Genomic DNA, 144,179 nt, shown 5'->3' on the forward strand with positions numbered 1-144,179 from the left:
TACGTGCTCTTTAAACAGTACTGGAATGACTCGGACATAACCCGCTACCCAGATGACGACCTGAGTATCATCGCCAGTAATGGTCAGCCCGTGGCGCAGGTGGGATTCAAGGAGGTGACCGTTAAGATCGGTAAAGTCGAACTGGCGGCACAAGGACTGATAATAGTGGACATAGACCGTCATGAGAGTCACCCTAGAATAACCTTGGGAACTAATGTGATTGAAAACTGTCTTGCAGAGGTGATTCTCATTTTACAGCAGGTTGTCAAGAACGCCAGTTCGAGCCAGCAGCGTGTGCTCCAAAAAGAGATCCGGGCACTGATGAAGCGGCAACAGGTGGAACTATCTGGTGGTGAGATAGGTAGCGTGAGAATGTGTGACCCGTTCCCTATTGCCATGCCCCCAAAAAGTGAGATGATGATTTGGTGCCGGGCAGCTATTGGTCTAAGAGGTAGAGACTACCAAGCAATGGTAGAACCCGTCTACTCAGACAATAGGCCCACCATTTTGACAGCACGGGGGGTGGTCGATGTACGCCATGGGAGGGTGCCCGTTCGCATCATAAATATCGGGGAGAGAGAAGTACACCTGCCCCGGTATGCCACGCTAGCCAAATTGTTCACCATCAACCAGAACTCTGTACAGGCCGTGGAACCCTTGCCTCCATCTCAACCAGAGGAAGGTAACGGCTCTAAGAAACCAATGGAGGACTGGTGTCAGCAACTGCATTTGGGTACTGACTCCACTCCCTCACACCAGAAACAGGGAGTCTATCGGGTGGTTCAAGAGTACGAAAGAGTGTTTAGTAAACACCCGCTAGACTTCGGGCGAGTAAAAGGGGTAGAACACCACATCCCCACGGGAGACCATCCTCCCATAAAGGAAAGATACCGACCCGTACCCCCGGCACACTACCAACACGCCAAGGGGATGCTTAGAGACATGAAGGAGGCTGGGGTAATCAGGGACAGCTGTAGCCCCTGGGCAGCTCCACTAGTCTTAGTGAAAAAGAAAGACAACACCATGAGAATGTGTGTAGACTACAGGAAGGTCAACCGTATCACACACAAAGATGCGTACCCCTTACCAAGGATAGAAGAGTCCTTAGCTGCATTAAAATCTGCTAACTTCTTCTCTACTTTGGATCTCACTAGTGGGTACTGGCAGGTTCCTGTAGCAGAGGCGGACCGGGAGAAGACCGCATTCACCACCCCGATGGGTCTCAGCGAATTTAACTGTATGCCGTTCGGGCTCTGCAACGCACCAGGAACCTTCCAACGGTTGATGGAATGCTGTCTGGGACACCGGAACTTCGAAACGGTCCTGTTATACCTGGACGATGTCATCGTCTATTCCAAGACCTACGAGGATCACCTGAAACACCTGGCAGAAGTGTTCGAAGCTCTGGCGAATTACGGCCTAAAGGTGAAACCCTCCAAGTGTCACCTCCTGAAACCAAAGGTGCAATACCTAGGACACGTGGTGAGTGCTGACGGAGTGGCTCCTGACCCTGATAAGATCACCGTGATTAAGGACTGGCCAAGACCCTCCAGCATAAAGGAAGTGCGGCAGTTCCTCGGGTTGGTAGGCTACTACCGAAGATTCATTCCCGGTTTCACCAAAATGGCAGCCCCTATGCAGGACCTCCTGATAGGTCAATCTCGGAAAGCCAAAAACCAGAAGCCGCCCTTCAGGTGGGGAAAGCTGGAAGAGGAGTCCTTCTGCCAGCTGAAGATGGCCCTCACGGGGGATGAAATCCTGGCATATCCAGACTACAGCCAGCCCTTTATCCTCCACACAGACGCAAGCAACATCGGGCTAGGAGCCGTACTGTCCCAGATCCAGCAAGGGAAAGAACGGGTAATCGCTTACGCCAGCCGAAAGCTACGGCCCACGGAGAGGAACCCTGAGAATTATAGCTCATTCAAGCTGGAGTTCCTGGCAGTAGTGTGGGCAGTGACCGAACGTTTCAAGCATTACCTTGCCTCCTCCAAATTCACCGTGTACACGGATAACAACCCGTTGACACACCTGGACACTGCAAGGCTCGGTGCCCTGGAACAGAGATGGATGGCCCGCCTGTCCAACTTTGAATTCACCATCAAATACCGGGCAGGATGCTCAAATGCCAACGCGGATGCCCTGTCTAGAATGCCGAACTTACCCGACGTAGGGGAAGATCCAGAAAATCTGGAAGAAGTTGAGCTCCCTGCGTTCCACCGTCATGGGATTACCCTGTATTCCCACCGTGTGAAGGACAGGCGCTCTGTGACGTTCAATCCCTTGCCCCACTACAACTGGGCAGAAACGCAAGACAGTGATCCCGCAGTCCGTCTGGTGAAGGAAATGCTGACCCAAGCCGATGCCAGTCTTGACCCAGACGCTCCGGAGGAGACCAAGCAACTGTGGAAGGAGAAAAGTAAGCTGTTCCTCTACAGGGAGAAGCTGTGCCGGAGAATGGTTAACTCTCGAACACATGAGTTGACCTGGCAGGTAGTGGTCCCAAGACGAGACGCGGCTATGATTCTGGAGGCATAGCACAACGGAGCAGGACATTTCGGATGGAAGAAGCTGGAGTTCTTGTTGCGTGAACGGTTCTACTGGGTAGGCATGAGAGGAGCCATCGAGAGGTGGTGCAGAGACTGTGGCCCGTGCCACCTGAGAAGAAAGGACCGTGCTAGCCAGAAGACCCCCTTGCAGCCCATCATCACCAGACAGCCACTGGAACTGGTAGCCCTGGACCATGTGAAATTGGCTCCAAGCAAATCTGGGTATGTCTACGCCCTCACAATCGTGGATCATTACTCCCGGTTCCTGGTGGTGGTCCCGGTCAAGGACTTAACGGCTCAAACAGCAGCTAGAGCCTTCCAGCAGCACTTCTGCCGTCCACACGGGTACCCGGGCCAAGTGTTGACAGACCAAGGACCAGCCTTCGAAGCGGAGGTCTTCCAGGAGTTCTGCAACCTGTATGGCTGCAAGAAGATAAGAACAACGCCCTATCACCCTCAAACCAATGGACTCTGCGAGAAGATAAACCAGGTGGTGATAGATCTGCTAAAAACACTGCCCCTGGAAGAACGCAGTCTGTGGCCTGAGAAACTGCCCGATCTGGTGGACCTGTATAACCACATCCCTGTAGGTGCCACCAACTGTACCCCGACTTACCTAATGAGAGCAAGACCTGGTAAGCTGCCTATTGACCTGGATATGGGAGTCCTGACGCCTGAGGACACCTCGCCAGAGGCAGACTGGGATACAGAACGGCAGCAGCAGTATCGGAAAGTACAGGAGAGCGTCGAGCGAAGTCTGTCTCAAGCTAGAGAAAGGCAAGAGAAGGCTTATAACCAGTATGCTCCCACTGTTCCCCTGGTACCTGGAGAGCAGGTCTTGAAGAGGAAGAGGCGGCTCCACAAGTTGGACGACCAGTGGGAGAAGGACCCGTACACCGTACTGCCATCAAGCCATGAGAACCCAAAAATCTGCGTAATCAGTAAGGATGGAGGAGAAACCACAGCCATTGTCTCCAGAGACCACCTGAAGAAGTGTCCCGAGCAGCTGCAAAGCCCTGAAGAAGATCAAGAAAACCCTCAACCCGCAGAGGAAAGGGAAGAAATGATCAGTACCGTACTCGGAGACTTCCCCCGGTCTTGGACACAAGTAAACGGCGCTGTCGTAGTACCCGTCCTCACCTTTCTCCAGCCAGCCCCGCAAGTGCCTACAGAGGAACCGGTAGAGCTGGAAGAGCAGCCGGCCCAAGAGGCAGAAGAGTCCACACCAGCAGTACAGGAGGATCAACCCTCTGCTAGTAGTGAGCCTGCCGTGCCCCTAGTGAGCCAAAGAGTGCGCAGACAGCTGCCCAGCTTGCCCATAACACCTCCTACACCCTGTAGTGCAGAACCAGTTAGTAAGCTCCGTAGGTCCACTTGAGTCACTAGAGGTCAGATGCCCGCTCGCTGGAGAATCTAAACTAATGCACTGTGAATTTATCTGTTAACTGTTTATGGTTTATGTTTGTTGCCTGTTATTAATTATGTTTCTCAGTTACCCTGCAGATTTATTTGGACTAACAGGTTATGGACACTGGATAACAGGAACAGTTTTGTAGATAGTTGCACCTTGGTGCCTATTGTGAAGACGGCCGCGGGAGAGAAAACCTGTCTGGCATGGCCTCCTTGCGGCCCAAAGCAGTTAGTCTACCCTTGCAGCCACGCCCAAGGGCAACGCAAGGGGTTTGCTTTGGACAGGTCCCCTATTCTGTGCCAAGACTTCGCCTTGTTGGGTGACATGGACACCCCTTTGTTTCATAAACTTCACCTTGGGTGATATGGACACCCGGTCACGGAAACCCCGTGACCTCTACAGACTAAAGCTTCTTGTAAATATGTTGTCTTGTTATTGTTATACCTTGTATTTATGTTTCTTCAAAAATGTGTTTAGTCCCGGAGTACTAAAATTTACTAGGGGGGAATGCGACACCCCAGGGGTCTGGTTGCCGCAGTAATAGAGATATTATGTCTGAGAGCAAGTGGGAGGTTTCTCTGGTCAGGATCCCTAAACATGCTACACGGTCCGCCCAGACCTGGGAGGGGAGGAATCTGCCCTTTTAAACTGGGTCTGGGGCGGGATTAGAGCAGTCAGAGTGAAGCTGCAGACAGAGTCAGAGCCTGGAGAGGGAAAGGAAGAACTAGGAGCTCTGTAGGAGCAGTAGCAGAAGTCCAGGGGCTGGAGCTGAGCAGAGCTCGCCCTGGATGAAGACACTAAGACCGGACACAGGAGTCCGAGGCTGTGGGGACTGATATACACCCAGCAGCAGAAACCAGCCGGCAGGGGATTCCAGGTCCTCTGGCCATAGAAGCCCGGAGGCTCAGTCACAAGGAAGGAACCAGCGCCGCCATCCAGGAGCGGAGGCTAACAGAAGGCCCCAAGTCACCAGCCATACGGGTGAGCACCACACGGTATACTCAGGGACGTGGGCTGCTTGTAACCGCTGACAGCAAGGTAGCCAGGAAGAGTGCAGATAAACGGGGAGGCCTACAACTCCACCTGGCCAGGGGAACTCCTGCTTGCTCGCAGACTGACCAGGCCCCTTATACTAGCCAGTACTCCCGGGAGGGTCTGCCTTGTACCATCAGTAAAGACCCTGAACTGCACTACACGTCTCTGTGATTCCTTGCCGCTCCTGCACCATTAGCACTGGGACCCTCACACCATCACTCCCATCATCTTTCACATTAGCTGCCCTGAGGCAATACTCCTCCCGTGGGGAGTTATCCCATACTCGGCTGCGCAACCAACATCAGCCTCAGCGGTCGGCAGCGCAGCGGCGGTCCCCACTGACCGCAATCCACGGGTGGCGTAGTCGGACACTTATTACAATACAAATAGACTGCCACTGGTTTGACCACCCTGGGCACGGACCGGGTCACCGCCACGGAGAACTACAACCCCCAGCGATCCGGCTCCGGGTATTCCCCCTGCACAGCAGCAGCACAACACAGGCCCAGGGGGCGCGTCATCAACATATGTAACGTTGAGTACCAACGCATGGTGACATCGCACACCAGTCGGTGAGCTGGAAGCTGCAAACGCTGCTGAAGCACTTCCAGGGCAGCGGCAGCTGTAGCTAACTTATGCAAATGGACACACGTGGCATACTTTAACAAGCACCTCAGGCAGATTAGGGTAGGTTTTGAGAAACCACTGAACCATTAAGTTGAGCATGTGGGCCAGGCATGGTAAGTGTGCAAGGATGCCAAGCTTCAGAGCCGCCACCAGGTTCCGACCATTGTCACACACGACCATGCCTGACTGTACATTCAGGGGCGAGAGCCTCAGGTCTGTTCGACCTTTCAACAATTCTGCAGCGGTGTGCGGTTTGTCACCTAAGCAGATTAGCTTCAGCAGAGCCTGTTGCCACTTGGCCGAGGCAGTGCTGCAGTGCTTCTAGCTTGCGACTGATGTGGTCATTTCAGAGATGGAGGATGGGGAGGAGGTGCAGGAGCTGTAGAAGGAGGGGGAAACCCTGATTGACCCAGCGCCCGCAATCCTCGGCGTCAGGAGGACGTGTTCCATCCCAGGGTCCGACTCGGTCCCGGCTTCCACAATATTCACCCAGTGTGCCATCAGGGAAATGTAGCATCCCTGGCCAGAAGCACTTGTCCACATGTCCATAGTTAAGTGGACCTTCCCAGTAACAGCGCTGGTCAGGGCACGGCTGATGTTATGGGACACGTGCTTGGTGTGAATGGCACACTGGGAGAAATAGTGTTGGCTGGGGACCGAGTACTGAGGGACAGCCACTGCCATGAGGTTACAGAAATCTTCGGTCTCCACAAGCCTAAGCGGCAACATTTCCAGGGCAAGCAGTCTGTGAATGTGGCCATTTAGCATTGTGGCCTGTGGGTCGGTGGCTGCGTATTTGTTCCTCCATTCAAGAACTGGGGTAGGGACAACTGAACGCTGCACTGGGACAAGGACGTGGATGTGGTTACTGACGGTGGTTGCAAGTGTGCAACGACAGGTGCAAGGTGGGAGGCATCTTCGCCTGCGTAATGGACAGTGGATTGGCGTGCACGTACAACAGTGGAACAGGCAGTGGTGTGTTTAAAGTATGTATGATATTTCCCTGCTGGGAAAACTGTGCAGTATTTTTATCGCAGTAAAAATTGTCCACCTCAGATCCACTTGTTACACTGCAGTAGCAATATAGCGATACTACTACTGGTTACCGGCCAAGTCTGGATTTATTTTTGAACGCACAACTGCTGCAGTTTACATAGCATAGAATTTTTTGATGCTGTGAAAACTTTCAGTATTTGTATCACAGAAAATTTAGCCCACCTCAGATGGACTCTTTTCACTCTTTGCACTATATAGTGATGCTCTTGGAACCAAACAAGTCTGCCTGTATGGTTTTGACGCACAAATGGAGCAGTATTTTTGGCGTCGATGATTTTGAGGCTGAGAAAACTTTACAGTATTTGTATGGCAGAAAATTTAGTACACCTCAGATGGATTCTTTTCACTACTTGAACTATCATATAGCTATGCTATTCCAATCAACCAAATCTGGCTGTATGCTTTTAACGCACAACTTTAGCAGTGTAAATGGAGTATAATATGTCTTTTCTTGACTTGAGCTTCCGCCCGAGCTGTAAAAAAATACTCGCCGAGTAAGGACCATCTCGAGCAGTGAGATGCTCGGGGAGAGTACCGACGTGCACGCTCGCTCATCACTAACCATCAGTCATCAGTGTTTTTCAAGGATAAAGAAACTAATAAATAACAGAGCTTCTCCAATACTTTGCAATGTTAACCACGGACTGTGCGCTGATTATACACTGGTGTCATCCGCGTGCTGGACGTGTTTTTTCATGGACTTGTATTCACCCTTGTCATCCGTGCTGTCGGAAAAAAACACGGACATGTGAACAGCACCCTAGATTATAATGGGTATGTGCTGTATCCATGAAAAAAACGATACGCACCATGACACTGCACCCCTGATGCCCGTGGTTAACACTCCACACCATAATGTTGTTTTCTTAAAGGACCAGTGCGCAACAGAACTTTGCTGAAACTTCTCAGAATGTTGTTATTTGATTGGCTCACAGATACAGTGACGGTCTCTGGCTGGTGCGAGGGCAGGTGTTGCTCAGGTGTTTCTTTACAAATCGCCCCCCTTATATCCGCCTCATCAAGGGAATCAGATTCATTGGTCACATTGTGCTTCTGTCCTCCTGGGGAAAGGGAATAGGGTGACGGACAAAGATCAGGGAGGAGGTGACATTGTATTTACTCCATCTCTGTGTCCCCCCCCCGGTGAGAGGCTTGTGGGGGTTCAGTAGTTGCCGGTGTATAATGTGTCCAGTGCGTTGTGATATCAATACAGATTGTCTCTAATCTTGGACAGAATGAAATAATTCTTCGCTTCCATTTTCTCCCCCGGTCTCCGGAGGTTTGTGACACTCGGTGCCTCGCTCTGAGACGGGAGGTGCATTTCTACCAGACGCCTCCGTTATCACTCACCTTACGATCCCGTCCTCAAACTATTCTCACAAAAAAACAAAAACTGCAGAAACGACAGATAAAACCTTTTATTGGATCCATAAATACAACATCTCAGTGAGACAAGAAGATCAATAATCTCCAGGAGCTGGGACCCTGATGGCCGATAACAGAGGAGAACAGAACTCAGCACACGTCCATCATCCACAGAGAAGATAATGTGTCATCCAGCAGGCAAGGTAGCCGGAGAACAGCACCATAACTTCTATTACTCCCTGTTATCAGCCATTACTGGGGGAGGTGACTGTAGGACAGGACACTACAATCTATTACTCCCTGTTATCAGCCATTACTGGAGGAGGTGACTGTAGGACAGGAGACTACAATCTATTACTCCCTATTATCAGCCATTAATAGGGGGAGGCGGATTGTTCACATGTTCAACAATATGATTGACTAAATATAATCTCTGTCAGGGATCACCCACAGGGACGACTCCAGGGAGATCATGCAATATCTCACCGTGTCATCACGCTGTCAGTATTTCGTCCAGAATCGCGAGCACACGATCCAGACTACTCACTACGTGGATATCGGCAAGCGGCCAGTGAGCGTATGGCGTCACACCTCCAGGTTCCAAAGCATGGAATACGTGTTTACGCCCTCCGTATGGTCACTGTCAGCTTCACAATAGCCCAATTATTAATATTATTCACTGCCACCACCGGCCGAGTTTGAAATATAATACATGCCTGGGCAGACGCCTGCATTTTGGTAGCGTATATGGCTTCGGGGGAGGGAACGATTACAGGACAAAAGAAACAGAACTATTAAATCTTAGATTTAATCCAAAAGGGAGGCAGTGTTTAGGAAAAATATATACAAGGATGTTACGAAGGAGACATTAAAATACTTACGCAGTTACATAAAATAAACAGGATAAAAGAAGAGAAACTAACACAATAAAGATCGCTGCGATGATAGGTGGAGGAGGGGCTCCCCAGTTTGATTTGAGTGTTATTGAACACGACCCATTGCTTATAAACCTTATACCCCCCATACAATGAGTGCTCCTCTAATGGCCATGGGTTCTCTTATACCTAAGGGGAGATTTACCCACACGCCCCTCGTGGTGACATCATATGGGCCGGTCTCCAGCCTGTACATTTTTATTAAAAACGCTAACTTCTACGATAACTCATCCCTCGCTGAACACAGAAGCCTGAAAACGACGTCATTTTTCCCATTATGATTTTACCTTCATTTAGAGACCACACATCACATAGTTGCAGCCTGCTATTCTGGGGTGTTTGCGCTACAGATCTTCAGAGGGGCCTATGACTATGAAAAACTGAGGATCTTGTTTCTTAGCTGTCCAGCCACCCAAAATATGGGTCCCGTTATTGTCAGAATTACAGTACTTCAGTTATTCCATATTTCATATCGGAGTCGATGTGGCTGGAGATCTCTTTTTTAAGCTTGGGAAAGCAAACCTTCTAATTTACAGACAAATTATTGCGATCCTGCTACTAATTACCCCCTGCGTCTTTCAGGGACAAGATGCTGACATTCTAAGTAGCTTGGTGGCACCTCTTGGCTGCCATTTGTTTGTGTAAGCTCTTACTTATGGCTGTATTAATTGGGGCTTTGAGCTGAGAGTTTTATGGAGACAGCTTAGTACTGACAAAAGGGAGAAATGGTTAATATCCATGTCAGGGAAATATGGAAGAACATATTCCTGACATCAATATCTCCCTGACAATCTTCATTTTCATTTCATGATTTGCAAAAGTTGAACGAGATTTTGTCACTCAGATCTAGGGCAGTGCAGGTCATGTGTATCCTGCATTTTCACCAGTTTCCCTCTGCAGAATCTATCTCTAATATCAGTTGTCTCTGAGCTTGTGGAGGAGACGAGCTTCTCTGATGTCTCCCATACACAGCATACACAGACATGAGGGATTCCTGCTCTCCTATCTCTGTGTAATGCATGTACAGAAGCAGAAGCAGCAGCATGGATTATATTATTCATCAGTACTGGGCAATGTAGCTGTGAATCCAGCTCTGGGGTGAGATAAAACATTTACTAATAAGCAGCAATATAGAGGAAATTAAACAGCAGTACTGAGAAGTATCGCTATCAATCCAGCTATGGAGTGAGCTAAAACAATTACTAGAGAGCAGCAGCACAAAGAATATTACACAGCAGTACTGAGCAGTGTGGATGTTAATCCAGCATTGTAGGAATGACACACTTAAAGGGGTATTCTCATGTTGTGTCTTGATCAATTCAGAGCAATGCACACTTAGTTTCACCACTTCCTGGGTTATAGAAGGGTGGGCTCTCATCCTTGAGTGACAGCTCTAGTGAATAGTAGAACTGTAGTATTTGGAGAACTATAAAGCCCAGCATAAGTTCTGCTATAACACATTCAGCCATCAATGGTTGTTCCAAAGTCTACACTGCTATCAATGTATTTACACACAGAGATAATGAGGCATTTGAACAAGCATGGGGATCTGGACAGCAAAAAAGCAGAGAGAAATCTGCAGGGCTGGTGATTTATAGCCACATCTCCTCAGAAGGTGAGAGGGACAGTAGGGAGGTGAGCAGCTCACTATCATAGAGAAATCAATAGGCTGGAGAGAGCTGACTGGGATGTTAAGGGTTAACCCACCTCCTGGAATTTAACTATTGCGCACTCCAGGGTGTGGAAGCCAAGCTCCATGAAAACTAGCTGTACACTATAAAGGAAAATGACAGCAGAGAGAAAAAGCAAGTCAATTGCAAACTTGCTTATTTTCATGTTTTCTAATTAAATAAATACATTTAAGAACTGGAGAACACCCCTCTAATGGAAAGCAGCATCCGGATGGAGGACATTAAACAGCAATAATAACAATGAAAAACATTTCAGAGAGGAAAGTCCTAGCCTAACATATTAAAAAAGAGATCTAGGCAATGGTTGCCAGTCCTTCCTCTCTATGGTGAAGTCTCTGTTCTGGCTGGGAATGGTCAATAGAACAATTGCTGTTATAGGAACCTTTGTTTAGGGCAACTCCACTCACCGTGATACTCGGGTGCTCGACCCTAGCAACGAGGTTAATGTTACTGTTACGCACACGCCCGGACTGACTGGCGTGAGCGTGGTTAGTGATCCCACTGGACCATGAACTGAGGAGTGCCTGGAGGGGCGTGACTAAGTATCAACCTGTTCCGACCAAGGTCGCACGGCGGCTCAGTCGACTCCATGAACCGGGGAGGAACCGAGCAGAGGGACCAGGTGCTACTCCAGGTCAGATCCCAATCACAGCTGTTGACCCACACCGGGGAATGCAGGAACAGGCAGGTTAGACTGGCATATAGACAGGTGGGTACTGGCAGTCACGGCTGGTATGCAGACAGGTGGGTATTGGCAGGCATGGCTGGTATGCAGACAGGTGGGCACTGGCAGACACGGCTGGCATGCAGACAGGTGGGCACTGGCAGGCACGGCTGGCATGCAGACAGGCGGGTACTGGCAGGTAGGAACGCAGGCAGGATAGGGACCAGTACAGACTGGGATACAGGAACGGAGCCGCAGGTGCGGTAGACAAGCAGAGCAGAGCAAAAGCCGCAGGTGCGGTAGACAAGCAGAGCAGAGCAAAACCCGCAGGTGCGGTAGACAAGCAGCGCAGAGCAAAACCCGCAGGTGCGGTAGACAAGCAGAGCAGAGCAAAACCCACAGGTGCGGTAGACAAGCAGAGCAGAGCAAAACCCACAGGTGCGGTAGACAAGCAGAGCAGAGCAAAACCCGCAGGTGCGGTAGACAAGCAGCGCAGAGCAAAACCCGCAGGTGCGGTAGACAAGCAGAGCAGAGCAAAACCCGCAGGTGCGGTAGACAAGCAGAGCAGAGCAAAACCGCAGGTGCGGTGAACAAGCAGAGCGGAGCAGAGAGAAACCACCGCTGCGGTGGACAAGCAGAGCGGAGCAAAACCGCTGGTGCGGTGGACAAGCAGAGCAGAGTGAAACCGCAGGTGCCGTGAACAAGCAGAGCAGAGCGAAACCGCAGGTGCGGTGAACAAGCAGAGCAGAGCGAAACTGCAGGTGCAGTGAACAAGCAGAGCAGAGCAAAACCGCAGGTGTGGTGAACAAGCAGAGCATAGTTAAACCGCAGGTGCAGTAGACAAGCAGAGCAGAGCAAAACCTGCAGGTGCGGTAAGCAAGCAGAGCAGAGCAAAACCCGCTGGTACTGTAGACAAGCAGAGTAGAGCAAAACCCCCAGGTGCGGTAAACAAGCAGAGCAGAGCAAAACCCGCAGGTGCGGTGAACAAGCAGAGCAGAGCGAAACCACAGGTTGCGGTGAACAAGCAGAGCAGAGCAAAACCCGCAGGTGGGGTGAACAAGCAGAGCAGAGCGAAACCACAGGTGCGGTGAACAAGCAGAGCAGAGCGAAACCGCCGGTGCGGTGAACAAGCAGAGCGGAGCAGAGCGAAACCGCCGGTGCGATGGACAAGCAGAGCGGAGCTAAACCGCAGGTGCGGTGAACAAGCAGAGCAGAGCGAAACTGCAGGTGCGGTGAAAAAGCAGAACCAGATACACACAAGGTACTTACAATGAAGTAGCGAGTTTACACAAAACTCACAAACAGAAGTTCAGAGACAACGAGTTGGAGTTAGGTGCAGGTTCAGACACTGCAGAAAAAGAGAAGGTTTGGACATAGAGACAAACAGGTAACGGGCTAGGACACAGTTCAGACAGGATCTGAACCAGGAACAAGATACAGGAACGAGCCTGGGAACTCATCCCCCAGGGTGGCGGAGACAGACCAGAAGTCACAGAAACAGGTAACAGGCCTGGGTATACAGCCCCCAGGGGCGGAAACAGACAAGATACAGGACAGGACCTGGCAACTCAGTTGCAGGGAACACACTGAAGAAAAGTGTTGCTCAGGCACCCCCTACTGGGTGGAGGGGGTTTAAGTATCCAGTGACTCACAGCAATAGGCTGGGGAGGCATTAGGAGTGCGCACACAGTAACTATAAGAATCAGGCAGTAACCGCGCCGCCGCCCTAAGCAATCAGACAAGAGACACAGCAGGTACTGGAGCAAAGTGTGCAGCCTGGATTGATAGGTAAGATGGTGGTCTTGCATGGTGGGAGGTGGTAAGCCATGCCAGCACGCCGCCAGGGATGTTACAGTTAGTCTATGGGAGACCAGAGCATTTTTGCAGCGGCACCCCCAGCAGTCTGTAGAAAACCTAAAAAGTGCCCAAAACGATAGTGACAGTGCTCAAATGACATGGGGACAGCATGGGCATCGCCCCAGGAAGCATTTCTGACCCCCAGGTCACTGCTGTCAACAACGTGGTCAGAGGTATTTAGCCACTTTTACGGACTCACAATAAAACGTTCAAAAATGAAACTGAAACTGCTTTCCTGTGAAATATGTTAAGGAACTTCCTTTCCAGGGTAAAGACTTGAGTATAAGGTAAAATAAATAACCAAAAACAAAAATACTCCTCCACACCTTGGGCTATGTTCACAAGTAGCATTTTTTATGTGTTTTTGCACTTTTGTATTGCTTTCAAGCGTGACAAATGCATTCACCGGGAAATGTCATTTTAACATTTTACAACCTTATCTGGCCATGTGCTGTGTGACACATGCATACAGTGCTGAAAAGACATGGGAACAGCATGGGGAAGACCCCTGGAAGCATCTCTGACACCCAGGTCACTGCCTAAAAGTGTGCCCATCAGAAGTGATCCTTGCCGCATCAGAAGATGCAGACTTGCAACTATCCCCGTGCAAGTCCTTGTCTATCTGGGATGGATATTAGTCCTGAGAAGGACTGTTTGTTTGATTTTGCAGGCTTTAGAGACCCTACACTACCTATTTTGCAGTATAAATTTCTCCCTAGCTCAGCCGCACTCTCCCTACACTGTCTGATCCGGAGCATCTGTGTCCAAGATGGCGGCGCCCGGTTTTAAATACTCGAGGTGACGCTGTGCGGCCAGCCAATCACTGTAATGCCCACAAACAACATGGCTGCAGCATTACAGTGACTGGCTGGCAATCCCTGCATGTTCATTGGCTCTGTAAAGAGCGCCAGACATGCAGGGCGGAGACCCGAGCTCTCGCCTGAGTAACCCGGAAATGCTCGGTGCTCGCCAAACATCCCGAGTAGCGTGATGCTCGGGCGAGTACCGAGCAGTGTCGAGCATGCTCGCTCATCACTACTGAAGATGTCTAGATTTCCATCATGTTCTCTCTGTTCTTACCGGTGACAACTGTGATTAGATACATTGTTACCAGTCCGGTGTTTACAATGTATCCAGTATTAGTAAATATTCCGCTCAGATACCTTCCACGTGTGATCTGCGGCCATCGATATCGCACTCTCCCCATGAAACGCTCCAGGATGGCGGCTGCGCTTCTCCTCCTATAAATCCTGCGGCATCTCGGCCTCGTTAGTCTTGTTTCAAGGGCACTGGGATTAATGTGGGGACATTGAGAACATGTTAATTAATCTTAAACACTTGCACGAGCAGGAAAATGTCAGCAGATACCTTGAGTTACAAGTTGTAAGACTAGAAAAGCTTCAGGATTGTGAAAAGCGGCTAAATGTTCAGCGCAAGCCGCAAACTCAACATTTGTGGGTCCTTAAAGGTACAGTAACACCACCCAAAATACAGTATCCCCCCCCCCCATCCTCGCTGCATCAGTTTATGCTTGTGTTATCTATATCACTTTGAATCAATTGTATTTATGATGTGCAGTACCCGGCCATGGCCACTATTCTGTCGATAAAGCTGTGCAGCTTTGTAACTGAGCAGTTCCAGCCGCCACTTATCGGTGGAGGGTTCCAGGATAGGAGATCAATGCTAAAGTCCCGGACAACCCCTTTAATCCTCTGGATTCCAAGAAAGTACCATGCATATGACGCGCCCCATGGGCCTGTGCTGCTTCTGCTGCGCAGGGGGATACCCGGAGCCGGATCTGCTGGGGATAGTAGTCCTCGTGGCGGTGACCCGGTCCGTGCCCAGGGTGTCAAACTAAGCGGCGGAGTTTAGTATAAGATGTTATAGTGTTCAACTACGCCACCCGTTGAATGCGGTTATGAAACCGCCGCTGCAGGGCAGACCGCTGAGGCCGGTGGTACGGTTGTGCAGCGTGGATAGTATAACCCCCAACGGGAGGGGTATGGCCTCAGGGCAGCGGACGTGGATGATGGGGATAGTAGAATTGCTCGCAGGCACCAGGAACCACTCAGAGACGGTGCGGTGTAGTTCAGGGTCTTTACTGGTGGCAAAGGTAGACCCTCCCGGGAGTACTGGCTAGCGATCGGGGCCTGGTCAGTCCGTGAGCAGATAGGATCTCCCCTGGCCAGGCGGAGTTGTAGGCCTCCCCACTAATTGTACTCTTCCTGGCTACCTTGCTAGAAGCGGGTAAAAGTAGCCCACGTCCCTGAGTGTACCGTGTGGTGCTCACCCGTATGGCCGGTGACTCGGGGCCTTCTGGTAGCCTCCGCTCCACGACAGCGGTGCTGGTACCTTGCGTGTGACCGTGCCTTCGGGTTTCTTGGCCAGAGGACCTGAAATCCCCTGCCGGTCGGTTTCTGCTGCTGGGTATGGCTCAGTCCCCACAGCCTCGGACTCCGTGTCCGGTGAGATCTCTTCAGTCAGGACGAGCTCTACAGCTTCCAGTCTCTGACCCCTTTTATCACTGCTCCCACAGAGCTCCTGATCTTGCTCTCCCTGTATCAGCTCCACTCCAAACCAGACTGTGTCTCTGTCTGGGACTCCTCTTCTTCTCCCTAACCCCGCCTCAGCCCCAGTTTATATAGGGGAAGTTCTTCCCCTCCCAGGACTGTGCAGGAGATGTTGCATGCTTAGGATTCCTGACCAGGAGACCTCCCACCTGCTCACAGACGTAATATTGCTATTACTGTGGTAACCAGACCCCTGGGGTTCCACATTCCCCCCTAGTAAAATTTAGTACTCCGGGACTAAACATATTTTTGAAAACATAACAGGGTATAAACAGGAGCAATACAATAAGGAAAAACACATTATGGTGGTCACGGCGTGTCCGCAACCGGGTGCAATTTTTGAAGCAAAAAGGGTGTCCATTTCACCAAAGAACAGGGAGCCGTATCCAGGTAGGGGTCTGTTCTGCCCCGAGTCTTTAACAGTCTTTAGTCCGTTCCTGGGTTACGCTCCAAACATATATACAACAGAGTTCCGGTTAATCCACAAAAGACACCTATAAAATAACTAGAAAAAAACATAATTATTTACAAGCAACAGTAAACAGGTAAATACCAATAAAACAGTCTGAACACTTTAGATCCTCCAACGTATGGGCAACTGGCCTCTAGTGGCCCTAGTAGACCTACGGAGCTTACTGTCCGGTCCTGAGTTACAGGGTGTAGGAGCTGTCAAAGGTAAGTTGGGCAGCTGTCTACGGACTCTTTGGCTCACTAGGGGCACGGCAGGCTCACTATAAGCAGAGGGTCGATTCTCCTGGTCTGCTTGTGTGGGGTCTTCTGCCTCCTGGACCGGCTGCTCTTCCAGCTCTACCTGTTTTTCCGTAGGCACTTGGGATGCTGGCTGGAGGAAGGTGAGGACGGGTACCACAACAGCGCCATTTACTTGTGTCCAAGACCGAGGGAAGTCTCCGAGTACAGTACTGACCATCTCTTCCCTTTCCTCTGCGGGTCGAGGGTTTTCTTGATCTTCTTCAGGGTTTCGTAGTTGCTCGGGACACTTCTTCAGGTGATCTCGGGAGACAATGGCTGTGGTTTCTCCTCCATCCTTACTGATTGTGCAGATTTTTGGGTTTTCATGGTTTGATGGCAGTACAGTGTACGGGTCCTTCTCCCACTGGTCGTCCAACTTGTGGAGCCGTCTTTTCCTCTTCAAGACCTGCTCTCCAGGTACCAGGGGAACAGCGGGAGCATGCTGGTTGTAAGTCTTCTCCTGTCTTTCTCTTGCTTGACAGAGACTTCGCTCAACGCTCTCCTGTACTTTCCGGTACTGCTGCTGCCTCTCTGTGTCCCAGTCTGCTTCTGGTGAAGTGTCCTCGGGTGTCAGGACTCCCATATCCAGATCAACAGGCAGCTTACCAGGTCTTGCTCTCATTAGGTAAGCCGGGGTACAGTTGGTAGAACCTACAGGGATGTGGTTGTATAGGTCCACCAGATCAGGCAGTTTCTCAGGCCACAGACTGCGTTCTTCCAGGGGCAATGTTTTCAGAAGGTCTATCACCACCTGGTTCATCTTCTCGCAGAGTCCATTGGTTTGCGGATGATAGGGTGCTGTTCTTATCTTCCGGCAGCCATACAGAGTGCAGAACTCCTGGAAGACTTCCGCTTCAAAGGCAGGTCCTTGGTCCGTCAGCACCTGCTCTGGGTATCCGTGTGGACGGCAGAAGTGCTGCTGGAAGGCTCTAGCTGCTGTTTGAGCCGTTAAGTCCTTGACGGGGACTACAACCAAGAACCGGGAGTAGTGATCCACGATGGTTAACGCATAGACGTAGCCACTTCTGCTGGGGGTCAGTTTTACATGGTCCAAGGCTACCAGTTCCAACGGCTGCCTGGTGACGATGGACTGCAGGGGAGTCTTCTGGCTGGCACGGTCCTTCCTTCTTAGGTTGCATGGGCCACAGTCTCTGCACCACCTCTCGATGGTTCCTCTCATGCCTACCCAGTGGAACCGCCCGCGCAGCAGGAACTCCAGCTTCTTCCATCCAAAGTGCCCAGCTCCGTCGTGGTATGCCTCCAGTACCATTGCCGCGTCTCTTCTTGGCACCACTACTTGCCAGACCAGTTCATGCGTCCGGGAGTTAACCATTCTGCGGCACAACTTCCCCTTGTAAAGGAACAGTCGACTCTTCTCAGCCCACAGTTGCTTGGTCTCCTCCGGAGCGTCTGGGTCAAGGCGGGCATCTGGCTGAGTCAGCATCTCCTTCACCAGTCGGACGGCGGGGTCACTGTCTTGCGTTTCTGCCCAGTTGTAATGAGGTAAGGGGTTGAAAGTAGCGGATTGCTTACCCCTTACACGGTGGGAATACTGGGTGGTCCCATGACGGTGAAACGGGGGGAGTTCAACTTCTTCCAGTTCCCCTGGATCTTCCCCTACGTCCGGTAGGTTTGGCATTCTGGACAAGGCATCCGCGTTGGTATTGGAGCGTCCTGCCCGGTATTTGATCGTGAACTCATAGTTGGACAGGCGGGCCATCCATCTCTGCTCCAGGGCACCGAGTCTTGCAGTGTCCAGGTGTGTCAACGGGTTGTTATCCGTGTACACGGTGAACCGGGAAGAGGCGAGGTAGTGCTTAAAGCGTTCGGTGACTGCCCACACCACTGCCAGGAACTCTAGCTTGAATGAGCTGGAATTCTCAGGGTTTCTTTCGGTGGGTCGCAGTTTTCGGCTGGCGTAAGCAATTACCCGTTCTCTCCCCTGCTGGATCTGGGACAGTACGGCTCCCAGCCCGATGTTACTTGCGTCGGTGTAGAGGATAAAGGGCTGGCTGTAATCAGGGTACGCCAGGATTTCATCCCCCGTGAGGGCCATCTTCAGCTGGCGGAAGGACTCTTCTTCCAGCTTCTCCCATCTGAAGGGCGGCTTCTGGTTCTTGGCCTTCCTGGACTGGCCTATCAGGAGGTCCTGCATAGGAGCTGCCTTTTTGGTGAAACCGGGAATGAATCTTCGGTAGTAGCCTACCAACCCGAGGAATTGCCGCACTTCCTTTACGCTGAAGGGTCTTGGCCATTCCTTAATCGCGGTGATCTTATCAGGGTCGGGGGCCACTCCGTCAGCACTCACCACGTGTCCCAGGTACTGCACTTTTGGTTTTAGCAGGTGACACTTCGACGGTTTCACCTTCAGACCGTAGTTTGCCAGGGCTTCAAACACCTCCGCCAGGTGTTTCAGGTGGTCCTCGTAGGTTTTGGAATAAACTATAACATCGTCCAGGTACAGCAGGACCGTCTCAAAGTTCCGGTGTCCCAGACAGCATTCCATCAATCGTTGGAAGGTTCCTGGTGCGTTGCAGAGTCCGAACGGCATGCAGGTAAACTCGCTAAGTCCCATCGGGGTGGTGAATGCGGTCTTCTCCCGGTCCGCCTCTGCTACAGGAACCTGCCAGTACCCGCTAGTGAGATCCAAAGTGGAGAAGAAGTTAGCAGATTTTAAAGCAGCCAAAGACTCCTCTATCCTTGGTAAGGGGTACGCATCTTTGTGTGTGATACGGTTGATTTTCCGGTAATCTACACACATTCTCATAGTGTTGTCTTTCTTTTTAACCAAGACTAGTGGAGCTGCCCAGGGGCTACAGCTATCCCTGATTACCCCAGCCTCCTTCATGTCTCTAAGCATCCCCTTGGCGTGTTGGTAGTGTGCAGGGGGTACGGGTCGGTATCTCTCCTTTATGGGAGGATGGTTTCCCGTGGGGATGTGGTGTTCTACCCCCTTTACTCGCCCGAAGTCTAGCGGGTGTTTACTAAACACTCTCTCGTACTCTCGAACCACCCGATAGACTCCCTGTTTCTGGTGTGAGGGAGTGGAGTCAGTACCCAAATGCAGTTGCTGACACCAGTCCTCCATTTGTTGCTTAGAGCCGTTACCTTCCTCTGGATGAGATGGAGGCAAGGGTTCCACGGACTGTACAGAATTTTGGTTGATGGTATACAATTTGGCTAGCGTAGCATACCGGGGCAGGTACACTTCCCTCTTCCCGATATTTATTATGCGAACGGGCACCCTCCCATGGCGTACATCAACCACCCCCCGTGCTGTCAAAATGGTGGGCCTACTGTCTGAGTAGACGGGTTCTACCATTGCTTGGTAGTCTCTACCTCTGAGACCAATAGCTGCCCGGCACCAAATCATCATCTCACTTTTTGGGGGCATGGCAATAGGGAACGGGTCACACATTCTCACGCTACCTATCTCACCACCGGAGAGTTCCACTTGTTGCCGTCGCATCAGTGCCCGGATCTCTTTTTGGAGCACTCGCTGCTGGCCGGAGCTGGCGTTCTTGGCAACCTGCTGTAAAATGAGAATCACCTCCGCAAGACAATTTTCAATCACATTAGTTCCTAGAGTTATCTTTGGGTGACTCTCGCGCTTGTCAATGTCTACAATGATCCCTGTGCTGCCAGTTCGACTTTATCGATTTTAATGGTCATCTCTTTAAATCCGATCTGTGGCACGGGCTGACCATTGCTGGCGATGATACTCAAGTCGTCGTCTGGGTAGCGGGTTATATCCGAGTCATTCCAGTACTGCTTGAAGAGCACGTACGGGATGGTGGTGACCTGTGACCCGGTGTCAAGTAGGGCACTCATAGGAATGCCATCCAGTACCACAGGCAAGACTGGACGTCCTCCCACGTATTTGTCACGCCAGTTCGATGGGCCTGGTGATCTTATTCCTAGGGGTTGGCCCTCTACCCCAGGTTGTGCCAGTTTAAAGGACAGTACCTTGCCATATGTCCGGGTTGAGTGCAGCGGCGGCAGATGGGTTGTCCGTCCTCGTTGTATCGGTCGCTGGGTCTTCCTCTGGCCGGTGGGGTCCTCCTTGGTCGGCGCCACGGGATATCCTCCGGTCCGGATGCCAGCTGGATCTTCCCTGGAGTAGAAACCTGTAAGGACTGCACAGTTCGGGTTAGCGCGGCAACGCTTTTAGTTAGCTCTTGGACCTGATGGTGCAGGTCTGTAGCCGGGTCATTGTTTAAAGCCTGCGCATCAGCTCCCACAGGCCCTGCCGACAAGGGCGCCGTCTCCTGGTGGTAAGTGGTAGCAGGGCGTTTGTGGGTCACAGCGCCACCTGGTGCCGGTTCTCGGAGCACCCGGATGGCTCTGTCCTTGAACTGTGCAAAGTCCAGATGAGGGTCCTGTAAGGCCATGGCCCGCAACTGGGTTCGGTGGGCATTACAATGTAGACCCTCTATAAATTGTTCAGTCAACAGTTTGTCTTCGTTTCCCACGCCGTCAGGGTCGGCCTGCTTAATGGCTCTCAGGGCCTCTTGTAGGTTTAGTGCATAGTCCCTTATATTCTCATGTGCTCGCTGCTTGCACCCGTAGAATCTAAGCTTGATCTCGGCTGAGGTACGGGTATCAAAGGTGTCCTTCAGCCGGGCTAGTATCTCTGCGACAGTCCTCCTCCTCCCAAGTGGCCAGGACTTTACCTCCCTTTGGGCTGCCCCTGTTAATTGAGCCACCAGGATGCTCACTTTTTGCTCTTCTGTGAGGGGGTACACCTGGAAGAGGCTATCCAGCCTTTCTCTGAAGTCATTTAGGGTATGTGACTCCCCTGAGTACTGGGGTAGCCAGGCTGCCCCCGGGATGTAGGGCATGGTGAAAGGCATGACCGCAGCAGCGGTGGTGCTGGCGGTGGCTGTGGCAGTGAAGCTCTCCTCCGTATCCGACATCCTCCTCCCCCCTAGTGGACCGTGGCCTACCTTGCGATGATCCTCTTCCGTAGGCCGCGGCTCCGCAGTGGATCGTCAGGGTTGAGGACCTTCCGTCGCGCTCCTGTGACGTCGGCGTCTGCTGGGTTCCTTCCAGGACCTTACGCAACGTCCGGACGTGAGGCGGGGCTTCAGTTCTCGCGCGCTTTCGGAGTCCACGCCCCTCTTCTTCCCGCGCGGCGTCCTCGAGATGGCGTCCAACGGCGGGAAAACTCCACGGATGGCGGGAAGAAGGCAAAAGATGGCGTCGGATGGCGGGAAAACTCCACGGATGGCGGGAAGAAGGCAAAAGATGGCGTCGGATGGCGGGAATCTTCACCACAGGTAAGTTTAACAGTCTTCTTTCAGGCACGCAGTACCCGGTGGTTGCGGGCACGAAATCCTGCCGACTACGCCAAAAGTTGACGCGCCCCCTGGGCCTGTGCTGCTTCTGCTGCGCAGGGGGATACCCGGAGCCGGATCTGCTGGGGATAGTAGTCCTCGTGGCGGTGACCCGGTCCGTGCCCAGGGTGTCAAACTAAGCGGCGGAGTTTAGTATAAGATGTTATAGTGTTCGACTACGCCACCCGTTGAATGCGGTTATGAAACCGCCGCTGCAGGGCAGACCGCTGAGGCCGGTGGTACGGTTGTGCAGCGTGGATAGTATAACCCCCAACGGGAGGGGTATGGCCTCAGGGCAGCGGACGTGGATGATGGGGATAGTAGAATTGCTCGCAGGCACCAGGAACCACTCAGAGACGGTGCGGTGTAGTTCAGGGTCTTTACTGGTGGCAAAGGTAGACCCTCCCGGGAGTACTGGCTAGCGATCGGGGCCTGGTCAGTCCGTGAGCAGATAGGATCTCCCCTGGCCAGGCGGAGTTGTAGGCCTCCCCACTAATTGTACTCTTCCTGGCTACCTTGCTAGAAGCGGGTAAAAGTAGCCCACGTCCCTGAGTGTACCGTGTGGTGCTCACCCGTATGGCCGGTGACTCGGGGCCTTCTGGTAGCCTCCGCTCCACGACAGCGGTGCTGGTCCCTTGCGTGTGACTGTGCCTTCGGGTTTCTTGGCCAGAGGACCTGAAATCCCCTGCCGGTCGGTTTCTGCTGCTGGGTATGGCTCAGTCCCCACAGCCTCGGACTCCGTGTCCGGTGAGATCTCTTCAGTCAGGACGAGCTCTACAGCTTCCAGTCTCTGACCCCTTTTATCACTGCTCCCACAGAGCTCCTGATCTTGCTCTCCCTGTATCAGCTCCACTCCAGACCAGACTGTGTCTCTGTCTGGGACTCCTCTTCTTCTCCCTAACCCCGCCTCAGCCCCAGTTTATATAGGGGAAGTTCTTCCCCTCCCAGGACTGGGCAGGAGATGTTGCATGCTTAGGATTCCTGACCAGGAGACCTCCCACCTGCTCACAGACGTAATATTGCTATTACTGTGGTAACCAGACCCCTGGGGTTCCACACATACAGTGCTGAAAAGACATGAGAACAGCATGGGGAAGACCCCTGGAAGCATCTCTGACACCCAGGTCACTGCCTAAAAGTGTGCCCATCAGAAGTCATCCTTGCCGCATCAGAAGATGCAGACTTGCAACTATCCCCGTGCAAGTCCTTGTCTATCTGGGATGGATATTAGTCCTGAGAAAGACTGTTTGTTTGATTTTGCAGGCTTTAGAGACCCTACACTACCTATTTTGCAGTATAAATTTCTCCCTAGCTCAGCCGCACTCTCCCTACACTGTCTGATCCGGAGCATCTGTGTCCAAGATGGCGGCGCCCGGTTTTAAATACTCGAGGTGACTCTGTGCGGCCAGCCAATCACTGTAATGCCCACAAACAACATGGCTGCAGCATTACAGTGACTGGCTGGCAATCCCTGCATGTTCATTGGCTCTGTAAAGAGCGCCAAACATGCAGGGCGGAGACCCGAGCTCTCGCCCGAGTAACCCGGGCGCCGACACAATGCGCCTCTTTCAGCTGAAGTGTATTGCAACTCAGAGACCTACCGGCTCCCTGCACTGCAATACAAGCTGCCAGCCAATCAGAGGCCAGCAGCTGATGTGCGCCCGTCACTGGTGGCGCATGGCAGTGTCGTCATGCACCGCCCATGGCTGGCGGTCCAAAGTCAGATGCAGGCTATAGAAAAGGATGTCGCACATCGTAGGAGCGGAGGGAGGTAAGAAGAATCATTTATTTTTTTTGAGTGCTGGAAAAGTGCAGTAGAATGAACATTATACCAGGATGGGGGTCATTATACCAGGAAGGGGTCCAGGATGGAGGACATTGTTATAAGCTGGGGGACCAGGAAGGTGTCCATGATGGGAGACATTATTACAGTAAGGGGCCCAGGACAGGGAACATTATACCGGGAAGAGGCCCTGGATGGGGCACATACAGTGGGTATGGAAAGTATTCAGACCCCTTTACATTTTTCACTCTTTGTTTCATTGCAGCCATTTGGTAAATTCTAAAAAGTTCATTTTTTTCTCATTAAAGTCCACTCTGCACCCCATCTGGACTGGAAAAAATAGAAATGTAGAAATTTTTGCAAATTTATTAAAGAAAAACTGAAATATCACCTGGCCATAAGTATTCAGACCCTTTGCTCAGTATTGAGTAGAAGCCCCCTTTTGAGCTAGTACAGCCATGCGTCTTCTTGGGAATGATGCAACAAGTTTTTCACACCTGGATTTGGGGATCCTCGGCCATTCTTCCATGCAGATCCTCTCCAGTTCCGTCAGGTTGGATGGTGAACATTGGTGGACAGCCATTTTCAGATCTCTCTGGAGATGCTAATTGGGTTTAGGTCAGGGCTCTGGCTGGGCCAGTCAAGAATGGTCACAGAGTTGTTCTGAAGCCACTCCTTTGTTATTTTAGCTGTGTGCTTAGGGTCATTGTCTTGTTGGAAGGTGAACCTTTGGCCAAGTCTAAGGTCCAGAGCACTCTGGAAGAGGTTTTCATCCAGGATATCTCTGTACTTGGCCGCATTCATGTTTCCTTCAACTGCAGCCAGTCGTCCTGGCCCTGCAGCTGAAAAACACCCCCATGGCATGATGCTGCCACCACCATGTTTCACTGTTGGGATTGTATTGGGCTGGTGATGAGCAGTGCCTGGTTTTCTCCACACATACCGCTTAGAATTATCACCAAAAAGTTCTATCTTTGTCTCATCAGACCAGAGAATCTTATTTCTCATAGTCTGGGAGTCCTTCATGTGTTTTTGAGTAATCTCTATGCAGGCTTTCATATGTCTTGCACTTAGGAGAGTCTTCCGTCGGGCCACTCTGCCATAAAGGCTCGACTGGTGGATTGCTGCAGTGATAGTTGACTTTGTGGAACTTTCTCCCATCTCCCTACTGCATCTATGGAGCTCAGCCACAGTGATCTTGGGGTTCTTCTTTACCTCTCTCACCAAGGCTCTTCTCCCACGATTGCTCAGTTTGGCTGGACGGGCAGGTCTAGGACGATTTCTGGTGGTCCCAAACTTCTTCCATTTAAGGATTATGGAGGCCACTGTGCTCTTAGGATCCTTGAGTAATGCAGAAATTCTTCTGTAACCTTGGCCAGATCTGTCCCTTGCCACAATTCTGTCTCTGAGCTCCTTGAGCAGTTCCTTTGAGCTCATGATTCTCATTTGGTCTGACATGCACTGTGAGCTGTGAGGTCTTATATAGACAGGTGTGCGCCTTTCCGAATCAAGTCCTATCAGTTTAATTAAACACAGCTGGACTTCAATGAAGGAATAGAACCATCTCAAGGAGGATCACAAGGAAATGGACAGCATGTGACTTAAATATGAGTGTCTGAGCAAAGGGTCTGAATACTTATGACCATGTGATATTTCAGTTTTTCTTTTTTAATAAATTTGCAAAAATTTCTACATTTCTGGGGGTTTTTTCAGTCAAGATGGGGTGCAGAGTGGACTTTAATGAGAAAAAAATGAACTTTTTAGAATTTACCAAATGGCTGCAATGAAACAAAGAGTAAAAAATTTAAAGGGGTCTGAATACTTTCCGTGCCCACTGTATATACCAGGAGTGGGGATATTATACCAGGATGGGGCACATATATACCAGGAGTGGGGACATTATACCAGGATGGGGCCCAGGACAGGGGACATTATTACTGGAATGGCCTCAGGAAGGTGGACATTATACCAGGATGGGGCCCATGATGGGGGGCATTATACTAGGATGGGGGACATTATATCAGGATGGGGCCCAGGATGGATGACATTGTTAATGGTTGGGGGACAATATACCAGGAAGGTGCCCGTTATGGGAGACATTATTACAGTAAGGGGCGAAGGACAGGGAACATTATACCGGGAAGAGGCCCAGGATGGGGCACATACATACCAGGAGTGGGGACATTATACCAGGATGGGGCACATATGTGCCAGGAATGGGGACATTATACCAGGATGGGGGACATTATTACAGTAAGTGGCCCAGAACAGGGGACATTATGACTGAAAGGGCATCAGGAAGGTGGGCATTTTACCAGGATGGGGCCCATGATGGGGGACATTATACCAGGATGGGGGACATTATTACAGTAAGTGGCCCAGGACAGGGGACATTATGACTGGAAGGGCCTCAGGAAGGTGGGCATTTTACCAGGATGGGGCCCATGATGGGGGACATTATACCAGGATAGGGCCCAGGATGGGGGATATTATATCAGGATGGGGCCTATGATGGGGGACATTATACCAGGATGGGGGACATTATTACAGTAAGTGGCCCAGGACAGGGGACATTATGACTGGAAGGGCCTCAGGAAGGTGGGCATTTTACCAGGACGGGGCCCATGATGGGGGACATTATACCAGGATGGGGGACATTATATCAGGATGGGGCCCTGGATGGGGGACATTATACCAGGATGGGGCCTATGATGGGGGACATTATACCAGGATGGGGCCCAGGATGGAGGATATTATACCAGGATGGGGCCCAGGATGGGAGACATTATACCAGGAAGGGGCTCATGATGGAAGACATTTTTATAATTTGGGGACAAAATACCAGTAAGGGGTCCATGATGGGGGACATTATACCAGGTTGGGGGACATTAACACAGTAAGGGGCCCAGGACAGGGGACATTATACCGAGAAGGGGCCCAAGGTGAAGGACATTATTACTGTAAGGGGCTCAGGAAGGAGGACATTATACCAGGAATGGGCCCATGATGGGGGACATTATTAGAAGAAGGTGCCAGAACAGGGGCATCATTACATGGAGGGTGAACACGTATGGCTTTATAGGAGTTAGAACGCTACAAGGACCCAACATGCAGGTGGGGGCCCAGGTCCAAATTCTGCACCAGGGCCCATCGGACTCTACGTATGCTTATGCACGGCATCCATCCAGTCTGCACCATTGTTAGTATCTACCTCATGAACATATAAGCCGAACAGTAGCTAAATGCGCCGAGTAAACGTCGCCTAATGTGGACACGTCAGGCGACAGAAAGACGTGACAGAGAAACTACCGAGTAAATCTGCAGCAAATCCATCATAAATCACCGGCAAAAACTGCATTTATTACATCCGTGGAAAAAATCCAGAAGAATTCTCTAATGTCACGGGTATTAGTATTAGAAACCTGCGATACCGATGAGCCCCAGGATCTGCTAGGAATTACAAAGGAGGATTACTATCGATGTAACACAGTGGATATTATCAATGTCACCGGTATTAGCTCACTGCAGAATACTCAGGCGTTATACCAGGGAGAACATACAATTACATAGGAGAATCCCTTAAAATATCAGCGGATTGTGGACGACGCACCGACGCTTCTCCTCTCCATAGATTCCTATTAGCACCATATTGTGCAATCCTAAAAAATAACCCCCATAAAACGGGTAAAATAAACACTGGAGGCGGGAAAACGGGAAATCTGGGATTGCACAAATAAAATCAATGCAAGGAATCCTCTGTGCCCCCCCCTAATACTGCACCCCCTAGTGGCAGTGTATAGGTGTGTTCAGCCCACCATTATACCTGATCACTTCAGCTACCCATTACCTACAATCAGAGAGTATAAGAAATAGACTTTGTATGGAGAGAGGCTTGCACTGGGACCCGGGGAGACTTTGATGTTGGGACCCCCAGTGATATATCAGCTGACTTTTGTATCAGAGATAAATATTCTTAGTGGGAATACCCCTTTAAATTACATTATAAACCCTTGAGGGCAGTCTGACCGAATCTCAGCACTTTCCCAGCATGCCTCCTTCCAGACCCCGCTACTTCCAAGCACCTGTGCCCACTCTACGGTTATCGGTAGGTGCCACCTTTGGCACAGCGGGTGGCCTGCCTTGTGCCAGCCTCCTTGGCATATCCCTGGTCCAAAGGACATTGCCAGACTTGTCCCTGTCCCCACATATCTGCTGCGTGGTGCTGGAATCACAGCCGCACAAGACCCTCAGACAGAACACATAGGTTGGTATGGGTGGTCTTCAATCACAGCCGCACAAGACCACATAGGTTGGTATGGGTGGTCTTATTTCAGGATGAATGGTAACTATTGGCTCTACCCAACCACACCTGGCACAAAGACCTTTTTCTACTGAAACCCCCCCCCCCCCTTTGTGTCCCCTTTAAATAAAAGCCTTCATGGAAATTAGAAAAATACAATTATATTTTTTAACTTTGTGTCTTTTTTGAAATGTTAAAGTTCACATGAAACAAGAGACCACTGAAAGCAGAGAAGGTTGCCCAAGGGTTAATTACAGTCCATTGGCCGCCATCATAGCCGCAGGGTGGGGGGGGGGGGCGACGACAATGCAGATTAGACTGAAGGCGGCCGTCTGTACGAGGAGCCATCAGGGCTGGTACGTTATGAAGTGCAACATTGTATCATTTATAATCCGTGCCACAATGGACACAATACTCCATAGGGTCAGCAGGGTTCCCGTAAAGGCCTTGGATAATTGTCACCGTCACGTCTTGGAGGTGAAGAGTCTCCACAAGGTGCCTCGTCCCCGCCGGCGTCAACTCATCATTCATCATCTTCGGGATGTTCTCGTTAGAGGTTAACAGCTCCATCACTCCGCGGCCTCGCCATCCATTTTTTTTTTTTTTGTATAAGGAAATATATAAAAGTGATGGAGAACGTTCCCGGGGTTGCCAAAATTCTGCTGAGTCTGATTAATTCTGTGTGAAGGATCTGACTTGTCACTCGCCCATTGAGCTTATATTTATGAGTTGTGGCCGCGGAGCGCGGGGATCCGGCCGCTCACTTGACAGCTCATTTACCGTAGACGCTCGAGTCTGCAAGGAAAGGGCTGAAAACGAGAAATTACCAAAACTGTTAATTACTGACAACAGAAGACCCCTGACAACCTCAGTCATATAATTACTAAGTGTTACATTGTATCAATGTATCGAATATGAGGCTGTTAACTGCTTCACGGCCCTAGCAGGAGACGTCCAGTATCCTTACTACAGTAGGGTAGACGGCCCCTCAAATCCAACGCTCGACATTCAGATGCTTCCATCGCCTAAGTTGGAGCCTCCCTCTAATTGTAAGGGGCCGACCATTGCACCGGATATGTGCCAGCCTTATGTCAGATGGTGTCCTGTGTGGCGCCCTCTAGTTGTGTCACCCATATGACATACAACGAACAGCACCCAGTTATTACCCAGTATGGAGAGGAGAAAACTGATATGTAGTGTGGTCACTGCATTCTGAGTCTTCTATCCTTTGGATTACGAGCTCGGAGAGACTGAGACACAGGACAAGGATGTACGTGTCAACAAGCTCTAAACTTTATTACAAAGCATTGGGTTTATATCCACCCTGAAGGCAGGAAACGGATTTACCATATATGGTTTGATTATACAATTTTAGCACACAAAGACTAGTTTCTATTCTCGTGATGTCTATGCTTGTGTTGAAACATTTATTCGGACACATTTAATTAGACACATTTAATCAGATACATTCTGATGACTAGCAAGGACGCATTATTGATTCAAGAAGGAACATTCACAGCTGGTGTTATTTTGACCTAAAGTAACTTTCAGACTTATATAGCATAGATGGGGTCTTTGAATTTGAGGGGCCTCATCTTCTGCTATAACAGTAGCAAATTCGCCAAACATTTGAATTTGCCATAAAAATAATAAATGAATTGGCCACCATGTTGTTGGATTCTGTATAAGGCCGGGAAGGGTTAATAAAACAATGAAATATTATCCTCACCTTCCTTAGCGTGTTGCACGCCTGTCCTGTCCGCTCACCTGGTTTAACAGGTGACGCGTTTTGAATCGCCATGTGTTCTTAATCACAGCCTGGTGCCAAACGAGGCCGAACCAGCGCCAGAAGCTCCAGACCAAAAACTGAAGAGAAGACCAAAGAGGAGACCCCTCTGAAATGAGGAGAATAGCAGCGGGGGGTGAGGGGTAGACCTAAGGCAGGGGCGTGTAATCTTTTACCTTCTTACCTGCTTAAATATCCGAAAACCAGGTGTTATTGTCATTTTAATCATTAATAAGGAGCAAGTGGTGCCCTCGCCGGTGGTCCTTGCCCTCAGGCTGGGGCTGCGCTGCAGTTTTGGCCATGACCCAGGTCGCACGGCCAAAAATCATTCTAAGCCGCTGCCACATAATGCAAGTGAATTGTGGCGCATTGCAGCTTGCAGGGTCCCCGACCGTAACAGGCAGCCTGCGAAAAAATCCAACCGCTTGCAATTTGTCTCTCACCTGTACCATTGGTGTTGCCACGCGACCCCATTCACCTGCATTACGCTGTAAGGTCGCAGCTGTGACCTTTTCACTTGTGTCACCATGTAGCCCCCCATCCTTAAAAGGGTTGTCCAAGAGATACTCTCTTGCAAAAACAGCGCCACCCCTGTCTACAGGCTGTATGTAGTATTGCAGCTCGGCTTTATTCACTTTGAATGGAACTGAGCTGCAATACCACATGCCACCTGAAGATCGTGGTGGCGCTGTTTCAGAAATATAAAAGCCACGTTTTCTAATCTTGTAACATCCGTGTAAGTTTGAGTAATTTGCAAAAATTTGTACAACTTTTATAAAGTTGCATAAGTTTTACGAACAGATGATCAATAAGGACAATGCCTAAAGACCATCTGATAACGTGGTTTGGGGGCGTGCGGTGTCAGATATATTAAGGGGAATGGCTGCAGGGCGCTGTGAGAGGGGAGGGGGCGCCGCAGCACAGTGCACTTATCTGGGATTGTAGAGAAACAATTTATCTATTTTTCTGTATTTTATAGACCCCCGTGACTCAAAGGCAGAAAGTTTCGTCCAGTCCTTAGAAAGCACAAATTTCAGGCTGTTCACTTTCGGGATGTAATGTGCATTGCGTCGGCATCGCCTCTGCTCCCTTTCCTCCGCGGGTGCACACATTCTACTACAGTGTGCACGAGGGGTTAATTCTTGCAGAGCATTGACGCTTCTTAATTAAAGCTCCTCGCATTCGTGAGTCTGGAGCAGAATCGGAATGTTACCCGCAGCCGATACATTATCAGACTCCGAGTAACAATGCGTCGCTAATGTGTAACGCCGCCGCTGTGACAATGCACGCAACGCGGTAACAATGCGCCGCCGCGTGTCGCCTGCTCTAGAAGTTGAGTTAAAGATCCCCTGCGGCCGCTCCCCATTGTTGTCACAAGTATTTAAGCCGTTTAGTCATTGTGCTGCAGAATTTTTGACATTTACGGAGGTTTAACGCCGGATGAAGGCGTCTTGGAGTCTATAATACATTGATTGAAATACAGAAATGAAACTTCTGGCCCACGCAGCTCTACAGCGCCCCCTACGCCCCGGGTCATGACACTGCGTAGCGCCTAATCCGCCTATGTTCACTGTGATATCTGGAGAAATCCACCATTAAAGTCACTAGTTACAGAGAATGGATACGGGCAGTATCACCATGAATACAGCTCCGGGGGAAGAGGTGACATCGTAACGTTACAGCCTCATAGGATGACAAAAGTGTGAAGATGAAGGCAGAAGACCGGAGTCGGGGGGGAGGAAGCGAGCAGGTGCAGGTGAAGAAGTCAACAGGCTATTTTTCTTTTCCAGAGTATACAGTGGTTATAAAAAAGTCTACACACCCCTCCTAAAATCCTAGGTTTTTGTCATATAAAAAAAATCCTACCAAGAAGAATCATTTTAAAACTTTTCCCCACTTTAATGTCATCTATGATCTGTACAAATCCATTGAGAAAAAAAAGGTAAATAGTTTTGAGGCAGAAAATAGAAATAACAAAACTAAAATAATGTGGTTGCATAAGTGTGAGCACCCTCTTATAATAGCGGGTGTGGTTGTCCTCAGAATCAGCCGGTCACATTTTGCGTCATGTTACATAGTAGTCAGCGCTCGGCTACCATAATTTGCAGCAATTCTGACTAATCCCAGAGAAAGTGTCACTTCTCTAGGAAGATTTTCCTGAAACACAGCTGACAACACAGCAAAGGATCACATTGTGGAAAGTAATCAGGAGGAGGTACAAAAAACATTTCTCAGGCTTCAGATCTACCATAAAGCACTCTGAAGAAGTAGCTTATATGTGGCACCACAGTGACATTACTTAGAAATGGATGTCCCTTAAAAATCGATGAAAAGACAAATAGAAAATTGGTGCTGGAAGCTGCCAAGAGGCCGACAGAAACGTTAAAGGAGCTGCAGGAATTTATGGCCAGTCCTGGTTGTGTCATGCATGTGACAACAATCACCCATATTCTTCATATGAGATCAAGTTGGAACTTTTTGGCCATAATTACAAAAGGTATGCTTGTTGCAAAGTGAACACTGAACATCACCAGAAGATCATCATCCCCACAGTGATGCATGGTGGAGGCTGCATTGTGCTTTGGGGCTGTTTTTCAACAGCTGAAATTGGGGCGTTATCAATGTGGAGGGAGTTACGAACAGTTCAAAATTAGTAAATTTTACATCAAACCTTCCGACCTCTGCAAAAAAGCTGAAGATGGTGAAGTAGAATTTCACCTTTCAGCAGACAAGGACCCTAAGGGCTCTTTCACACGTTAGTATCTCTGGTACATGTGGTGACAGTTTTCACATGTACTGGAGACACTGACACACATAGACTCATTCAAATGAATGGGTCTGCACACATGTCAGTGTGTTTCCATAGACCGTGTGTCCATGTGCTCCTCATGCTGACAAGTTCATTTTTTTGCGGATGCATGGTCCACAAAACGTCCCACATGGATGACATCGTGTGTTATCCGTGTGATACATACCGATGCCTGGGAATCAGCACTACAGTTAGTGCTGTTCCCAAGTGCCGGGTGCTGAACACTGCCCTCATCATGGTTCCCTGCTGGCGCTGTGAGCAGCACCAGCAGGGACAGTGATGAGGGTAGTAGTAGTCTGATCGCACTGTGTCCTGGTGTAAAAATAAGAATAAAATCCTTATACTCACCTAAGTGTCCCCCGCTGTAATCTTCAGACTGCTGACGGCGGGGAGCCCGGGAGAATGAGCCGTTCTGGATCTGCGCTCAGTGAGTGACAGGACATCACTCTTGAGCTCAGCTTTGGGGCCACTCGCTGGAGCAGCTCATTCTCCCCGACTCCTCGGCGTCAGGGGATTACAGCGGGGGACACTTAGAACAGGTGAGTATAAGGATACCCTACTACCCTCATCATTGTCCCTGTTGGTGTTGATCGCAGCGCTGGCAGGAACCATGATGAGGGCAGCATTCAGCACACGGCGCTTGGGGACAGAGCTAACTGTACTGCTGATTCCCAGGCTCCAGTACGCGTGATCCTGATGTGGCACACCTTTGCCACACATGTGACACACACAGACACACGGGACACGGATATCTCTGGTACCGATTCTTCCGGTACCGGAAATATATGGACGTGTGAAACTGGACTAAACGATCTCCAAATCAGCAAAAGAATGGCTTCCCCAGAAGAAGATAGAAGTTCTGGAATGGTCGGTCCCAAGATCAGACCTGACCCCAAGGGACAATCTGTGGTGACCTGAAGAGGGCGCTGTGCACAGGAGATGCCCCCGCAATCTGACAGATGTGGAGCTGCTGCAAGGAGGAGCCGGCAAAGATCACCAATTCTAGATTTGCCGCGCTGATACACCCCGAGCCAAAAAGACTGAGCGCTGCTAGAAATTCATAGGGACTGCAACAAAATATTTATGTAAGGGTGTGCAGATTTATACAAACATTATTTTAGTTCTTTATTTTATTTTTCCACCTGAAAACATTTGGTTATTTGCCAATGTACAGATTATGGGCGAAATTAAAGAGGGAAAAAGTTCTGAAAATGATTCTTCTTTTTTAGGATTATTTTAAAACCTTAGATTTTAACAAGGGCGTGTAGACTTTTATCTCCACTCTAGGGATAGTGCAGAGAATTGAAACTTTTAGGCTACGGCCCCACTATCAGTATTCGGTCAGTGTATTTTATCAGGAGTTGGAGCCAAAATCAGGAGTGGGTGATAAATGCAGAATTGGTGACTTGTTTCTATTCTACCTTTTCTCTGATTGTTCCTCACCTGGTTTTGGCTCCCACTCCTGAGAAAAAATACTGACCAAATACTGACCGAATACTGATAGTGGGGCTGTGGCCTAATGTGTTTTTTTTTTTTTTCATTTGTCCAATTAAGGTGAGGAAGGGGGATATGTGGGACTGGGGTGGGGACAGGGGGATAACCTCTATCTGCATGAAAAAAGTGCTTAGAGTATTTGTCTTTTGTCATTAGACCAATCTGCCTTCAGATGTTTGTGGTTCCTCTTTTCCGTCTCCATTGCATTCTCTCTAAGAATAAGTTCCCTGAACCTGAACTGCATATTCCAGATTTACCTGAGTGATAGTTATATGTCCCAGTCCTGGGAGTCCATGCCACGACAATATCCCGCTGGCTTTACATGCAGCTGACTGACATTGTGCTGCCTTTTAGTCTATGATGTAACTCTTCTTTACCGGTGACTCTTCCAGTTTATTTTTTGCTTTTCTTGATAAACTCCTTTACGCAGGATTTACTATTTATTTGGTTTGTTGTAAGTTTCTGGCTGATACAGTGGATGTTTCTGTAATAACTTTCCAGTGGATTTTTCATGAGAGTGCTGTGCCGGACATGGTTCTTGCCTTATCTTACAGAGGGAGATCCTGAGATGTCATTATTTCAATCCCCGTCCTGCGTCTGCACCTACAATTCTTTTTAAAAGGTGGACGGGTGAAATCCACACAATTGTTTGCTCTTATCCGCCGGCTGTCAGTTATTTACCCTCCGCTCTGTAGGTGTTTGGTCGATTTTGTAGGTTGGTGACTGTGCCGTAACCGGCAGCCGTGGGTTTTCTGCAGCCATTTATTGTGTCTTTATACGTTCTGTAGTTTTACATATATTGCATTAATATATTTTGTACATTTTTATGCACGTGGATAATTGTATACATTGTTATATATTTTTTTGTGTTTCTGTTTATTTGTAATACTTATATTTTATTGGAAATTTTGTGCATTTTGAAATGTCAACTCAACTTTCCATAAATGAATAGTAAAAGGGAATACAGTAAACGTTTGCAATATATATTATGACTTATGAGAAAAATATCCTTCTCTCTCAGCCTCTTTCTCAGCCGTTCCCAACCTCATGACCTCATCATTCACTCTGAAATACTGCTAAAATCCATCCAAGACATTCTGCCAACTCACTGAGGGATCAGATTACCACTGCCTGTTGAGATTTATAGGAGAGGAGGTAAACAGGTAGACACAGGGGCAGAGCAAAACATTGTGCTGCTGCTTTTTTTAGTCAATTTTAAGCTCGCTCCAGAACTGGATTCCCAGCTACAATGCTCAGTATTGCTGTAGAATACCCTCAATATTGTTGCTGTTTTATAATATGTGTTTTTCTTCACCCTAGTGTAGATTTCATAGCAACACTGCTCAGTAATGCTGTATAATGTCCTATATGCTGCTGCTTTTTCTAGTAAGTGTTTTATCTCACCTCACTGAGTACAAAGGTACACTGCTAGGAGGTTCAGAGGTTACACTGATTCAGAGCTACACTGCTCAGTACTGTTGTATAATGTCCTCCATGCTGCTGTTAATTATTATATTTCACAATAGAGCTGGGTTCACAACTACACTGCTCAGTACTGTAGTATAATATCCTGCATGTAGCTGCTACCTTCTAGTAAGCATTATATCTCACCCCAGAACTGGGTTCACAGCTACACTGCTGAGTCCTCTTGTATAATATCCTCCATGCTGCTGCTTTCTATTAAGTGTTTTATCTCAACACACTGCTGAATTCACAGCTACACTGCTGAGTACTGTTGTATAATATCCTCCGTGCAGTTGTTACCTTCTAGTAAGTATTATATCTCACCATGGAGCTTGGTTCACAGCTACACAGCTCAGTACTGTTGTATAATATCCTCCATGCCGCTGCTTTTTTAGTAAGTGTTTTATCTCACCTCCCTGCTGAATTTACCACTACACTGCTCGGTACTGTTGTATAATATCCTCCATGCATTTGTTACCTTCTAGTAAGCATTATATCTCCCCACAGAGCTTGGTTCACAGCTACACTGCTCAGTACTGATGTATAATGTCCTCCATGCTGCTGCTTCTGAACATGCACTACATAGAGGCAGGATTATTAGGAATCTCTCACGTCTGTGTATTGGAGCCGTCAAAGCCGTTGGTCTCTCAGACACCTGAAGTTCAGAGATAGAACCTGCAGAGGGGTGATAAATGCAGAATATATTATACATTATTATGATTTTTTTTCTATCTTACACTGTATTTACTTTTGCATATTTTGGTTGCTTTTATGTATTTCTTTTCGTTATTTTTATTTATTCTGCTTGGAATGTTGCAGACACAAAGTTACAAACAAATATTAACATTAACTGGCAGCTGACAAAAGCATCTGGGGAGACTCCTTCCCCTTATGCAGATACTTTGTATCATCTCAAATCTTTTATATTAAAATGAGCTCAGAGTCCTTCCTCAAGAAAAGCTTTTCTTCACTTTGTTAAAGAACCCGGCCACCCCTGAGATCTGATGCGTGGAGGAGGGTGATCCTTAAAGGAAAAGCATTCATGAAAATTTTAAAGGAAACTCTAAGAATTGTTACATTTCCATTTTAATTATTCAAAAGAACTTATTTTTTTGTATTCTAGCATTCGCCTCCTAACGGGGGGCCACGTTGAGTGGGTAAGTGCCGGTGTACACTCATTCAGCTGTACTAATAAATTGCGCTGGGATAAGGTGGCAACTAAAAATTATTTTATTAACAGAAAAATTAGAGAAAGTGAAGTATAAAAACTTCATGAACATTGTTGATAAAGTACAGCATAAAGGTCATAAAGTACAGTATAAAGCGACAATGAAAAAGAAGGGCAACAAGTTTAATAACTATGCATTCTGCATTTATACTGCCTTTTTACTGGAATTTGGAGGGTCACTTTAAATTCCTCCAGTAATAGGGCAAAATATGCCATGAAACTCTATAAGCTCAAACATCAGGGTAAACCCAGGTTAAAATCAGTCTAGAAAATTCTGTTGCAAAACTTAAACAATGCTACATCCCCTCTGAACCCTGTAATGCACCAAAAGTGCTTTCTGAACTTTTAATGCTCAGTACTTAGCAGTGCAGCTGTGAATCCATCTTTTTAAGTGACATAAAACACCTACTACAAAGCAGTAGAGGACGAAATGCATCAGTACGGAGCAGAATACATGTGAATCCAACACTAGATTGAGTTAAACACCTACTAGAAAACACATACAGACATAACAAAATACATCTCATGTTTCTATGTAGCACATGTTCAAATGCAGCACCTGCATTAAAGATATTATGCAGCAGCACTGAGCAGTGTAGCTATGAATCCAGCTCTGGAGAGAGATAAAACACCTAAAAAGCAGCAGTGTAGAGGACATTATTCAGAAATACTCAGCAGTATAGAAGTGAGTCCATCTCTGGCGTGAGCCAAAACATTTTCTAGACGCCTCCTCCTCCTCCTCGATGAGGCACAGTCATAAATATCAACCAACTGAGCGGAGGGTAAATAGCTGAGAGAACAGACACTACAGGGATTGTATGGAATCTACCGCCCTCCTCTTATAGAGAATATCAGGTCCAGTACTAGGATGGGGTGTGGGTGGTGAAATAATACTTTATACATGTGGTACATGTGGTCGGTTCCAGGAGGTTTTCACTGTGCTGGCACCGAAAGGGATCTGTAAATGCAACAAGGCACCAACATGCATGTCATAAAAATATTAAGAAAATATTAAGGATTTCTTTCTCCCCCTGAAACCACTCACTCCCCACCTCCCCTATACTATTTGTCACCAGGCCAAGAGCTGGAAACTACGGAGCTGTCTGCATGCCAATTAGCACACACAGGAGAAGTGGCTAGTAGGCAAATGCTAGCACAAAGGGGATACTAACCCAATTAGCATATGAGTGTATTTTCCATTGGCACAGGCCTGCGATAAATTTACACCTGAGTGAGGAGTACGCAGCTCGTTTTGGCTTCAAACATTACTCACAATAGCCAGCTGCAAACTCCAGGCTTTTAGGCACCTACACGAAATATTGAATATTGGAAGTTCCATAATTCTCGCTAATAATGGGACATGTATTTTTAATGGCAGGGTCAGCTAAGGAACAATACGCTTAGTTTTCCGTAGCTGTGAACCCCTCAGGTGAGTGGTAATGCAAAGGTACAAAATAACGGACCGCAGCTATTTCATATATGGTCTCTAAAGAATGACAAATTCGTAATGGAAAATATGGTATCACTTTCGGGGTTTTGCGATCAACCAGCAAGAAGTTATCGCAGAAGCCAGATATTTTTAATAAAAATATGAAGGCTGCAGCCCAGCCCATGTGATGTCATCACAGGGGAGTGCGTGGGCAGCTCCCCCCTTCGGCATAAAAGACCCGACTGAAGATGGGTCAAGACTCATGTTGGAAGTACATATTTGTGTGTAACACGGGTCATGTTCACTGAATGGTCATAGGAGCACTTCCCTTCTGCTATACTGAGTCGTCTCTGTGATCTTTATAGTAAATTTCTTTTGTTAACCCCTTTTATTTCATGTAGCTGTATATTCTGTACTGTAAATGTCTCCATTTGTAAACTCTTTGTATATTTTTCATAAACACTGCCTCCCTTTTGAATTAAATAAAAAATGTAATAGTTCTGTTTCTTTTGCTCCGTAATCGTTCCCCTTCCCCCCCGAAGCCATATACGCTACCAGAAAGCAGGCGTCCGATCAGGCCTGTATTATATTTCGAAACTGGTCAGTGGTGGGAGCGAATAATATTACTTGGGCTATCGTGAAGCTGCCAGTGACCTACGGGGGCGTATACATATATTCCATGCGTGGGAATCCGGAGGTGTGTACGCCATACGCTCACTGCTCGCTTGCCGATAGCTACGTAGTGAGTAATCGGGATCGTGTGCACGCGAATCCCTGACAAATCCTGACAAAGTGAAGGCAGCGGTGTCATATTGTGTGATCTCCCCAGCGTCGTCCTGTGACATCCCTGACAATGCAAGGGATTTTTTGGAGCCGCGTGTCCAAACAGCAATGTGTGAGGCCATATAGAGAAACTGCACAATGAAAAGGAGCAACATAATATTAGGAAAAAATATTGTTCACTTTCATAGTCCAAAGCTAAAAATAATATGTGGGGTCTAAATGCTTTGAGGAGTGAATCTTCCAAATTGAGGTCCTTTTGGGGACATTTCTTGAGTTATTGGCACCTCGAAGCCTCCGCGGGTCTGCACTGCTGGGAAAGTGTCACAATAAATAGGAAACTGTCAAACTCCGTGGCGTTTCAGAGGAGAACCTATCCGGCTGTAGTTGTGCAGCCAGGCGGCGGGTCATGCTGGATGCGGCTCGGGCAGCGGTTATCCCCTGACAGGTTCCTTTTACTTCTTCTGAAGCTACAAAAAGGGTTAACAAAACTTCCTAAATACTATTTTGAATACTTAAGTGAAGTTTTTTTTTTTTCAGTGGGGTGTTTCTTATATAGAGGCGCTTCAGAACTGAATTGGTCCTTAAAAAAAAATATTTTGGAAAAATAAAAAATAAAAAATGCTGCTAAATGAAGAAGCTTTCTAACATCCTAAAGGTTATAAGGACACTTAAAAATATTAGATTAAGTAGACACATGGCCAATGTCAACCATGATGCATGTGGGATGTGTTTGTTTTAAGGGATTGTGTGATGTTATTTCTTCAGGTGCACAGCGCTCCTCCACCTGCAGGGGGCAGAGTGCCCCTGATGATTGACAGTTCGGACCAGCAGAATGTTGGCGCCGCTGGTTCACAGGAGTCTGGTAGAGGCAGCCATGTCTGCAGAGCATCGGAGGAGCGCAGGGGAATTGAGCCTGGCTACAAGCAGCAATCCGGTCACCTTCACAGCAGCACTAACAAGCTCTAAAGCAAAGAGCATGCAAGCGCGCAGTGCTCGCCTAGGAAACAGGCCACCTCTGATAAACTGAAGAAGTGGCCAGTAATCTAGGCAATGAGCTATAAGGAGTGAATTGCAAAGCTGAGTGTTCTTACAAGTTGTTTGCTGTTTTACCCAGTTAGGAAGTTGAGACAATATCACTAAATGTATCAACCCAAATTTACTATGTAACGTACAATGGACTGTGGAAGATAAAAGTCTGATCCTACAGTCCAGAAGTGTTGAACAAGAAACAAGGTGTGGGGGTAAAAGCCAGAGACAAGCTCTATGGGATCGGTAATGGCGGCTCTACCGCTTGGCACCGGCTTTGCGGTAACTCCTTGTTACATTTCCTTCCTCAACCAGATATTAATATTTTCCTGAACAAGTGGAAGATCCCTTTAAGAATTTAGGAATTTTCTGAAGAATCTAAAAAATCCATAGTTTATTAGACTGGAGGAGCGGAGGTTAAACCTCCATCAGTCATTTATTACAGGATGGCGGCGTATAACGTAATGTATATGTACACAGAACAGAAGGACGGGGGGCGGAGGGTAATAAGACGGAGGCCGCACGCGCGTCTCGGGTGATTTGTGCAGCTGTGGTAGTGAATACAGAACACGGTGTTTGCAATGGAAATCTTACAAGGTTATTAAGACCAATTATTTCCAGTTAGAGATTGCAGCCATATTACCCCAGAAGGCTCTTTGACACCATCGTTTAATGAATTGTCCCTTTAGTGTCAGCTCAAAGTCACTTTGGACGAGCCAATTTATCTCTGTGTTTCAGGCTCTCATTAGGGCACAAGGAGATGTAAATGCTAATTAAATCTGCTTTATTAACAAGGTAAAGAATCTTTATAAAGCGGGGGGGGGAAGGAGACGCTCATCACCGGCAGATTTCCCCAGATGAGGGATCCTTCATATGGACGGACGTAAGGAGCCGTACAATCGTTCGTTAAAAAAATCCGTTCTTATCCGATTATTTTTAACTTTTTAATTTACTTTTTTATTTAACTTCATCATCAGATCGTCTGCAATATTGTAGTCGCTTTATTGTGCGGCCGCAGATCCCAGTGTAGGACGCGCTGCAGATTATAGACTCAGCTGCAGAATATCCTGTAAGGAGGAGAAGAGTCCGGAGAGAGAGAGGCGGCTGCGCATCAGCAGATGTGCCACGATAACGGAGGGAAAGATGGTCAAAGCCAAGAAGTTAAAAGTTAGAGAAGAAAAAAAAATACCCGATGAGAAGCCAAACACATCATCCATGAATCAGCCGCTGTCATCAGTCCTGGCCGCGTGGTCTAAAGGGGTGAGATAATAATAATGATTTTATTTCTATAGCGCCAACATGTTCTGCAGCGCTTTACAATTATCATTTGTTTTGTGCATTTCTAGGAGAAATTCTGACTTCTGTAGTGTTTTTTTTTTTTTTGTTCATTTTCTTTTTGCCTTTCATCACATTTATTAGGTTTTTGATTTATGTAATTAGTGACTGTTTTAATAGCGTTTATTAGATAGCGATAAATACGGTATATACCAGCAGTAAAGACGCTGCACACATATAAATACTGTACATACCAGCATACACATATGGTATATATACAGTTATATGAAAAAGTTTGGGCACCCCTATTAATCTTAAGCTTAATGTTTTATAAAAATTGGTGTTTTTGCAACAGCTATTTCAGTTTGATATATGTAAAAACTGTTGGACACAGTAATGTTTCTGCCTTGAAATGAGGTTTATTGTACTAACAGAAAATGTGCAATCTGCATTCAAACAAAATTTGACAGGTGCATAAGTATGGGCACCTCACCAGAAAAGTGACATTAATATTTCGTAGATCCTCCTTTTGCCTCTAGTCGCTTCCTGTAGCTTTTAATGATTTCCTGGATCCTGGATGAAGGTATTTTTGACCATTCCTCTTTACAAAACAATTCCAGTTCTGTTAAGTTTGATGGTCGCCCCCGAGCATGGACAGCCCTCTTCAAATGATCCCACAGATGTTCAATGATATTCAGGTCTGGGGACTGGGATGGCCATTCCAGAACATTGTAATTGTTCCTCTGCATGAATGCCTGAGTAGATTTGGAGCGGTGTTTTGGATCATTGTCTTGCTGAAAGATCCATCCCCTGCGTAACTTCAACTTTGTCACTGATTCTTGAACATTATTGTCAAGAATCTTCTGATACTGAGTGGAATCCATGCGTCCCTCAACTTTAACAAGATTCCCGGGGCCGGCATTGGTCACACAGCCCTAAAGCATGATGGAACCTCCACAAAATTTTACTGTGGGTAGCAAGTGTTTTTCTTGGAATGCTGTGTTCTTTTGCCGCCATGCATAACACCTTTTTGTATGACCAAACAACTCAATCTTGGTTTCATCAGTCCACAGGACCTTCTTCCAAAAAGAAATTGGCTTTTCCAAATGTGCTTTGGCATACCTCAGCCGACTCTGTTTGTGGCGTGCTTGCAGAAACGGCTTCTTTCGCATCACTCTCCCATACAGCTTCTCCTTGTGCAAAGTGCGTTGTATAGTTGACCGATGCACAGTGACACCATCTGCAGCAAGTTGATGCTGCAGCTCTCTGGAGGTGGTCTGAGGATTGTCCTTGACTGATCTCACCATTCTTCTTCTCTGCCTTTCTGATGTTTTTCTTGGCCTGCCACTTCTGGCCTTAACAAGAACTGTCCCTGTGTTCTTCCATTTCCTTACTATGTTCCTCACAGTGGAAACTGACAGGTTACATCGCTGAGACAGCTTTTTGTATCCTTCCCCTGAACAACTATGTTGAATAATCTTTGTTTTCAGATCATTTGACAGTTGTTTTGAGGAGCCCTTGATGCCACTCTTCAGAGGAGATTCAAACAGGAGAACAACTTGCAAGTGGCCACTTTAAGTAGCTTTTCTCATGATTGCATACACCTGGCTATGAAGTTCAAAGCTCAATGAGGTTACAAAACCAAAAAAAGTGCTTTAGTACGTCAGTAAAAAGTAGGTAGGAGTATTTAAAACAAGAAAATGATAAGGGTGCCCATACTTATGCACCTGTCAAATTTTGTTTGAATGCAGATTGCACATTTTCTGTTAGTACAATAAACCTCATTTCAAGGCAGAAACATTACTGTGTCCAACAGTTATTACATATATCAAACTGAAATAGCTGCTGCAAAAACACCAATTTTTATAAAACATTAAGCTTAAGATTAATAGGGGTGCCAAAACTTTTTCATATAACTGTATATATATATATATATATATATATATATATATATATATATATATATATATACAGTGCAGACCAAAAGTTTGGACACACCTTCTCATTTAAAGATTTTTCTGTATTTTCATGACTTTGAAAATTGTACATTCACACTGAAGGCATCAAAACTATGAATTACCACATGTGGAATTATATACTTAACAAAAAAGTGTGAAACAACTGAAAATATGTCTTATATTCTAGGGTCTTCACAGTAGCCACCTTTTGCTTTGATGACTGCTTTGCACACTCTTGGCATTCTCTTGATGAGCTTCAAGAGGTAGTCACCGGAAATGGTCTTCCAACAATCTTGAAGGAGTTCCCAGAGATGCTTAGCACTTGTTGGCCCTTTTGCCTTCACTCTGCGGTCCAGCTCACCCCAAACCATCTCGATTGGGTTCAGGTCTGGTGACTGTGGAGGCCAGGTCATCTGGCGTAGCACCCCATCACTCTCCTTCTTGGTCAAATAGCCCTTACACAGCCTGGAGGTGTGTTTGGGGTCATTGTCCTGTTGAAAAATAAATGATGGTCCAACTAAACGCAAACCGGATGGAATAGCATGCCGCTGCAAGATGCTGTGGTAGCCATGCTGGTTCAGTATGCCTTCAATTTTGAATAAATGCCCAACAGTGTCACCAGCAAAGCCCCCCCACACCATCACACCTCCTCCTCCATGCTTCACGGTGGGAACCAGGCATGTAGAGTCCATCCGTTCACCTTTTCTGTGTCGCACAAAGACACGGTGGTTGGAACCAAAGATCTCAAATTTGGACTCATCAGACCAAAGCACAGATTTCAACTGGTCTAATGTCCATTTCTTGTGTTCTTTAGCCTAAACAAGTCTCTTCTGCTTGTTGCCTGTCCTTAGCAGTGGTTTCCTAGCAGCTATTTTACCATGAAGGCCAGCTGCACAAAGTCTCCTCTTAACAGTTGTTGAAGACATGTGTCTGCTGCTAGAACTCTGTGTGGCATTGACCTGGTCTCTAATCTGAGCTGCTGTTAACCTGCGATTTCTGAGGCTGGTGACTCGGATAAACTTATCCTCAGAAGCAGAGGTGATTCTTGGTCTTCCTTTCCTGGGGCGCTCCTCATGTGAGCCAGTGTCTTTGTAGCTCTTGATGGTTTTTGCAACTGCACTTGGAGACACTTTCAAAGTTTTCCCAATTTTTCGGACTGACTGACCTTCATTTCTTAAAGTAATGATGGCCACTCGTTTTTCTTTACTTAGCTGCTTTTTTCTTGCCATAATACAAATTCTAACAGTCTATTCAGTAGGACTATCAGCTGTGCATCCACCAGACTTCTGCACAACACAACTGATGGTCCCAACACCATTTATAAGGCAAGAAATCCCACTTATTAAACCTCACAGGGCACACCTGTGAAGTGAAAACCATTTCCGGTGACTACCTCTTGAAGCTCATCAAGAGAATGCCAAGAGTGTGCAAAGCAGTCATCAAAGCAAAAGGTGGCTACTGTGAAGAACCTAGAATATAAGACATATTTTCAGTTGATTTCAGTTCATTTCATTAGTATTTGGTCCCTTTGCCCTTAAACTGAATGACTTGGGTCACACGTTTGGGATTTCCTTCCACAAGCTTCTCACAATAGTTGGTGGAATTTGGGCCGATTCCTCCTGACAAAATTGGTGTAACTGATCCAGGTTTGTAGGTCGTCTTGCTCGCAGCCTTTTCAGCTTTGCCCATAAATTTTCAATAGGATTGAGATCAGGGCTTTGTGATGGCCGCTCCAAAACATTGACTTTGTTATCGTTAAGCCACTTTGTTACCATTTTGGTAGTATGCTTCGGGTCATTGTCCATTTGGAAGACCCATTTCTGTCCAAGCTGTAACTTCCTGGCTGAAGTCTTGAGATGTTGCTTCAGTATTGCCACATAATCTTCTTTTCTCATGATACCATCTATTTTGTGATGTGCACCAGTCCCTCCAGCAGCAAAACAACCCCACAACATGATGCTGCCACCCCCGTGTTTCACAGTTGGGATGGTGTTTTTAAGCTTCCAAGTTTCTCCCTTTTTCATCCAAACTTAATGATGGTCATTATGCCCAAAAAGTTCAATTTTAGTTTCATCAGACCACAGGACATGTCTCCAAAAATTAAGGTCTTTGTTCCTGTGTGCATTTGCAAACATTAATCTGGCTTTTTTATGTTTCTTTTGGAGCAATGGCTTCTTCCTGGCAGAGTGGCCTTTCAGCCCATGTTCATACAGTACTCGTTTCACTGTGGATATTGACACATCCTTACAAGCTTCCACCATCATCCTCACAAGGCCTTTTGCTTTTGTCTTTCGGTTGATATGCACATGTCGGACCAAAGCGCGTTCATCTCTGGGACACAGAACCCATTTCCTTCCTGAGCGGTATGATGGCTGGACATTCCCATCTTGTTTGTACTTGCGTATAATTGTTTGTACAGATGAATGAGGCACCTTCAGGTATCTTGAAATTGTACCCAAGGATGAGCCAGACGTGTGCAAGTCCACAATTCTCTTCCTGATATCTTGGCTGATTTCTTTAGACTTTCCCATGATGCTACATGCAGAAGCAGTGTGTTTCAGGTGTGCATTAAAATACATCCACAGGTGTGTCTCTAATTAGCTCAGATGTTGCCAAAAACCAGAAGCCTGCAAACACATGACATCATCATATGGGCCGCCCAGAATTGTTTAAAGGCATAGTAATCTTAGTGTATGTAAACTTTTGACTTTGCAGTAAGTAATAAAAAAGCCTTAATACATTCTCTCTCTCTCTCATTATTCTGGCATTTGGAAAATTTTAAAAATGATGGTATAATCCTAATTGACCTAAAACGGGAAAGGTTTATTCTGATTTCATCTCAGATATTGAGAAAAACCTGCAGATGAGTCTTTATATATAGTGGATAGAAACTTCTGGTTTCAACTGTATATTTCAGCAGTGACTAAACTGCATAAATTAATTTATACCAGTAGTGAATAAACTATATACCTTAATATATACCAGCAGCAGGCTTGTCCGAGCTGTTCAGACTACAATGCAACATTCTAGATGTAATCAGAGGATTTTACATTTATTTTACATTGTTCTGTAAATTAAGATACAAAATGTCCCAAAATAAATCTAATTGTAGACTTTACTATAATGTCTTTTCTTTTTTTTTTAAATACTAATTGTTTCTTTTTATTTCATTTGGCTTAAATATGTCAAATATATGTGAAATTTAGTATTTTTTTTAATCGCCTTTAACCATCTTTAAAAAAAAATTGCATTTTACAAATCTGGTTTAAAGTGGATTTGTTACTAGAACAGCCTTTCCTATCTAATTAAAAGAGCCGCTAATATGTGATAGTAACTTGTCGAAAATGCCTTGATCCATTCTCCCTGCAACTTTTTTTAGAACTTTGTAAAAAGTCGCAATTCATTAATCTGACTTAAACCTGTACACTTCGCTAATCGCTCGAACTTTTAATGTGTTTTGTGCAAAATGAAAATGTAACTTTTTGATGCAAGAAAACTGCCACAAAAGCTTTGAAAAATATCCCCCCCCCCCCGAGTTCAAATATATATATTATTGCAAACACGTTATGAAACCTCCTCCCCAATATATCATGTGTCATGAAATCCATTTTTACATTTTACATTTCACCCATAAAATAACTGGCACGCAAAGTGTGGGAAAGACTAAGTGCAACATAAAGGAAAGAGGGGAAGGGAGCCCAGACTCTAGTGAATACAGGGGTGCAGACCCCTTAGGCTGATCTGATATCACTCTGTGTTCCCTACCGTCCCTATATTGGTTCTTCACAGAAACCTATCCCTGTATTTCCCTAGTGCTTTGCCCTGGATAAGGAAGGGGTGGGGTGAGCACTAGTTGATCCCCACTAACAACTGAAGACAACAAGGTAGACAGACACGGGGGAAAGATAACTTAGATTGCGCCGACTTCAGAGAGATAACACACAAGTCCTCTTAGTACCAGAGAGGAAGTAAGCTGACTGCAGTAGCTCCAAGCTTTCACAAGGAAACAGTTGAATATCACCGGCACCGCACTGTAGCAAAGTGAAAGTATTTAAACACCCAGGCAAGGGTGTGAATTAGAGCAGGAGGGAGGCAGCCGCTGGGTCCTAAAGTGAAAGAGCTAAGAAGGTGTCTGTAATGCCAAACAAAGAGATCTTCTGCAACCAACTGCAGGGCGACTGTCTGTCATATCTACAATAGTAAAGTCTCGGCACACCAATGGTTAGAAATTAATTGAATTTTTATTATAAGAGCAGTCCACATATACGTTTCGGTCCGATAATTGGACCTTCATCAGTGTACTGCAGAAAAAATCAAAAAGAGAAATCGTCGCTTATACAAATGAAAGCCAAAATACAAGTGTGATAACATAGGTCAAAATTGTGCTACAATTAGTTAAATGCATTTAGCAGATTCTGTCAACAATATCAAAGCTGTGCAATATATACAATATATAGCCAATGAACACTTACTGAGTGTGGAATGGGGGAATAGAAAATAGAATAGAAGAACGCTGTGTTCTAAGAGTGGAACCTGTGGACACAAGGGACATTGGTGGTTTCAGTGAGATAGCCTAGAATAGTGGAAGACGCTAAGCTGGTCAGTCATACCTGGAAGATCCTGCTATACCTGGGCGCAGATGGAGTGGAAGTGATGGCATGCGGTATCCACCGCTAATGACCGGCATAGTGCTGTGAGGGAAAGCGCCGTGTGTAACTAGAAGGTGGGCGGGATCGGAAGGAGGCTATGGCCAATCAGCAAACAGGAGTTTGATAGACATGATGGCCATATCCGGTAACTATGCCGGACGTGACGTTAGCGGCTGCGGGGAACGCTCGTGATTGGTGGAAGTACGCGCATGCGCTGATGCGTGCGTGTCAACCGATCGCAGAGTGCGTTCCACAGAGTAGAAAGAGGAGATAACAGCTGATCTGTGCATTCCACCTCAGGGGAGTCATAGATGACGTGATGGATGTGGAGGGAAGAGGCAGGAGGAGGGCGGACAATGGGATACAGGGAAATCTGAAATAGAAGGAGATAATAATTAGTACTGATGTAGATAGACATATTAAGATCACCAGGATCACCAGGTCCCAGACACATCACTGGTGGTAAATATCTCCTCCAAAACCCTGAGCATTGCCCAAACCTCAGTATTACAAAAAGGTCTATCATTTAGCCCCACATATAAATACAGTACTTTCAAACTCGACATGGAATTACAACGCTTTTTTCGAACTTTGCGGCTCAAAACACATTTCGCTAATAAAACACCTATCATTCCACCATCAGAACCACCAGTATGTATTACGTCTCAAAGCCTGGGCCTTAGATCCGTAAGCACCTACAGACCCCCCCGGGGTACACCTGCATTGGAGACTTTCATCTCCTTTGTTGAGAACACGTTTCAGGAATTACGTGGTAACATCGACAAAGGCAGAATACACTATCATAAAAATCTAACCAATCTAGATCAACAAGCCCTCCGCAGCTTACATGATGATAGGGATCTAATCATAAAACCGGCTGATAAAGGCGGTGCAATCGTGGTCATGAACAAATGTGACTATATTGCGGAAGCATTAAGGCAGTTACAGGATGAGACCACCTACCGAAAACTTCCTAAAGACCCCACATCCTCCATTCAAAACCAAATAGCCTCAGTCTTACAGCGGTTCTTGATGGCTGGAGTGATTGATACGAAAACACGGGATTATTTGACAAGCAAACACCCGATTATCCCAGTGTTTTACATTTTACCTAAAATTCATAAACATCTTACGAAACCACCAGGCCGTCCCATAGTAGCATCCACTGATTCTGTTTTATCACCGCTATCTATTTTTCTTGAAAAAATATTAACCCCTTTAACTCAAAGAAGTCCATCATATCTACTTGACACTGGGTCCTTCCTTAAAATCCTGACAGAATTGAAACAAGTCCCCTCTGGAGCTATACTAGTTTCCTTTGATGTATCAAGTCTATATACATCCATTCCCCATGCCCAAGGTATCGACATGGTCGAACTTATGCTCAGGGATTCACAAACAGACTCATCTATCATTGACCTCTCCACAGCACTTCTGACTTTAGTACTAACACAGAACTATTTCCTATTTCAGGATACCTTCTATCTACAGACCACAGGGACCGCCATGGGCTCTAATGTAGCCCCCCCTTATGCAAATTGCTATATGGCCGCTTTTGAAGCTCAGAACGTCTACTCTAACCCACTTTTCCAGAGACATTCCATTCTCTGGAAACGCTATATAGACGACATCTTTTGCATATGGGGGGGCTCCCAGGAATCCCTCACTGAGTTCTTCAATCAGATGAACTCAGCATGGCCTAATCTCAATTTCACCATGGACTCACATCCAAACCAAATCAGTTTCCTGGACACACTAGTTATCAAAGATGAATCAGGCCTTCTCTACACAGACCTTTACCGGAAACCCACTGACCGTAATACCCTACTACATTACTCCAGCAATCACCCTACCTCCATCAAACGCGCCATTCCTAAGTCTCAGTTCCAGAGGGTTAGACGTATTGTTTCCAATACATCTCTCCGTCAACAACGACTACTAGAAATGTCCCTCAAATTTCAAGAAAGGGGATATCCACAGCCATTGTTAGAGGAACAATTGAGCGAACAGAATCGCCCACGGACCAATAGCTCTAACCGTATTCCCTTCGTACACACATTCCACCCTTCAGCTTATATATTACATAGAACTATACGTAAACATTGGAGCATATTAAGCACAGGATACCCAACCATCACTGAATTTCAACATCCTTTTTTACCATGCTTCAAAAGGGCACCGAATTTAAAAGACTCTCTGGTACGAACGGACATAGGATCCACCACACTAGGCCCACGACAGAGATTTCTCCAAACTCCTAGGAAGGGTACATTCCCCTGCCTCCAATGCCATCAGTGCAATAACATTCTCAAAGGTAATAACATCCATCATCCCCAAACAGGTAAACAATACCCAGTTAAAGGTTTTTTCACGTGTGATACCAGCTTTGTGGTATACCTCATAAAATGCCCCTGTGGTTTAATATACGTTGGGGAGACAACTCAAACTATTAAGGATAGGATATCAAAGCATAAATCTACGATTAGGTGCAAAAATCTGCTGCTACCTATTCCCCATCATTTTGTCACAACAGGACATAGTGTCACACAACTCAGATTTCAGGTAATTGAGCATATCCAGCAGCCTCGACGCGGTGGCAACCGCATCCAGAAACTGAAACAAAGAGAGGCTTACTGGATACATGAATTACAATCCTTAGCCCCTAGAGGGCTCAACAGAGACTATGACCCTCTTGCTTTCATGTGACACCTGACCAAGACTGTGATCATCTTATAGTGCTTTGTTTCATAATATTTTATTCTTTACTGTGTTTCATCACATCAGATATTATCAGAGATTTCCTCCTCTCTCAAAACATTATGTTCTTAATATGTCTATCTACATCAGTACTAATTATTATCTCCTTCTATTTCAGATTTCCCTGTATCCCATTGTCCGCCCTCCTCCTGCCTCTTCCCTCCACATCCATCACGTCATCTATGACTCCCCTGAGGTGGAATGCACAGATCAGCTGTTATCTCCTCTTTCTACTCTGTGGAACGCACTCTGCGATCGGTTGACACGCACGCATCAGCGCATGCGCGTACTTCCACCAATCACGAGCGTTCCCCGCAGCCGCTAACGTCACGTCCGGCATAGTTACCGGATATGGCCATCATGTCTATCAAACTCCTGTTTGCTGATTGGCCATAGCCTCCTTCCGATCCCGCCCACCTTCTAGTTACACACGGCGCTTTCCCTCACAGCACTATGCCGGTCATTAGCGGTGGATACCGCATGCCATCACTTCCACTCCATCTGCGCCCAGGTATAGCAGGATCTTCCAGGTATGACTGACCAGCTTAGCGTCTTCCACTATTCTAGGCTATCTCACTGAAACCACCAATGTCCCTTGTGTCCACAGGTTCCACTCTTAGAACACAGCGTTCTTCTATTCTATTTTCTATTCCCCCATTCCACACTCAGTAAGTGTTCATTGGCTATATATTGTATATATTGCACAGCTTTGATATTGTTGACAGAATCTGCTAAATGCATTTAACTAATTGTAGCACAATTTTGACCTATGTTATCACACTTGTATTTTGGCTTTCATTTGTATAAGCGACGATTTCTCTTTTTGATTTTTTCTGCAGTACACTGATGAAGGTCCAATTATCGGACCGAAACGTATATGTGGACTGCTCTTATAATAAAAATTCAATTAATTTCTAACCATTGGTGTGCCGAGACTTTACTATTGTTACTACGGTGTTGGATCCTACTCGTGCACCCCGGTCCAGTTGTGCTGCGTTTTTCTCTACATTGTCTGTCATATCTGACACACCCGTGACAATAACTTAATATTTTTTATTTATTTTTGCATTATTAGAATCACAGGAGGTCCTTTTTTTGTTATCGGCATTTTTTCATTATATTTTTATTTGAATTACGATCAATAATTTTTCAGTATTTTCTGTTTTCTGTGCTCACATCATCTTACATCAGTTTTACTGTATAAAAGAAGAAACCATTGGCTCCGCGTTCCGGACCAGATGAGGATGGTTCTGTATGAACACAGTCCTGGTGACAATATCTGACGGGTCCTCGGCAGGTTCCGCTGATCGTTTCTTTACACTCGTGAATATCTATGAAAATAAACTGATTGTGACAATTTCACCAATAATTCTCCAGACGTAGAGAGGTCCAGTCACCACGGCACGAGGGCCACGTTTTGCTCCTATTTTATGCCCTTTTCTCCCCTGAATGTTCTGTTTTTGTTTTCTTGGGTTTTTTTTCCGATCCCAGGGCTTTATTATACTCAATTTTATGCTCATTACCAAGGAGGCGTGGCTCACGGTTTATTTGGGGGCGTGTCTTTTATTACCCTGTGGTCACCGCCCCATTGGTAAAAAAAAACATAAAAAGTAGCCCTGGAAAAAGAGGCCGACATCTCTGGACCCATATGGGGGATATAAACAAAAAAAAAAAACACTCAGGAGAGCGGGGGGGATAAAATAAGAGGCCCAGTGCCCCCTACAACACTGCACACAAGGGTCCGCACTAAGGACAATAATTGCTGGGTCGACAAATCAGGGAGAGATTCTTATAGACAATGAGGACATTGATCTCTGATAATCAACACATTGTCCTAGAATAACACTGAACGTGGACAAATAGGGCCCGTATACTGATGTTACACGGGGCCCCCTAGAGCCTCACCCAGTCAAGGGCATGCATACCATAGCGGCAGGTCATGGGGTCCTCCGGGCAGCGGGGACCGGTCCTAGACAATTCCTGCAGTAAGGCGGTGACAACGTGAAGGACCCCCCTCCCCTGAGGAACAGCATGCAGGGGCTTATCTCAGGCGTCTTTAATGGTTAAAACAAGAAACTTTGCAATTTACATCTTACAAAAAAAAAAAAATATTTCTCAAGAACGGAGGGATTCTTATCTGCTATAGTGTACTGCTCATTGTCAAGGTTACCGGCCACCTCTGGAGTCTCAGTGTCTGGTTTCTAGGCAAGGAGCGCGTGCTGGGAAGGTCTTGGCTTTAGAGCCAGCAGCCATTACTCTGCAGCTGGTCGGATCCCTGGATCTGCTCCTCCATCGCTGCAGGGGCCAAAGCTGGGTCATATAGCAGCATAAGAGACCGCACAATTCAGGCCTAAGGTGCAACCAAGCTGCCGGTCCGAGCTGTCAATCATCAGGAGCGCACCGTCCCCCGGAGAGCGGGGAGGCAGAGGAGCGCTGCACTCCTGGAGAAAGGAACATTACAGCATCCCTATAACAGCAAATGTTGTTGACGTGCCCCCTGGGCCGCGCGTGTGTGGGGATACCCGGAACCGGACCCGTTGCGGATGCTGGGGGTTGTAGTCCTCGTGTGGCGGGGACCCGGTCCCGTGGCTCAGGGTGGTCAACTCAAATGGCAGTCTATTTGTGTGGTTTTGTGATATTAAAATGTCCGACTACACCACCCATGGATTGCGGTCAGAGTGAACCGCCGCTGCAGGGCAGACCGCTGAGGCTGATGTTGGGTGCAGCAGAGCGTAGCATAACTCCCCACGGGAGGAGTATAGCCTCAGGGCAGTGTATGCGGAGGATGGGGGTGATGGTGCAGGAGTAGCAGTGACGACACGGAGTCAGTGATGCAGTCCAGGGTCTTTACTCACAGTTCTTATTATCCAGACCACGTCTGCAGGTAACGGCTGCCCACGTCGTACTGTGCTCACCAGGTGAGGGGCTCGGCCGACTCCCAGGTATCTCCGGAGTGTTTCACAGGACCCCCTTTGTGTGTCCTTTCTCTGGCCTGTCATACCCCGCCAGTGACCTCGCTTCTGTCCGGCTGCCTCGGGCCTTCTCTTGGTAAACTTGGCGCCAGTTTTCCTGACCCTATGTGGTGCCTTCCTAGCGGGTGTAGCGAGGGGCTGCACCACATGAAATGTCACAGCCTCCGGTTTCTAGCTGAGGGGCCTGACCCCTCTACGCAGGTAGATTCGGGCGTGTGGTGGCGACTCGCCGGTCCACACCCCTGGGGGCCCTTCTTTCCTTGTTCCTGGAGCCTTCTCCGCTCCTCTTCCTTCCTTCTCCTTCCTTCTGCTTCCTCCAGGCTCCGGCCTCTCTCTTAGGCCTGCCTGCGGAGCAGAGCCCATGCAGAGCCTCTGCTCCCACCTCCTGCTCCGTCTTCTTCTGTCTGAACTGAACTAACTCCCTGATGTAAGATGGTGCCCACCTTTTATACCTCCCTCTAGGTGCACCCAGGAACTGCCCTCTCCCTCCTATGCACTACAGGGTTCCCCCTTCCTCTGTGTTCCCTCCCCCCACTCCAGCCAGGGACAGGGACTGTCGTGCTCTACTTGGAGCATAACGGTCGCCCTGCCCCCCCAGAAATGTGCTGTAATGCATGCAGGTGTCGGGGTCCGTATCCACACTCCATCCTTACCTGAGAGTGAGATATCGCACATCTGGTTGAGATGCAATACCTCTGTAGCAACCGAACCCCCAGGGAGCTACATTGTGATCAGACATGGAGGAGGAACGGACTGCGTGATCTCTGTCAGGGATGGCAGGACCGACCCCGCTCCATACGGCAGGACGGATCCCACACCATATGGCAGGACGGACCCTGCACCATAGGTCAGGACGGACCCCACACCATCCGACAGGAAGGACCCCGCTCCATATGGCAGGACGGACCACGCTCCATATGGCAGGGCGGACCCCGCACCATACGGCAGGATGAACCCCGCACCATACGGAAGGAAAGACCCCGCTCCATACGGCAGGATGGACCCCGCTCCATACGGCAGGATGGACCCCGTACCATAAGGCAGGATGGACCCCGCTCCATCTGGCAGGATGGATCCCGCACCATACGGCAGGACGGACCCCGGTGCGGGCACCATACGGCAGGACGGACCCGCACCATACGGCAGGACGGACCCTGCACCAAACGGAAGGAAAGACCCCGCTCCATATGGCAGGACGGACCCCGTACCATAAAGCAGGACGGACCCTGCTCCATATGGCAGGACGGACCCCGCAACATACGGCAGGACGGACCCCGCACCATACGGCAGGATGGACCCCGTACCATAAGGCAGGATGGACCCCGCTCCATCTGGCAGGATGGATCCCGCACCATACGGCAGGACAGACCCCGGTGCGGGCACCATACGGCAGGACGGACCCGCACCATACGGCAGGACGGACCCTGCACCAAACGGAAGGAAAGACCCCGCTCCATATGGCAGGACGGACCCCGTACCATAAAGCAGGACGGACCCTGCTCCATATGGCAGGACGGACCCCGCAACATACGGCAGGACGGACCCCGCACCATACGGCAGGATGGACCCCGTACCATAAGGCAGGATGGACCCCGCTCCATCTGGCAGGATGGATCCCGCACCATACGGCAGAATGGATCCCGCACCATACGGCAGGATGGACCCCGCACCATACGGCAGGACAGACCCCGGTGCGGGCACCATACGGCAGGACGGACCCGCACCATACGGCAGGACGGACCCTGCACCAAACGGAAGGAAAGACCCCGCTCCATATGGCAGGACGGACCCCGTACCATAAAGCAGGACGGACCCTGCTCCATATGGCAGGACGGACCCCGCAACATACGGCAGGACGGACCCCGCACCATACGGCAGGATGGACCCCGTACCATAAGGCAGGATGGACCCCGCTCCATCTGGCAGGATGGATCCCGCACCATACGGCAGGATGGACCCCGTACCATAAAGCAGGACGGACCCTGCTCCATATGGCAGGATGGACCCCGCACCATATGGCAGGACGGACCCCGCTCCATACGGCAGGACGGACACTGCTCCATGCGACAGGATGGACCCCGCTCCATACGGCAGGACGGACCCCGCTCCATACGGCAGGACGGACACTGCTCCATGCGACAGGACGGACCCCGCTCCATACGGCAGGACGGACCCCGCTCCATACGGCAGGACGGTGCGGGGTCAGGATGATGTTGATGTTATGAGAATAATATTGGTGCCGATAGATTTTGCCTCGATGTCGGCATTTATCCCAGTTCCTCTTTTCCAAGAAATACGGGGAAACCTTCACCTTCTCCTTATGATCTTTTTTAGAACAGCAGTTTTTGGGGAAACCATATTAACTCCACAGTTGGGCGACATTAAAGCACTTATAACCTCCCATCAGAAATCCCCTAACGATGCGATCAGATAGGGGCGCTGTCGTATTATCTGCAGTGGGTTTGGGGGATAGAAGAATCTGGGCGCCGATCGTGGGAAGAATTATCATCCGTCACCCAAAGGAATAAATCTGACAAATTCTGCAAAGAAAACTCCATCAACAATTGTGAATAAATGATAAGAATTGACTTCTGGTGTCAGTATGAGGAGCGGAACGAGAACACCTCAACGACAATGTCTCCCAAGGCCGCGGAGCTGAGATCTATTATGAGAAATACTTGTGACCTTCCGATCCACGAGGACGAGGCGAAGAAGACCTAAAGAATGACGCACCAAGAAAGGGGCTCAAGAGCGGCTTCAGGTCCTGAGTCTTCACCGGATCTGTCTCAAGAAGTAAAAGGAAAATAATATATTGTGATCGTTATTGATAGAAATCTATTCAGCCAGAACACAATTATGGGAACGCAGGACGCGAGACCATGATACAAGGTGACAACATATAAAGCTCCGTGCACAAAGATACAGAATATCACCTGCAAAGAGGAAATATATGAACATATTTAATGTGTATTCAAGTCACACAGAGCTGCAAGTCACACAGAGCTGCACTCACTATTCTGCGGGTGCAGTCACTGTGTACATACATTACATTACTGATCCTGAGTTACATCCTGTATTATACTCCAGAGCTGCACTCACTATTCTGCTTGTGCAGTCACTGTGTACATACATTACATTACTGATCCTGAGTTACATCCTGTATTATACTCCAGAGCTGCACTCACTATTCTGCTGGTGCAGTCACTGTGTACATACATTACATTACTGATCCTGAGTTACATCCTGTATTATACTCCAGAGCTGCACTCACTATTCTGCTGGTGGAGTCACTGTGTACATACATTACATTACTGATCCTGAGTAACATCCTGTATTATACTCCAGAGCTGCACTCACTATTCTGCTGGTGCAGTCACTGTGTACATACATTACATTACTGATCCTGAGTTACCTTCTGAAATATACCCCAGAGCTGCGCTCACTATTCTGCTGGTGCAGTCACTGTGTACATACATTACATTACTGATCCTGAGTTATTTCCTGTATTATACTCCAGAGCTGCACTCACTATTCTACTGGTGCAGTCACTGTGTACATACATTACATTACTGATCCTGAGTTACATCCTGTATAATACTCCAGAGCTGCACTCACTATTCTGCTGGTGCAGTCACTGTGTACATACATTACATTACTGATCCTGAGTTACATCCTGTATAATACTCCAGAGCTGCACTCACTATTCTAGTGGTGCAGTCACTGTGTACATACATTACTGATCCTGAGTTACATCCTGTATTATACTCCGGAGCCGCACTCACTATTCTGCTGGTGCAGTCACTGTGTACATACATTACATTACTGATCCTGAGTTACATCCTGTATTATACTCCAGAGCTGCACTCACTATTCTGCTGGTGCAGTCACTGTGTACATACATTACATTACTGATCCTGAGTTACATCCTGTATTATACTCCAGAGCTGCACTCACTATTCTGCTGGTGCAGTCACTGTGTACAGACATTACATTACTGATCCTGAGTTACATCCTGTATTATACCCCAGAGCTGCACTCACTATTCTAGTGGTGCAGTCACTGTGTACATACATTACTGATCCTGAGTTACATCCTGTATTATACTCCGGAGCCGCACTCACTATTCTGCTGGTGCAGTCACTGTGTACATACATTACATTACTGATCCTGAGTTACATCCTGTATTATACTCCAGAGCTGCACTCACTATTCTGCTGGTGCAGTCACTGTGTACATACATTACATTACTGATCCTGAGTTACATCCTGTATTATACTCCAGAGCTGCACTCACTATTCTGCTGGTGCAGTCACTGTGTACATACATTACATTACTGATCCTGAGTTACATCCTGTATTTTACTCCAGAGCTGCACTCACTATTCTGCTGGTGCAGTCACTGTGTACATACATTACATTACTGATCCTGAGTTACATCCTGTATTATACTCCAGAGCTGCACTCACTATTCTGCTGGTGCAGTCACTGTGTACATACATTACATTACTGATCCTGAGTTACATCCTGTATTATACTCCAGAGCTGCACTCACTATTCTGCTGGTGCAGTCACTGTGTACATACATTACATTACTGATCCTGAGTTACACCCTGTATTATACTCCAGAGCTGCACTCACTATTCTGCTGGTGCAGTCACTGTGTACATACATTACATTACTGATCCTGAGTTACATCCTGTATTATACTCCAGAGCTGCACTCACTGTTCTGCTGGTGCAGTCACTGTGTACATACATTACATTACTGATCCTGAGTTACACCCTGTATTATACTCCAGAGCTGCACTCACTATTCTGCTGGTGCAGTCACTGTGTAAATACATTACATTACTGATCCTGAGTTACATCCTGTATTATGCCCCAGAGCTGCACTCACTATTCTGCTGGTGCAGTCACTGTGTACATACATTACATTACTGATCCTGAGTTACATCCTGTATTATACTCCAGAGCTGCACTCACTATTCTGCTGGTGCAGTAACTGTGTACATACATTACATTACTGATCCTGAGTTACATCCGGTATTATACTCCAGAGCTGCACTCACTATTCTGCTGGTGCAGTCACTGTGTACATACATTACATTACTGATCCTGAGTTACATCCTGTATTATACCCCAGAGCTGCACTCACTATTCTGCTGGTGCAGTCACTGTGTACATACATTACATTACTGATCCTGAGTTACATCCTGTATTATACTCCAGAGCTGCACTCACTATTCTGCTGGTGCAGTAACTGTGTACATACATTACATTACTGATCCTGAGTTACATCCGGTATTATACTCCAGAGCTGCACTCACTATTCTGCTGGTGCAGTCACTGTGTACATACATTACATTACTGATCCTGAGTTACATCCTGTATTATACTCCAGAGCTGCACTCACTATTCTGCTGGTGGAGTCACTGTGTACATACATTACATTACTGATCCTGAGTTACATCCTGTATTATACTCCAGAGCTGCACTCACTATTCTGCTGGTGCAGTCACTGTGTACATACATTACATTACTGATCCCGAGTTACATCTTGTATTATACTCCAGAGCTGCACTCACTATTCTGCTGGTGCAGTCACTGTGTACATACATTACATTACTGATCCTGAGTTACATCCTGTATTATACCCCAGAGCTGCACTCACTATTCTGCTGGTGCAGTCACTGTGTACATACATTACATTACTGATCCTGAGTTACATCCTGTATTATACTCCAGAGCTGCACTCACTATTCTGCTGGTGCAGTCACTGTGTACATACATTACATTACTGATCCCGAGTTACATCTTGTATTATACTCCAGAGCTGCACTCACTATTCTGCTGGTGCAGTCAGTGTGTACATACATTACATTACTGATCCTGAGTTACACCCTGTATTATACTCCAGAGCTGCACTCACTATTCTGCGAGTGCAGTCACTGTGTACATACAATACATTACTGATCCTGAGTTACATCCTGTATTATACTCCAGAGCTGCACTGACTATTCTACGGGTGCAGTCACTGTGTACATACATTACAATACTGATCCTGAATTACATCCTGTATTATACTCCAGAGCTGCGCTCACTATTCTACGGGTGCAGTCACTGTGTACATACATTACATTACTGATCCTGAGTTACATCCTGTATTATCCTTCAGAGCTGCACTCACTATTCTGCTGGTGCAGTTACTGTGTACATACATTACATTACTGATCCTGAGTTACCTCCTGTATTATACTCCAGAGCTGCACTCGCTATTCTGCTGGTGCAGTCACTGTGTACATACATTACATTACTGATCCTGAATTACATCCTGTATTATACTCCAGAGCTGCACTCACTATTCTGCTGGTGCAGTCACTGTGTACATACATTACATTACTGATCCTGAGTTACATCCTGTATTATACTCCAGAGCTGCACTCACTATTCTGCTGGTGCAGTCACTGTGTACATACATTACATTACTGATCCCGAGTTACATCCTGTATTATACTCCAGAGCTGCACTCACTATTCTGCTGGTGCAGTCACTGTGTACATACATTACATTACTGATCCCGAGTTACATCCTGTATTATACCCCAGAGCTGCACTCACTATTCTGCTGGTGCAGTCACTGTGTACATACATTACATTACTGATCCCGAGTTACATCCTGTATTATACTCCAGAGCTGCACTCACTATTCTGCTGGTGCAGTCACTGTGTACATACATTACATTACTGATCCTGAGTTACATCTTGTATTATACTCCAGAGCTGCACTCACTATCCTGCTGGTGCAGTCACTGTGTACATACATTACATTACTGATCCCGAGTTACATCCTGTATTATACTCCAGAGCTGCACTCACTATTCTGCTGGTGCAGTTACTGTGTACATACATTACATTACTGATCCTGAGTTACATCCTGTATTATACTCCAGAGCTGCACTCACTATTCTGCTGGTGCAGTCACTGTGTACATACATTACATTACTGATCCCGAGTTACATCCTGTATTATACTCCAGAGCTGCACTCACTGTTCTGCTGGTGCAGTCACTGTGTACATACATTACATTACTGATCCTGAGTTACACCCTGTATTATACTCCAGAGCTGCACTCACTATTCTGCTGGTGCAGTCACTGTGTACATACATTACATTACTGATCCTGAGTTAAATCCTGTATTATACTCCAGAGCTGCACTCACTATTCTGCTGGTGCAGTCACTGTGTACATACATTACATTACTGATCCTGAGTTACATCCTGTATTATACTCCAGAGCTGCACTCACTATTCTGCTGGTGCAGTCACTGTGTACATACATTACATTACTGATCCTGAGTTACATCCTGTATTATACCCCAGAGCTGCACTCACTATTCTGCTGGTGCAGTCACTGTGTAAATACATTACATTACTGATCCTGAGTTACATCCTGTATTATGCCCCAGAGCTGCACTCACTATTCTGCTGGTGCAGTCACTGTGTACATACATTACATTACTGATCCTGAGTTACATCCTGTATTATACCCCAGAGCTGCACTCACTATTCTGCTGGTGCAGTAACTGTGTACATACATTACATTACTGATCCTGAGTTACATCCGGTATTATACTCCAGAGCTGCACTCACTATTCTGCTGGTGCAGTCACTGTGTACATACATTACATTACTGATCCTGAGTTACATCCTGTATTATACTCCAGAGCTGCACTCACTATTCTGCTGGTGGAGTCACTGTGTACATACATTACATTACTGATCCTGAGTTACATCCTGTATTATACTCCAGAGCTGCACTCACTATTCTGCTGGTGCAGTCACTGTGTACATACATTACATTACTGATCCTGAGTTACATCCTGTATTATACCCAAGAGCTGCACTCACTATTCTGCTGGTGCAGTCACTGTGTACAAACATTACATTACTGATCCTGAGTTACATTCTGTATTATACCCCAGAGCTGCACTCACTATTCTGCTGGTGCAGTCACTGTGTACATACATTACATTACTGATCCTGAGTTACATCCTGTATTATACTCCAGAGCTGCACTCACTATTCTGCTGGTGCAGTAACTGTGTACATACATTACATTACTGATCCTGAGTTACATCCGGTATTATACTCCAGAGCTGCACTCACTATTCTGCTGGTGCAGTCACTGTGTACATACATTACATTACTGATCCTGAGTTACATCCTGTATTATACTCCAGAGCTGCACTCACTATTCTGCTGGTGGAGTCACTGTGTACATACATTACATTACTGATCCTGAGTTACATCCTGTATTATACTCCAGAGCTGCACTCACTATTCTGCTGGTGCAGTCACTGTGTACATACATTACATTACTGATCCCGAGTTACATCTTGTATTATACTCCAGAGCTGCACTCACTATTCTGCTGGTGCAGTCACTGTGTACATACATTACATTACTGATCCTGAGTTACATCCTGTATTATACCCCAGAGCTGCACTCACTATTCTGCTGGTGCAGTCACTGTGTACATACATTACATTACTGATCCTGAGTTACATCCTGTATTATACTCCAGAGCTGCACTCACTATTCTGCTGGTGCAGTCACTGTGTACATACATTACATTACTGATCCCGAGTTACATCTTGTATTATACTCCAGAGCTGCACTCACTATTCTGCTGGTGCAGTCAGTGTGTACATACAATACATTACTGATCCTGAGTTACATCCTGTATTATACTCCAGAGCTGCACTCACTATTCTACGGGTGCAGTCACTGTGTACATACATTACATTACTGATCCTGAATTACATCCTGTATTATACTCCAGAGCTGCGCTCACTATTCTACGGGTGCAGTCACTGTGTACATACATTACATTACTGATCCTGAGTTACATCCTGTATTATCCTTCAGAGCTGCACTCACTATTCTGCTGGTGCAGTTACTGTGTACATACATTACATTACTGATCCTGAGTTACCTCCTGTATTATACTCCAGAGCTGCACTCGCTATTCTGCTGGTGCAGTCACTGTGTACATACATTACATTACTGATCCTGAATTACATCCTGTATTATACTCCAGAGCTGCACTCACTATTCTGCTGGTGCAGTCACTGTGTACATACATTACATTACTGATCCTGAGTTACATCCTGTATTATACTCCAGAGCTGCACTCACTATTCTGCTGGTGCAGTCACTGTGTACATACATTACATTACTGATCCCGAGTTACATCCTGTATTATACTCCAGAGCTGCACTCACTATTCTGCTGGTGCAGTCACTGTGTACATACATTACATTACTGATCCCGAGTTACATCCTGTATTATACCCCAGAGCTGCACTCACTATTCTGCTGGTGCAGTCACTGTGTACATACATTACATTACTGATCCCGAGTTACATCCTGTATTATACTCCAGAGCTGCACTCACTATTCTGCTGGTGCAGTCACTGTGTACATACATTACATTACTGATCCTGAGTTACATCTTGTATTATACTCCAGAGCTGCACTCACTATCCTGCTGGTGCAGTCACTGTGTACATACATTACATTACTGATCCCGAGTTACATCCTGTATTATACTCCAGAGCTGCACTCACTATTCTGCTGGTGCAGTCACTGTGTACATACATTACATTACTGATCCTGAGTTACATCCTGTATTATACTCCAGAGCTGCACTCACTATTCTGCTGGTGCAGTCACTGTGTACATACATTACATTACTGATCCCGAGTTACATCCTGTATTATACTCCAGAGCTGCACTCACTGTTCTGCTGGTGCAGTCACTGTGTACATACATTACATTACTGATCCTGAGTTACACCCTGTATTATACTCCAGAGCTGCACTCACTATTCTGCTGGTGCAGTCACTGTGTACATACATTACATTACTGATCCTGAGTTACATCCTGTATTATACTCCAGAGCTGCACTCACTATTCTGCTGGTGCAGTAACTGTGTACATACATTACATTACTGATCCTGAGTTACATCGGGTATTATACTCCAGAGCTGCACTCACTATTCTGCTGGTGCAGTCACTGTGTACATACATTATATTACTGATCCTGAGTTACATCCTGTATTATACTCCAGAGCTGCACTCACTATTCTGCTGGTGGAGTCACTGTGTACATACATTACATTACTGATCCTGAGTTACATCCTGTATTATACCCCAGAGCTGCACTCACTATTCTGCTGGTGCAGTCACTGTGTACATACATTACATTACTGATCCTGAGTTACATCCTGTATTATACTCCAGAGCTGCACTCACTATTCTGCTGGTGCAGTCACTGTGTACATACATTACATTACTGATCCTGAGTTACATCCTGTATTATACTCCAGAGCTGCACTCACTATTCTGCTGGTGCAGTCACTGTGTACATACATTACATTACTGATCCTGAGTTACACCCTGTATTATACTCCAGAGCTGCACTCACTGTTCTGCTGGTGCAGTCACTGTGTACATACATTACATTACTGATCCTGAGTTACACCCTGTATTATACTCCAGAGCTGCACTCACTATTCTGCTGGTGCAGTCACTGTGTAAATACATTACATTACTGATCCTGAGTTACATCCTGTATTATACTCCAGAGCTGCACTCACTATTCTGCTGGTGCAGTCACTGTGTACATACATTACATTACTGATCCTGAGTTACATCCTGTATTATACTCCAGAGCTGCACTCACTGTTCTGCTGGTGCAGTCACTGTGTACATACATTACATTACTGATCCTGAGTTACACCCTGTATTATACTCCAGAGCTGCACTCACTATTCTGCTGGTGCAGTCACTGTGTAAATACATTACATTACTGATCCTGAGTTACATCCTGTATTATACTCCAGAGCTGCACTCAGTATTCTGCTGGTGCAGTCACTGTGTACATACATTACATCACTGATCCTGAGTTACATCCTGTATTATACCCAAGAGCTGCACTCACTATTCTGCTGGTGCAGTCACTGTGTACAAACATTACATTACTGATCCTGAGTTACATTCTGTATTATACCCCAGAGCTGCACTCACTATTCTGCTGGTGCAGTCACTGTGTACATACATTACATTACTGATCCTGAGTTACATCCTGTATTATACTCCAGAGCTGCACTCACTATTCTGCTGGTGCAGTAACTGTGTACATACATTACATTACTGATCCTGAGTTACATCGGGTATTATACTCCAGAGCTGCACTCACTATTCTGCTGGTGCAGTCACTGTGTACATACATTATATTACTGATCCTGAGTTACATCCTGTATTATACTCCAGAGCTGCACTCACTATTCTGCTGGTGGAGTCACTGTGTACATACATTACATTACTGATCCTGAGTTACATCCTGTATTATACTCCAGAGCTGCACTCACTATTCTGCTGGTGCAGTCACTGTGTACATACATTACATTACTGATCCCGAGTTACATCCTGTATTATACTCCAGAGCTGCACTCACTATTCTGCTGGTGCAGTCACTGTGTACATACATTACATTACTGATCCCGAGTTACATCCTGTATTATACCCCAGAGCTGCACTCACTATTCTGCTGGTGCAGTCACTGTGTACATACATTACATTACTGATCCCGAGTTACATCCTGTATTATACTCCAGAGCTGCACTCACTATTCTGCTGGTGCAGTCACTGTGTACATACATTACATTACTGATCCTGAGTTACATCTTGTATTATACTCCAGAGCTGCACTCACTATCCTGCTGGTGCAGTCACTGTGTACATACATTACATTACTGATCCCGAGTTACATCCTGTATTATACTCCAGAGCTGCACTCACTATTCTGCTGGTGCAGTCACTGTGTACATACATTACATTACTGATCCTGAGTTACATCCTGTATTATACTCCAGAGCTGCACTCACTATTCTGCTGGTGCAGTCACTGTGTACATACATTACATTACTGATCCCGAGTTACATCCTGTATTATACTCCAGAGCTGCACTCACTGTTCTGCTGGTGCAGTCACTGTGTACATACATTACATTACTGATCCTGAGTTACACCCTGTATTATACTCCAGAGCTGCACTCACTATTCTGCTGGTGCAGTCACTGTGTACATACATTACATTACTGATCCTGAGTTACATCCTGTATTATACCCCAGAGCTGCACTCACTATTCTGCTGGTGCAGTCACTGTGTACATACATTACATTACTGATCCTGAGTTACATCCTGTATTATACTCCAGAGCTGCACTCACTATTCTGCTGGTGCAGTCACTGTGTACATACATTACATTACTGATCCCGAGTTACATCCTGTATTATACTCCAGAGCTGCACTCACTATTCTGCTGGTGCAGTCACTGTGTACATACATTACATTACTGATCCCGAGTTACATCCTGTATTATACCCCAGAGCTGCACTCACTATTCTGCTGGTGCAGTCACTGTGTACATACATTACATTACTGATCCCGAGTTACATCCTGTATTATACTCCAGAGCTGCACTCACTATTCTGCTGGTGCAGTCACTGTGTACATACATTACATTACTGATCCTGAGTTACATCTTGTATTATACTCCAGAGCTGCACTCACTATCCTGCTGGTGCAGTCACTGTGTACATACATTACATTACTGATCCCGAGTTACATCCTGTATTATACTCCAGAGCTGCACTCACTATTCTGCTGGTGCAGTCACTGTGTACATACATTACATTACTGATCCTGAGTTACATCCTGTATTATACTCCAGAGCTGCACTCACTATTCTGCTGGTGCAGTCACTGTGTACATACATTACATTACTGATCCCGAGTTACATCCTGTATTATACTCCAGAGCTGCACTCACTGTTCTGCTGGTGCAGTCACTGTGTACATACATTACATTACTGATCCTGAGTTACACCCTGTATTATACTCCAGAGCTGCACTCACTATTCTGCTGGTGCAGTCACTGTGTACATACATTACATTACTGATCCTGAGTTACATCCTGTATTATACCCCAGAGCTGCACTCACTATTCTGCTGGTGCAGTCACTGTGTACATACATTACATTACTGATCCTGAGTTACATCCTGTATTATACTCCAGAGCTGCACTCACTATTCTGCTGGTGCAGTCACTGTGTACATACATTACATTACTGATCCTGAGTTACATCCTGTATTATACTCCAGAGCTGCACTCACTATTCTGCTGGTGCAGTCACTGTGTACATACATTACATTACTGATCCTGAGTTACACCCTGTATTATACTCCAGAGCTGCACTCACTATTCTGCTGGTGCAGTCACTGTGTACATACATTACATTACTGATCCTGAGTTACATCCTGTATTATACTCCAGAGCTGCACTCACTGTTCTGCTGGTGCAGTCACTGTGTACATACATTACATTACTGATCCTGAGTTACACCCTGTATTATACTCCAGAGCTGCACTCACTATTCTGCTGGTGCAGTCACTGTGTAAATACATTACATTACTGATCCTGAGTTACATCCTGTATTATACTCCAGAGCTGCACTCAGTATTCTGCTGGTGCAGTCACTGTGTACATACATTACATCACTGATCCTGAGTTACATCCTGTATTATACCCAAGAGCTGCACTCACTATTCTGCTGGTGCAGTCACTGTGTACAAACATTACATTACTGATCCTGAGTTACATTCTGTATTATACCCCAGAGCTGCACTCACTATTCTGCTGGTGCAGTCACTGTGTACATACATTACATTACTGATCCTGAGTTACATCCTGTATTATACTCCAGAGCTGCACTCACTATTCTGCTGGTGCAGTAACTGTGTACATACATTACATTACTGATCCTGAGTTACATCGGGTATTATACTCCAGAGCTGCACTCACTATTCTGCTGGTGCAGTCACTGTGTACATACATTATATTACTGATCCTGAGTTACATCCTGTATTATACTCCAGAGCTGCACTCACTATTCTGCTGGTGGAGTCACTGTGTACATACATTACATTACTGATCCCGAGTTACATCTTGTATTATACTCCAGAGCTGCACTCACTATTCTGCTGGTGCAGTCACTGTGTACATACATTACATTACTGATCCTGAGTTACATCCTGTATTATACCCCAGAGCTGCACTCACTATTCTGCTGGTGCAGTCACTGTGTACATACATTACATTACTGATCCTGAGTTACACCCTGTATTATACTCCAGAGCTGCACTCACTATTCTGCGAGTGCAGTCACTGTGTACATACAATACATTACTGATCCTGAGTTACATCCTGTATTATACTCCAGAGCTGCACTCACTATTCTACGGGTGCAGTCACTGTGTACATACATTACATTACTCATCCTGAATTACATCCTGTATTATACTCCAGAGCTGCGCTCACTATTCTACGGGTGCAGTCACTGTGTACATACATTACATTACTGATCCTGAGTTACATCCTGTATTATCCTTCAGAGCTGCACTCACTATTCTGCTGGTGCAGTTACTGTGTACATACATTGCATTACTGATCCTGAGTTACCTCCTGTATTATACTCCAGAGCTGCACTCGCTATTCTGCTGGTGCAGTCACTGTGTACATACATTACATTACTGATCCTGAATTACATCCTGTATTATACTCCAGAGCTGCACTCACTATTCTGCTGGTGCAGTCACTGTGTACATACATTACATTACTGATCCTGAGTTACATCCTGTATTATACTCCAGAGCTGCACTCACTATTCTGCTGGTGCAGTCACTGTGTACATACATTACATTACTGATCCCGAGTTACATCCTGTATTATACTCCAGAGCTGCACTCACTATTCTGCTGGTGCAGTCACTGTGTACATACATTACATTACTGATCCTGAGTTACATCCTGTATTATACTCCAGAGCTGCACTCACTATTCTGCTGGTGCAGTCACTGTGTACATACATTACATTACTGATCCTGAGTTACATCTTGTATTATACTCCAGAGCTGCACTCACTATCCTGCTGGTGCAGTCACTGTGTACATACATTACATTACTGATCCCGAGTTACATCCTGTATTATACTCCAGAGCTGCACTCACTATTCTGCTGGTGCAGTCACTGTGTACATACATTACATTACTGATCCCGAGTTACATCCTGTATTATACTCCAGAGCTGCACTCACTGTTCTGCTGGTGCAGTCACTGTGTACATACATTACATTACTGATCCTGAGTTACACCCTGTATTATACTCCAGAGCTGCACTCACTATTCTGCTGGTGCAGTCACTGTGTACATACATTACATTACTGATCCTGAGTTAAATCCTGTATTATACTCCAGAGCTGCACTCACTGTTCTGCTGGTGCAGTCACTGTGTACATACATTACATTACTGATCCTGAGTTACACCCTGTATTATACTCCAGAGCTGCACTCACTATTCTGCTGGTGCAGTCACTGTGTACATACATTACATTACTGATCCTGAGTTACATCCTGTATTATACTCCAGAGCTGCACTCACTATTCTGCTGGTGCAGTCACTGTGTACATACATTACATTACTGATCCTGAGTTACATCCTGTATTATACTTCAGAGCTGCACTCACTATTCTGCTGGTGCAGTCACTGTGTACATACATTACATTACTGATCCCGAGTTACATCCTGTATTATACTCCAGAGCTGCACTCACTGTTCTGCTGGTGCAGTCACTGTGTACATACATTACATTACTGATCCTGAGTTACACCCTGTATTATACTCCAGAGCTGCACTCACTATTCTGCTGGTGCAGTCACTGTGTACATACATTACATTACTGATCCTGAGTTACATCCTGTATTATACTCCAGAGCTGCACTCACTGTTCTGCTGGTGCAGTCACTGTGTAAATACATTACATTACTGATCCTGAGTTACATCCTGTATTATACTCCAGAGCTGCACTCAGTATTCTGCTGGTGCAGTCACTGTGTACATACATTACATTACTGATCCTGAGTTACATCCTGTATTATACTCCAGAGCTGCACTCACTGTTCTGCTGGTGCAGTCACTGTGTACATACATTACATTACTGATCCTGAGTTACAATCCTGTATTATACTCCAGAGCTGCACTCAGTATTCTGCTGGTGCAGTCACTGTGTACATACATTACATTACTGATCCTGAGTTACACCCTGTATTATACTCCAGAGCTGCACTCACTATTCTGCTGGTGCAGTCACTGTGTAAATACATTACATTACTGATCCTGAGTTACATCCTGTATTATACTCCAGAGCTGCACTCAGTATTCTGCTGGTGCAGTCACTGTGTACATACATTACATCACTGATCCTGAGTTACATCCTGTATTATACCCAAGAGCTGCACTCACTATTCTGCTGGTGCAGTCACTGTGTACATACATTACATTACTGATCCTGAGTTACATCCTGTATTATACTCCAGAGCTGCACTCACTATTCTGCTGGTGCAGTCACTGTGTACATACATTACATTACTGATCCTGAGTTACATCCTGTATTATACTCCAGAGTTGCACTCACTATTCTGCTGGTGCAGTAACTGTGTACATACATTACATTACTGATCCTGAGTTACATCCGGTATTATACTCCAGAGCTGCACTCACTATTCTGCTGGTGCAGTAACTGTGTACATACATTACATTACTGATCCTGAGTTACATCCTGTATTATACTCCAGAGCTGCACTCACTATTCTGCTGGTGCAGTCACTGTGTACATACATTACATTACTGATCCTGAGTTACATCCTGTATTATACCCAAGAGCTGCACTCACTATTCTGCTGGTGCAGTCACTGTGTACATACATTACATTGCTGATCCTGAGTTACATCCTGTATTATCCTCCAGAGCTGCACTCACTATTCTGCTGGTACAGTCACTGTGTACATACATTACATTACTGATCCTGAGTTACATCCTGTATTATACTCCAGAGCTGCACTCACTATTCTACGGGTGCAGTCACTGTGTACATACATTACATTACTGATCCTGAATTACATCCTGTATTATACTCCAGAGCTGCGCTCACTATTCTACGGGTGCAGTCACTGTGTACATACATTACATTACTGATCCTGAGTTACATCCTGTATTATCCTCCAGAGCTGCACTCACTATTCTGCTGGTGCAGTCACTGTGTACATACATTACATTACTGATCCTGAGTTACCTCCTGTATTATACTTCAGAGCTGCACTCGCTATTCTGCTGGTGCAGTCACTGTGTACATACATTACATTACTGATCCTGAGTTACATCCTGTATTATTCTCCAGAGCTGCACTCACTATTCTGCTGGTGGAGTCACTGTGTACATACATTACATTACTGATCCTGAGTTACATACTGTATTATACTCCAGAGCTGCGCTCACTATTCTGTTGGTGGAGTCACTGTGTACATACATTACATTACTGATCCTGAGTTACATCCTGTATTATACTCCAGAGCTGCACTCACTATTCTGCTGGTGCAGTCATTGTGTACATACATTACATTACTGAACCTGAGTTACATCATGTATTATACTCCAGAGCTGCACTCACTATTCTGCTGGTGCAGTCACTGTGTAAATACATTACATTACTGATCCTGAGTTACATCCTGTATTATACTCCAGAGCTGCACTCAGTATTCTGCTGGTGCAGTCACTGTGTACATACATTACATTACTGATCCTGAGTTACACCCTGTATTATACTCCAGAGCTGCACTCACTATTCTGCGAGTGCAGTCACTGTGTACATACAATACATTACTGATCCTGAGTTACATCCTGTATTATACTCCAGAGCTGCACTCACTATTCTACGGGTGCAGTCACTGTGTACATACATTACATTACTCATCCTGAATTACATCCTGTATTATACTCCAGAGCTGCGCTCACTATTCTACGGGTGCAGTCACTGTGTACATACATTACATTACTGATCCTGAGTTACATCCTGTATTATCCTTCAGAGCTGCACTCACTATTCTGCTGGTGCAGTTACTGTGTACATACATTGCATTACTGATCCTGAGTTACCTCCTGTATTATACTCCAGAGCTGCACTCGCTATTCTGCTGGTGCAGTCACTGTGTACATACATTACATTACTGATCCTGAATTACATCCTGTATTATACTCCAGAGCTGCACTCACTATTCTGCTGGTGCAGTCACTGTGTACATACATTACATTACTGATCCTGAGTTACATCCTGTATTATACTCCAGAGCTGCACTCACTATTCTGCTGGTGCAGTCACTGTGTACATACATTACATTACTGATCCCGAGTTACATCCTGTATTATACTCCAGAGCTGCACTCACTATTCTGCTGGTGCAGTCACTGTGTACATACATTACATTACTGATCCTGAGTTACATCCTGTATTATACTCCAGAGCTGCACTCACTATTCTGCTGGTGCAGTCACTGTGTACATACATTACATTACTGATCCTGAGTTACATCTTGTATTATACTCCAGAGCTGCACTCACTATCCTGCTGGTGCAGTCACTGTGTACATACATTACATTACTGATCCCGAGTTACATCCTGTATTATACTCCAGAGCTGCACTCACTATTCTGCTGGTGCAGTCACTGTGTACATACATTACATTACTGATCCCGAGTTACATCCTGTATTATACTCCAGAGCTGCACTCACTGTTCTGCTGGTGCAGTCACTGTGTACATACATTACATTACTGATCCTGAGTTACACCCTGTATTATACTCCAGAGCTGCACTCACTATTCTGCTGGTGCAGTCACTGTGTACATACATTACATTACTGATCCTGAGTTAAATCCTGTATTATACTCCAGAGCTGCACTCACTGTTCTGCTGGTGCAGTCACTGTGTACATACATTACATTACTGATCCTGAGTTACACCCTGTATTATACTCCAGAGCTGCACTCACTATTCTGCTGGTGCAGTCACTGTGTACATACATTACATTACTGATCCTGAGTTACATCCTGTATTATACTCCAGAGCTGCACTCACTATTCTGCTGGTGCAGTCACTGTGTACATACATTACATTACTGATCCTGAGTTACATCCTGTATTATACTTCAGAGCTGCACTCACTATTCTGCTGGTGCAGTCACTGTGTACATACATTACATTACTGATCCCGAGTTACATCCTGTATTATACTCCAGAGCTGCACTCACTGTTCTGCTGGTGCAGTCACTGTGTACATACATTACATTACTGATCCTGAGTTACACCCTGTATTATACTCCAGAGCTGCACTCACTATTCTGCTGGTGCAGTCACTGTGTACATACATTACATTACTGATCCTGAGTTACATCCTGTATTATACTCCAGAGCTGCACTCACTGTTCTGCTGGTGCAGTCACTGTGTAAATACATTACATTACTGATCCTGAGTTACATCCTGTATTATACTCCAGAGCTGCACTCAGTATTCTGCTGGTGCAGTCACTGTGTACATACATTACATTACTGATCCTGAGTTACATCCTGTATTATACTCCAGAGCTGCACTCACTGTTCTGCTGGTGCAGTCACTGTGTACATACATTACATTACTGATCCTGAGTTACAATCCTGTATTATACTCCAGAGCTGCACTCAGTATTCTGCTGGTGCAGTCACTGTGTACATACATTACATTACTGATCCTGAGTTACACCCTGTATTATACTCCAGAGCTGCACTCACTATTCTGCTGGTGCAGTCACTGTGTAAATACATTACATTACTGATCCTGAGTTACATCCTGTATTATACTCCAGAGCTGCACTCAGTATTCTGCTGGTGCAGTCACTGTGTACATACATTACATCACTGATCCTGAGTTACATCCTGTATTATACCCAAGAGCTGCACTCACTATTCTGCTGGTGCAGTCACTGTGTACATACATTACATTACTGATCCTGAGTTACATCCTGTATTATACTCCAGAGCTGCACTCACTATTCTGCTGGTGCAGTCACTGTGTACATACATTACATTACTGATCCTGAGTTACATCCTGTATTATACTCCAGAGTTGCACTCACTATTCTGCTGGTGCAGTAACTGTGTACATACATTACATTACTGATCCTGAGTTACATCCGGTATTATACTCCAGAGCTGCACTCACTATTCTGCTGGTGCAGTAACTGTGTACATACATTACATTACTGATCCTGAGTTACATCCTGTATTATACTCCAGAGCTGCACTCACTATTCTGCTGGTGCAGTCACTGTGTACATACATTACATTACTGATCCTGAGTTACATCCTGTATTATACCCAAGAGCTGCACTCACTATTCTGCTGGTGCAGTCACTGTGTACATACATTACATTGCTGATCCTGAGTTACATCCTGTATTATCCTCCAGAGCTGCACTCACTATTCTGCTGGTACAGTCACTGTGTACATACATTACATTACTGATCCTGAGTTACATCCTGTATTATACTCCAGAGCTGCACTCACTATTCTACGGGTGCAGTCACTGTGTACATACATTACATTACTGATCCTGAATTACATCCTGTATTATACTCCAGAGCTGCGCTCACTATTCTACGGGTGCAGTCACTGTGTACATACATTACATTACTGATCCTGAGTTACATCCTGTATTATCCTCCAGAGCTGCACTCACTATTCTGCTGGTGCAGTCACTGTGTACATACATTACATTACTGATCCTGAGTTACCTCCTGTATTATACTTCAGAGCTGCACTCGCTATTCTGCTGGTGCAGTCACTGTGTACATACATTACATTACTGATCCTGAGTTACATCCTGTATTATTCTCCAGAGCTGCACTCACTATTCTGCTGGTGGAGTCACTGTGTACATACATTACATTACTGATCCTGAGTTACATACTGTATTATACTCCAGAGCTGCGCTCACTATTCTGTTGGTGGAGTCACTGTGTACATACATTACATTACTGATCCTGAGTTACATCCTGTATTATACTCCAGAGCTGCACTCACTATTCTGCTGGTGCAGTCATTGTGTACATACATTACATTACTGAACCTGAGTTACATCATGTATTATACTCCAGAGCTGCACTCACTATTCTGCTGGTGCAGTCACTGTGTAAATACATTACATTACTGATCCTGAGTTACATCCTGTATTATACTCCAGAGCTGCACTCAGTATTCTGCTGGTGCAGTCACTGTGTACATACATTACATTACTGATCCTGAGTTACACCCTGTATTATACTCCAGAGCTGCACTCACTATTCTGCTGGTGCAGTCACTGTGTAAATACATTACATTACTGATCCTGAGTTACATCCTGTATTATACTCCAGAGCTGCACTCAGTATTCTGCTGGTGCAGTCACTGTGTACATACATTACATCACTGATCCTGAGTTACATCCTGTATTATACCCAAGAGCTGCACTCACTATTCTGCTGGTGCAGTCACTGTGTACATACATTACATTACTGATCCTGAGTTACATCCTGTATTATACCCCAGAGCTGCACTCACTATTCTGCTGGTGCAGTCACTGTGTACATACATTACATTACTGATCCTGAGTTACATCCTGTATTATACTCCAGAGCTGCACTCACTATTCTGCTGGTGCAGTAACTGTGTACATACATTACATTACTGATCCTGAGTTACATCCGGTATTATACTCCAGAGCTGCACTCACTATTCTGCTGGTACAGTCACTGTGTACATACATTACATTACTGATCCTGAGTTACATCCTGTATTATACTCCAGAGCTGCACGCACTATTCTGCTGGTGGAGTCACTGTGTACATACATTACATTACTGATCCTGAGTTACATCCTGTATTATACTCCAGAGCTGCACTCACTATTCTGCTGGTGCAGTCACTGTGTACATACAATACATTACTGATCCCGAGTTACATCCTGTATTATACTCCAGAGCTGCACTCACTATTCTGCTGGTGCAGTCACTGTGTACATACATTACTGATCCTGAGTTACATCCTGTATTATCCTCCAGAGCTGCACTCACTATTCTGCTGGTGCAGTCACTGTGTACATACATTACATTACTGATCCTGAGTTACCTCCTGTATTATACTTCAGAGCTGCACTCGCTATTCTGCTGGTGCAGTCACTGTGTACATACATTACATTACTGATCCTGAGATACATCCTGTATTATTCTCCAGAGCTGCACTCACTATTCTGCTGGTGGAGTCACTGTGTACATACATTACATTACTGATCCTGAGTTACATCCTGTATTATACCCCAGAGCTGCACTCACTATTCTGCTGGTGCAGTCACTGTGTACATACATTACATTACTGATCCTGAGTTACATCCTGTATTATACTCCAGAGCTGCACTCACTATTCTGCTGGTGCAGTAACTGTGTACATACATTACATTACTGATCCTGAGTTACATCCGGTATTATACTCCAGAGCTGCACTCACTATTCTGCTGGTACAGTCACTGTGTACATACATTACATTACTGATCCTGAGTTACATCCTGTATTATACTCCAGAGCTGCACGCACTATTCTGCTGGTGGAGTCACTGTGTACATACATTACATTACTGATCCTGAGTTACATCCTGTATTATACTCCAGAGCTGCACTCACTATTCTGCTGGTGCAGTCACTGTGTACATACAATACATTACTGATCCCGAGTTACATCCTGTATTATACTCCAGAGCTGCACTCACTATTCTGCTGGTGCAGTCACTGTGTACATACATTACTGATCCTGAGTTACATCCTGTATTATCCTCCAGAGCTGCACTCACTATTCTGCTGGTGCAGTCACTGTGTACATACATTACATTACTGATCCTGAGTTACCTCCTGTATTATACTTCAGAGCTGCACTCGCTATTCTGCTGGTGCAGTCACTGTGTACATACATTACATTACTGATCCTGAGATACATCCTGTATTATTCTCCAGAGCTGCACTCACTATTCTGCTGGTGGAGTCACTGTGTACATACATTACATTACTGATCCTGAGTTACATACTGTATTATACTCCAGAGCTGCGCTCACTATTCTGTTGGTGGAGTCACTGTGTACATACATTACATTACTGATCCTGAGTTACATCCTGTATTATACTCCAGAGCTGCACTCACTATTCTGCTGGTGCAGTCATTGTGTACATACATTACATTACTGAACCTGAGTTACATCATGTATTATACTCCAGAGCTGCACTCACTATTCTGCTGGTGCAGTCACTGTGTACATACATTACATTACTGATCCTGAGTTACATCCTGTATTATACTCCAGAGCTGCACTCACTATTATGCTGGTGCAGTCACTGTGTACATACATTACATTACTGATCCTGAGTTACATCCTGTATTATACTCCAGAGCTGCACTCACTATTCTGCTGGTGCAGTCACTGTGTACATACATTACATTACTGATCCTGAGTTACATCCTTATAGTAGTTATATTCTTGTACATAGGGGCAGTATTATAGTAGTTATATTCTTGTACATAGGGGGCAGTATTATAGTAGTTATATTCTTGTACATAGGAGCAGTATTATAGTAGTTATACTCTTGTACATAAGGGCAGTATTATAGTAGTTATATTCTTGTACATAGGAGCAGTATTATAGTAGTTATATTCTTGTACATAGGGAACAGTATTATAGTAGTTATATTCTTGTACATAGGGGCAGTATTATAGTAGTTATATTCTTGTACATAGCAGTATTATAGTAGTTATATTCTTGTACATAGGGAGCAGTATTATAGTAGTTATATTCTTGTACATAGGAGCAGTATTATAGTAGTTATATTCTTGTACATAGGGGCAGTATTATAGTAGTTATATTCTTGTACATAGGGGGCAGTATTATAGTAGTTATATTCTTGTACATAGGGGCAGTATTATAGTAGTTATATTCTTGTACATAGGGGCAGTATTTGAGTAGTTAGATTCTTGTACATAGGGGCAGTATTATAGTAGTTATATTCTTGTACATAGGAGCAGTGTTATAGTAGTTATACTCTTGTACATAAGGGCAGTATTATATTAGTTATATTCTTGTACATAGGAGCAGTATTATAGTAGTTATATTCTTGTACATAGGGGCAGTATTATAGTAGTTATATTCTTGTACATAGGGGCAGTATTATAGTAGTTATATTCTTGTACATAGGGGCAGTATTATAGTAGTTATATTCTTGTACATAGGGGGCAGTATTATAGTAGTTATATTCTTGTACATAGGGGCAGTATTATAGTAGTTATATTCTTGTACATAGGGGCAGTATTATAGTAGTTATATTCTTGTACATAGGAGCAGTATTATAGTAGTTATATTCTTGTACATAGGGAGCAGTATTATAGTAGTTATATTCTTGTACATAGGGGCAGTATTATAGTAGTTATATTCTTGTACATATGAGCAGTATTATAGTAGTTATATTCTTGTACAGAGGAGCAGTATTATAGTAGTTATATTCTTGTACAGAGGAGCAGTATTATAGTAGTTATACTCTTGTACATAAGGGCAGTATTATAGTAGTTATATTCTTGTACATAGGGGGCAGTATTATAGTAGTTATATTCTTGTACATAGGGGCAGTATTATAGTAGTTATATTCTTGTACAGAGGAGCAGTATTATAGTAGTTATATTCTTGTACAGAGGAGCAGTATTATAGTAGTTATACTCTTGTACATAAGGGCAGTATTATAGTAGTTATATTCTTGTACATAGGGGCAGTATTACAGTAGTTATATTCTTGTACATAGGGAGCAGTATTATAGTAGTTATATTCTTGTACATAGGGGCAGTATTATAGTAATTATATTCTTGTACATAGGGGCAGTATTATAGTAGTTATATTCTTGTACATAGGGAGCAGTATTATAGTAGTTATATCCTTGTACATAGGAGCAGTATTATAGTATATTCTTGTACATAGGAGCAGTATTATAGTAGTTTTATTCTTGTACATAGGGGCAGTATTATAGTAGTTATATTCTTGTACAGAGGAGCAGTATTATAGTAGTTATATTCTTGTACATAGGAGCAGTATTATAGTAGTTATATTCTTGTACATAGGAGCAGTATTACAGTAGTCATATTCTTGAACATAGGAGCAGTATTATAGTAGTTATATTCTTGTACATAGGGGACAGTATTATAGTAGATATATTCTTGTACATAGGAGCAGTATTATAGTAGATATATTCTTGTACATAGGGGCAGTATTATAGTAGTTATATTCTTGTACATAGGAGCAGTATTATAGTAGATATATTCTTGTACATAGGGGCAGTATTATAGTAGTTATATTCTTGTACCTAGGGGGCAGTATTATAGTAGTTATATTCTTGTACATAGGGAGCAGTGTTATAGTAGTTATATTCGTGAACATAGGGGCAGTATTATAGCAGTTATATTCTTGTACATAGGGGCTGTATTATAGTAGTTATATTCTTGTACATAGGAGCAGTATTATAGTAGTTATATTCTTGTACATAGGGAGCAGTATTATAGTAGTTATATTCTTGTATGTAGGAGCAGTATTATAGTAGTTATATTCTTGTATATAGGAGCAGTATTATAGTAGATATATTCTTGTACATAGGAGCAGTATTATAGTAGTTATATTCTTGTACATAGGAGCAGTGTTATAGCAGTTATATTCTTGTACATAGGGAGCAGTATTATAGTAGTTATGTTCTGCATATAGGAGCAGTATTATAGCAGTTATATTCTTGTACATAGTAGCAGTATTATAGTAGTTATATCCTTGTACATAGGGGGCAGTATTATAGTAGATATATTCTTATACATAGGGGGCAGTATTATAGTAGTTATATTCTTGTACATAGGAGCAGTATTATAGTAGATATATTCTTGTACATAGGAGCAGTATTATAGTAGTTATATTCTTGTACATAGGGGGCAGTATTATAGTAGTTATATTCTTATACATAGGGAGCAGTATTATAATAGTTATATTCGTGTACATAGGGGCAGTATTATAGTAGTTATATTCTTGTACATAGGGGCTGTATTATAGTAGTTATATTCTTGTACATAGGAGCAGTATTATAGTAGTTATATTCTTGTACATAGGAGCAGTGTTATAGTAGTTATATTCTTGTACATAGGGGGCAGTATTATAGTTGTTATGTTCTGCATATAGGAGCAGTATTATAGCAGTTATATTCTTGTACATAGTAGCAGTATTATAGTAGTTATATTCTTGTACATAGGGGGCAGTATTATAGTAGCTATATTCTTCTACATAGAGGGCAGTATTATAGTAGTTATATTCTTGCACATAGAGGGCAGTATTATAGTTGTTATATTCTTATATATAGGAGCAGTATTATAGTAGGTATATTCTTGTACATAGGAGCAGTATTATAGTAGATATATTCTTGTACATAGGGGCAGTATTATAGTAGTTATATTCTTGTACATAGGGGCAATATTATTGTAGTTATATTCTACATAGAGGGCAGTATTATAGTAGTTATATTCTTGTACATAGGGGCAGTATTATAGTAGTTATATTCTTGTACATGAGGAGCAGTATTATAGTGATTATATTCTTGTACATAGGGGGCAGTATTATAGTAGTTATATTCTTGTACATAGGGGCAGTATTATAGTAGTTATATTCTTGTACATAGGGAGCAGTATTACAGTAGTTATATTCTTGTATATAGGAGCAGTATTAGAGTAGTTATATTCTTGTATATAGGAGCAGTATTATAGTAGATATATTCTTGTACATAGGGGCAGTATTATAGTAGTAATATTCTTGTACATAGGGGCACTATTATAGTAGATATATTCTTATATATAAGAGCATTATTATATTAGGTATATTCTTGTACATAGGAGCAGTATTATAGTAGTTATATTCTTGTACATAGGGGCAGTATTATAGTAGTTATATTCTACATAGAGGGCAGTATTTTAGTAGTTATATTCTTGTACATAGGGGCAGTGTTATAGTAGTTATATTCTTGTACATAGGAGCAGTATTATAGTAGTTATATTCTTGTACATAGGGAGCAGTATTATAGTAGTTATATTCTTGTATATAGGAGCAGTATTATAGTAGTTATATTCTTGTATATAGGAGCAGTATTATAGTAGTAATATTCTTGTACATAGGGGCACTATTATAGTAGATATATTCTTATATATAAGAGCAGTATTATATTAGGTATATTCTTGTACATAGGGGCAGTATTATAGTAGTTATATTCTTGTACATAGGGGCAGTATTATAGTAGTTATATTCTATATAGAGGGCAGTATTTTAGTAGTTATATTCTTGTACATAGGGGCAGTATTATAGTAGTTATATTCTTGTACATGGGGAGCAGTATTATAGTGATTATATTCTTGTACATAGGGGGCAGTATTATAGTAGTTATATTCTTGTACATAGAGGTAGTATTATAGTAGTTATATTCTTGTACATAGGGAGCCGTATTATAGTAGGTATATTCTTGTACATAGGAGCAGTATTATAGTAGTTATATTCTTGTATATATCGGCAGTATTATAGTAGTTATATTCTTGTACATAGGGGGCAGTTTTATAGTAGTTATATTCTTGTACATAGCAGTAGTATTATAGTAGTTATATTCTTGTACATAGGATCAGTATTATAGTAGTTATTTTCTTGTACATAGGAGCAGTATTATAGTAGTTATATTCTTGCACATAGGAGCAGAATTATAGTAGTTATATTCTTGTATATAGGAGCAGTATTATAGTAGATATATTCTTGTACATAGGGGCAGTATTATAGTAGTTATATTCTTGTACATGGGGAGCAGTATTATAGTGATTATATTCTTGTACATAGGGGCCAGTATTATAGTAGTTATATTCTTGTACATAGGGGCAGTATTATAGTAGTTATATTCTTGTACATAGGGGCACTATTATAGTAGATATATTCTTATATATAAGAGCAGTATTATAGTAGGTATATTCTTGTACATAGGAGCACTATTATAGTAGATATATTCTTGTACATAGGGGCAGTATTATAGTAGTTATATTCTTGTACATAGGGGCAGTATTATAGTAGTTATATTCTACATAGAGGGCAGTATTATAGTAGTTATATTCTTGTACATAGGGGCAGTATTATAGTAGTTATATTCTTGTACATGGGGAGCAGTATTATAGTGATTATATTCTTGTACATAGGGGGCAGTATTATAGTAGTTATATTCTTGTACATAGGGGCAGTATTATAGTAGTTATATTCTTGTACATAGGGAGCAGTATTATAGTGGGTATATTCTTGTACATAGGAGCAGTATTATAGTAGTTATATTCTTGTATATAGGAGCAGTATTATAGTAGATATATTCTTGTACATAGGGGCAGTATTATAATAGTAATATTCTTGTACATAGGGGCACTATTATAGTAGATATATTCTTATATATAGGAGCAGTATTATAGTAGGTATATTCTTGTACATAGGAGCAGTATTATAGTAGATATATTCTTGTACATAGGGGCAGTATTATAGTAGTTATATTCTTGTACATAGGGGCAGTATTATAGTAGTTATATTCTACATAGAGGGCAGTATTATAGTAGTTATATTCTTGTACATAGGGGCAGTATTATAGTAGTTATATTCTTGTACATGGGGAGCAGTATTATAGTGATTATATTATTGTACATAGGGGGCAGTATTATAGTAGTTATATTCTTGTACATAGGGGCAGTATTTTAGTAGTTATATTCTTGTACATAGGGGCAGTATTATAGTAGTTATATTCTTGCACATAGGGGGCAGTATTATAGTAGTTATATTCTTGTACATAGGAGCAGTATTATAGTAGTTATATTCTTGTATATAGGAACAGTATTATAGTAGTTATATTCTTGTACATAGGGGCAGTATTATAGTAGTTATATTCTTGTATATAGGAGCAGTATTATAGTAGATATATTCTTGTACATAGGGGCAGTATTATAGTAGTTATATTCTTGAACATAGGGGGCAGTATAATAGTAGTTATATTCATGTATATAGGGGCAGTATTATAGTAGTTATATTCTTGTACATAGGAGCAGTATTATAGTAGTTATATTCTTGTACATAGGGTACAGTATTATAGTAGTTATATTCTTGTACATAGGAGGCAGTATTATAGTAGTTATATTCTTGTACATAGGGAGCAGTATTATAGTAGTTATATTCTTGTACATAGGAGCAGTATTATAGTAGTTATATTCTTGTATATAGGAGCAGTATTATAGTAGATATATTCTTGTACATAGGGGCAGTATTATAGTAGTTATATTATTGTATATAGGAGCAGTATTATAGTAGTTATATTCTTGTACATCGGGGCAGTATTATAGTAGTTATATTCTTGTATATAGGAGCAGTATTATAGTAGATATATTCTTGTACATAGGGGCAGTATTATAGTAGTTATATTCTTGAACATAGGGGGCAGTATAATAGTAGTTATATTCATGTATATAGGGGCAGTATTATAGTAGTTATATTCTTGTACATAGGAGCAGTATTATAGTAGTTATATTCTTGTACATAGGGTACAGTATTATAGTAGTTATATTCTTGTACATAGGAGGCAGTATTATAGTAGTTATATTCTTGTACATAGGGAGCAGTATTATAGTAGTTATATTCTTGTACATAGGAGCAGTATTATAGTAGTTATATTCTTGTATATAGGAGCAGTATTATAGTAGATATATTCTTGTACATAGGGGCAGTATTATAGTAGTTATATTCTTGTATATAGGAGCAGTATTATAGTAGATATATTCTTGTACATAGGGAGCAGTATTATAGTAGTTATATTCTTGTACATAGGGGCAGTATTATAGTAGTTATATTCTTGTACATAAGAGCAGTATTATAGTAGTTATATTCTTGCACATAGGAGCAGTATTATAGTAGTTATATTCGTGTACATAGGGGGCAGTATTATAGTAGTTATATTCTTGTACATAGGGGGCAGTATTATAGTAGTTATAGTCTTGTACATAGGGGCAGTATTATAGTAGTTATATTCTTGTACATAAGGGCAGTATTATAGTAGTTATATTCTTGTACATAGGGGGTAATATTATAGTAGTTATATTCTTGAACATAGGAGCAGTATGATAGTAGTTATATTCTTGTACATAGGAGCAGTATTATAGTAGTTATATTCTTGTTCATGGGGGCAGTATTATAGTAGTTATATTCTTGTACATAGGGGCAGTATTATAGTAGTTATATTCTTGTACATAGGAGCAGTATTATAGTAGTTATATTCTTGTACATAGGAGCAGTATTATAGTAGTTATATTCTTGTTCATGGGGGCAGTATTATAGTAGTTTTATTCTTGTACATAGGGGCAGTATTATAGTAGTTATATTCTTGTACATAGGAGCAATATTATAGTAGTTATATTCCTGTACATAGGAGCAATATTATAGTAGTTATATTCTTGTACATAGGAGCAGTATTATAGTAGTTATATTCTTGAACATAAGAGCAGTATTATAGTAGTTATATTCTTGTACATAGGAGCAGTATTATAGCAGTTATATCCTTGTTCATGGGGGCAGTATTATAGTAGTTATATCCTTGTTCATGGGGGCAGTATTATAGTAGTTAGATTCTTGTACATAGGGGCAGTATTATAGTAGTTATATTCTTGTACATAGGAGCAATATTATAGTAGTTATATTCTTGTACATAGGAGCAGTATTATAGTAGTTATATCCTTGTTCATGGGGGCAGTATTATAGTAGTTATATTCTTGTACATAGGGGCAGTATTATAGTAGTTATATTCTTGTACATAGGAGCAGTATTATAGTAGTTATATCCTTGTACATAGGAGCAATATTATAGTAGTTATATTCTTGTACATAGGAGCAGTATTATAGTAGTTATATTCTTGTACATAGGAGCAGTATTATAGTAGTTATATCCTTGTTCATGGGGGCAGTATTATAGTAGTTATATTCTTGTACATAGGGGCAGTATTATAGTAGTTATATTCTTGTACATAGGAGCAATATTATAGTAGTTATATCCTTGTTCATAGGGGCAGTATTATAGTAGTTATATCCTTGTTCATGGGGGCAGTATTATAGTAGTTATATTCTTGTACATAGGGGCAGTATTATAGTAGTTATATTCTTGTACATAGGAGCAATATTATAGTAGTTATATTCTTGTACATAGGAGCAGTATTATAGTGGTTATATTCTTGTACATAGGAGCAGTATTATAGTGGTTATATTCTTGTACATAGGGGGCAGTATTATAGTAGTTATATTCTTGTACATAGGAGCAGTATTATAGTAGTTATATTCTTGTACATAGGAGCAGTATTATAGTAGTTATATTCGTGTACATAGGGGCAGTATTATAGTAGTTATATTCTTGTACATAGGAGCAGTATTATAGTGGTTATATTCTTGTACATAGGGGGCAGTATTATAGTAGTTATATTCTTGTACATAGGAGCAGTATTATAGTAGTTATATTCTTGTACATAGGAGCAGTATTATAGTAGTTATATTCGTGTACATAGAGGGCAGTATTATAGTAGTTATATTCTTGTACATAGGGGGCAGTATTATAGTAGTTATATTCTTGTACATAGGAGCAGTATTATAGTAGTTATATTCTTGTACATAGGAGCAGTATTATAGTAGTTATATTCATGTACATAGGGGGCAGTATTATAGTAGTTATATTCTTGTACATAGGAGCAGTATTATAGTGGTTATATTCTTGTACATAGGGGGCAGTATTATAGTAGTTATATTCTTGTACATAGGAGCAGTATTATAGTAGTTATATTCTTGTACATAGGAGCAGTATTATAGTAGTTATATTCGTGTACATAGAGGGCAGTATTATAGTAGTTATATTCTTGTACATAGGGGGCAGTATTATAGTAGTTATATTCTTGTACATAGGAGCAGTATTATAGTAGTTATATGCTTGTACATAGGAGCAGTATTATAGTAGTTATATTTGTGTACATAGGGGGCAGTATTATAGTAGTTACAGTGCCTACAAGTAGTATTCAACCCCCTGCAGATTTAGCTGGTTTGATAAGATGCAAATAAGTTAGAGCCTTCAAACTGCAAACGAGAGTAGGTTTTATGAACAGAAGCATAAATCTTACAAACCAAAAAGTTATGTTGCTCAGTTGAATTTTATTAAATTTTAAACATAAAAGTGTGGGTCAATTATTATACAACCCCTATGTTTAATATTTTGTGGAGTAACCCCTGTTTGCAATTACAGCTAATAATCGTCTTTTATAAGACCTGATCAGGCCGGCACAGGTCTGTGGAGTTATCTTGGCCCACTCCTCCATGCAGATCTTCTCCAAGTTATCTAGGTTCTTTGGGTGTCTCATGTGGACTTTATTCTTGAGCTCCTTCCACAAGTTTTCAATTGGGTTAAGGTCAGGAGACTGACTAGGCCACTCCAACACCTTGACTTTTTCCCTCTTGAACCAGGCCTTGGTTTTCTTGGCTGTGTGCTTTGGGTCGTTGTCTTGTTGGAAGATGAAATTACGACCCATCTTAAGATCCTTGATGGAGGAGCGGAGGTTCTTGGCCAAAATCTCCAGGTAGGCCGTGCTATCCATCTTCTCATGGATGCGGACCAGATGGCCAGGCCCCTTGGCTGAGAAACAGCCCCACAGCATGATGCTGCCACCACCATGCTTGACTGTAGGGATGGTATTCTTGGGGTCGTATGCAGTGCCATCCAGTCTCCAAACGTCACGTGTGTGGTTGGCACCAAAGATCTCGATCTTGGTCTCATCAGACCATAGAACCTTGAACCAGTCTGTCTCAGAGTCCTCCAAGTGATCATGAGCAAACTGTAGACGAGCCTTGACATGACGCTTTGAAAGTAAAGGTACCATACAGGCTCGTCTGGAACGAAGACCATTGCGGTGGAGTACGTTACTTATGGTATTGACTGAAACCAATGTCCCCACTGCCATGAGATCTTCCCGGAGCTCCTTCCTTGTTGTCCTTGGGTTAGCCTTGACTCTTCGGACAAGCCTGGCCTCGGCACGGGAGGACACTTTCAAAGGCTGTCCAGGCCGTGGAAGGCTAACAGTAGTTCCATAAGCCTTCCACTTACGGATGATGCTCCCAACAGTGGAGACAGGTAGGCCCAACTCCTTGGAAAGGGTTTTGTACCCCTTGCCAGCCTTGTGACCCTCCACGATCTTGTCTCTGATGGCCTTGGAATGCTCCTTTGTCTTTCCCATGTTGACCATGTCTGAGTGCTGTTCACAAGTTTGGGGAGGGTCTTAAATAGTCAGAAAAGGCTGGCAAAAGAGATCTTTAATCCACACATGTGAAGCTCATTATTCTTGGTGCCTGAACTACTTCTTAATACTTTAGGGGGACCAAACAGAATTCTTGTGGTTTGAGGGGTTGAATAATAAATGACACTCTGAATTAACTTTTAACGTTTTTAAAAAAAAAAAAAAAAAAAATTTGCTGCAGTGCATTTCCCACTTCCAGGCTGATCTACAGTACAAATGTCACAATGCCAAGTTAATTCCGCATGTGTCAACCAGCTAAATCTGCAGGGGGTTGAATACTACTTGTAGGCACTGTATATTCTTGTACATAGGGGGCAGTATTATAGTAGTTATAGTCTTGTACATAGGGGCAGTATTATAGTAGTTATATTCTTGTACATAGGGGCAGTATTATAGTAGTTATATTCTTGTACCTAGGGGGTAGTACTATAGTAGTTGTTATATTCTTGAACATAGGATCAATATTATAGTAGTTATATTCTTGTACATAGGAGCAGTATTATAGTAGTTATATTCTTGTACATAGGGGCAGTATTATAGTAGTTATATTCTTGTACATAGGGGCAGTATTATAGTAGTTATATTCTTGAACATAGGATCAATATTATAGTAGTTATATTCTTGTACATAGGAGCAGTATTATAGTAGTTATATTCTTGTACATAGGGGCAGTATTATAGTAGTTATATTCTTGTACATAGGGGCAGTATTATAGTAGTTATATTCTTGTACATAGAGGCAGTATTATAGTAGTTATATTCTTGTACATAGAGGCAGTATTATAGTAGTTATATTCCTATACATAGGGGGCAGTATTATAGTAGTTATATTCTTGTACATAGGGACAGTATTATAGTAGTTATATTCTTGTACATAGGGACAGTATTATAGTAGTTATATTCTTGTATATAGGGACAGTATTATAGTAGTTATATTCTTGTACATAGGGGCAGTATTATAGTAGTCATATTCTTGTACATAGGGGGCAGTATTATAGTAGTTATATTCTTGTACATAGAGGCAGTATTATAGTAGTTATATTCTTGTACATAGAGGCAGTATTATAGTAGTTATATTCCTGTACATAGGGGGCAGTATTATAGTAGATATATTCTTGTACATAGGGGGCAGTATTATAGTAGTTATATTCTTGTACATAGGAAGCAGTATTATAGTAGTTATATTCTTGTACTTAGGGACAGTATTATAGTAGTTATATTCTTGTATATAGGGACAGTATTATAGTAGTTATATTCTTGTACATAGGGGCTGTATTATAGTAGTTATATTCTTGTACATAGGGGGCAGCATTATAGTAGTTATATTCTTGTACATAGAGGCAGTATTATAGTAGTTATATTCTTGTACATTGGAGCAGTATTATAGTAGTTATATTCTTGTACATAGGGGGCAGTATTATAGTAGTTATATTCTTGTACATAGGAGCAGTATTATAGTAGTTATATTCTTGTACATAGGGGGCAGTATTATAGTAGTTATATTCTTGTACATAGGGGTCAGTATTATAATAGTTATATTCTTGTACATAGGGGTCAGTATTATAGTAGTTATATTCTTCTATATAGGGACAGTATTATGATAGTTATATTCTTGTACATATTAGCAGTAATATTGTAGTCTTGTTTACCTATGACCATATACGTTAAGGACACTTGGACATTACTGTGGTTTTGTTTCCTTCTAGGAGCTTTCAAGGGGTTGGATACAGTCCTAGGAGACCACAGAGTGTTGCACACATCTTTTCTCAGCATTTTGAGGCTTTGCAGTATTTGCAATCTGTGCTGAACATTTGGGAAATCTTTGATGACATTTGCCAATTGAAATCTCAAAAGATTCACTCTTGTCTCGTTTGTATCTATTGGGCTTCTCTCTTCCAGTTTATGGCATGACACATATGCAGAGCACCAGTCTGAGTCTCTCTAGGACTGAGCCTAAATTTCAGACTGTCTTCTGCTCCTATATCCTCTACCTAAGCTACAGGTTGTTTCTCGTGGTTGATGAGCCGTCTGTTAGTATTATCGTCTCCATCAGAGAACAGAGGGAATAATCCGGGAAGCATCAGACACTGTTCCCGACTCCATGGTACGAGGCCTCGGCTATGAATGTGGAAAGTCTTGTATTTCTTTTGTTTCTTTCCCTCACTTTGTGCCTCTTTATGTCACTGACTTTGGGCAGTGAGTGATGATATTTCTGCACTGGTCAGTCATATATGTGATGATATGACCATCCTGCTGGGGGCGCTTCTTCTGGGCCACAAGGGAAACAAGACTTTTTATAGGAGAGATTTTTTAGTGGCGAGAACTGTGCAGATTTTGCACAGGGAGTAACAAGTGATACAGTCTCTTTGTGATCTCTTCACATACAGCGGCACTTTACCAGTGGTGAAAGACAAGGACACCGATTTGGATATGAAGATTAATGCCGAATGCGCCAGCCCTAGGGGTTAACTCCATTCTCTGTCCCACTGCCTGACCTGCTTGGATCCACCTTCCTGATGTGGTTGTCCTGTCTCGGCACCGTAAGGTGAAGTTCCCACATTGACCTCTCCATGTACATCTGTTCCTGTTGTCCCTGCTTTCTAGACTGCTCGGATCCACCTTCCAGATAAGGTTGTCCAAAAACTTCCAGAATGTGACACACACGCCCTTCTCCTGTACTTTCTCCTGTGTCCTCCTGACACATCCTCACTAGTCACTATCCCTCACTCAACTCCCTCTGCCTGCAATCAAGAAGTGTCTCATTTCTTCACTGAACCTGCTCCTCCCTGGAGCAGCTCCTGAATCCCTTAACTCTTTCCTAACTTATAACTGCATACTCTGTGTGCTATAGTGCCCACCTCTGCACTACTCTTCTACTAATCTAATAGTCTACCTGCACTAAACTATACTGACCCTGTAAGTAACCCATCAGACATTAGGTCAAATAAATGCTCATATATCAACATAGAATACAATATTATGTGCACCAAGAGGGAAGAGTTGCATGACCATCCCGGTCACCCTCTTACATTCCTCCCTCCTAAAATATGGTCGTCCCGACCATAACGACACCTGTAAAACACCAATGCTTGTTTCAAAACACTTAACACACATGTTTATATAAAATGCACAACAGGTTAATACAGTCTTCGTCCAGTATCTCTGGTTGGTCAACCTTGACCTCGGTCCCACTCGGTTGGGACTCTGGAACACAGAGTTGAAGTCTTTTTCTTAAGACCGGCCATTTTGACCCACTTCAGTAATTGCCCATATGCACAGGGGCAAAGTCCTTCAACCCGGCACACACATCGGGTCATCCGAAGAACCAAACGGGTCCGACTGACCCTAGTCCCCCCCCGCTGGAAGGGACTCAGTACAAGTGTTCAAGTTCCTTTGAACATAGATCCATCTGACCCCAGTCCCCTTGCTCCATCACAGGCCCGCTGGCCAACAAATCCTGCTCTGACAGTCCTGGAGCAGTTACCCGGCACGATCCTCGGGTCGTCCTGACAGTTTTCCCCCTCCCTCCTTTTTGCAGGAACTGTCCCTTTAAGTAAGTAAGTGTGTTACTCATTATTGCGGTAAGGAAAGTTCAGGAAAACACAAGGACAGTTTTGGGATAGAAGTGCACCGTCCTTAGAGTATACACACACAGTCCTTTGGTGAGGGACACTTAACCCTATCAGGGTTCAGTCCCATAATCCAGCGGGGGAATGCACAAACGTGCACAACAGAACTTGGAGAGGGGAAAAACACAAATAAAGTCACCTCCGGCCGTCTGGCCAGCACCAACTCCGCTTGGTGCCATTAGGGCTCCTTGCCCTTTAGGAGATGCGGAACAGTCTCTTTATCAGTGGCCACGTCCTTGGCCATCTCCGGTCGCCACCGGGCTGAACAAGGGCTCCTGCCCCTAGGAACGCGGAACAGTTCCTTTTGCATGTTTCACGCTGCAACTAGCACAACTTGGGTGGCGGTTCACACACCGCCGGGTTAGTCTGCAGCTTCTGCATAGTGGCTGTAGTTAACCACCCCATTGTCCTTGAAAATTAGGACAGTCTGTCCCGCTGATCCTGTAGAAGACGAGGAGCCTCCACTCTCTCTCCTGGTCCTCTCGCGTATGGCTGGGCTAGGTGCTGGGCCAGCCACCTCTGTAGGGGCCTTGTTGTGGGGGCTGCAGCCGCCGCTCCCTCTGGTTCCTGCCGTGCTGGGGCCGTAGACAGGGTCTGCAGCAGCTGAGTTACAGACTCGGATATTTGCGAGGACATCTCACTGGGGTCTGGTTCCTGATCTGCAGGTACCACGATCAACTGCTACACGACGGCTGTGGTTTCCGGCAGCACAGGACGGTTTGTGGACTGTTGCTGCTCAGCCTCAGGAAATATGGCGACGGGCACTGCATACGGGCCTCGGGGCTCATACTCCTTAATAAACGTGAATTCCTTCTCACTGGTCCCTGTTTCTTGCAGGAAACCGTAGCCGCGAGACAAATTGAAATGTCGAAGTAGGCCGCGAGTCATCCGGCCGAACATGGCTCCTCCCCCCGGGCGCTGTAGTTCCTCTCGTACTTGGCGCTCTCACCGCTTCTTTCTCTCAATCACGCCCGCGATCCACCGTTCCTCCTCCTCTCTGGGAGTTCTCACCGCTTCCTGGTATGTAGGGGGCGATCGGTTAGGGGCAGGAATCGGATCAAGGCTCACCGTCGCCATGGTCACCGGAGCCGCCTCCCTGGTATCTGCAGACACCGCCGCTGCAGTTACTCCTCCGGTCACCCAGATTGGTTCTGCTGCTTCTTCTGCCTCCTGGCGCGTCATCACGGGAACCTTCAAAGCTTTTGCCAGTGGCACGATATCCCTCCGCGGATGTGCGTACGGGGACCAGCCAGGTACAAGTAACATGCCGTCCTCCATTGGGTACTCGTGTAGGTCGCAGACTCCCCAGCGGCCGCCTGGTCACTTCTCTTCCTCCTGGCACTGCCTGTACCGCTCCCAGTCTATGCATCCAAGGCCACCGCGATGTGACATGGTCTCAGACTGTTGCTGCTTCACCGTTTCCTTCAGCAATGGCGCTGCACTGCTTGACATGAGGGATCCTCCCTCCAGGCTCCACTCGTCCCTGGGTGGAGCCGCTTCCGGCAGCTCCTCCCACTCAGCCTCTGTCTCCGGGATCTTCAATGGTGGGTGGGGTTTCTTCTTTCTTCGACGTGCCCACCGCAGGTGGGCACCGCTCACAGAGGGCCACAGTCTCAGCCCTGCCCGGCGTCAATGCCATACAGGCTTTCGCGCCGTTTTGCGCTCAGGACGCCCATGATGGGCGGAGCTATTGCCAGCCTCCACTCCATCATCCGCCATCTTGGGACTCACGTTGCTGGCCGCCATCTTAGGATCGCCATCTTAGTCCGCCATTTTGTTTTGTACGTTTTTCATCAACTTCAGTTCTCTTTGTTTCTATTCAGGCGCTTCATCTGCGTCAGGGGCATTTTTCTTGCGGTCCTTATCCGCATCTTCTCTCTCTTGCCACAGGACCTGTTCACCCCGTTGTTTCGATGCAAGGACTTCGCATCCTGACGACTACGCCAAATGTAATGGGGGGCAGGGTGGCAGTCGGTGGCGAGTGGCATGTCAGTTTCAGTGATTAAATCCTCACCCTGGCCCGCTACAGAAAAAGGGGACTCTCAGAACCCCTGGGTGTGTGTTGTGGTGCTTCCGTGGAGGAGACCTCCATAGTCACTTCTGACCCACCGTTCCGGGAGTTGAGTCTTTTAGCCTTCAGAAGGAGGAAACCAGACCAGCTTAAAAACGTAAAAACTTCTTTACTTGCAGCCACAGTCACATACAGGGAGTAACAAGTGATACAGTCTCTTTGTGATCTCTTCACATACAGCGGCACTTTACCAGCAATGAAAGTCACGGACACCGATTTGGATATGAAGATTAACACTGAATGCGTCAGCCCTAGGGGGTAACTCCATTCTCTGTCCCACTGCCTGACCTTCTTGGATCCACCTTCCTGATGTGACCTCTCCATGTACATCTGTTCTTGTTGTCACCGCTTTCTAGACTGCTCGGATCCACCTTCCAGATAAGGGTGTCCAAAAACTCCCAGAATGTGACACAAACATCCTTCTCCTGTACTTTCTCCTGTGTCCTCCTGGCAAGTCCTTCCTAATCACTGTCTGTAGTATCGAGACGCCGTCCCACTTACCGCCGCGCTCCCTGCCCGGCGTCCTCCGGCGCTCCTGCCTCTGTTGCTGCTGGCACGCGCTGCTCCCCGGGCACTGTGCTTAGGGCGCGCGCGCGCTCCCTCCCTCTTAAAGAGGCCGCGCACTCCGTAATGAGGAGTCCCCGGCCAATTGCCAAAGGACCTCTCATATAAAAGGCACCTCCTCCAAAATTGAGGTGCCCGTGCAAGGTTGTAGCTTTGTGTGTTATACTCTGCTTCAGCCCTCAGGTCGCGCTGCTAGCCTGACTACCAGTCCAGCCCGCCAGCCTGACTACCAGTCCAGCCCGCCAGCCTGACTACAAGTCCAGCCCGCTAGCCTGATTACAAGTCCAGCCCGCCGGCCTGACTACAAGTCCAGTCCGCCGGCCTGACTACAAGTCCAGACCACCAGCCTGACTACAAGTCCAGTCCGCCGGCCTGACTACAAGTCCAGTCCGCCAGCCTGACTACAAGTCCAGTCCGCCGGACTGACTACAAGTCCAGTCCGCCAGCCTGACTACAAATCCAGTCCGCCAGCCTGACTACAAGTCCGGTCCACCAGCTCATCTACTCTCCAGCCCGACAGTCTGTCTACAATCTAGTCCGCCAGTCTGTCTATGGGCTCTGCCCGGCGGCTTACCTGGAAGCACCTGCCCGTTACCTGCCGTGCCTGCCAGCCCACTTACCTAGAAGCACCTGCCTGTTACCTGCCGTGCCTACCAGCCAGCCTACCTGGAGGCTCCTGCCCGTTACCTGCCGTGCCTGCCAGCCCGCTTACCTAGAAGCACCTGCCTGTTACCTGCCGTGCCTACCAGCCAGCCTACTTGGAGGCTCCTGCTTGTTACCTGACGTGTCTGCCAGTCCGTCTGCCCCGATCACCCATCAGCCTGCCTGCCGTGCTCATCTGTTGTACCGGTCAGTCCCTGCCTTCTGACCCGTGGGAGTCACCTGCTCTCATACAAGGTCGGTCCCAGAGTAGCACCTGGTCCCTCTGCTCGGTCCTTACCTGGTCATGGAGTCGATTGAGCCGTACGGCGGTATGACCTTGGTCGGTCCGAGTTGCACCGCAGCACTGAGGTTCCACCACCCGGATCCGTAACACTATCCCTCTCTCAACTAGAACTGCGTGCAATCAGGAAGTGTCTCAGTTCTTCACTGAACCTGCTCCTCCCACACTGGAGCAGCTCCTGAACTCCTTAACTCTTTCCTAACTTATAACTGCATACTCTGTATGCTATAGTGCCCACCTCTGCACTACTCTTCTACTAATCTAATAGTCTACCTGCACTAACCTATACTGACCCTGTAAGTAACTTCCAGAATGTGACACACACGCCCTTCTCCTGTACTTTCTCCTGTGTCCTCCTGACACATCCTCACTAGTCACTATCCCTCACTCAACTCCCTCTGCCTGCAATCAAGAAGTGTCTCATTTCTTCACTGAACCTGCTCCTCCCTGGAGCAGCTCCTGAATCCCTTAACTCTTTCCTAACTTATAACTGCATACTCTGTGTGCTATAGTGCCCACCTCTGCACTACTCTTCTACTAATCTAATAGTCTACCTGCACTAAACTATACTGACCCTGTAAGTAACCCATCAGACATTAGGTCAAATAAATGCTCATATATCAACATAGAATACAACATTATGTGCACCAAGAGGGAAGAGGCGCATGACCATCCCGGTCAACCTCTTACATTCCTCCCTCCTAAAATATGGTCGTCCCGACCATAGCAACACCTGTAGAACACCAATGCATGTTTCAAAACACTTAACACACATGTTTATATAAAATGCACAACTGTGTCGGTCACCCTGTTACAATGGTACGAGACCCCTGATCACGAGGCTCCGCAGCCACCACGAAAGTCATTAAACTGCTGCTTTATGAGAGCAAAAAGCAAAGTGACAAAAATTGCAAATAGTCAATTCACAAAATTCTTTTCAAATCATTGTTTTATACGTATCATTCTCACTCCTTCCCTCTCTCTTTCTTCCTCTTGCTTCTTGTTCCTACTTGTTGCTCTGACTCTTTTTTATTCTCTCTGTTTACATAGTTACATAGTTTATAAGGCCGAAAAAAGACAAGCGTCCATCCAGTTCAGCCTATTTCTTGTGCACTGCAGCTATTCCGCAGCGTTGATCCAGGGGAAGGCAAAAAAAAACATGCGGTATAGGCCAATTTACATCATTGAGGAAAAATTCACTTCCCGACTCCAATCTGGCAGTCAGATTAAATCCCTGGATTAATTAACTAAGCATAAGATGTAATTTTATTGTTCTCAAGAAAGGTGTCCAGGCCTCTCTTGAACTCATTAAGTGAGTTGGACATCACCACTTCCTCTCCCAGAGAGTTCCAGAGTCTCACGGCTCTGACCGTAAAGAATCCCCTTCTGTTTGTTTATTAATAGCTCTTTTATTCTCCTCTATAGTTCTCTCCTTCCTTCTCTCTTCCTCTTCTTTTTTGTTGCTCTCACTCTTTCTCCTTCCTAGCTCTCTCCTTCCCTCTATCTTTTACAATTCCCTCTCCTCTATGTTGCTCTCACTCTTTTTTCTTTTTCTTGCTCTCTGATTCTTTACAATTTTCTCTTTTTTAACACTCTCCTCCCCTCTTCTCTCTTTCTTCTTCTCGTTTTTGTTACTCTCACTCTTCTCCTTTCTTGTTCTATCCTTCTCTCTTCGCTCTTCTCTCTCTTTGTTGGTCGCACTCTTTTTTCTGCTCTCTGTTTCTTTATTGCTCTTTTTTTCTCCTTTTTAGCTCTCTTTTCCTCTCTTTCTTCCTCTTCCCTCTCCTCTTTATTGCTCTCCCTTTTTTTTTGCTTTTTTGATTCTTCAATGCTCTCTTTTTTTTTCTTATCTAGCACTCTCCTCTCTCTACCTTTTCCCTTTCCTCTCTCTTTTTTGCTATGACTCTTTTTTCTGAACTCTGAATCTTTATTACTCTCTTTTTTCCTCTCTAGCTCAATACTTCCCACTCTTTATTCCACTTCCCTCTCCTCTTTGTTGCTCTTACTCTTTTCTCCTTTCTCTTTATCATGCTCTCTTTTTCCCCCTCTCTTGCACTCTTTTTTTCTTTATTGCGCTTTCACTCACTTCCCTCTCTTCTTTGTTGTTCTTACTCTTTTCTCCCTCTTTCTTTATCATGCTTTCTCTTTTTTGCTTTATTGCTCTTTTCCGCTCTCTCTTCCCTCTCTGTTTTGTTACTCTTACTGTTTTCCCCTCTCTCTTTATCATGGTCTCTCTTTTTTTCCCTTCATTGTCTTTTCCTCTCTCTCTTCCCTGTCACTCTTCTCCTCTGAATTTGGAACATTTAAATTTTTCTCCTTTCTATCACTCTTTTCCTCTCTCTCCTGTTTGTTGGTCTTGCTCTTTTTCCCCCCTCTCTCTTTATCATGCCCCCCCTCTTTATCACATTCTTTCTTTTTCCCCTTTACTGCTCTTTTTCTCTCTCTCTTCCCTTCTCCTCTTTGTTGTTAGTCTTTTCCCCTCTCTCTTTATCACGCTGCCTCTTCCCCCCCCTCTTTGTCATGCCCTCTCTCTTTCCCCCCCTCTCTTTATCACTCCCTTTCTTTTTCCCCTTTACTGCTTCCCCTTTCCTTTCTCCTCTTTGTTGTTCTTGCTCTTTTTTCCCCTCTCTATCACATTCTTTCTTTTTCCCGTTTACTGCTCTTTTTCTCTCTCTCCTCCTTTCTCCTCTTTGTTGTTCTTACTCTTTTCCCCTCTATCTTTATCACACTCTCTTTTTTCCCCTCTCTTTATCATACTCTCTCTTTTTTCCCCTCTTTATCATACTCTCTCTTTTTTCCCCCTCTCTTTATCACTCTCTTTCTTTTTTCCCCTCTTTATCACTCTCTCTCTTTTTCCCCTCTCTATTTATCACGCTCTCTTTTTTCCCTTCTTTATCATTCTCTCTTTTTTTCCCCCTCTCTCTATATCATGTTCTTTTTCCCCTTTATTGCTCTTTTCGTCTCTCTTCCCTTCTCCTCTTTGTTGTTCTTACTCTTTTCCCCTCTTTATCATACTCTCTCTTTTTTCCCCCTCTCTTTATCACTCTTTCTTTTTTCCCCTCTTTATCACTCTCTCTCTTTTTCCCCTCTCTATCACGCTCTCTTTTTTCCCTTCTTTATCATTCTCTCTTTTTTTCCCCCTCTCTCTATATCATGTTCTTTTTCCCCTTTATTGCTCTTTTCGTCTCTCTTCCCTTCTCCTCTTTGTTGTTCTTACTCTTTTCCCCTCTTTATCATACTCTCTCTTTTTTCCCCCTCTCTTTATCACTCTCTTTCTTTTTTCCCCTCTTTATCACTCTCTCTCTTTTTCCCCTCTCTATTTATCACGCTCTCTTTTTTCCCTTCTTTATCATTCTCTCTTTTTTCCCCCTCTCTCTATATCATGTTCTTTTTCCCCTTTATTGCTCTTTTCGTCTCTCTCTTCCTTTCTCCTCTTTGTTGTTCTTGCTCTTTTTTCCCTCTCTTTATCACATTCTTTCTTTTTCCCCTTTACTGCTCTTTTTCTCTCTCTCCTCCTTTCTTTTCTTTGTTGTTCTTACTCTTTTCCCCTCTATCTTTATCACACTCTCTTTTTTCCCCTCTCTTTATCATACTCTCTCTTTTTCCCCCTCTTTATCATACTCTCTCTTTTTTCCCCCTCTCTTTATCACTCTCTTTCTTTTTTCCCCTCTTTATCACTCTCTCTCTTTTTCCCCTCTCTATTTATCACGCTCTCTTTTTTCCCTTCTTTATCATTCTCTCTTTTTTTCCCCCTCTCTCTATATCATGTTCTTTTTCCCCTTTATTGCTCTTTTCGTCTCTCTTCCCTTCTCCTCTTTGTTGTTCTTACTCTTTTCCCCTCTTTGTCAGTTTCTCTCTTTTTTCCCTTCTCTTTATTACACTCTCTTTTCCCCCCTTTTTTGCTCTTTCCTTTCTCTCTTCCCTCTCCTCTTTCTTGTTCTTACTCTTTTTTACCTCTTCTTTTTACGCTCTTTCTTTTCCCCATTTATTGCTCTTTTCCTCTTTCTTCCCTTCTCCTCTTTCTGTTTTACTCTTTTCCCTCTCTCTTTATTATGCTCTTTTTCCCCTTTTTTTGCTCTTTCCTTTCTCTCTTCCCTCTCCTCTTTCTTGTTCTTACTCTTTTTTACCTCTTCTTTTTACGCTCTTTCTTTTCCCCATTTATTGCTCTTTTCCTCTTTCTTCCCTTCTCCTCTTTCTGTTTTACTCTTTTCCCTCTCTCTTTATTATGCTCTTTTTCCCCTTTTTTTGCTCTTTTCCTCCCTTTCTCTTGCTCTCCTTTCCGCTGCTCCTCTGCTGTCCTCTCTTTCCCTCCCTGTGCTCTGCAGGTTGTATTCTCCGTTCTCCTCCCGCCGTTCATTATGTGACATGTTACCTATGGGCAGAGGGATATTGATGAATAATCGGTATATTGCGGCCCCAGCGATCGCCGTCTTCCCGGCTCCTCGCTCTTCTTGTTCTTTTATGTTCATCACTTGGGAGAATACACAGGATCCTCCATCACGGCGGCATTAATATGGAGGCAGAGTGAGGGCAGGTGACATTAGGGCCCCGCAGATAATTAATCCCATTCTTCACTGCTGCTTTCTGCTCCAGGACAGAATTTCCCAATAATGATGTTCTCCACAACTGATAACTTAAAGGGATAATAACACGAGGAGCAAAAAGAAGAGAGGAAACCACCACGAGCAAAAGAAGCGATGAGGAGGAAGACGAGGAAAAGTAACATCGGTGAACAACGACAAATGTGCAGGTCACAACAGGTTGCTGACTGCTGCTGCGGTATACTGCTTGTCAGCAGGTGTAGATGACTTGCTGCAGTATAAGGTGTATATATATATATATATATATATATTCTGCTATTATATAACCCCTGGATGCTCAGTGATGAGAATTGCGCTCATTATCCGGTGTCGGTTGTTTTCTGATTTCGGTGCAGCAGTTTTTCCTCCTTTTTCTTTCTTTCTTCCGCTCCATGAAGAAATGAAGGGGAGAATTGGAGGGGACGGCTGAATTCGTAATCTAATTAGTATTTCATTATAAACACTGTTCCTCTCTCCAGACCCCATTAAAGGGACTGAACAGAATCAATAGATTTCAGAGCCCAAAGAAAATGGACTTAAGTGTATTTCTCATTAAACATCAATGAGCCCGGCGAACATTAAAGTGCAGGGAGGAGAGATTTTTTACACGCTAATGAAAAAGCCTGGAGCCCCGGTGCGGAGACGGGAGGGGGGCCGGGAATGATTCCTGGTAAAATACATAATGAAATCACAGAGCGGAGGACGGTGGAATCAGAGTCGCCCGACCTCCTGCACCTGCACCACATTCACCTCCGCAACATTTGGGAATTTCAAAAAAAAAAAAATTTGTTAAGACACGATGGGGGTTGCAGTATCTGAAGTCATTGCCCCCTAGATCTGCCACAACAACAGCGCCACCCCTGTCCACAGTTTGTGTCTGGTATTGCAGCTCAAGTCCGTTCACTTCAATCCGCCTAGTCCATGTCCGCCTAGACCATTTGGAAGAGTAACTCGGACCCCATCAGGACGAACCCTTTGTAATCGAATGTCCTGATCCTTTACCCTTTATCCCTAATAATCCAGCAAACCTTATAATATGGAATGCAAAATGTCTGACCTTGATTCGATACTATGCAGCCGATAGAGATGTGTCCATTGTAAAAGAATCAATGTCGCTACAAAGTTCCTAATTAATCTGAATTTTTGGGGATTTGGTTTGTGAAAACAGAATAAATGATGAGTGAACGACCGCCATTGTACGAGGGCCGGGAAGGGCGCCGCTCCCACCGATCACCCCTGGCCAGTCCTCCCATCATCTCCTTTTTTGGCCGTCTTCTCCTTCCAGATCTTCTCTCTTCTGGTTCTGCCATTGGCTGAACCCCACGCGGCCACTTGAGCGCAACGCAGGTCGTTAACGCCACATCCCACCTAATCAATGGCAGCTCCAGAAAGAGAAGAAGGTCTAAAGAGGAGCTGATCGGAGGACGGATCGGCAGTGGGGAGGGCCCAGGAGTGGTATAGGGATTTGTTTATTAGCCTCCTCCTTTGAATAGGTAATCAATATCAAATTGTTGGGGGTTCCCAAACCTGGCGCCTCATGATCTCGCGGCTGAAAGGAGTACATGGTGACGCCACAGCTCCATGCACCGTGTAGTGGCCGTTTCAGGTACTGCAGTTCAGACCCCATTCCCTTCTATAGGAGCTGAACTGCAGTACCTAGAATGGCCACTACACGGTATACGGCGCTGTGGAGTCCCGGCTGTGGATCGGTGACACTGATTTATTATCGATGACTTCTGCTAACGAACGGTCATCAAAATTGAAGTCATGAGCAGTTTTCCGGATAGTCTCGGCCGGGATTGATTGGGTGGTCCTGGGCGCCGCTCTGCTGTTTCTCCCGCACGTGTCCGCCGATCCTCCGGGCTTCGCTTCATTATGTTGTTCTTACTGACAGTGTATTACAATTACGTCTGTATAAATGACTTTTGCGCACGTCGGCGCTCTTCATATTCACAAACTCAAGTGATTTATATTCTTTATTGTCTTCAGATTAAATAAAAACAAATAAACTCCGGATCAGGCGCATTATCGGGATTAAGAAGCGGCGGAAGAATTCAATTTCCTCAGATTAAATGTTTTATTATTTTGATTTGGTTGAAATCTTCTCGACGATTATGGCGGAGACTTATTGCGAGAGTACCTGCGGAGACGCGGACGCGAGACGAGGGGCGCGGGAGTCGTTATAATGACAATCAAAGGGAGGCGACTGCAGACGCAAGGCACGAGCGAGGGGCTTCACTGTAAACATCGGGGGGGTCATCTCTAAAAAGTAAAAGGGCGCCCCAAGGCAACCACTAGAGGTCGCCTCATTATAAATCCCCCACTAGAGGTCGCCTCATTGTAAATCCCCCACTAGAGGTCGCCTCATTATAAATCCCCCACTAGAGGTCGCCTCATTGTAAATCCCCCACTAGAGGTCTCATTCTAAAAACAACCACTAGAGGTCGTCTCATTATAAATCCCCCACTAGAGGTCTCATTCTAAAAGCAACCACTAGAGGTCGTCTCATTATAAATTCCCCACCAGAGGTCTCATACTAAAAACAACCACTAGAGGTCGTCTCATTATAAATCCCCCACTAGAGGTCTCATTCTAAAAACAACCACTAGAGGTCGTCTCATTATAAATCCCCCACTAGAGGTCTCATTCTAAAAACAACCACTAGAGGTCGTCTCATTATAAATCCCCCACTAGAGGTCTCATTCTAAAAACAACCACTAGAGGTCGTCTCATTATAAATCCCCCACTAGAGGTCTCATTCTAAAAACAACCACTAGAGGTCGTCTCATTATAAATCCCCCACTAGAGGTCTCATTCTAAAAACAACCACTAGAGGTCGTCTCATTATAAATCCCCCACTAGAGGTCTCATTCTAAAAACAACCACTAGAGGTCGCCTCATTATAAATCCCCCACTAGAGGTCTCCTTATTCTAAAAACAACCACTAGAGGTCGCCTCATTATAAAAACAACCACTAGAGGTCGCCTCATTATAAATCCCCCACTAGAGGTCTCATTATAAATCCGCCACTAGAGGTCGCCTCATTCTAAAAACAACCACTAGAGGTCGCCTCATTCTAAACCAACCACTAGATGTCGCCTCATTGTAAATCAACCACTAGAGGTCGCCTCATTGTAAATCAACCACTAGAGGTCTCATTCTAAAAACAACCACTAGAGGTCGCCTAATTGTAAATCAACCACTAGAGGTCGTCTCATTATAAATCCCCCACTAGATGTCTCATTCTAAAAACAACCACTAGAGGTCGCCTAATTGTAAATCAACCACTAGAGGTCGTCTCATTATAAATCCCCCACTAGAGGTCGCCTCATTGTAAATCCCCCACTAGAGGTCGCCTCATTGTAAATCCCCCACTAGAGGTCGCCTCATTGTAAATCCCCCACTAGAGGTCTCCTCATTGTAAAAACAACCACTAGAGGTCGCCTCATTGTAAATCAACCACAAATTGCCCAGCACCAAAACAAACTCATACACATAAATCCCTAGCCTTTTCCAGACGCTAACTAAACAGGACAGACCTTGGCTACTCATACACGGCTGAGCTAGCCCCAGCTCGGTCAAACAAAAGAGCAGCCAGTGATACTTGCGGTTCTCTGTACACGGCCTGTGCAGACTCTTCTCAGAGAGGGATTCTGGCCTTTCTCTGTCTCTGTCTCTCTCTCTTTAGGTCCAAGACACATCCAATCTGGTCGGCTTCCCTGAACAGACTGGCTAAGGAGAACACCTAGCATAGTTATATTCAGGGCTAGTCAGGTGATCTAATCAGAACCTGTAGAGCTAGGATTTAACCCTAGCCTACCTGGCATTGCTATATACCCTCCACCCTCTTCCCAAAGCCGAGGGCTGGGCACCATTTGCCAACACACAGATCCTACAGGGCTGTAAATTGCCCCGAACGTGAGGCTCATGCTTGATGACATGAGGCTGACCTAGTAACTTCAAGAACCTGCCCCTATTTTTGGGTACCGATTTTCGGCCGTGCTGATATTTGGAAGGTGACAAACTTTCTTCCACTTTGACACCTGCCATGCTGGCTTCTGAGCGGGCCAACCAGCAAGGGGTTTTTCGAGTGGGTCCCTACCCTTCCAGGCGTTTAGTAGGTTGCCATAATATATAGGGAAGGGCTTCCTTTTCTCTGGTCGGTGTACTTTATAGTTGACCTTTCCCACCTTTTCCACCACCCTATAGGGCTCCTGCCATGGGGTAAGGAACTTGCTCTCCTCTGTGGGCACTAACACAAGTACCTGATCCCCAGGCTTATTATATTGTCTCACTCAAGCCGACCGATTATACCCCCTGAATTTTTCCTCTTGGGCCTTGAGGAGGCGCTGTTTCACCTGTCCCTTCACTTTGTCTCCACAACACAATAAATCATTATACCTGGCCGCTGGCAGAAACCAACTATTGTCTCCTGTCTCCTGGGGAATCCCATTTACATTTTCCTTGGTACCTTTTACTGTTAAGTCCCTGAGCTCGACAGCCCCATAATTGTCCTGGGACTCCTCCAGGTCAGGGACATTGGCTTTAGGGAAGGCTTCCTCATCCTTCTTTCTAGCCAGTACAGTGACCGGAAATTCACCGGTTACAGCATGTGACCTTGTTACCATGGCACCTCCTGGCGACATACCGGACTACTGGGTGCTACAGCCCATAAGTCCCAGAACAAAGGAAAATCTCGACCGATAACAATAGCATGAAACAAGTCCTTGACCACTCCCACTTGGTAACCAAAGTCTGTACATATGCCCCCCTGTGCCATGGGATAGCTCTTGGTATCTCCATGGAAGCACCTTACCCTCACCTTTCCAGGGACTATCACATGCGGAAGTGTGGCCCTTGCCAGGGTCACCAATCTCCGAGTCCAGGAGTCTGGTCACTTGGACACCGTTCACACTCACCTGGCATTCCTGAGGCCTGCTACCATTATGAGGAACAGCGCTGCAGGTAGGGTAGGCGAAGTAGGAGCAGTGCCGGCATACACTACAGTCCATCGGTACTCTACACCTCCAACAGACAGTGGTACGAGATGTACCCTTTGAACCCGGCTCTGACCCCTACTGGGTCTTTGTGTGCTCCTCAGACGTGGCCTTGGGCCCCTTCTTTTGGGTCACCCAGAAATGTGACCTCAGGTTCCCTTGATTGCTCAGGGAGTTCTTCATGCCCAAGTATGTTTCCACCAAGCTTACTAGGTGGTCTGCGTTCTGGCTATCTCCTTGGGCAGCTCAGCTTTGTAGAGATTTCAGTAGTGAATGGATAAATAAGTCCATCACCACTCTTTCCACCATCTGTGCTGGAGAGCAGGTCTTGGGCTGCAGCAGTTTTTGCAACAGGTGTAGCAGGTTGAACATCTGAGACCTGGGAGGCTTGTCCTTTTGGTAGCGCCAGAGATGCACCCGTTGCACCCGGACTGCCAGGGTGACGGACGGACTGCCAGAATGTCTGCCTTCAGCTTGTCATACGTCTTGGCATCCTGCAGGGCAAGGTCATAGTACGCTTTCTGAGGTTCCCCGTAAGGTATGGAGCTAGGACCTCTGCTCTTTGCTCTGGGAGCAGTACCTTTCTGTCTGCCACCCTCTCAAATACAGTCAGGAAGGCCTCAACATCGTCCTCCAAAGTCATCTTCTGTAAAGCCTCCCGTACCGTTTGCCTCATACGGATAGATTCACTTAGGCTGGTGGGTGATGCCATCTCCCTGTCCCGGAGCGTTTCTGCCAGGAGAGCCATCTGCTGCTGAACCTGCTGTAACTGCTGCTGTACCTGCTTTAACTGCTGCTGATGCTGTTGCTGTATTCCCTATGGGAAGAAACATGCTAGAAATAGGAGGAAACCACTATGGCTAAATAGAGCTGTAAGCCGGCGACCAATCAGCGATTTTGGCGCCAAATTTAAGCCCCGCTCTGCATCGCTCTGCTTATTGGTCGCGGTCGCCGGCCGCGACCAATTAGCACTATTGTCGCCAAATTTAAACACCTCTTTGCAGATTGATCACGGTCGCGACCCATCAGCGATTTTGGTGCCAAATTTAAACGCCGCACTGCTGATTGGTCGCGGCCGCCATCCGCGACCAATCAGCGAGATTGGCGCCAAATTTAAACAACGCTCTGCTGATTGGTCGCTGTCGCCGGCCTCGACCAATCAGCGATTTTGGTGCCCAATTTAAACAACGCTCTGCTGTTTGGTCGCGGCCGGCGACCAATCAGCGATTTTGGCGCCAAATTTAAACCCTGCTCTGCATCGCTCTGCTGATTGGTCGCGGTCGGCGGCCGCGACCAGTCAGCAGTATTGGCGCCAAATTTAAACACCGCTCGGCTGATTGGTCGCGACTAGTGTTGAGCATTCCGATACTGAAATATCGGGTATCGGCCGATATTCGTGGTATCGGAATTCCGATACTTAATTCCGATACTTTTACAATATCGAATACCGGAATCGGAAGTTCCCATAATGCCTGCGCTCTGCAGTGTCTCTGAAGGATGACAAGCTGGATGGCAGCGCTCAGCTGCAATCCAGCCTGTCATCAGAATGCCATCCCAGCGTGGGAGAATTCTCCTGATCGTTTAAAAGCCAGCGGGCGGTAAAAAGCCGCCGGCTTTTAAACAATCACACAGCCCCATGCTGCTTCCCCGCAGCCTCCCACCCCGATCCTCCGCTCCCCTCGCCACCTCCCATCCCGATCGTAAGTTAGGACCGGGCGGGGAGCGCAGCACCAAGGAGCGGGGAGCGAAGGACCCGGGCGGGGAAGCCGGCAGTGAAAAGACTTCACCGCCGGCTTTCCCGTTCTGTGCTGCGCTTTCCCACCAGTTATTTCAAATGAACAGCTGAGGTATCAGGTGATGCCGATCAGCTGTTCATTTGAAGTAGCCGCGGTGCCCTCAGAGGGTTCACGTGAGTTCATGCTTGACTGCATGAACTCACATGAACTTTCCCACGGCCGCACAGGTCAGCCTCACCTCCCAGACCATCAGCCCGTCATGATTGGTGTGTGTGGGTGTCTGTGCGTGTGTCTGTGCGATGTCTGTGCGATGTGTGCGGGGTGTCTGTGCGATGTCTGCGTGTGTGTGCGGGGTGTCTGTGCGATGTCTGCGTGTGTGTGCGGGGTGTCTGTGCGATGTCTGCGTGTGTGTGCGGGGTGTCTGTGCGATGTTTGTGGGTGTGTGCGGGTGTGCGCGGTGTCTGTGTGATGTCTGCGAGTGTGTGCGGGTGTGCGCGGTGTCTGTGCGTGCAGGCAGACATAGGCCGATGTGACACTACTACTCCCATCGGCCTATGTCTGTCCCCGGTCCACTCGTGCTAGCAGGATCAGCTCGATGGGAGCAGTAGTTCCCATCAGACTGATCCTGCTATATAAATTGCCCTACTGTTTCCCCAATAAATGTTAAATACATGTCATTGGTGGCCAGTGGTTACCTACAATAAATTAGTTCATACATTACCTGTCCCCGCCGATCGCCACCTAAAATAAAGTAAAAAATAAAAAACGACACCTATACTCACCTAGACACCTAATTCCCCGAAGCCATCGATCTCCTGTAATAAAATATAAAATAATAAACCACAACCTTATCCTTACCCCTCCGCAGTAGTCCACGAGTGTCCCACGAAGATCTCCAGTTCAGAGCAGCCACATAGATACATTCTACATTATTCTTAGTTGTTTTCCTTCATGTAGAATTAACCTACAAGGAAAGAAAGGGTTTATTTTCATTCCGATATTTGTGTCCCATTGACTTGCATTGGTTTCCGGTATCGGAATCGGCGATATCCGATACTTTTTGGGTATCGGTCCGATCCAATCCGATACGATATTTCCTGATATCGGAAGGTATCGCTCAACACTACTCGCGACTAATCAGCGATTTTGGTGCCAAATTTAAACACGCTCTCCAGTCCTCACTAACACGGTTCGCTGATTGGTCGCGGCCGCCGCTCGCGACCACTCATCGATATTGCCGCCAAATTTAAACACCGCTTTGCTGATTGGTCGCGGTTGCCGAACGCGACCAATCAGCCATTTTGGCGCCAAATTTAAACACCGTTCTGCTGATTGCGCCCGGTCGGCCGCATACCTATTCTAGAATACCCGATGCATTAGAATCGGGCCACCATCTAGTTTATTAATGACCTTGTAGGGGGCATACAGAGTAATATTTCAATATTTGCAGATGACACTAAACTCTGCAGGGTAATCAATACAGAGGAGGACAATTTTATATTACAGGAGGATCTATGTAAACTAGAAGCTTGGGCTGATAAATGGCAAATGAGCTTTAATGGGGATAAATGTAAGGTAATGCACTTGGGCGAGGAAATAAAATGTATAATTATATGCTTAATTGTAAAACACTGGGCAAAACTGTCACTGAAAAAGACCTGGGTGTATTGGTGGACGACAAGCTCACGTTTAGTGGCCAGTGTCAGGCAGCTGCTGCAAAGGCAAATAAAATAATGGGATGCATTAAAAGAGGCATAGATGCTGATGAGGAGAAGATCATTTTACCTCTATACAAGTCACTAGTGCGACCACACTTAGAATACTGTGTACAGTTCTGGTCTCCGGTGTATAAGAAAGACATCGCTGAACTAGAGCGGGTTCAAAGAAGAGCGACCAAGGTTATTAGCGGACTGGGGGGTCTGCAATGCCAAGACAGGGTATTAGAGGACTGGGGGGTCTGCAATACCAAGACAGGGTATTAGAGGACTGGGCGGTCTGCAATACCAAGACAGGGTATTAGAGGACTGGGGGGTCTGCAATACCAAGACAGGTTATTAGAGGACTGGGGGGTCTGCAATACCAAGACAGGTTATTAGAGGACTGGGGGGTCTGCAATACCAAGACAGGGTATTAGAGGACTGGGGGGTCTGCAATACCAAGACAGGTTATTAGAGAACTGGGGGGTCTGCAATACCAAGACAGGTTATTAGAGGACTGGGGGGTCTGCAATACCAAGACAGGTTATTAGAGGACTGGGGGGTCTGCAATACCAAGACAGGTTATTAGAGGACTGGGGGGTCTGCAATACCAAGACAAGGTATTAGAGGACTGGGGGGTCTGCAATACCAAGACAGGTTATTAGAGGACTGGGGGGTCTGCAATACCAAGACAGGTTATTAGAGGACTGGGGGGTCTGCAATACCAAGACAGGGTATTAGAGGACTGGGGGGTCTGCAATACCAAGACAGGTTATTACACTTGGGGTTATTTACTGTGGAAAAAAGAAGGCTTAGGGGTGATCTTATTACTATGTACAAGTATATGAGGGGACAGTACAAAGACCTTTCTACTGATCTTTTTACTCTGAGGCCAGAGACGGGGACAAGGGGGCATCTTCTACGTCTGGAGGAAAGAAGGTTTAATCATAATCACAGACGCGGATTCTTTACTGTAAGAGCAGTGAGACTATGGAGCTCTCTGCCGCATGATGTTGTAATGAGGGATTCACTACTAACATGTAAGAAGAGCCTGGACGCCTTTCTGGAAAAGTATAATATTACAGGTTATATATACTGGATTCCTTGATAGGGCGTTGATCCAGGGAACTAGTCTGATTGTCGTATGGAGTCGGGAAGGAATTTTTTTCCCCAATGTGGAGCTTAGTGTTTGCCACATGGTTTTTTTTTTGCCTTCCTCTGGATCAACATGTTAGGCTATGGGGTGAACTAGATGGACTTAGTCTTCCTTCAACCTTAAAAACTATCTTACTGTGTTACTATGAACCTGCTGTAACTGCTGCTGATGCTGTTTCTGAATCTGCTGTAACTGCTGCTTTAACTCCTGCTGCTGTTGAAATTGCTGGATTATTATTATTATTTATCATTATAGCACCATTTATTGCATGGCGCTTTACATGTGAAAAAGGGGTATACATGAATGAAATATTACAAAGATCTTTAACAACACGTGACGGCGACTGGTACAGGAGGAGCGAGGACCCTGCCCGCGAGGGCTCACAATCTACAGGGGATGGGTGAGGATACAGTAGGTGAGGGTAGAGCTGGTCGTGGAGCGGTATGGTGGAGCGAGGACCCTGCCCGTGAGGGCTCACAGTCTACAAGGGATGGGTGAGGATACAGTAGGTGAGGGTAGAGCTGGTCGTGCAGCGGTATGGTGGAACGAGGACCCTGCCCGTGAGGGCTCACAGTCTACCAGGGATGGGTGAGGATATAGTAGGTGAGGGCAGAGCTGGTCGTGCAGCGGTATGGTGGAGCGAGGACCCTGCCCGTGAGGGCTCACAGTCTACAAGGGATGGGTGAGGATACAGTAGGTGAGGGTAGAGCTGGTCGTGCAGCGGTATGGTGGAACGAGGACCCTGCCCGTGAGGGCTCACAGTCTACCAGGGATGGGTGAGGATACAGTAGGTGAGGGCAGAGCTGGTCGTGCAGCGGTATGGTGGAGCGAGGACCCCGCCCGTGAGGGCTCACAGTCTACAAGGGATGGGTGAGGATACAGTAGGTGAGGGTAGAGCTGGTCGTGCAGCGGTATGGTGGAGCGAGGACCCTGCCCGCGAGGGCTCACAGTCTACAAGGGATGGGTGAGGATACAGTAGGTGAGGGTAGAGCTAGTCATGCAGTGGTATGGTGGAGCGAAGACCCTGCCCGCGAGGGCTCACAATCTACCAGGGAGGGGTGAGGATACAGTAGGTGAGGGTAGGGCTGGTCGTGCAGCGGTATGGTGGAGCAAGGACCCTGCCCGCGAGGGCTCACAATCTACAGGGGATGGGTGAGGATACAGTAGGTGAGGGTAGAGCTGGTCGTGCAGCGGTATGGTGGAGCGAGGACCCTGCCCGCGAGGGCTCACAGTCTACAAGGGACAGGTGAGGATACAGTAGGTGAGGGTAGAGCTGGTCGTGCAGCGGTATGGTGGAGCGAGGACCCTGCCCGCGAGGGCTCACAGTCTACAAGGGATGGGTGAGGATACAGTAGGTGAGGGTAGAGCTGGTCGTGCAGCGGTATGGTGGAGAGAGGACCCTGCTCGCGAGGGCTCACAGTCTACAGGGGATGGGTGAGGATACAGTAGGTGAGGGTAGAGCTGGTCGTGCAGCGGTATGGTGGAGCGAGGACCCTGCCCGCGAGGGCTCACAGTCTACAGGGGATGGGTGAGGATACAGTAGGTGAGGGTAGAGCTGGTCGTGGAGCGGTATGGTGGAGCGAGGGCCCTGCCCGCGAGGGCTCACAGTCTACAAGGGATGGGTGAGGATACAGTAGGTGAGGGTAGAGCTGGTCGTGCAGCGGTATGGTGGAGCGAGGACCCTGCCCGCGAGGGCTCACAGTCTACAAGGGATGGGTGAGGATACAGTAGGTGAGGGTAGAGCTAGTCGTGCAGCGGTATGGTGGAGCGAGGACCCTGCCCGCGAGGGCTCACAGTCTACAAGGGATGGGTGAGGATACAGTAGGTGAGGGTAGAGCTGGTCGTGCAGCGGTATGGTGGAGCGAGGACCCTGCCCGTGAGGGCTCACAATCCACAAGGGATGGGTGAGGATACAGTAGGTGAGGGTAGAGCTGGTCGTGCAGCGGTATGGTGGAGCGAGGACCCTGCCCGCGAGGGCTTACAGTCTACAAGGGATGGGTGAGGATACAGTAGGTGAGGGTAGAGCTGGTCGTGGAGCGGTATGGTGGAGCGAGGACCCTGCCCGCGAGGGCTCACAGTCTACAAGGGATGGGTGAGGATACAGTAGGTGAGGGCAGAGCTGGTCGTGCAGCGGTATGGTGGAGCGAGGACCCTGCCCGTGAGGGCTCACAGTCTACAAGGGATGGGTGAGGATACAGTAGGTGAGGCTAGAGCTGGTCGTGCAGCGGTATGGTGGAGCGAGGACCCTGCCCACGAGTGCTCACAATCTACAGGGGATGGGTGAGGATACAGTAGGTGAGGGTACAGCTGGTCGTGCAGCGGTATGGTGGAACGAGGACCCTGCCCGCGAGGGCTCACAGTCTACAAGGGATGGGTGAGGATACAGTAGGTGAGGATAGAGCTGGTCGTCCAGCGGTATGGTGGAGCGAGGACCCTGCCCGCGAGGGCTGACAATCTACAAGGGACGGGTGAGGATACAGTAGGTGAGGGCAGAGCTGTTCGTGCAGCGGTATGGTGGAACGAGGACCCTGCCCGCGAGGGCTCACAGTCTACAAGGGATGGGTGAGGATACAGTAGGTGAGGGTAGAGCTGGTCGTGCAGCGGTATGGTGGAACGAGGACCCTGCCCGCGAGTGCTCACAGTCTACAAGGGATGGGTGAGGATACAGTAGGTGAGGGAAGAGCTGGTCGTGCAGCGGTATGGTGGAGCGAGGACCCTGCCCGCGAGGGCTCACAATCTACAAGGGACGGGTGAGGATACAGTAGGTGAGGGCAGAGCTGTTCGTGCAGCGGTATGGTGGAATGAGGACCCTGCCCGCGAGGGCTCACAGTCTACAGGGGATGGGTGAGGATACATAAGGTGAGGGTAGAGCTGGTCGTGCAGCGGTGGTTACTGCAAGTTGTAGGCTTGTCGGAAGAGGTGGGTCTTCAGGTTCCTTCGTTTTCCATGGTAGGCGAGAGTCTGATATGTTGGGGTAGAGAGTTCTAGAGTAGGGGGGAAGCACGGGAGAAATCTTGTATGCGATTGTGGGAAGAGGAGATGAGAGGGGAGTAGAGAAGGAGATCTTGTGAGGATCGGAGGCTGCGTGCGGGTATGTACCGGGAGTCTAGGTCACCAATGTATGGAGGAAACATGTTGTGGATGGCTTTGTATGCCATGGTTAGGGTCTTGAACTGGAGTCTCTGGGTAATGGGGAGCCAGCGAAGGGATTGACAGAGGAGAGAGGCCGGGGAATAGCGGGGGAACAGGTGGATTAGTCGGGCAGCAGAGTTTAGGATGGATTGGAGGGGTGCGAGAGTGGTAGAAGAGAGGCCACAGAGCAGGAGGTTGCAGTAGTCGAGGCGGGAGATGATGAGGGCATGCACTAGTGTTTTTGCAGATTCGTAGTTGAGGAATGTGCGGATCCGGGAGATATTTTTGAGTTGGAGTCGGCAGGAAGTGGAAAGGGCTTATATATGTGGTGTGACGGAGAGATCAGAGTCCAGGGTTACCCCAAGGCAGCGAGCTTGTGGGACTGGGGAGAGTGGGCAGCCACTGACTGTGATGGATAGGTCAGATGGGGGGGGTGAGTGAGATGGTGGAAAGATGATGAATTCTGTTTTATCCATGTTAAGTTTTAGAAATCTGGCAGAGAAGAAGGATGAGATAGCAGACAGACATTGTGGGATTTTGGTTAGTAAGGAGGTGATATCAGGTCCAGAGAGGTAGATCTGTGTGTCATCAGCATAGAGGTGATACTGAAAGCCGTGAGACTATGAGCTGTCCCAGACCAAAGGTGTAGATGGAGAAGAGCAGGGGTCCTAGGACTGAATCTTGGGGGACACCGACAGATAGGGGGTGAGATGAGGAGGTGGTGCGTGAGTGGGAGACGCTGAATGTCCTGTCTGTTAAGTATGAGGAGATCCAAGATAGGGCCAAGTCTTTGATGCTGACGCGCCCCCAGGGCCGTGGGGTACTCGGCAGCCGGGCCTCTGGCTACTGGCTGGGGATATCACGTTGGCTGGCCCGATCCGTGACCTAGGGCGGTCAGTGAAAAAGGGGAATGCTTTTATATGGGGATTTTTGGTATTTTTCGTGATTCCACCTGTGGATTCTGGTAAGAGGTTACCAGCACTGCGGCAGTCCATTGAGGCTGATGTTAGGGGCAGCTATGATGGGACGGCTCCCCACAGATGTACTGGATGGTGGTGCAGGGGAGAGACGGCAGGTCGGTCCCAGAGGAAGGATGGACACTCACACGGGGGTAAGCTTCAGTACCTTTACTGGTGATTCTGCAGGCACGGTCCAGGGTACTCCAGGTGAAGGGCGCACTTCTGGAGTCTCCACAGTGAGCGGGTATAGGGCCTCCTGATCCGTTGCTTCACTCTCTCAGCTTCTGGCCTGCCTGGAGCTGGGCCTAGCTTGGTTACTGTCTCTCTCTGCACCTGCTGACCTGTTGGTAGGGCCTTCTCTTTGGAGATCACTCTCCCTGGACGCTGGGACCTCTGTGACTCCTGGCTCTGGTACTACAATCAGCATTAGGTGGACCTGGGACCTGTAGTTCTCCAGGGGTTCCGGTGGTTCCTACTGGGTATAAGGAGTCCCTATAGGCACGGACCCGGGGTGTCCGGTATATATATATATCGGGGTGAGCTGACTATGCTCCTCTGCCCCCTAAGTTCCACTCTCTCTTTCTCCTCGCCGTCGACCAGACTCGGGGCCCTTACTACTTGGCAACCGGATTGCTGCGTCTTCACCGTTCTCTTAGTGTCGGCACGCTCTCAGCTCACACAGAGCTGTATTCCTGTCTGGACACTCACTAAACTCTGACTTCCCTGAGCTGCCTGGCTCCACCTTCCCTTTATATATCCCTAACGGACTCCCTCTGCTGGTCTGAGGTGGAAGGTGGAGGTGTATTAATGTAGTGAGGGCCTCTTGTGGAGAAGTCCGTCCATGCACCCTTCTGGGTTCTGTGGCACCAATGTGCAGCAGGGGCGCCACAATGCCAAGAGATGAGAGAATCTGTAATAAGAGGGAATGGTCCACTGTGTCGAAGGCAGATGACAGGTCCAGAAGGAGGAGGATGGAGTAGTGTCGCTTGGATTTGGCGGTTAGTAGGTCGTTGGTGACTTTAGTCAGGGCAGTTTCAGTAGAATGGTGCGGTCGGAAGCCATATTGTAGGCGGTCGAAGAGAGAGCAGGAGGAGAGGTGGGAAGACAGTTCAAGATGGACGTGTTGTTCCAGTAGTTTTGAGGCGTAAGGGAGAAGTGATATGGGGCGATAGCTAGTCAGAGAGGATGGGTCAAGGGAGGGCTTTTTCAGGATGGGTGTGATTGAGGCATGTTTGAATCATAAGGGGAAGACACCAGTTGTTAGTGACAGGTTGAAAAGGTGGGTAAGGGTTGGGATGAAGACTGTGGTAAGGGTGGGGATGAGATGAGACGGGATTGGATCAAGTTCACAGGTGGTGAGGTGTGATTTGGAGAGTAAAGAGGAAAATTGGTCTTCCGTAATGGTGGAGAAGCTGGTTTTGGAGGAGGAGGATTGAGTAGGTGTGAGGAGGGGCTGGGGGGACTTTAGGCAAAAGCTTTGTCTGATGGTGTCAACCTTCTGCTTGAAGAATGAGGCAAAGTCTTCGGGTGAGATGAGAGGAGAGGGGGGAGTCGCTGGGGGACGTAGGAGAGAATTGAAGGTGTTGAATAATTGTTTAGGGTTGTGAGACAGGGAGGATATGAGAGATGAGAAGTATGTTTGTTTTGCTGCAGTGAGTGTGGACTTGAAGGTAGTGAGGGACTGTTTGAAAGCGATGAAGTGCTTGTTGGAGTGGGACCTTTTCCATCTACGCTCAGCAACCCTGGAGGCGCGTCGCAGCTCTTTGGTTAGGCTGGTGTGCCAGGGTTGCCTGTTGATTGTGCGAGCTTTGATATGTGTGAGGGGGGCGATCGAATTGAGAGCTGCAGCTGTTGTGGTGTTATATAGAGCAGCAGCAACATTCGCGTCATGTAAGGAACTAATGTCTGTAAGAGGGAGAAGGGATTCAGAGAGTGAGTGTAGGTCAAGGTGTTTAAGATTTCTGCGAGGGTGTGCAAGTTTGTGGAGTGGGGATTGTTGCCCTGGAGAGGAGAGGGTAGAGAATGTAAGTAGGTTGTGGTCAGACAGAGGGAGAGGAGAGTTAGAGAGCTTAGATAGGGAACAGAGGCAGGTGAAGATGAGGTCCAGTGTGTGGCCATCTCTGTGAGTGGCGGCAGAAGACCATTGAGCGAGGCCAAAGGAGGAAGTGAGGGATAGAAGCCTACAGGCAGCTGAGAGAGAAGTATCAATGGGGATGTTGAAGTCACCCATGATGATGGTGGGGATGTCAGCTGAAAGGAAGTGAAGTAGCCAGGTGGTGAAATGGTCTAAGAAGGTGGAACGGTAGATGACAGCCAGTTGGAGGTTGGAAGGGGAATAGATGCGCACACAGTGCACCTCAAAAGAGGGGAGAGTAACGGAGGGTGGCAGTGGGATTTGGGTGAAGAAGCAGTTGTCTGACAGGAGAAAACCTACTCCTCCACCATGCTTGCCATTGAGGCGGGGTGTGTGGGAAAGGAGGAATCCACCGTATGAAAGTGCAGCTGGAGAGACTTTGTCAGAGGGGGTGAGCCAGGTTTCAGTGATGCCGAGGAAGGAAAGTTTGTTATTGGTGATGTAGAAGATCATGGATGTAGGAAAGTTTGTTACAAACGGGGCGAGTATTCCGTAGAGCTCCTGTTAGTGGGGCTGGGGAAGGGGGGCTGGGCGGATGTGTATGAGGTTAGAAGGGTTGTGAGAGTTTGTTATGGATCGTGGAAAGGAGGTGGAAGTGACTGTGGGGATGTGGAGAGGAGGGCCAGGATTAGGGGAGATGTCGCCAGCCGTGATGAGGAGAAGAGAAAGTGTTAGTAGGTGGGAGCAGGAGAGACCATGAGGTGGCTGTCTGTGCTTAGGGACACAGGATTAAATGTGGAGGAACAGATATGAGGAGGAGGTGAGATGAATTGGGAGGATGGAGGGAGATATGAAGAGTTTGTTGCTGGATGTAGGGATTAGGGGTGGTTGCAAAAAGTGAAGGATTATAGAAGAGAGTGAAAACAAAGACAAACATTGTTTACAGTGTCCAAGTATCCAGTTAGCTTCAGTTCCCTTCAGGTTCAATTCAGGGATAATTCAGATCTCACACTTAAGCAATACACACTTAAGGCAATGCACTGCAGACACGTCTATAGCAGACTCCTTGCTCACAATTTATGGGCTACAGAATGCATTCCGGTGTGAACCAGAGGGGAGTGGTCCGTGCTCATCTTGGATCAGGAGTTTGTTAGTCTCCTGTTGGGTCTGTTGCTGCTGTAACTGCAGATTGGCTTGGACGAGTTAGTCAAGCTCCTCCATGCTTTCAGACTGTGTTCGCAATGCTGTAGCTGCCTTTACCCAAAACATTCACTCTTTACACAGCAATCGCCTGTGCTCTTTGGGTCTTCTCAACCGCATTTTATTCACTAATTATAGGGATTCACTCGCTCTGGTAGGCATTGGTCCTTAGGCCTTAGGTAGCGTTCACACAGGCAATGCAGTTTTGGTCAAAATATGTGCAGTTTTCATTGCTTTCCACAGGTTGCACTTTACCCACACAAACTCATACACATGATCCTCTAGCCTTGTCCAGGTGCTAACTAAACAGAACAGACTCAGACTACTTATACACGGCTGAGCTAGCCCCAGCTTGGTCAAACAAAACAGCTATTGTTCATAGCAGCCACTGATACTTGCGATTCTGTGCACACGGCCTGTGCAGACTCTTCTCAGAGAGGGATTCTCTCCTGTCTCTTTCTCTAGCTCCAAGACACATCCAATCTGGTCAGCTTCCCCAGCTGACTGACTATGCAGTGCTAGCCAGGTGAAATAATCAAAGCCTGCAGAGCTAGGATTTAATCCTAGCCTACAACCCCATACAACAATAATGCCCCTCTTTTATGCCACCGACAGTAGTAATATATTCCCTTTTTGCCCTCCCTACTGTAGTAATGTCCCCCTTTTGTGCTTTTTATACACTAAGAATGTCATTCATTTGTCCCCTCTATTCAATAGTACTATAGGTGCCTCCATACAGTAGTAACATCCCTCTTTGTGTCCCTCATACAGTAGTAATAACAATGTGCCCCCAAAAGAACATTCCTCTTTTGTGCTTCCATACATTATAATGCTTCCTCTTTGTGCACCACATAAACTAAAAATTTTAAAAGAAGAAGCCCTGAGTTGCAGATCTCCCTGCTCCCAACAAGTGACTGGGTTTCTTCTTGCTCGGTGCAGGCAGCACAATGCAGTGTGCCACTCGCTCCACAAGGGACGCTCTGATAGACGTGTAGTAAGTGGTGGAGCAGACAGCCAGTGACTGATAATGCAGGCGGCCGCAGCCCGTGTCCTCTGCCCCTGCGACCTCAGCACCTGTGACCTTCAGCCCTGTAACCTCCCACCCCTGTGACCTTAGCCTCTGTGACCTCCACCCCTATGACCTCAGTCTCTGTGACTTCAACCCGTGACCCCTGCCCCTGTTACCTCAGCCTGTGACCACAGCCCTTGTAACATCAGCCCCTGTGACCTCAGCCCCTGTGACCTCCCGCCCCTGTGACCTCAACCCCTGTGACCTCAGCCCCTGTGACCACAACCCCTGTGACCTCAGCCCCTGTGACCTCCCACTCCTGTGACCTCAGAACCTGTGACCACAACCCTTGTGACCTCCTTCCCCGTGACCTCATCCCATTACCTCATCCCCTATGACCTCAGCCCCTGTGACCTCCCGCTCTGTGACCTCTCGCCCCTGTGACCTCTGCCCCTGTGAACTCCTGCCCCTGTGACCTCAGTCCTTGTGACCACAACCCCTGTGACCTCAGCCCCTGTGACATCAGGCCTTGTGACCTCAGCCCCTGTGATCCACACCCCTGTGACCTCAGCCTCTTTTACCTCTGCCTCTGTGACCTCCGCCCCTGTGACCTCCTGCCCCTGTAACCTTGGCCCCTTTGACCTCCGTCCCTGTGACCTCAGCCCCTGTTACCTCTGCATCTGTGACCTCCTGCCCCTGTAACCTTGGCCCCTTTGACCTCCGTCCCTGTGACCTCAGCCCCTGTTACCTCTGCATCTGTGACCTCCTGCCCCTGTAATCATGGCCCCTTTGACCTCTGCTCCTGTGACTTCAGACCCTGTGATTTTGGCCCCTTTGACCTCCGCCCCTGTGACTTCAGACCCTGTGATCTCGGCCCCTTTGATCTCCGCCCCTGTGACCTCAGACCCTGTGATCTCGGCCCTTTGACCTCCATCATTGTGACATCAGCCCCTGTTACCTCTGCACCTGTGACCTCCCACCCCTGTAATCTTGGCCGCTTTGACCTCTGCTCCTGTGACCTCAGCCTCTGTGACCTCAGACCCTATGATCTCGGCCCCTTTGACCTCCCCCCTGTGACTTCAGACCCTGTGATTTTGGCCCCTTTGACCTCAGATCCTGTGATCTTGGCCCCTTTGACCTCCGCCCCTGTGACCTCCGCCCCTGTGACCTCCGCTGTTACAACTGAAGTACTACAAGAAGTGGAGCTGACACGTTTTCTAAAGCTGGCAGCAGCGATCGATCTCAATGGAAACTTGCAGCGCTGCAATCCTCAGAGCGTCATCCTCCCTAGGGACGAGCGCGTCTCCTCTTGTGCTGTGTGAATGTGACCTTGTGCCGCCTGGCGTTGTCCTTCATATACACATCTCATCAGCTGCCGCTTTCATCTTCCCTCTTTTCCAACAGTGTGCGGTTGAAAAAACGCCCGAAATCCACAACTCCCACTGGACGTTCATAGGAAGTCATCATGTCATTAGATCACGGAGAATATCTCCTGAAATGCTCTGTGCTGCTGGGGACACTGCTACTTACACTACTGTATTCTCAGTCTGAGACTTGCCACTAGATTAGCACACTCATTTCCTGAAATACTCTGTGCTGCTGGGGACACTTCTCCTTCTACTGTCTTACTATGACCTCCTATCAGATCAGCACACTCCTCTCCTGAAATACTTTGTGCTGCTGGGGACACTTGTCATTTCCCAAAGTAAGTCTCAGTCTGTGACGTCCCACCCGATAGGTACACCCCTCTCTCCTGAAATACTCTGTGCTGATATGTACCTTTCTCCATCCACTTTGTAAATCTTAGTCTTACTACCAGATGAGCACACTCCTCTCCTGAAATACTCTGTGCTGCTGTGGACTCTGCTTCTTCCTCTGTTATTCTCAGTTTCTGTTCTTCCACAAGACTAGCATATCTTCTCCTGAAATACTCTGTGCTCCTACTACAGACCCTTCTCTTTCCACTATGTTATTCTCAGTTATTGACCTCCTACAAGATCTCTTCTCTGTTCTGCTGAAATACTCTGTGCTGCTGGGGACATGTCTCCTTGCACTTTGCTATTCTCAGTCTGCGACCTCCTAAAGCACAATTCACCCCTGAAACACTCTGTGCTGCTGGGAGCCCTGATTCTTCCAGTATCTGACTGCTTGATACATATTTGGGGAATATAATCCACCTTTTGCTCCTGTGTTTGCTGCTTTCTTCCGGTTTTTGGGCAGTCACCCGTCTGAGGGCGCGCACCCCACTACCGAATAAGTTACGCAATGGATTGCTTTAGCAGTATCTGTCAATCAATGACCTCCCACACGATCAGCACACTCTCCTCCTGAAACACTCTGTGCTGCAGTCCTAGTCTGAGTCCGTCCTCCGTGCGCCTCCCCCGCCCCTCTGTATCTATTTGTAGCATCTCCATGTACTGAATCCTTTAATTATTCAGATTCCAGATCCTGGGATCATCCGTGAAGCGCACGACCTATTTCCGCGGCTTTGTCTCCGACTCTGTGAGCCCTAATAAGAATGAGGGAAAGAGTCGGCGGAGCCGCGGCCGAGGATGCGACTCTCCAATCCACCTCTGATTGCAGAGATCTGAGGACTCTGTTATCCCTGGAGCCGGAGAGGTCCAGAAAAGTCACATAAGGAACGTGGCTCCTTTAAGAAAGGAAAAATATATTTGTAATGTTAATGGAATATTCTAATAGAGGAAAGGAAGAGACAGAGGTAGAGAGCTGAGTAAGGAGGAAGCGACAGAGGCAAAGAGCAGGGTGAGAAGGAAGAGACAGAGGCAGAGAGCAGGGTGAGGAGGAAGCGACAGAGGCAAAGAGCAGGGTGAGAAGGAAGAGACAGAGGCAGAGAGCAGAGTGAGGAGGAAGCGACAGAGGTAGAGAGCAGGGTGAGGAGGAAGCGACAGAGGCAAAGAGCAGGGTGAGAAGGAAGAGACAGAGGCAGAGAGCAAAGTGAGGAGGAAGCGACAGAGGTAGAGAGCAGGGTGAGGAGGAAGAGACAGAGGCAGAGAGCAGGGGGAGGAAGAAGCGACAGAGGCAGAGAGCAGGGTGAGAAGGAAGCGACAGAGGCAGAGAGCAGGGTGAGGAGTAAGCGACAGAGGCAGAGAGCAGAGTGAGGAGGAAGAGACAGAGGCAGAGAGCAGGGTGAGAAGGAAGCGACAGAGGCAGAGAGCAGGGGGAGGAAGAAGCGACAGAGGCAAAGAGCAGGGTGAGGAGGAAGCGACAGAGGCAAAGAGCAGGGTGAGGAGGAAGCGACAGAGGCAGAGAGCAGAGTGAGGAGGAAGAGACAGAGGCAGAGAGCAGGGGGAGGAAGAAGCGACAGAGGCAGAGAGCAGGGTGAGAAGGAAGCGACAGAGGCAGAGAGCAGAGTGAGGAGGAAGCGACAGAGGTAGAGAGCAGGGTGAGGAGGAAGAGACAGAGGTAGAGAGCAGAGTGAGGAGGAAGAGACGGAGGCAAAGAGCAGGGTGAGAAGGAAGCGAGAGAGGCAGAGAGCACGGTGAGGAGGAAGAGACAGAGGTAGAGAGCTGAGTAAGGAGGAAGCGACAGAGGCAAAGAGCAGGGTGAGAAGGAAGAGACAGAGGCAGAGAGCAGGGTGAGGAGGAAGCGACAGAGGCAAAGAGCAGGGTGAGAAGGAAGAGACAGAGGCAGAGAGCAGAGTGAGGAGGTAGCGACAGAGGTAGAGAGCAGGGTGAGGAGGAAGCGACAGAGGCAAAGAGCAGGGTGAGGAGGAAGCGACAGAGGCAGAGAGCAGAGTGAGGAGGAAGAGACGGAGGCAAAGAGCAGGGTGAGAAGGAAGCGAGAGAGGCAGAGAGCAGGGTGAGGAGGAAGAGACAGAGGTAGAGAGCAGAGTGAGGAGGAAGCGACAGAGGCAAAGAGCAGGGTGAGGAGGAAGAGGCAGAGGTAGAGAGCAGAGTAAGGAGGAAGCGACAGAGGCAAAGAGCAGGGTGAGAAGGAAGAGACAGAGGCAGAGAGCAGAGTGAGGAGGAAGCGACAGAGGTAGAGAGCAGGGTGAGGAGGAAGCGACAGACGTAGAGAGCAGAGTGAGAAGGAAGAGACAGAGGCAGAGAGCAGGGGGAGGAAGAAGCGACAGAGGCAGAGAGCAGGGTGAGAAGGAAGCGACAGAGGCAGAGAGCAGAGTGAGGAGGAAGCGACAGAGGTAGAGAGCAGGGTGAGGAGGAAGCGACAGAGGCAAAGAGCAGGGTGAGGAGGAAGCGACAGAGGCAGAGAGCAGAGTGAGGAGGAAGAGACTGAGGCAAAGAGCAGGGTGAGAAGGAAGCGACAGAGGCAGAGAGCAGGGTGAGGAGGAAGAGACAGAGACAGAGAGCAAAGTGGGAAGGAAGAGACAGAGGCAGAGAGCAGGGTGAGGAGGAAGCGACAGAGGCAAAGAGCAGGGTGAAAAAGAAGCGACAGAGGCAGAGAGCAGGGTGAGAAGGAAGAGACAGAGGCAGAGAGCAGGGTGAGGAGGAAGCGACAGAGGCAGAGAGCAGGGTGAGAAGGAAGCGACAGAGGCAGAGAGCAGGGTGAGGAGGAAGCGACAGAGAGCAGGGTGAGGAGGAAGAGACAGAGGCAGAGTGTCACGGGTGTGTTGCCACGAAGATCGTAACGAGTACACAGCCTGACTTCTCGCAGCTGACTTGTTGGTGCTTTGTGTTTCTCGGCAGTGAGGGAGTTAATTCTCTCTCTCTCTGGGCTAGATGAGGTCCAGCCTCGCCCAGCTGCAATCAATACTTCTGTAGTGAGACTCCTTCATATACCTGCTGGTCTGTTTGGGAGGTGTCGGTGAAAGCATTTCATTCAGACTGACAGAGCGGATCGTGGTGTTTGGAGTTGCTGAGATAAGTGTATTTGGAAGTGTTTTTTCCCTTTCCTCGCTTTATCATTTATCTCCTTTCCCGTTGGTTTTCCCTCTGTTGTAGTTGAGAAGTTGTTTGTATGCAAGGTGTTTTTGGTTTTTCCCTTGTACTGTCTCGTTCGTCTAAATACTGTGTTTGGGCATATTATTTCTTGTTCCCTTTGGTTGTGATCGGGGTCCTTCTCAGGACTAGATTACTGAGGTGCAGGGATCTTCAGGAGGTAGGGGTTACGCTGGCGGCCTGGACCTCTGTACCTTTAACAGTACCTCCAGGTTGAGGGATTAGTTAGGGCCCCAGCTTAGGGTCAGCTTAGGCCCCCTACCTCCAGTATACAGAGACAGCGTGACATTTTCACCGACCCACTTAGTTTTTCTCCAGCTACTATGGATCCAGTAGCCGGTCTAGCTCGGCAATTGCAGAGTTTGTCCATGGAGCTGGCGGACGTTAGGTCCAAGGTTTGGCATCCTCAGGAGCAAGCCGGACCAGAACCTAAAGTAGCTCTCCCTGATAGGTTCACTGGGGGGCGGGACAAGTTTTTTGTTTTCCGGGAGGCATGTAAATTGTACTTTCGGCTGCGGCCTCGGTCATCGGGGAGTGAAGAACAAAGGGTGGGAATTGTCATCTCGCTCCTACAAGGGGACCCACAATCTTGGGCGTTCTCTCTTCCCCCGGGTTCCCCGGCTCTCCAGTCAGTGGATAGGTTTTTCGCTGCCCTGGGACTCGTATATGATGACCCAGATCGGATCTCCCTTGCTGAGTCTAAGTTACGTAGGATCCAGCAGGGAGATCGTCCGGCGGAGGAATTCTGTTCGGAGTTCCGTAGGTGGGCCACGGACACCCAGTGGAATGACCCGGCTCTTAGGAGCCAGTTTTGTCATGGTTTATCCGACAAGTTACAGGATGTGTTGGCACAGTATGACTCTCCCGTGTCTCTGGAACCGCTATGGCCCTCGCTATTCGCGTGGACAGACGGCTTCGGGAGAGGTGCGGGATAACTCTACCCCCTGTGATGACTCCACCTCCTACAAGGTCCCCTCATATGGTGGTTCCCCTGGTCAGTCCAGAGGAGCCTATGCAATTAGGAGGGACATCATTTCGGGGGAGGGGACCGGTGGTGCGCCATAAGGCAGGAAGGTGTTTCTTCTGCGGGAGAAAGGGACATTTTATTGGGGGGTGTCCATCCCGTCCCTTGCAGAGTGAAGAGTCGTCGGAAAACTGTTGATCCCAGGTTGTGTGGTGGACGGCAATCTGGGAGTAGGTATTTCGTCCCTAGGTTCGTCTCAGTTTCTCGTACCGGCGGAGGTGGTGGTGGGTACGAGAACTGAGAGGATATCTGTTCTTCTGGATAGTGGGGCCGGGGCTAATCTGGTTGATGCTCGGTTTGCCCGGGTTCAAGGTATGCGGTTGAGTGAGTTGGCTAAACCCATCCCCATATTCTCGATCGATGCCAGGCCTCTCGGGCAGGGAAGTTTTTTGCAAGTTGTGCATGACGTAAAACTTCAAGTGGGGGCAATACATAAAGAACTGTTGTCTTGCTACGTGTTGGAGGGTCTTCCCACTCCTATTGTGTTGGGCCTTCCTTGGTTAGCTAAGCATAACCCGGTTATTAATTGGCAAACCAGGGAGATAAGCCAATGGAGTAAATTCTGTAATAAAAACTGCATGAACACGGTCATTGGTGCGGTTACTCCTTGGGTCTTACCTCCATTTCTGGCGGACTTTGAGGATGTATTCTCGGAGAAAGGGTGTCAGGAACTACCTCCTCATCGCGTGTATGACTGTTCTGTAAAACTGCTCCCTGAGGCCAAGTTACCTAAAGCTAGGTTGTATAACCTTTCTGGTCCTGAGAGGCAGGCCATGAAGGATTATATCTCAGAAAGTCTGGCTAAGGGGCATATTAGACCTTCATCTTCACCGGTGGCTGCGGGGTTCTTCTTTGTTAAGAAGAAAGATGGAGGCCTACGCCCTTGCCTGGATTTCCGTGAACTTAATCGGATTACGGTCCGAGATCCGTATCCGCTCCCACTTATTCCCGATCTCTTTAATCAGATCGTGGGCGCCAAATGGTTTTCTAAGTTGGATCTCAGGGGGGCGTACAATCTGATTAGGATGAAGGAGGGGGATGAGTGGAAGACGGCGTTTAACACTCCGGAGGGGCATTATGAGAACCTTGTCATGCCATTCGGTCTGACTAATGCCCCGGCGGTGTTCCAACACTTTGTTAATGACATTTTTCGCCGCTTGGTGGGACAGTTTGTTGTCATATATCTGGATGATATCCTAATTTACTCGCCGGATCTGGTGTCTCATCAGGAGCACGTTAGGCAGGTGTTACAGATCTTGCGGGATAATAAACTGTATGCCAAGTGGGAAAAGTGTGTGTTCGCCGTACAGGAACTCCAGTTTTTAGGCTTCCTGGTTTCAGCGTCCGGTTTTCGTATGGACCCTGGGAAAGTGCGGGCAGTTCTTGAGTGGGATCGGCCAGAGAATCTTAAGGCACTACAACGTTTCCTGGGGTTTGCTAATTATTACCGGAAGTTCATTCGTAATTTCTCGTCCATGGTTAAGCCTCTCACTGACATGATTAAAAAGGGGACGGATTTTTCTAGGTGGTCTGACAAGGCTTGTCAAGCATTCTCCTCTTTGAAAAAATGTTTTGCCTCGGCGCCCATACTCATTCAACCTGATGCGTCTCAGCCATTCATTGTAGAGGTAGACGCTTCCGAGGTAGGGGTGGGAGCAGTATTGTCACAGGGTTCGTCCCCTGGTAAGTGGCATCCGTGCGCCTTTTTCTCTAAAAAATTGTCGTCCGCTGAGAGGAATTACGATGTCGGCAATAGGGAACTCTTGGCCATTAAGTTAGCTTTTGAGGAGTGGCGCCATTTTCTGGAGGGGGCTGTTCATCCGGTCACCGTCATCACCGATCACAAGAACCTGCTATATCTGGAGTCCGCGAAACGTCTGAATCCCAGACAAGCTAGGTGGTCATTGTTTTTTACCAGGTTTAATTTTGTCGTTACATATCGTCCTGGGTCAAAAAATGTAAAGGCGGATGCCTTATCTCGTAGTTTCCCGGGGGCCGGGAATACGGACGACCCGATTCCTATCCTTCAGGAGGGGGTGGTGGTTTCGGCAGTATGCTCTGAGCTGGAGGAGGAGGTATTGGAGGCTCAGGGGGACGCCCCTGTTGGACCTCCAGGGAGATTGTTTGTTCCAGATCAGTTGCGACAAAAGGTGATCGAGGCACACCATAACTCAGTTTTTGCAGGACACCCGGGGAGTAAAGCTACTGTGGATCTCCTCTCGCGTCGGTTTTGGTGGCCTAATTTACATAAGGAGGTGGTAACTTTTGTCGCGTCCTGTGGGGTTTGTGCGCGCTCTAAGACCTCACATACCCGTCCGTCTGGGGCCCTCTTACCTTTGAAGATCCCGGAGCGTCCTTGGACTCATCTGTCTATGGACTTTATTACGGACCTCCCTCCGTCTTCGGGTAAAACGGTCATACTCGTTGTAGTGGACAGGTTCAGCAAGATGGCACATTTTATCGCTCTTCCGGCTCTCCCTAATGCTAAAACTCTTGCGCAGGTGTTCATTGGGGAGATTGTGAGGCTTCACGGGGTACCCTCCGAGGTGGTGTCTGATCGGGGGTCTCAGTTTGTGTCTAAGTTCTGGAAGGCGTTTTGTGCACGGCGGGGGATGCAGTTGTCATTCTCATCGGCTTTTCATCCTCAGACCAATGGTCAGACGGAACGTATGAACCAGAGCTTGGAGACATATCTCCGGTGTTTTGTGTCAGAGAACCAGGAGGACTGGGCTTCTTTCTTACCTCTGGCAGAGTTTGCTCTTAATAATAGGCGGAGCGAGTCCACTGGTAAGTCCCCGTTTTTTGGGGCATATGGTTTTCACCCCCAGTTTTGTACTTTCAGTGGGGGGGGCTCTTCGGGGGTTCCTGAGGAGGAACGATTTTCCTCATCACTCGCTTCAGTATGGGGAGGGGTGCTGAAGAATCTGAATACTATGGGGAACCGATACAAACGTATGGCTGATAGGAGGAGAGTGTCTGGTCCGGACCTAAGTGTGAACGATCGGGTATGGTTGTCTACCAGGAATATAAAACTTAAGGTTCCCTCCTGGAAACTGGGTCCCAGGTTCATCGGGCCGTACAGAATCAGTTCTATTATTAATCCGGTGGCATTCCGTCTTGACCTCCCCCCTACGTTTAAAATTCACAACGTGTTTCACAGATCATTGCTTAAGAGGTATGTGGCGCCGGTGGTACCGTCACTTTTACCTCCCCCTCCAGTGGTTGTCAATGGTAACTTGGAGTTCCAGGTATCGAGGGTCATTGATTCACGCTTTAATCGCCGGTCCCTTCAGTACCTGGTTCATTGGAAGGGGTATGGTCCTGAGGAGAGGATGTGGGTTCCTGCGTCGGATATTAACGCAGACCGATTAGTTCGGGCCTTCCACACGACTCACCCGGATAAACCTGGCCCTGAGGGTCCGGAGGCCCCTCGTAGAAGGGGGGGTACTGTCACGGGTGTGTTGCCACGAAGATCGTCACGAGTACACAGCCTGACTTCTCGCAGCTGACTTGTTGGTGCTTTGTGTTTCTCGGCAGTGAGGGAGTTAATTCTCTCTCTCTCTGGGCTAGATGAGGTCCAGCCTCGCCCAGCTGCAATCAATACTTCTGTAGTGAGACTCCTTCATATACCTGCTGGTCTGTTTGGGAGGTGTCGGTGAAAGCATTTCATTCAGACTGACAGAGCGGATCGTGGTGTTTGGAGTTGCTGAGATAAGTGTATTTGGAAGTGTTTTTTCCCTTTCCTCGCTTTATCATTTATCTCCTTTCCCGTTGGTTTTCCCTCTGTTGTAGTTGAGAAGTTGTTTGTATGCAAGGTGTTTTTGGTTTTTCCCTTGTACTGTCTCGTTCGTCTAAATACTGTGTTTGGGCATATTATTTCTTGTTCCCTTTGGTTGTGATCGGGGTCCTTCTCAGGACTAGATTACTGAGGTGCAGGGATCTTCAGGAGGTAGGGGTTACGCTGGCGGCCTGGACCTCTGTACCTTTAACAGTACCTCCAGGTTGAGGGATTAGTTAGGGCCCCAGCTTAGGGTCAGCTTAGGCCCCCTACCTCCAGTATACAGAGACAGCGTGACACAGAGAGCAGGGTGAGGAGGAAGAGACAGAGGCAGAGAGCAGGGTGAGAAGGAAGCGACAGAGGCAGAGAGCAGGGTGAGGAGGAAGAGACAGAGGCAGAGAGCAGGGTGAGGAGGAAGAGACAGAGGCAGAGAGCAGGGTGAGAAGGAAGCAACAGAGGCAGAGAGCAGGGTGAGAAGGAAGCGACAGAGGTAGAGAGCAGAGTGAGAAGGAAGAGACAGAGGCAGAGTGGGAAGGAAGCGACAGAGGCAGAGAGCAGGGTGAGGAGGAAGAGACAGAGGCAGAGAGCAGGGTGAGGAGGAAGCGACAGAGGCAGAGAGTAGGGTGAGGAGCAAGAGACAGAGGCAGAGAGCAGGGTGAGGAGGAAGCGACAGAGGCAGAGAGCAGGGTGAGGAGGAAGAGGCAGAGAGCAGAGCGAGAAGGAAGCGACAGGCAGAGAGCAGGGTGAGAAGGAAGCGACAGAGAGCAGAGTGAGAAGGAAGAGACAGAGGCAGAGAGTAGGGTGAGGAGGAAGAGGCAGAGAGCAGAGCGAGAAGGAAGCGACAGGCAGAGAGCAGGGTGAGAAGGAAGCGACAGAGAGCAGAGTGAGAAGGAAGAGACAGAGTCAGAGAGCAGAGCAAGAAGGAAGAGACAGAGGCAGAGAGCAGAGCGAGAAGGAAGCGACAGAGGAAGAGAGCAGGGTGACGAGGAAGCGACAGAGGCAGAGAGCAGGGTGAGGAGGAAGAGACAGAGGCAGAGAGCAGGGTGAGGAGTAAGCGACAGAAGCAGACAGCAGGGTGAGGAGGAAGAGACAGAGGCAGAGAGCAGGGATGAGGAGGAAGCGACAGAGGCAGAGAGTAGGGTGAGGAGGAAGAGGCAGAGAGCAGAGCGAGAAGGAAGCGACAGGCAGAGAGCAGGGTGAGAAGGAAGAGACAGAGAGCAAAGTGAGAAGGAAGAGACAGAGGCAGAGAGCAGAGCGAGAAGAAAGAGACAGAGGCAGAGAGCAGAGCAAGAAGGAAGCGACAGAGGAAGAGAGCAGGGTGAGGAGAAAGTGACAGAGGCAGAGAGCAGGGTGAGGAGGAAGTGACAGAGGCAGAGAGCAGGGTGAGAAGGAAGAGACAGAGGCAGAGAGCAGAGTGAGAAGGAAGCGACAGAGGCAAAGAGCAGAGTGAGACGGAAGCGACAGAGGCAGAGAGCAGGGTGAGAAGTAAGCGACAGAGGCAGAGAGCAGGGTGAGAAGGAAGCGACAGAGGCAGAGAGCGGAGTGAAGAGGAAGAGACAGAGGTAGAGAGAAGGATGGGGAGGAAGAGACAGAGAGCAGGGTGAGGAGGAAGACACAGATATAGAGAGCAGAATGAGAAGGAAGCGACAGAGGGAGAGAGCAGAGTGAGAAGGAAGCGACAGAGGCAAAGAGCAGGGTGAGGAGGAAGCGACAGAGGTAGAGAGCAGGGTGAGGAGAAAGCAACAGAGGCAGAGAGCAGAATGAGAAGGAAGCGACAGAGGCAGAGATCAGGGTGAGGAGGAAGAGACAGAGACAGAGAGCAGGGTGAGGAGGAAGTGACAGAGATAGAGAGCAGGGCGAGGAAGAAGCAACAGAGGCAGAGAGCAGAGTGAGAAGGAAGCGACAGGCAGAGAGCAGGGTCAAGAGGAAGAAACAGAGGCAGAGAGCAGGGCGAGGAAGAAGCGACAGAGGCAGAGAGCAGAGTGAGAAGGAAGCGACAGAGGCAGAGATCAGGGTGAGGAGGAAGAGACAGAGACAGAGAGCAGGGTGAGGAGGAAGTGACAGAGGTAGAGAGCAGGGCGAGGAAGAAGCGACAGAGGCAGAGAGCAGAGTGAGAAGAAAGCGACAGAGGCAGAGATCAGGGTGAAGAGGAAGAGACAGAGGCAGAGAGCAGGGTGAGGAGGAAGCGACACAGGTAGAGAGCAGAGTGAGAAGGAAGCGACAGGCAGAGAGCAGGGTCTGGAGGAAGCGACAGAGGCAGAGAGCAGGGCGAGGAAGAAGCGACAGAGGCAGAGAGCAGAGTGAGACGGAAGCGACAGAGGCAGAGAGCAGGGTGAGGCGGAAGAGGCAGAGAGCAGAGCGATAAGGAAGCAACAGGCAGAGAGCAGGGTCAGGAGGAAGCGACAGAGGCAGAGAGCAGGGAGAGGAAGAAGCGACAGAGGCAGAGAGCAGAGTGAGACGGAAGCGACAGAGGCAGAGAGCAGGGTGAGGAGGAAGAGGCAGAATGCAGAGCGAGAAGGAAGCGACAGGCAGAGAGCAGAGTGAGAAGGAAGAGACAGAGAGCAGAGAGCGGAGTGAAGAGGAAGAGACAGAGGTAGAGAGAAGGGTGGGGAGGAAGAGACAGAGAGCAGGGTGAGGAGGAAGAGACAGATATAGAGAGCAGAATGAGAAGGAAGCGACAGAGGCAGAGAGCAGAGTGAGAAGGAAGCGACAGAGGCAAAGAGCAGGGTGAGGAGGAAGCGACAGAGGTAGAGAGCAGGGTGAGGAGAAAGCGACAGAGGCAGAGAGCAGAGTGAGAAGGAAGCGACAGAGGCAGAGATCAGGGTGAGGAGGAAGAGACAGAGACAGAGAGCAGGGTGAGGAGGAAGTGACAGAGATAGAGAGCAGGGCGAGGAAGAAGCGACAGAGGCAGAGAGCAGAGTGAGAAGGAAGCGACAGGCAGAGAGCAGGGTCAAGAGGAAGAAACAGAGGCGGAGAGCAGGGCGAGGAAGAAGCGACAGAGGCAGAGAGCAGAGTGAGAAGGAAGCGACAGAGGCAGAGATCAGGGTGAGGAGGAAGAGACAGAGACAGAGAGCAGGGAGAGGAGGAAGTGACAGAGGTAGAGAGCAGGGCGAGGAAGAAGCGACAGAGGCAGAGAGCAGAGTGAGAAGAAAGCGACAGAGGCAGAGATCAGGGTGAAGAGGAAGAGACAGAGGCAGAGAGCAGGGTGAGGAGGAAGAGGCAAAGAGCAGAGCGAGAAGGAAGCGACAGGCAGAGAGCAGGGTCTGGAGGAAGCGACAGAGAGCAGAGTGAGAAGGAAGAGACAGAGGCAGAGAGCAGAGCGAGAAGGAAGAGACAGAGGCAGAGAGCAGAGTGAGACGGAAGCGACAGAGGCAGAGAGCAGGGTGAGGAGGAAGAGGCAGAATGCAGAGCGAGAAGGAAGCGACAGGCAGAGAGCAGGGTGAGGAGGAAGCGACAGAGAGCAGAGTGAGAAGGAAGAGACAGAGGCAGAGAGCAGAGCGAGAAGGAAGAGACAGAGGCAGAGAGCAGAGTGAGGCGGAAGCGACAGAGGCAGAGAGCAAGGTGAGAAGGAAGAGTCAGAGAGGAGAGTGAGAAGGAAGCGACAGAGGCAGAGACCAGGGTGAGGAGGAAGCGACCGAGGCAGAGAGCAGGGTGAGGAGGAAGAGACAGAGGCAGAGCGAGAAGGAAGTGACAGAGGCAGAGAGCAGGGTGAGAAAGAAGTGACAGGCAGAGAGCAGGGTGAGAAGGAAGAAACAGAGGCAGAGAGCAGAGTGAGAAGGAAGTGACAGATTCAGAGAGCAGAGTGAGACGGAAGCGACAGAGGCAGAGAGCAGGGTGAGGCGGAAGAGGCAGAGAGCAGAGCGAGAAGGAAGCGACAGGCAGAGATCAGGGTGAGAAGAAAGCGACAGAGAGCAGAGTGAGAAGGAAGAGACAGAGGCAGAGAGCAGAGCGAGCAGGAAGAGACAGAGGCAGAGAGCAGAGAGAGGAGGAAGCGACAGAGGCAGAGAGCAAGGTGAGAAGGAAGAGTCAGAGAGGAGAGTGAGAAGGAAGAGACAGGCAGAGAACAGAGCAAGAAGGAAGAGGCAGAGAGCAGAGAGAGAAAGAAGCGACAGATGAAGAGAGCAGGGTGATTAGGAAGCGACTGAGGCAGAAAGCAGGGTGAGAAGGAAGCGACAGAGGCAGAGAGCAGGGTGAGAAGGAAGCGACAGAGGCAGAGAGCGGAGTGACGAGGAAGAGACAGAGGTATAGAGAAGGGTGGGGAGGAAGAGACAGAGAGCAGGGTGAGGAGGAAGAGAAAGATATAGAGAGCAGAATGAGAAGGAAGCGACAGAGGCAGAGAGCAGAGTGAGAAGGAAGCGACAGAGGCAAAGAGCAGGGTGAGGAAGAAGAGACAGAGGTAGAGAGCAGGGTGAGGAGGAAGCGACAGAGGCAGAGAGCAGAGTGAGAAGGAAGCGACAGAGGCAGAGATCAGGGTGAGGAGGAAGAGACAGAGAGCAGGGTGAGGAGGAAGCGACAGAGGTAGAGAGCAGAGTGAGAAGGAAGAGACAGGCAGAGAGCAGGGTCAGGAGGAAGCGACAGAGTCAGAGAGCAGGGTGAGGAAGAAGCAACAGAGGCAGAGAGCAGAGTGAGAAGAAAGCGACAGAGGCAGAGATCAGGGTGAAGAGGAAGAGACAGAGGCAGAGAGCAGGGCGAGGAAGAAGCGACAGAGGCAGAGAGCAGAGTGAGACGGAAGCGACAGGCAGAGAGCAGGGTCAGCAGGAAGCGACAGAGGCAGAGAGCAGGGCGAGGAAGAAGCGACAGAGGCAGAGAGCAGAGTGAGACGGAAGCGACAGAGGCAGAGAGCAGGGTGAGGAGGAAGAGGCAGAGAGCAGAGCGAGAAGGAAGCGACAGGCAGAGAGCAGGGCGAGGAAGAAGCGACAGAGGCAGAGAGCAGAGTGAGACGGAAGCGACAGAGGCAGAGAGCAGGGCGAGGAAGAAGCGACAGAGGCAGAGAGCAGAGTGAGACGGAAGCGACAGAGGCAGAGAGCAGGGTGAGGAGGAAGAGGCAGAGAGCAGAGCAAGAAGGAAGCGACAGCCAGAGATGGAAGAGACAGAGGCAGAGAGCAGAGCGAGAAGGAAGAGACAGAGGCAGAGAGCAGAGCGAGGAGGAAGCGACAGAGGCAGAGAGCAAGGTGAGAAGGAAGAGTCAGAGGCAGAGAGCAGAGCGAGAAGGAAGAGACAGAGGCAGAGAGCAGAGCGAGGAGGAAGCGACAGAGGCAGAGAGCAAGGTGAGAAGGAAGAGTCAGAGAGGAGAGTGAGAAGGAAGAGACAGAGGCAGAGAGCAGGGAGAGGAGGAAGTGACAGAGGCAGAGAGCAGGGTGAGGAGGAAGAGACAGAGGCAGAGAGCAGGTTGAGGAGGAAGCGACAGAGGCAGAGAGCAGGGTGAGGAAGAAGAGACAGGCAGAGAGCAAAGCGAGGCGGAAGCGACAGAGGCAGAGAGCAAGGTGAGAAGGAAGAGTCAGAGAGGAGAGTGAGAAGGAAGCGACAGAGGCAGAGAGCAGGGTGAGGAGGAAGACACAGAGGCAGAGAGCAGGCTGAGGAGGAAGCGACAGAGGCAGAGAGCAGGGTGAGGAAGAAGAGACAGAGGCAGAGAGCAGAGCGAGGCGGAAGCGACAGAGACAGAGAGCAAGGTGAGAAGGAAGAGTCAGAGAGGAGAGTGAGAAGGAAGCGACAGAGGCAGAGAGCAGGGTGAGGAGGAAGAGACAGAGGCAGAGAGCAGGCTGAAGAGGAAGCGACAGAGGCAGAGAGCAGGGTGAGGAAGAAGAGACAGAGAGCAGAGCAAGAAGGAAGTGACAGAGGCAGAGAGCATTGTGAGAAAGAAGTGACAGAGGCAGAGAGCAGGGTGAGAAGGAAGAGACAGAGGCAGAGAGCAGAGTGAGAAGGAAGCGACAGAGGCAGCGAGCAGAGTGAGACGGAAGCGACAGAGGCAGAGAGCAGGGTGAGGCGGAACAGGCAGAGAGTCGAGCGAGAAGGAAGCGACAGGCAGAGAGCAGGGTGAGAAGGAAGCGACAGAGAGCAGAGTGAGAAGGAAGAGACAGAGGCAGAGAGCAAAGTGAGAAGGAAGAGACAGAGGCAGAGAGCAGAGTGAGGAGGAAGCGACAGAGGCAGAGAGCAAGGTGAGAAGGAAGAGTCAGAGAGGAGAGTGAGAAGGAAGAGACAGGCAGAGAGCAGAGCAAGAAGGAAGAGGCAGAGAGCAGAGCGAGAAAGAAGCGACAGAGGCAGAGAGCCGGGTGAGAAGGAAGCGACAGAGGCAGAGAGCAGTGTGAGAAGGAAGCGACAGAGGCGGAGAGCGGAGTGAAGAGGAAGAGACAGAGGTAGAGAGAAGGGTGGGGAGGAAGAGACAGATATAGAGAGCAGAATGAGATGGAAGCGACAGAGGCAGAGAGCAGAGTGAGAAGGAAGCGACAGAGGCAAAGAGCAGGGTGAGGAGGAAGCGACAGAGGTAGAGAGCAGGGTGAGGAGGAAGCGACAGAGGTAGAGAGCAGGGTGAGGAGGAAGCGACAGAGGCAGAGAGCAGAGTGAGAAGGAAGCGGCAAAGGCAGAGATCAGGGTGAGAAGGAAGAGACAGAGAGCAGGGTGAGGAGGAAGCGACAGTGGTAGAGAGCAGAGTGAGAAGGAAGCGACAGGCAGAGAGCAGGGTCAGGAGGAAGCGACAGAAGCAGAGAGTATGGCGAGGAAGAAGCGACAGAGGCAGAGAGCAGAGTGAGAAGAAAGCGACAGAGGCAGAGAGAGGAGTGAAGAGGAAGAGACAGAGGTAGAGAGAAGGGTGGGGAGGAAGAGACAGATATAGAGAGCAGAATGAGAAGGAAGCGACAGAGGCAGAGAGCAGAGTGAGAAGGAAGCGACAGAGGCAAATAGCAAGGTGAGGAGGAAGTCACAGAGGTAGAGAGCAGGGTGAGGAGGAAGCGACAGAGGCAGAGAGCAGAGTGAGAAGGAAGCGACGGAGGCAGAGATCAGGGTGAGGAGGAAGAGACAGAGACAGAGAACAGGGTGAGGAGGAAGTGACAGAGGTAGAGAGCAGAGTGAGAAGGAAGCGAAAGGCAGAGAGCAGGGTCAGGAGGAAGCGACAGAGGCAGAGAGCAGGGCGAGGAAGAAGCGACAGAGGCAGAGAGCAGAGTGAGAAGAATGCGACAGAGGCAGACATCAGGGTGACGAGGAAGAGACAGAGGCAGAGAGCGGGTGAGGAGGAAGCGACATAGGTAGAGAGCAGAGAGAGAAGGAAGCGACAGGCAGAGAGCAGAGTCAGGAGGAAGCGACAGAGGCAGAGAGCAGGGCGAGGAAGAAGCGACAGAGGCAGAGAGCAGAGTGAGACGGAAGCGACAGAGGCAGAGAGCAGGGTGAGGAGGAAGAGGCAGAGAGCAGAGCGAGAAGGAAGCGACAGGCAGAGAGCAGGGTGAGAAGGAAGCGACAGAGAGCAGAGTGAGAAGGAAGAGACAGAGGCAGAGAGCAGAGCGAGAAGGAAGAGACAGAGGCAGAGAGCAGAGCGAGGCGGAAACGACAGAGGCAGAGTGCAAGGTGAGAAGGAAGAGTCAGAGAGGAGAGTGAGAAGGAAGAGACAGAGAGCATAGCTAGAAAGAAGTGACAGAGGCAGAGAGCAGGGTGAGAAGGAAGCGACAGAGGCTGAGAGCAGGGTGAGAAGGAAGCGACAGAGGCAGAGCGCAGGGTGAGAAGGAAGCGACAGAGGCAGAGAGCGGAGTGAAGAGGAAGAGACAGAGGTAGAGAGAAGGGTGGGGAGGAAGAGACTGAGAGCAGGGTGAGGAGGAAGAGACAGATATAGAGAGCAGAGTGAGAAGGAAGAGACAGAGGCAGAGAGCAGAGCGAGAAGGAAGTGACAGAGGCAAAGAGCAGGGTGAGGAGGAAGCGACAGAGGTAGAGAGCAGGGTGAGGAGGAAGCGACAGAGGCAGAGAGCAGAGTGAGAAGGAAGCGATAGAGGCAGAGATCAGGGTGAGGAGGAAGAGACAGAGGTAGAGAGCTGAGTAAGGAGGAAGCGACAGAGGCAAAGAGCAGGGTGAGAAGGAAGCGAGAGAGGCAGAGAACACGGTGAGGAGGAAGAGACAGAGGTAGAGAGCTGAGTAAGGAGGAAGCGACAGAGGCAAAGAGCAGGGTGAGAAGGAAGAGACAGAGGCAGAGAGCAGAGTGAGGAGGAAGCGACAGAGGTAGAGAGCAGGGTGAGGAGGAAGCGACAGAGGCAAAGAGCAGGGTGAGGGGGAAGCGACAGAGGCAGAGAGCAGAGTGAGGAGGAAGAGACGGAGGCAAAGAGCAGGGTGAGAAGGAAGCGAGAGAGGCAGAGAGCAGGGTGAGGAGGAAGAGACAGAGGTAGAGAGCAGAGTGAGGAGGAAGCGACAGAGGCAAAGAGCAGGGTGAGGAGGAAGAGACAGAGGTAGAGAGCAGAGTAAGGAGGAAGCGACAGAGGCAAAGAGCAGGGTGAGAAGGAAGAGACAGAGGCAGAGAGCAGAGTGAGGAGGAAGCGACAAAGGTAGAGAGCAGGGTGAGGAGGAAGCGGCAGACGTAGAGAGCAGAGTGAGAAGGAAGAGACAGAGGCAGAGAGCAGGGTGAGGAGGAAGCGACAGAGGCAGAGAGCAGGGTGAGAAGGAAGCGACAGAGGCAGAGAGCAGAGTGAGGAGGAAGCGACAGAGGTAGAGAGCAGGGTGAGGAGGAAGTGACAGAGGCAAAGAGCAGGGTGAAGAGGAAGCGACAGAGGCAGAGAGCAGAGTGAGGAGGAAGAGACGGAGGCAAAGAGCAGGGTGAGAAGGAAGCGACAGAGGCAGAGAGCAGGGTGAGGAGGAAGAGACAGAGACAGAGAGCAGAGTGGGAAGGAAGAGACAGAGGCAGAGAGCAGGGTGAGGAGGAAGCAACAGAGTCAAAGAGCAGGGTGAAAAAGAAGCGACAGAGGCAGAGAGCAGGGTGAGAAGGAAGAGACAGAGGCAGAGAGCAGGGTGAGGAGGAAGCGACAGAGACAGAGAGCAGGGTGAGAAGGAAGCGACAGAGGCAGAGAGCAGGGTGAGAAGGAAGCGACAGAGAGCAGGGTGAGGAGGAAGAGACAGAGGCAGAGAGCAGGGTGAGTAGGAAGAGACAGAGGCAGAGAGCAGGGTGAGAAGGAAGCGACAGAGGCAGAGAGCAGGGTGAGGAGGAAGAGACAGAGGCAGAGAGCAGGGTGAGGAGGAAGAGACAGAGGCAGAGAGCAGGGTGAGAAGGAAGCAACAGTGGCAGAGAGCAGGGTGAGAAGGAAGCGACAGAGGTAGAGAGCAGAGTGAGAAGGAAGAGACAGAGGCAGAGAGCAGAGTGGGAAGGAAGCGACAGAGGCAGAGAGCAGGGTGAGGAGGAAGAGACAGAGGCAGAGAGCAGGGTGAGGAGGAAGCGACAGAGGCAGAGAGTAGGGTGAGGAGCAAGAGACAGAGGCAGAGACCAGGGTGAGGAGGAAGCGACAGAGGCAGAGAGCAGGGTGAGGAGGAAGAGGCAGAGAGCAGAGCGAGAAGGAAGCGACAGGCAGAGAGCAGGGTGAGAAGGAAGCGACAGAGAGCAGAGTGAGAAGGAAGAGACAGAGGCAGAGAGTAGGGTGAGGAGGAAGAGGCAGAGAGCAGAGCGAGAAGGAAGCGACAGGCAGAGAGCAGGGTGAGAAGGAAGCGACAGAGAGCAGAGTGAGAAGGAAGAGACAGAGGCAGAGAGCAGAGCAAGAAGGAAGAGACAGAGGAAGAGAGCAGGGTGACGAGGAAGCGACAGAGGCAGAGAGCAGGGTGAGGAGGAAGAGACAGAGGCAGAGAGCAGGGTAAGGAGAAAGCGACAGAAGCAGACAGCAGGGTGAGGAGGAAGAGACAGAGGCAGAGAGCAGGGATGAGGAGGAAGCGACAGAGGCAGAGAGTAGGGTGAGGAGGAAGAGACAGAGAGCAGAGCGAGAAGGAAGCGACAGGCAGAGAGCAGGGTGAGAAGGAAGAGACAGAGAACAGAGTGAGAAGAAAGAGACAGAGGCAGAGAGCAGAGCGAGAAGGAAGAGACAGAGGCAGAGAGCAGAGCGAGAAGGAAGCGACAGAGGAAGAGAGGAGGGTGAGGAGAAAGTGACAGAGGCAGAGAGCAGGGTGAGGAGGAAGTGACAGAGGCAGAGAGCAGGGTGAGAAGGAAGAGACAGAGGCAGAGAGCAGAGTGAGAAGGAAGCGACAGAGGCAAAGAGCAGAGTGAGACGGAAGCGACAGAGGCAGAGAGCAGGGTGAGAAGGAAGGGACAGAGGCAGAGAGCAGGGTGAGAAGGAAGCGACAGAGGCAGAGAGCGGAGTGAAGAGGAAGAGACAGAGGTAGAGAGAAGGATGGGGAGGAAGAGACAGGGAGCAGGGTGAGGAGGAAGAGACAGATATAGAGAGCAGAATGAGAAGGAAGCGACAGAGGGAGAGAGCAGAGTGAGAAGGAAGCGACAGAGGCAAAGAGCAGGGTGAGGAGGAAGCGACAGAGGTAGAGAGCAGGGTGAGGAGAAATCAACAGAGGCAGAGAGCAGAGTGAGAAGGAAGCGACAGAGGCAGAGATCAGGGTGAGGAGGAAGAGACAGAGACAGAGAGCAGGGTGAGGAGGAAGTGACAGAGATAGAGAGCAGGGCGAGGAAGAAGCAACAGAGGCAGAGAGCAGAGTGAGAAGGAAGCGACAGGCAGAGAGCAGGGTCAAGAGGAAGAAACAGAGACAGAGAGCAGGGCGAGGAAGAAGCGAAAGAGGCAGAGAGCAGAGTGAGAAGGAAGCGACAGAGGCAGAGATCAGGGTGAGGAGGAAGAGACAGAGACAGAGAGCAGGGTGAGGAGGAAGTGACAGACGTAGAGAGCAGGGCGAGGAAGAAGCGACAGAGGCAGAGAGCAGAGTGAGAAGAAAGCGACAGAGGCAGAGATCAGGGTGAAGAGGAAGAGACAGAGGCAGAGAGCAGGGTGAGGAGGAAGCGACACAGGTAGAGAGCAGAGTGAGAAGGAAGCGACAGGCAGAGAGCAGGGTCTGGAGGATGCGACAGAGGCAGAGAGCAGGGCGAGGAAGAAGCGACAGAGGCAGAGAGCAGAGTGAGATGGAAGCGACAGAGGCAGAGAGCAGGGTGAGGAGGAAGAGGCAGAGAGCACAGCGATAAGGAAGCGACAAGCAGAGAGCAGGGTCAGGAGGAAGCGACAGAGGCAGAGAGCAGGGCGAGGAAGAAGCGACAGAGGCAGAGAGCAGAGTGAGACGGAAGCGACAGAGGCAGAGAGCAGGGTGAGGAGGAAGAGGCAGAATGCAGAGCGAGAAGGAAGCGACAGGCAGAGAGCAGGATGAGAAGGAAGAGTCAGAGAGCAGAGAGCGGAGTGAAGAGGAAGAGACAGAGGTAGAGAGAAGGGTGGGGAGGAAGAGACAGAAAGCAGGGTGAGGAGGAAGAGACAGATATAGAGAGCAGAATGAGAAGGAAGCGACAGAGGCAGAGAGCAGAGTGAGAAGGAAGCGACAGAGGCAAAGAGCAGGGTGAGGAGGAAGCGACAGAGGTAGAGAGCAGGGTGAGGAGAAAGCGACAGAGGCAGAGAGCAGAGTGAGAAGGAAGCGACAGAGGCAGAGATCAGGGTGAGGAGGAAGAGACAGAGGCAGAGAGCAGGGTGAGGAGGAAGTGACAGAGATAGAGAGCAGGGCGAGGAAGAAGCGACAGAGGCAGAGAGCAGAGTGAGAAGGAAGCGACAGAGGCAGAGATCAGGGTGAGGAGGAAGAGACAGAGACAGAGAGCAGGGAGAGGAGGAAGTGACAGAGGTAGAGAGCAGGGCGAGGAAGAAGCGACAGAGGCAGAGAGCAGAGTGAGAAGGAAGCGACAGAGGCAGAGATCAGGGTGAGGAGGAAGAGACAGAGACAGAGAGCAGGGAGAGGAGGAAGTGACAGAGGTAGAGAGCAGGGCGAGGAAGAAGCGACAGAGGCAGAGAGCAGAGTGAGAAGAAAGCGACAGAGGCAGAGATCAGGGTGAAGAGGAAGAGACAGAGGCAGAGAGCAGGGTGAGGAGGAAGAGGCAGAGAGCAGAGCGAGAAGGAAGCGACAGGCAGAGAGCAGGGTCTGGAGGAAGCGACAGAGGCAGAGAGCAGGGCGAGGAAGAAGCGACAGAGGCAGAGAGCAATAGTGAGACGGAAGCGACAGAGGCAGAGAGCAGGGTGAGGAGGAAGAGGCAGAATGCAGAGCGAGAAGGAAGCGACAGGCAGAGAGCAGGGTGAGGAGGAAGCGACAGAGAGCAGAGTGAGAAGGAAGAGACAGAGGCAGAGAGCAGAGCGAGAAGGAAGAGACAGAGGCAGAGAGCAGAGCGAGGTGGAAGCGACAGAGGCAGAGAGCAAGGTGAGAAGGAAGAGTCAGAGAGGAGAGTGAGAAGGAAGCGACAGAGGCAGAGACCAGGGTGAGGAGGAAGCGACCGAGGCAGAGAGCAGGGTGAGGAGGAAGAGACAGAGGCAGTGCGAGAAGGAAGTGACAGAGGCAGAGAGCAGGGTGAGAAAGAAGTGACAGGCAGAGAGCAGGGTGAGAAGGAAGAAACAGAGGCAGAGAGCAGAGTGAGAAGGAAGCGACAGAGGCAGAGAGCAGAGTGAGACGGAAGCGACAGAGGCAGAGAGCAGGGTGAGGCGGAAGAGGCAGAGAGCAGAGCGAGAAGGAAGCGACAGGCAGAGAGCAGGGTGAGAAGAAAGCGACAGAGAGCAGAGTGAGAAGGAAGAGACAGAGGCAGAGAGCAGAGCGAGAAGGAAGAGACAGAGGCAGAGAGCAGAGAGAGGAGGAAGCGACAGAGGCAGAGAGCAAGGTGAGAAGGAAGAGTCAGAGAGGAGAGTGAGAAGGAAGAGACAGGCAGAGAACAGAGCAAGAAGGAAGAGGCAGAGAGCAGAGAGAGAAAGAAGCGACAGAGGCAAAGAGCAGGGTGATTAGGAAGCGACAGAGGCAGAAAGCAGGGTGAGAAGGAAGCGACAGAGGCAGAGAGCAGGGTGATTAGGAAGCGACAGAGGCAGAAAGCAGGGTGAGAAGGAAGCGACAGAGGCAGAGAGCAGGGTGAGAAGGAAGCGACAGAGGCAGAGAGCGGAGCGAAGAGGAAGAGACAGAGGTAGAGAGAAGGGTGGGGAGGAAGAGACAGAGAGCAGGGTGAGGAGGAAGAGACAGATATAGAGAGCAGAATGAGAAGGAAGCGACAGAGGCAGAGAGCAGAGTGAGAAGGAAGCGACAGAGGCAAAGAGCAGGGTGAGGAAGAAGCGACAGAGGTAGAGAGCAGGGTGAGGAGGAAGCGACAGAGGCAGAGAGCAGAGTGAGAAGGAAGCGACAGAGGCAGAGATCAGGGTGAGGAGGAAGAGACAGAGACAGAGAGCAGGGTGAGGAGGAAGCGACAGAGGTAGAGAGCAGAGTGAGAAGGAAGAGACAGGCAGAGAGCAGGGTCAGGATGAAGCGACAGAGTCAGAGAGCAGGGTGAGGAAGAAGCAACAGAGGCAGAGAGCAGAGTGAGAAGGAAGCGACAGAGGCAGAGATCAGGGTGAAGAGGAAGAGACAGAGGCAGAGAGCAGGGCGAGGAAGAAGCGACAGAGGCAGAGAGCAGAGTGAGACGGAAGCGACAGGCAGAGAGCAGGGTCAGCAGGAAGCGACAGAGGCAGAGAGCAGGGCGAGGAAGAAGCGACAGAGGCAGAGAGCAGAGTGAGTCGGAAGCGACAGAGGCAGAGAGCAGGGTGAGGAGGAAGAGGCAGAGAGCAGAGCGAGAAGGAAGCGACAGGCAGAGAGCAGGGTCAGGAGGAAGCAACAGAGGCAGAGAGCAGGGCGAGGAAGAAGCGACAGAGGCAGAGAGCAGAGTGAGACGGAAGCGACAGAGGCAGAGAGCAGGGTGAGGAGGAAGAGGCAGAGAGCAGAGCAAGAAGGAAGCGACAGCCAGAGAGCAGGGTGAGATGGAAGCGACAGAGAGCAGAGTGAGAAGGAAGAGACAGAGGCAGAGAGCAGAGCGAGAAGGAAAAGACAGAGGCAGAGAGCAGAGCGAGGAGGAAGCGACAGAGGCAGAGAGCAAGGTGAGAAGGAAGAGTCAGAGAGGAGAGTGAGAAGGAAGAGGCAGAGAGCAGGGAGAGGAGGAAGTGACAGAGGCAGAGAGCAGGGTGAGGAGGAAGAGACAGAGGCAGAGAGCAGGTTGAGGAGGAAGCGACAGAGGCAGAGAGCAGGGTGAGGAAGAAGAGACAGAGGCAGAGAGCAGAGCGAGGCGGAAACGACAGAGGCAGAGAGCAAGGTGAGAAGGAAGAGTCAGAGAGGAGAGTGAGAAGGAAGCGACAGAGGCAGAGAGCAGGGTGAGGAGGAAGACAAAGAGGCAGAGAGCAGGCTGAGGAGGAAGCGACAGAGGCAGAGAGCAGGGTGAGGAAGAAGAGACAGAGGCAGAGAGCAGAGCGAGTCGGAAGCGACAGAGGCAGAGAGCAAGGTGAGAAGGAAGAGTCAGAGAGGAGAGTGAGAAGGAAGCGACAGAGGCAGAGAGCAGGGTGAGGAGGAAGCGACAGAGGCAGAGAGCAGGGTGAGGAGGAAGAGACAGAGGCAGAGAGCAGGCTGAAGAGGAAGCGACAGAGGCAGAGAGCAGGGTGAGGAAGAAGAGACAGAGAGCAGAGCAAGAAGGAAGTGACAGAGGCAGAGAGCATTGTGAGAAAGAAGTGACAGAGGCAGAGAGCAGGGTGAGAAGGAAGAGACAGAGGCAGAGAGCAGAGTGAGAAGGAAGCGACAGAGGCAGCGAGCAGAGTGAGACGGAAGCGACAGAGGCAGAGAGCAGGGTGAGGCGGAACAGGCAGAGAGCCGAGCGAGAAGGAAGCGACAGGTAGAGAGCAGGGTGAGAAGGAAGCGACAGAGAGCAGAGTGAGAAGGAAGAGACAGAGGCAAAGAGCAGGGTGAGGAGGAAGCGACAGAGGTAGAGAGCAGGGTGAGGAGGAAGCGACAGAGGTAGAGAGCAGGGTGAGGGGGAAGCGACAGAGGCAGAGAGCAGAGTGAGAAGGAAGCGGCAAAGGCAGAGATCAGGGTGAGAAGGAAGAGACAGAGACAGAGAGCAGGGTGAGGAGGAAGCGACAGTGGTAGAGAGCACAGTGAGAAGGAAGCGACAGGCAGAGAGCAGGGTCAGGAGGAAGCGACAGAGGCAGAGAGCAGGGCGAGGAAGAAGCGACAGAGGCAGAGAGCAGAGTGAGAAGAAAGCGACAGAGGCAGAGAGCGGAGTGAAGAGGAAGAGACAGAGGTAGAGAGAAGGGTGGGGAGGAAGAGACAGATATAGAGAGCAGAATGAGAAGGAAGCGACAGAGGCAGAGAGCAGAGTGAGAAGAAAGCGACAGAGGCAAATAGCAAGGTGAGGAGGAAGTCACAGAGGTAGAGAGCAGGGTGAGGAGGAAGCGACAGAGGCAGAGAGCAGAGTGAGAAGGAAGCGACGGAGGCAGAGATCAGGGTGAGGAGGAAGAGACAGAGAGCAGGGTGAGGAGGAAGCGACAGAGGTAGAGAGCAGAGTGAGAAGGAAGCGAAAGGCAGAGAGCAGGGTCAGGAGGAAGCAACAGAGGCAGAGAGCAGGGCGAGGAAGAAGCGACAGAGGCAGAGAGCAGAGTGAGAAGAAAGCGACAGAGGCAGACATCAGGGTGAAGAGGAAGAGACAGAGGCAGAGAGCGGGGTGAGGAGGAAGCGACATAGGTAGAGAGCAGAGTGAGAAGGAAGCGACAGGCAGAGAGCAGAGTCAGGAGGAAGCGACAGAGGCAGAGAGCAGGGCGAGGAAGAAGCGACAGAGGCAGAGAGCAGAGTGAGACGGAAGCGACAGAGGCAGAGAGCAGGGTGAGGAGGAAGAGGCAGAGAGCAGAGCGAGAAGGAAGCGACAGGCAGAGAGCAGGGTGAGAAGGAAGCGACAGAGAGCAGAGTGAGAAGGAAGAGACAGAGGCAGAGAGCAGAGTGAGAAGGAAGAGACAGAGGCAGAGAGCAGAGTGAGGCGGAAACGACAGAGGCAGAGAGCAAGGTGAGAAGGAAGAGTCAGAGAGGAGAGTGAGAAGGAAGATACAGAGAGCAGAGCTAGAAAGAAGTGACAGAGGCAAAGAGCAGGGTGAGAAGGAAGCGACAGAGGCTGAGAGCAGGGTGAGAAGGAATCGACAGAGGCAGAGCGCAGGGTGAGAAGGAAGCGACAGAGGCAGAGAGCGGAGTGAAGAGGAAGAGACAGAGGTAGAGAGAAGGGTGGGGAGGAAGAGACTGAGAGCAGGGTGAGGAGGAAGAGACAGATATAGAGAGCAGAGTGAGAAGGAAGAGACAGAGGCAGAGAGCAGAGTGAGAAGGAAGTGACAGAGGCAAAGAGCAAGGTGAGGAGGAAGTGACAGAGGTAGAGAGCAGGGTGAGGAGGAAGCGACAGAGGCAGAGAGCAGAGTGAGAAGGAAGCGATAGAGGCAGAGATCAGGGTGAGGAAGAAGAGACAGAGAGCAGGGTGAGGAGGAAGCGACAGAGGTAGAGAGCAGAGAGAGAAAGAAGCGACAGGCAGAGAGCAGGGTCAGGAATAAGCGACAGAGGCAGAGAGCAGGGCGAGGAAGAAGCGACAGAGGCAGAGAGAAGAGTGAGAAGAAAGTGACAGAGGCAGAGATCAGGGTGAGGAGGAAGAGACAGAGGCAGAGAGCAGGGTGAGGAGGAAGAGACAGATATAGAGAGCAGGGTGAGGAAGAAGGGACAGAGGTAAAGAGCAGAGTGAGAAGGAAGAGACAGATATAGAGAGCAGGGTGAGGAGGAAGAGACAGAGGCAGAGAGCAGGGTGAGGAAGAAGAGACAGAGGCAGAGAGCAGCAGCGAGTCGGAAGCGACAGAGGCAGAGAGCAAGGTGAGAAGGAAGAGTCAGAGAGGAGAGTGAGAAGGAAGCGACAGAGGCAGAGAGCAGGGTGAGGAGGAAGCGACAGAGGCAGAGAGCAGGGTGAGGAGGAAGAGACAGAGGCAGAGAGCAGGCTGAAGAGGAAGCGACAGAGGCAGAGAGCAGGGTGAGGAAGAAGAGACAGAGAGCAGAGCAAGAAGGAAGTGACAGAGGCAGAGAGCATTGTGAGAAAGAAGTGACAGAGGCAGAGAGCAGGGTGAGAAGGAAGAGACAGAGGCAGAGAGCTGAGTGAGAAGGAAGCGACAGAGGCAGCGAGCAGAGTGAGACGGAAGCGACAGAGGCAGAGAGCAGGGTGAGGCGGAACAGGCAGAGAGCCGAGCGAGAAGGAAGCGACAGGTAGAGAGCAGGGTGAGAAGGAAGCGACAGAGAGCAGAGTGAGAAGGAAGAGACAGAGGCAAAGAGCAGGGTGAGGAGGAAGCGACAGAGGTAGAGAGCAGGGTGAGGAGGAAGCGACAGAGGTAGAGAGCAGGGTGAGGAGGAAGCGACAGAGGCAGAGAGCAGAGTGAGAAGGAAGCGGCAAAGGCAGAGATCAGGGTGAGAAGGAAGAGACAGAGACAGAGAGCAGGGTGAGGAGGAAGCGACAGTGGTAGAGAGCAGAGTGAGAAGGAAGCGACAGGCAGAGAGCAGGGTCAGGAGGAAGCGACAGAGGCAGAGAGCAGGGCGAGGAAGAAGCGACAGAGGCAGAGAGCAGAGTGAGAAGAAAGCGACAGAGGCAGAGAGCGGAGTGAAGAGGAAGAGACAGAGGTAGAGAGAAGGGTGGGGAGGAAGAGACAGATATAGAGAGCAGAATGAGAAGGAAGCGACAGAGGCAGAGAGCAGAGTGAGAAGAAAGCGACAGAGGCAAATAGCAAGGTGAGGAGGAAGTCAC

At 47.6% G+C, this 144,179-nt stretch overlaps 1 long non-coding RNA gene across 2 annotated transcripts; it reads right to left on the bottom strand.

The window, feature by feature from the left end:
• Window positions 1-28,228: 28,228 nt before the first annotated feature.
• LOC141258265 (uncharacterized) lies at window positions 28,229-94,361 on the bottom strand. 2 transcript variants are annotated; one of them, XR_012318257.1, is made up of 3 exons: window positions 94,200-94,361; window positions 51,774-51,918; window positions 28,229-28,738 (listed from the first exon to the last, which is right to left on the bottom strand). It is a non-coding gene; the product is annotated as an uncharacterized lncRNA (long non-coding RNA). The 2 variants fall into 2 exon arrangements; XR_012318256.1 differs by lacking the exon at window positions 28,229-28,738 and adding an exon at window positions 47,723-48,203.
• Window positions 94,362-144,179: the final 49,818 nt, after the last annotated feature.

Source organism: Phyllobates terribilis, unplaced genomic scaffold (assembly GCF_046119375.1).
Source record: "Phyllobates terribilis strain yellow unplaced genomic scaffold, ASM4611937v1 Scaffold_3__8_contigs__length_932513732, whole genome shotgun sequence".
NCBI lineage: Eukaryota > Metazoa > Chordata > Amphibia > Anura > Dendrobatidae > Phyllobates > Phyllobates terribilis.